At 41.6% G+C, this 114,302-nt stretch overlaps 7 protein-coding genes across 9 annotated transcripts in view; 6 read left to right on the forward strand and 1 right to left on the reverse strand.

The window, feature by feature from the left end:
* gria3b (glutamate receptor, ionotropic, AMPA 3b) overlaps positions 1–4,497 on the forward strand; it is a 107,526-nt gene extending 103,029 nt beyond the window's left edge. For both annotated transcript variants that reach the window (XM_049585667.1, XM_049585668.1), the window contains exon 16: positions 2,485–4,497. The gene's annotated coding sequence lies outside the window, so the exon portion shown is untranslated. The remainder of the gene's footprint in view (positions 1–2,484) is intronic.
* A 51,199-nt stretch (positions 4,498–55,696) lies between these two features.
* Positions 55,697–68,198, forward strand: LOC125894677 (ectodysplasin-A-like). Its single transcript, XM_049586247.1, has 8 exons — positions 55,697–56,833; positions 63,181–63,280; positions 65,170–65,208; positions 65,510–65,680; positions 66,039–66,073; positions 66,215–66,266; positions 66,723–66,853; positions 67,150–68,198. The coding sequence occupies exons 1-8, from the start codon at positions 56,507–56,509 to the stop codon at positions 67,408–67,410; spliced, it is 1,116 nt and encodes a 371-aa protein (XP_049442204.1). The 5' UTR covers positions 55,697–56,506; the 3' UTR covers positions 67,411–68,198.
* Positions 68,199–68,546: 348 nt separating this feature from the next.
* On the forward strand, positions 68,547–72,169 carry LOC125894445 (tumor necrosis factor ligand superfamily member 13B-like). Of its 2 annotated transcripts, XM_049585818.1 has the most exons (6): positions 68,547–68,761; positions 68,887–68,974; positions 69,100–69,156; positions 69,240–69,352; positions 69,443–69,587; positions 71,425–72,169. In XM_049585818.1, the coding sequence occupies exons 1-6, from the start codon at positions 68,576–68,578 to the stop codon at positions 71,538–71,540; spliced, it is 705 nt and encodes a 234-aa protein (XP_049441775.1). In that variant the 5' UTR covers positions 68,547–68,575; the 3' UTR covers positions 71,541–72,169. The 2 variants fall into 2 exon arrangements, with proteins under 2 accessions (XP_049441775.1, XP_049441774.1); XM_049585817.1 differs by having other exon boundaries at positions 69,240–69,587.
* Positions 72,170–72,391: 222 nt separating this feature from the next.
* On the forward strand, positions 72,392–75,120 carry LOC125894238 (transforming growth factor beta activator LRRC32-like). Its single transcript, XM_049585517.1, has 2 exons — positions 72,392–72,522; positions 72,632–75,120. Exons 1-2 carry the CDS (start codon positions 72,433–72,435, stop codon positions 74,507–74,509), a joined length of 1,968 nt encoding a protein of 655 aa, XP_049441474.1. The 5' UTR covers positions 72,392–72,432; the 3' UTR covers positions 74,510–75,120.
* A 1,568-nt stretch (positions 75,121–76,688) lies between these two features.
* On the forward strand, positions 76,689–92,929 carry LOC125895042 (uncharacterized). The gene is made up of 12 exons (XM_049586812.1): positions 76,689–79,324; positions 79,862–79,994; positions 80,264–80,344; positions 82,809–83,114; positions 83,769–83,919; positions 84,126–84,259; positions 84,415–84,578; positions 84,859–85,013; positions 85,301–85,386; positions 85,501–85,576; positions 89,858–89,934; positions 90,230–92,929. The coding sequence occupies exons 1-12, from the start codon at positions 79,172–79,174 to the stop codon at positions 91,069–91,071; spliced, it is 2,358 nt and encodes a 785-aa protein (XP_049442769.1). The 5' UTR covers positions 76,689–79,171; the 3' UTR covers positions 91,072–92,929.
* Positions 92,930–93,428: 499 nt separating this feature from the next.
* LOC125894239 (gap junction alpha-3 protein-like) lies at positions 93,429–97,509 on the forward strand. The gene is made up of 2 exons (XM_049585518.1): positions 93,429–93,744; positions 94,579–97,509. Exon 2 carries the CDS (start codon positions 94,597–94,599, stop codon positions 95,647–95,649), a length of 1,053 nt encoding a protein of 350 aa, XP_049441475.1. The 5' UTR covers positions 93,429–93,744; positions 94,579–94,596; the 3' UTR covers positions 95,650–97,509.
* A 4,341-nt stretch (positions 97,510–101,850) lies between these two features.
* On the reverse strand, positions 101,851–106,160 carry vma21 (vacuolar ATPase assembly factor VMA21). The gene is made up of 3 exons (XM_049585519.1): positions 105,978–106,160; positions 105,557–105,666; positions 101,851–102,893 (listed from the first exon to the last, which is right to left on the reverse strand). Exons 1-3 carry the CDS (start codon positions 106,157–106,159, stop codon positions 102,754–102,756), a joined length of 432 nt encoding a protein of 143 aa, XP_049441476.1. The 5' UTR covers position 106,160; the 3' UTR covers positions 101,851–102,753.
* Positions 106,161–114,302: the final 8,142 nt, after the last annotated feature.

A 114,302-nucleotide genomic window follows, 5' to 3' on the forward strand; every position in this document is an offset into this window, starting at 1 on the left:
AAATGGTAAAGCTGTAAGACAGAAAACCAAAACAATGAGCTAAAAGAGGCTAAAGTGCTCCAGAGTGCAGATGAATTGAAGAGTATGGTGATATTTTTCAGTTAATTTGACACTATGAATGACTCTTGTCACATTACATGCATACTAACCCAGTGTAAATATAAACACATTGATCGGAACAGCTTTAAAATATTTAACAGCAGCATTTCTCTTTAGAAGCAATGTCTTTACTCTATTTAATCCACAAACACTGTGAACAACTTTCATAGGGACTATTTCTTCTTATAAACTTAATAGGCAGTTCCACCAAAAGCTCACTTGTACTTTAATACCAATAGAAGTTAAGTGGTAATTAAATAACTAATCATAAATATCTCTACACAGCAGTTCAACAGTACTGAACTAAACAAAGGGGACCTGAAAAGTATTCTGTTAAATCAGTTCTTAGTTTTGTATTTAACTGCACTGATGGCATGTGTGTTCTGTAGCTTTTCATTAAACACAAAGTGAGACATGTCTCTTTAGAGAAGAGCAGCTGTATGACAGAGCATCATAATTTAAAGGCCCTGAAAACATATTTAGATTATTTACAGAGTTATGTATTTGTTTTGTTTTGTCTGTCTTCTCACTGGTTTCAAGTGGGCAGGGCCTGGGTGGGGAAAAAAGGCCACGTGCGTCAAATAGACAAAATCTGATGACAGCTGGTGGGTTGTTTGCTTATGTTGCCAGCGCTGTCTATCAAATGTGATCAAAACACACACACACACACACACACACACACACACACAGAGTTCTGATAAGGCGGATAAGCTGAGTTTTCAGTGTTAAATTGTTTTATAACACTTAAAGGTGGAGTCATTGATTCTGGAGAAAGATTTTTGATATTCACTGTGGAGTTCAGCGCGCCAACATGTCCCAGATTTATTGTTCCTCTCGCTACCACTGCCTTTATCTTTACACATTCATGGCCTCTCCCCTGTGCTGTGTACCAGCATGAACACCCCCAGCTGCTGATAGACTGGAATACAGTTGTGTGGCTTGGTCTAAGCCATGTTGTTTGTTTCCAATTTCCAGAGCCAGGGCTGTGTATGAACACCAGATTCCAGCGTTGGGTTGGGTACACTGCGGGTGACCCACAAAAAGGGTGATTCATGGGTGGTATCTTGTCTTGATTTTATTTCGAGGTTCAGTTCTGGGTGTAAAAAGAACATGTGGGTCAGATTGTGACGTTAGATGATAAATATATTGAAATAAAATGATAATAATGTAATTTAATGTCTTAACCTTTTAATTCTCTGATTGCTGACTTCTGTGCCACCTGGAATATGTGAGCTTCTTTAGTCAGGTGTTTTACTAACGGGCATGTTAACTGTGGAGATTTGCATCTTCTTTCCTCAATTACCTTTGTTTTAACATATATTATCTTATTTCTACATGTATTAAATGTCCCCAAATAATCACTTTAAATATGCTGCCTTACCAAATTATTTGAACAGTACGTGGTTATCATAGGATTTGTGGTTTCTTGTCGGGTTCAGTCATGGAACTAATTGGTAATTGGGGGATCCATGATACGATATTATCACGATACAATATTATTGCGATTTTAAACATGTTGCGATATGCTGAATCTTGCGGTAGAATATATTGCAGTTTATTACCTTTTTTCAAGTGTAAATTATGTCCCTAAAGGAAAACTATGTCAACATCTGTTTTATCTGTTAGGATAACGTTTTCAGTCGATCTCAGGTCAGCCTTTTTGCAGCAGCAGCAGCAGCAGCAGCAAAATGTATCTAGTGAACTGAAAAAGCAACTTTTTATATTTTTCTAGTAGGCTACCTTAAGTTTAATTTGTATTTGTAATACCAATAGTTTATGTCATAAAAAAAATCGATATTGCCACACAAAAATATCGCGATACTATACTGTATATATTTTCCCCTGCCCCTATTGGTCATATGTCCAGGTGGTGGCCGATATTGTGATATTTTATATTACATGTCACGGTTCTGGTTTGGGGATTGGGTTTTGAAAATCAGACCAGTATAGGGCTCTGGTACAAACACCTGATTTTTTTCAGCAGGCAAACTTTGAGGAAATATTTGTTGGTTGGAATCACTGACTGCACCTTTAATGATGAATTCTGCAAACGTATTCAGTTGATGGTTATTTAGTCATAAATATTTGGTGTTATTGAGAAAAATGTAAGATTTGAAACCAAGTTTTCAGGGGCTTTAAAAAATTCAAGGCACTTTATTAAAAAATAGCCTTGATTCAGTTGGATGATGAGTAGTCCTTCATCTTGAGTTAAAACCTTTAATACTCATTCCTAGTTTTTTTTTTTTTTTTTTTTTTTGCTTGAAGTTGACATTTCATTCACCGTCACATATTTTCACCCGACATGAGCGATATGCAGATTTTTCCTTTCAGTCACACGTCCCTCACCTCCTCACGTGTTTGCTTCTACTCTGTGTGTCGACACAGGTTTAGGAAATATTTCCATTGTCCCTTACAACTGTGACTGAACATCTATGAAAGGACAGGATCACGGGGATTGAGCTCCAAGCCAAATCCTCTCGGGCGGACACGGCACGATAATCTGCAATGACGACACGACTGGACTGGTCACGGGAAGAGCCGATGCGGTTCCCTCCTCTCAGTGCCTTATGGAACTCTGAGTCCAATCAATGCAACTCATTCACAATGATATTGCTTTTTGCTTGAAACTCATACAAAACAGAAGAATGGTGCAGTGATTGAAATATATAGATATATATATATATATATATATAATACATTTGACATGTTACAATGAATGAGAGAACTAAAGCCATCCTTTGCAACCCTAAGCACACTTTGAAGTGCCAGAGAGACGACGAATCTTACGTGACAAGTGTCTAATTGGTTTCTTGTAATCAGTATGATCAGATTACTCTTCATCCTTCTGCTGCCAGATTTTCACTGGTTATATGTGTTGAGATAATTTTATTAGATCTATTCAGTGCACTGTAAGACACTGGTTATTAGACGATAGCTTTTATACTGCTGTAAGTCACTTATAGTGACCTTGTACTTGTTTTAAAAGACAGATTGATCTTATTGGAGCGAAACGCCATTCAGCCCAAAACATTTACGAGTGTGTTGTTTGTACTCTAAACTCTGGTGCTGCTGCCACTGTCTTCTGAACGTTTGATGGGACTCATGAAGATGAGAAGATGATCTGGTTTGGCTTTTACGCACTACAGAACCAGGTCATAATTCGCACTTCCAATACTGCCAAGAGTGTGTTTTGTATGACAAAGGACGTGTGTAAAGCAAAGTATTCATGCTTGAGTAAAAAAAAAAAAAAAGAAAAAGAAAAGAAGAAGAAAAATCTGTTTGTGATCTACAGTTTGTAAAATATCAAAGGAGCTCTGACTCGCTAAGGTTCAACGCTCCACACAGTCTTTCCCTGAAGTCTAGAGTCATTCAAGTCTCCTGTACATGAAAGTAAAACCAAACAAAAAGGGTAATTCAATTGTAGATTAACTGCAATCCAATTAAAAGGATAACAGCAATGGCTTTTAAACTGTAGTATTTTGGATTACCTTACCATTTTCTTTAACAATTGCACATTTTACAATGAGCTGTGGTTTGCTTTTTGGTTTGATTTTCCTTTAATGAGCATTACAGTGTTTGGTGACTTCACTTAGTAAAAATGAAAATGAAAAATATATGAATACAAACGGAAAATAGATTTATACAAGGTTATACCAGGGAGAGCCCTGAAGCTTAGCACATTTCCATATTGCTGTAATAATTTCCTTTCTTTCAAAAAGACTGTGATTCCATAGGATTTAGGAAGATAGCTATCTAATCACCTGAAACTATGGGCGGATAGTTTTATATATTAAAAAAAAAAGAAACTGACAATATGAAGAAAAACAAAGACGAGAAAGATGTGTACATTTAGATAAATGAGAATTATTTATATTACATGATGAAAGATTGGTTTCCCCTTTTTTCTCCTTTTGTTTTTTCTTTTCTAAGAAATTGCATGTGAAATCAGTGATGCTTGACGAGCTCTGCTACTCACAAACTGACCTTAGGTTACCGTTAGAAACCCAGCCCTGGTTATTCTTTTGTAAATCAGTTTCACCTTTATTATTTTCTTTTCTTTTTTGTACGCCTCACCTTCTGCAGAAAAAAAAAAACAGGCATAGTAGTGGGTACAAAAGAGCAAGAGATGCATGCATAATTTGCTGAACCTCATTAGTGAGGCGCTGTACAGAGAATTTTAATACATTTTGTAAATAAAAATGTACAGAAAGGGTCCTGCGTCTGTGTTAATGTTATTTTACAACGCTATCTGAACCTGTCTGCATTGAGTACAAACACTGTGGGTGATTTTGTGGCCTGCGGGATCTCGGCTCAGGTTAAACACGCCGCATACTTGAACTCCATAACGGCAAAGTATCAGAAGCCCCCCTGCAGACATACACACAAAGAGAGGAGGTTTTTTTTGTAATAGGTCCAATATTGAGCCGTTAGTCAGTGGAAGTGTGTGTGCATGTTTTGGATCAATAGTAAGCACCATCTGCTTCACTCTCGCTCCCCTGCCTTGCATCCACTGATTGAGGGCTCCATTGACAGCTTCATCTGGCATGTGATCTTTCTCTCTCTATAAGAAGTGACACAATCAATAATGTATTATTATAACCACCAACTGCTTACAAAACATGCTGCACATGGATGCCGTGTCGCTTGTAATTCCAACTTGTAAGCTTTAGAAACTATATTTCAGGGGAGGACGTTCTCATCAGGATTTACTTTAGTAAATACAGCAGAGAGGACAGTTAATCATTTAAACCCTGCTTATTCCCACGGCGCAAAAAAAATAAAAAATAAATCTCATATATACAGTAAAGCAGCACACATAGATTGCCCAGACAGTCTGTGTCATTTTACTGGTCTCTGGGTCTGCATTGAATTCCTCCTTCCAGAGATCCAGCCTGCCACAGCTCAAATAACAAATCCAACAAACATGGCAAAAGACCAGTGTTTTTCTTTTTTCTTTCATTTTTGGACGCAGACACTATGATTCAGGATTTATTCACTGCACCAGTCCTGTGGAACAGACTCGGGCTGTATGAAATGCTACTGTATGATCCAAACAACCCATTTCTGACAAAGCATGAAAGGATATTGCTTTTTTGTTCTTCCTTTGCTCCGCTGCCTCTCCTTTTGTGTTTTTTTCCCCCTTTGTTATGCCTGGACTGCTTTCAAACAGGAACAAGACAACGTGGGGGAGTGGTGCGCGAGGAGGATGGCACTGCACTGCAGTACGTTGATGCTCGTGAGACTATTCTCTGGAATTAGTTTACTCACCTATAAAGAAAGGCGACACAGTGTTTGTCCTGCAAGGATAGGATAAAAAAACAAGAGGCAACAAGCAATTAGGATGAGGCCTTTCATTCAGAGAGTGACACGAGGAGAGGAACTGTTAATCTAATCACAGAGGACACCTAATCATCCCCTGCTGTGTCGCCGCACACTCCTTGCATGTGTCGGACTGTGCGACTATAGGCTAGCATCTCGTGCTCGCTGCCTCTTCGGGCCTGTCGCTGTGAAAGCTAATCTGATCCAACATGTCACCGAGGAGAAGACGGCTGTATACATGTGTGTGTGCATGAGAGAGGAGGAGAAGGGGTGTGTGTGAGTGAGAGAGAGAGAGAAAGAAAACTCAAGAGGCTGAGGGAGAACATGTCGTGGGGAGGATACTTTGATTACTGCCACGGAGGGAAAAAAGCTTTCTGGTTCACTAGCTCCCTCACTTTGCAGCGTGCTGTAGTCTTTCACCCTATCGCTCCTTCTCCAAGGACACAATGAATAAATCAGATTCCAACTGAGTTGTTCCATTTGCCTCTTTTCTCCACTTAAGCTCTTCAGCTATCTTCGAGTGCACCTGAAGAGAGCCGCACTTGACATTCAAGTTCAGCTGACAGCGATCAGCTTCCCAAGCTGTGTAAAATGATGGTTCAAAAGCATTATCATGAAAAGAGTGTGTTTTGGACTGACTTTTGACGTACGCAGTTTTCACATTTGTAGCTGTTTATTGGCTTTGTTGAGCGTCTTTAAATTATGTTTTGCTCTTCAAAGCACATTTTAATGACTGCAACGACAACAGCGATGTGGAGAGATGGCACAGAGTTCGTATGTGAAGCCTTCAGGGCACGACTGAAACAATGAGATATGAAAAAAAACAAATATTAGCACAGAAGCACCATTAGCATTCTGCACCGCATAACGATACACACGAACAGGGGGCCAACCACTCCTTCTTTCAAAGATGTACATTTGCCATGCTTTGTCTCCCGTTTATGCGAAACCGCACTTCTCCAGATGGCGAGCGGCTAACGCAGGTGTGTCTCAGGAACTGTGCCGATATCAAGAGGGGATCCTGTTACTGTTTGACTAAACCTGAATGGGCAAGACTTGTGCTTCGACTTTGAACACAGCGTGATCTCTGGCGATAGATGTGCCAGCTCCAGCATCTGCGGTGACAGCTGTCCTCGTGGGAGTTTGGTGCGCCGCAGATTCAGGGTCTAGAGTTAATAGAGAGTGAGTGCTGCGATACACAAAACACATACAGTCAAATGCAGTCCTGACACCAAGAAACAAGAGAGGTCAGATGAGAATGGCAAGGGTCGTTCAGGCTGATGGGCAGAACACGTGTTGGAAGTAGCAGCTTGGGGCACCTTGTTCTGCTGTTACATGCTGATAAACCCCCTGTATACCTGAACACTACCTGTGATTTAACACTATTGGTTTGCAGGTGGACGTCTTCATGGCTGTCTTTATTGGACACAGTGTTAGAGCAAGTATTCAGATCCTTTACATGAGTAAAAATTTGAATTCAAGTGAAACTATGTAAATATAAAATGAACTTCAAGTGTTTTAAAGAAGAACTCAATACAGAAAAAAATGTCCCCTGACAATATTATATATCATTCATTATCATTACTCATGCATTAATGTAAAAGCAAGATTTCACTGCTGCAGTTAGCTAAGGTGGTTGCAGCTCATGATTATATCAATTATTGATTAATCTGCTGATTATTCTCTCCTCTGATTGACTGGTTGATTGATTTGTAAAAATTCTCCAATTATCCAGAGTCCAGTCTGACACATTCACTGTGTGTGCTTTGTCTTAACAGTAGTACAAACCTGAAAATTTTAAGAGATAAATTAAAATTAAATTTAAAAAAAAATTAATGTAAACACAAATTAAAATGATTGAAATAATTAATCACAGCAAATCATGACTTTTGAGTCGCTGGAACTATCAAAATAGTTGCCAGTAAATTTTCTGTCCATCAAGTAATTGCTCAATCAACTGATAATTTCTTCTTCTAAATACTGTTTGGTAGTTTAATGAAAAACAAAATATCAGATTTTATAAGTTCCTTGTATGTGCTGTGTGCAAAAAAAGTAAAGAACCTATCCACAAAATGTCAGACAAATATAGAAGAGTAAAAATTACAATATATATTTCTGTAATTATGGTGTCTAAGTAGAAAGAGACAGAAAAAGAAAAGACTCAAGTGCTGGCTACTTAAACATTCCAGCTAGTGGAGTAAATGTACTTTACATTCCACCACTGGTCTGAAGGACACTCAAACCAAGCTAAGGTCACCACAGTCGTGGATTAAAGAAAAAGTCCACTTTCAGAGACTCTGGCTCCATAACATATTTTAAGAGTTGTTTTCACTTCCCCTCCACCTGCCGCAGTCGTACCCCAGGTCATCATTTCCTACATTTCTCTCATTTCCATCCATCCATCCAAAAAAAAAAAGTAAAGTGAAAGCTGTGCTCAGGGAGGTTTTATAGAAGATGCTGAACCTCCTGCTCAAAACACAAAATATCTTGCGGCTGCATTACATTATTGATTGTTGAGGCTCTGTGGAGAAATTGGTATGTCTTCAGTATTAGCACTGCTGCAAAATGCAGAGTGTAGGAAGTCTTTGCTCTTTGATTCTGAAGCACGACCAGTCAAACCTGATGGTTAAACACTGCTGTCTGATGAAAAACCATTGTAGCGGTCATCTACATCTGTCTCTTATCCACCTCAACAAACAAACAAACAAACAAAGTGGTATTTCTAAGCAGTAATTATAGTAGACAAACTACATCACACCATAATGTGGTTCTCAGTAAACTGACGGGAAGCATCTGCCATGTTTTCTTCTGTATTAAAGTGTCAGAAATGTGTGTTTAAAGTCATCTACTCAGAGTTAATCTGGAGCTTTCAGCCACATCTTTGGTTTTTGGATTAAACAAACAAGGAGTAACATGTTAAACTTTGAGCTTGAGAGTTGGTGGTTGGCAGATTTTGCCATTTCCCTGCTTCCAGTGTTTGTGCTAAGCTAACCAGGTGCTGAATGCAACCTTATATTTAAAGGAGCTGAAGGCAACATTCAGAGCATGCCCATAGCCTCTTTTACACTGCTGGTTCAAGGTGGGAATATCGCACTCTTATGCCGCCTCGCCATTCTGTACAATTGCAGAATGGCGGTAATGTAGTTTGTAGCATTTTTAGGAGTACAACCCACCATGGGAGATTTCAATTTTCAGTTCAATTTTATTTATAAAGCCCAATATCACAAATCACAAGCTTCAGAGGGCTTTACAACATATGGCATCCCTCTATTCTTGGACCCTCACTGTGGATAAGGAAAAATCCCCCCAAAAAACCCTTTCACAGGGAAAAACCCCAGAAGAAACCACAGGAAAAACGGGATCCCTCTTCCAGGATGGACATATGTGCAATAGATGTTTTGAGTACAGAACAGATCAACATAGTAAATATACAGTAATCCCTATGGCAAAATGATATATAAAGAGAGGGAGACAGAGAGATACAGGGCATACAGTAATGACAGTAGCTACACAATATTATAATTATAATAACAGTATTTTGTTAGTGTATATGTTATAAATAAATGACAGTATATGTATGTGACAATAATAACCACATGTGTATAGTAATAATGGAAGTATGACAATAATAATTTAAAGGCAATTATTAGCAGTTAGCGGCTAACTCAAACAAGAAGACCAGCGGCCCTAAATGTCCGCAAATTGGAAAAACTAACATATTCGGGACCTGTTAACCCTCCGAGCAGAGGACAGGATTAGCTGCCATTTAACAGGGAAGGTAAATGATTGTTACTGCCACATTATGCCATTGTTATTGTTTTTAAAGCGTTGTTGACGCATATGTTGCATGTCACACTTAAGGCCAATGCTGTTGTGTTACATGTCACACCCATCAGGCCTCTTTTGATCCTGCAAGAGCGGCCTGCAGCTAATGGTGCTAACTCTATAAACGGCTCTTAACAGTGGCAACAGTGCTGACAGAACAAACAATCTTAACCTATGGGGGAATTTAGGGAGTGAGCAGTCCCAATGTCAGTGGTAACATTTGTATGAGCGCAATGCAGAGCGACAGCAATGAGCTAGCCAGTGAGACACATTCTCAGGGTTCACATGCACTAACCAGGCTGTTCACACAGACTGTTCAGATGTTTTCCCACGAAAATTAATGCACATCCCACAAAGTTTGAAAAGCTGCCATAACATGACCAATGCGCTGATGGGAGTAAATGTGGAAGCAGTCCCAAGCAGTCTTGTAAGGAGGCAGGTGGGATGGTGGATGGGTCAAAAAAAAGACAGACTTTGCCCTGGAACCTTCCCCTGAAATCCCATGTTCGGAACCATGTGAATTTTGAGTCATTTTAAGGTACGTCCTCACCATGAATCTTTTCCTAATCCACAGTTCTTTTGCTTGCCCAAACCTAAAGACACCTAACAGTGTTTCTTTTCCTAAACTCACCCACAGTTACTTGACTTGCCTAAACCTAACATCTGTAATTTTACGCTAATTACCTAACTATGCATTAAGGATATAACATAATTCGTGGCTCACTAATTTGTAGGATATCATATGACCCATTCAAGGAGAATACGTTAGCACTAACATGCATCAGCGGCCAGTCTGTCTACCAGAACATCAGACACAGAAGCTTGGATTACAACACACACACACACACAGAGGTAGCGTGACTTCATTCTCTGCTCAGGATGCCATTACTCCACTATATCTCCACTTAGCATAGCTGCTTACTGCTATATGTGGCTCTAAATGTCATATATACGTAGCTCCTTTAATGGACAAATTTGTGAGTGGTGTCAATCTTGTCATCAAACTCTCTGGCAGAAAGAGAATAAAGGTATTTTCCATTCCTTTAAATTATGACACTTGCAGCATTCTTAAGGTGGATTCATCTTTAAATCGACTCCAATGGTTCCCAGATCTTAACCAACTAGAGCACCTTTGCGATGAGATGAAAAATGTTCACAACATGGATGGAAAATTTGCAGGTACTGCATAACAGCCGCAAGTCAGCGTGGACCAACATCCCTGTGGAGCATCTCCAGCATCTTGCTGAATCAATGCTTTGATGATTTCGGCTGCTCTTGAAGCAAGACAAAGTCCTAGATACCAGCAAAGTGTAACTGAGCTATTGGGTGTATTCAGCTGATTTATGGCAGCTTTGATTGTTCATGCATGTAGTTTTGTACTTTCACTCACCATGTGGAGGACAGGGGACGGTGCTGGAGGGATTTGCAGGGTTGGATCAGAAACAAATGAACAAAAAGTAGCGGGGGTTGGAGTCCTGCAGAGCTTCATTAATACGCCCCATTAGAAGTGACAAGTAGCTCAGTGTGACTTCACATCTGGACATTGCACTTCTTCATTATGGCCCAGGGCAGCAGGCTTTTAACCAGTAACAGATTTGGCATACAGCTGACTGCAAAAATATCCCCTTTGAAATAGAATTCATGTTGACCCAAATATATTGCACAGCTCAGTCTACATTTATGAAGTGTAGTGATCATCAGTCATCAGCTGCCACCATGCTGCGAGTTGTTTTATTTCTCACAAAAGGAAATTGCGATGCTAACTGTTTGTTTGGGTTGTGCTTGTCACTGGTCTTCAGCTTTGGCTTTTGCAGTCTAATGTGTAATCCAAACATCATAACAGATTTTCTATGCTGTTATAATTGCTCTCCACAATAACAAAAGGGAATATGAGTCAGCTGTGGTCCATCCCTCTAGAAACCACTGATTGGCTTTTGATGAAAGTTCAATTGTATGTTGTTACTCAACTGCAGCATTTTCTAAATCGCACTGTTTGTCCCGGGGAGGGGGGAGACTACGAAATGGATTTGTACTAAACTGTGGGGTATGATGTGCTCTCACATTCTAAATAAACAAATCAGCCCATAGAAAGGTCACTACATAACTTGTTGACTCATCTGTGAGTTGTATGAAATAATATCTGAGACTGATCTGAGCCATGTTTCCCAAAAGCATCTTAAAGCACAGATGAGCTTAGCCTTGGAGGAACAGATTAACATTTTGGAAAATATGCTTCCTTTTACATGGGGCAAGATTTTAAGGGCGAATAATTCACATTATTTAAAAGCATATTTATTCTCTCCAAGACTGATTTACTCATGTTTTTGCCTTCAGTAAGACAGATTCAGCCAATCGACTGTGGCAACAGCTACTACATGGCAACATAACCTTATTGTTGACATTGGCAGCAGCTTGTGCTAAAACTAAGAGCAGTTTCTTATAAATAGATGCCATAGGCTGTATATCAAGGTTGACAATGCTTCTCCACTTATCCCCACTGTACAGAAGTGAAGCTAAAATATCCCGGATACGGCCACTGCCATGTTGCTCCGGTGACAAAATTCAGAGCCATAGTCTGCGTAGTTGCAATTCCAATGGTATAAAGTTCATAGTGTTTTTTCAAAGTTGTAAAATCCCCGTTTTATAGAATTAAATAACTAATTAAAACCAAACTTATAAGAAAAACAAGCACAGCATACATCAGTGTTATTAAAACGAACTTAACTGACAGAAACCATCTTTGGGAAAAATTTATTTGATGTGTACTACAAGTTTTTAGTTCGGCCCATGTCCCATCCGCTAACAAGAAAGGGGCGGGGTTTCTGACCTTTACTGCAGCCAGCCACCAGGGGGCAATTGCTTTGGCTTCACTTTGAGAAGATGTCACTTCATCCATCTTTATATACAGTCTATGACATATGCTTAAAGGTTCCCAAAGCCTGTAGGAGCCAAAATTATAGTTTGCAAACGCTAGCTGGTTTTCTGAGTTGACCCCATCTTGTGGCTGTGGATGGCTGATGATAAAGCAGAGGGAGGCTGCGTGGAGGGTGTCACCGGAGCAGGAAGAAAGGTCTTTGACCTCACATCCTCAAGACCTGATGCAGAGACTGTCCTTGCTTTAACTTTAATAGAATCCTTAGTTTATCTTTAGAATCATTATTTAGACATACATTTAGACCTTCTATGCTTTGTATATATATATTTTTTGTTTTTAATAAATGCTGATTCTTTTTTTGTCAATTCTGTGGACACTGGATTTTTTGGACGTGTTCAGTCAGACATATTTTTGCTCAGCAACCATAGTGGTCATATAGGACCAATAATAACACCCCATCCTCTTACCTGTAGTGCTATTTATTAATCTAGATTGGTTTAATGTGAGTTGCTGAGTGCTGGAGATATCTGCCATAAAGATGTCTGCCTCCTCTTGACTATGATGGAACTAGATGGCACTCTGGTTGTGGTGCTCAAAGCACCAAAAAAACTACATTTAAAAAACTCAACAGCAATCTCTTTTTTCAGAAATCATAACCTGTTGACTCAAGATAATCCACAGACCTTATTGTGAGCAGTAACTCCACCCAACAACCGCATAACCTTGCAGAAGGAAGCCTGCATCTAGCCTACTGCTCGCTCATCAAGGACCGATAAGCTAATTTTACAGCTCAGCCAAGGAGAACGCCATTAATGTTTACATTTCGTGCTGCAACAAACACAAACACCATATCCATGATGCACATGCCATGATGGTGTAGTTCAGGTGCCATCTAGTTCCATTATATTCAAGAGAAGGCAGACATCTTTACTGCTGATGTGGCACCTCACACCAAAACAATATCGATTGAAATATGATTGGTCACTTTAAGTGAGCATTTCATTAGAAGTAGAGTGCTTTTAATGTGATCATTTGCATTTTGTTTCCATTTATTCATGGCACGCTCTTCATAAAATGACCTTTAAATGAGGAGATTGATACCACTGTAATGCCTGTGAGTTACGTAAGGAGCTGTAGCCAAAAGGGTATTAGCCTAGCTTAGCATAAAGACTGAAACTAGGAGGAAACTTGGCTATCTCAGAATAAATAACAACACTAACAACACCTCTGAGGCTCAATGTTGTATCTCATTTGTTTGGGTATTAAGTATTTTGAACTTTGGGCAGAGCAGACAGCCTTTTCCCCACCTACTAGTCTAAGCAGCTAAGCTAAGCTAGACTCATATTTAGCATACAGAAATTGCTATCACTCTTCTCATCTAAGAGTGTGTCTCAAATCACAAACTTCCATGAGTATACTTCTCTGTAGTTTACTGTGTGCACTATGCATTCATTGGCGTAGTGCGCAAATTTCGACAGGGTAGTGTTGTCTCAAACCAAACACGGCCGTTGTGCACTCACCTGAAATGACGACCGCAAATTAGCTAGTTCACACACTAGCATTAGCATTCATGTATTCGTTCGCGGTACCAAATCATTACAGACTGCTAAATTAACCCAACAAACATACTGCTGGCTTATATCCGACAACAGTTTAGTGGTGCTTAGTGCAAAAAACACGTGAATTTGTACAACGCAGTGACGTTCACAGTCGCACAGTCCTCGGCCGCCATTTCCAGTTTGAAAAGTGGTCCCTCCCCTTCCGTTACATAGCCAAGATGGAGACCATTGAGTGCAAGAAGTGTCCATAGTTCCACACTCAACTTTCTGACCGTTTTGAGTGCACCATCCGGGTACTCATAGTGCACTGCATTTTTCCACACTCCTCAGTGTGAACGCACTTATGCGCTCAAAATAGTAAGTGTAAGTACACGATTTGAGACACAGTGTATGTCTTGGCTATAAAGCACATTTTTACACACACACTTGCACCAGTCCATTAGAGGCTCAGTGTATCAAAAGCAAAAGGTTTTGTCAGTTCCAGACCGTGCATGAAGTCTTATCATTGTTTTATAATACCACGCCTCCACTACAACTTCAGCAACAAAGCCGAAATAGGTGCATGCCCGGGACATTACTTGAATAACAAGGATGAGTGGAGTTGGAGAAGTAATTTCATTCATTCACTGAAGCATCAGAAGAGAGAACCAGAGTGTGCCTGTGTGTCTGCGAGTGAGTGTGAGAGGTAGAGGAAAGGATGTGGTAATACTCTGCTTGTTTGATGTTTCTATTCATAATTGACAGCAGTTACAAGATAATAGCAGTGCTTTTTAAATTTGACAAGCCCTTGAGCAAATAAATACGATGTACTGTCTGAAGGTGAGGATGTAAAAAACAAAACCTGCATGAGGCAAACAGAAAGGATGAGCCCGGCTCATTACTGTCGAGGGGAAAAAAAGACACGTGTGTACAGGAGATGAGCGACAAAGTCCGTGTCTTTGAACAGGAAGTGATGTTCCTGTCACCGCCGCTGCTCTAGAACCTAATTAGAGCTCTAAAGACGGAGTAGCTCTTCCTCGTCGTCCAGGTATATAGTGTGGATGTACCTCAACACACCTTTGAGGAATCATCAGAAGTTCAATCAAAGCCTCAATTTAAATTGCTTCTCTAGGCTCCCTTTTAATGACACACACTAGGTTACAGTGGATGAGATGCAAAGTGCAAATGCCATCTGTGCTTTGTGTTTTGCATACAAAACAGTCTCTAATGAGTCTCACTGCAAGCACACACACACACTCGCAAAAAGGAAGGAATTTCTACATATGTGTGTTTTAAACATCTGTTTAGCTACCATTATACACATATACCGGCATTGCAAAGATGCCATTTGTCTTTTAATGAGATATTTTAGCCTCTGCATGAATGTTGTTTAATGCTAAAAATGCCAAATTCCTTTGGTTTTGAACAGAAAATTAATGAGGTGCTGTTTTATTCTCACATTTTAAGCAAGTGAAAGGTGTTAAGTGGCTCTTAACCCTAAATAGAGGCTTGCAGTTTCATATCCAGAAAGAGCCATAGGGTCAGGGTAACAGTGTTTGCCAGGAAATATGCATGACTTGACTTTCTCTCAGCCTCAGAATTGGTTCAGCCTGTACAGTTCATGTTGCTGACCCAAGAACATTATGTTGCTCTATAAAATGTTCACATCCAGATGTTTGCGTATTCCCATGTTGTGCCAAGGACTGACTGGAAACAAACAAAAAAGGAACATCCAGTCTTGCTGTAGGGTGGTCTTGCATGCTGTGTCCATTGCCCTGGACAATATCATTTCACATCATCTCCATGTTGAAATCCCTGCCAACATCATGGGAAACCCTGTGAAGGAACCCGGGGAAGTGTGTACGTGTGTGTGTGTTGGTTTGTGATAGAAACACCTCCTCGTCTAAATTCAGACGAATTGCTGTTTCAAGTGGAGTCATCAGCATATTTTCAAATTCACTGCCATTTCCTTCATTGACCATAACAGCAAAAACACTTCATCTGCTCCGCCGCTTGACAGGCGCTATTCAACGGCGACCAGCTGAATAGAAGCGCCGAGCCTGCAAGAAGGCTTCATCCAATCACAGGGCGCGGACAGGCGTACCGGCCCGAGAAAAAGAGAGCCGGAGCAGCGGGAGAGATACTGTTGTTCAGAAATTGCATTACAGGAATATGTGATACAACAATGGGAATAGGTCTGGCTGATGTGTTCTCTCTAAATGTCAGAGAGGCATTCTTGGTTACCTCGTGAGTAGTTAAAAAGACTTGGAAGAAATGAGGGTTTGGCTGGTGCACGGGGTAAAATGTCTGCTGCAGCTAGCCTTACATACTGTGGACTGCAATCTTTTTCCCTAACACAAAACATTTTCTGCACTCAGAAGGTAATGAAGAGAGGGAGAGAGGGGGGGAAAAAACTTCAAAGAAAGAATCCTTTAGGAAAAATGTTTCACAGTGCCAAATTTATGGGATTTTTCAATTGTCTGCGCATAACATCCATGTCTTATATGGAAGGCTATATTTGAGCCATCTCCCACAGCAATAGCTCAATTTAATAGAACAGTAACGGGATACTAGCCTAGAACACTGTTCAATTTGATTACGCAGTTCATGGGGACTGCGGACTTTGATAAAGGATTGATTTATTTTGCAGGGAGCTTGAAATAATAATCCTCTGCTAAACCTTCATGGCCTCCAGGCTCAAACTTTTAATAACGTTATGAGAGAGATGAGAATAGTGCATCACTCCGGGCCTGGTGCGGCTCTGCTCAGCCGTCCTGTACAATAGGCTCTTCCCGTTGCTCTTGGTGCCTCTGCATGATGGGTTGTTTGTTTTTGTTTGTTGGTAGGCATCTAAGCCATCCAGGAATTTGCCCTTGGGTTTATCTTAAAAGTCATATGTGCACTTAAATAACCTGCGCCATGAATCATAGAGGTGTAGAGTGTTTACAAAGACAGTGGTTCTTTGTAAAAGCTACAGAATCCCTGTAATAGTTGTGGAGCTTGTTATTAAAAACCAGAAGAGAACATAGAGGTTATAGGATTCAAAGGCTGCAACCAAATGCAAAATTAAGAAAGGCTGTGGTGAGGGCACATAAGGGAGATTGTGATATAAACAGGCTGAAACTGCCTTGAACTGCCACTGGGGGCTCATAAAATCTGAATGGAGACTGTGCTTTGTGTGAATTATTTAAACCTGTAGGGCAAAGACCATACAGATGCTGCATTCTCAATGAGGACGTGTGGACATGAACATCATTGCTGACATGACAAGCAACCCGCAGCTACAGGGATGATCAGTAAAAACCCAGCCAAGATTGTGTGACAAAGAGGTGGAAAGATGTTTCGATATCTCAGTTAAAACTGTTACCACTGTATATTTTATAATATATTATACTACTGATACTAATACTTTGGTACTACAGTTTTAGCAGACTATTAAATGGTATTTAAATGTTTTAGAAAATATTATATTTAAAGACATTGTTAGGACATCCTCAACATGCCGCCATTGAAAGGAATATTTTGACATTCTTTGGACAAGCCCCTCCTTAAGCCCAATTCATACAAATGATTTGGGACAACATGAAACCCTTTTAGAGCGTTGCAGAGAAAAGTTGTGAACTGGCCTGTCTAAGCTCAGTTCAGGCCGGCTGATGGTGTCACCTGCAACTCAGCTGGTCAAATCACTGGCAGCTGGTTGTAGAATATAAAGCACGTCACCTGTTTCAACAACCAGTCAGCTTGTAAGTCTGCTGGTCAAGTCAAAATGATCTGATGTTCGTTTTGGTCATGTTTCTTGCCGTTTCATCACTACAAATGCAGCTGTAACCAGTATCTCTCAATCACTACTCTCATTCATATTTTAAGAAGCTTCAAATTATATTCAGCCACAAAATAAACCTGAAAAGCTGGAAATCAGGACGGAAGTACAGAGAGTTGTTGCATAGAAATGATACACCATCTCATCTAGTTGCATTGGTGTGAACTGGCAGGTTTTTAGAACGTTGCAGAACAGTGCATTGAAAGTACTTGCCTGTTTCAACTCGTCTCATCACAGATCTTTGGTCTGAACTGGGTATTACGCCAGAATTCCACTGGATGTGTGTCCGTTGTGGAATGGCAGCGCTGGTTATCCGCTGCGTGCTCCGCTGTCCGTCAAAACCCACTGGCTGCATTTGCTGTCCAGAGCGACGGGAGTCACGAGGAGCGGGAGTCACGAGGACCCACGAGATCTCGCGAATTCACGCATAATCGCGCGATATAACAAGATGTAGTTTCTATAAACAGAACCACAAAACCAGAGGAGTAGTAGGAAGACATCTCGGTGCACCTCCATGATTAGCATCTCCTCATCCATGGTGTCAGCGGGGTGAAATGACTTCTGAAAACCTCTGACCTGTTGACTTCAGGCCTGCCTCTGCCCATTATGTCGTTTTCAAGGTGTAGTGCAGGGAAATGTGATCTGCTGTGAACACTGTGTATTTTATTTTGAAAATTAACCGGATGTTTTATTTTGTTTCTGTGCACGACTTCCTGCCCCACACGAACTGCTCTGTGCTGAATTGCTGTGTTGTGCTCCGGCGTCCTGCAAAAATAGAAGTCCTGCGTATCTGTTGCGGAGGGCTCTGGAGCGCCGCAGCTGTGACAGAGCTGGAACGAAGCACAGCGAAAGCCGGCGGAAGCACACACATTGACTAGAATTGAAACATATTGGCTCCGCTGCCATTCCGGAGCGCAGACACAACCCACACGCATCTGGTGGAATTTGGGGGTTAGACAAGCAGATTAGTGGCCTACCACTCCCATGTCTGTAGGCTGCTGAGGCTGTTTTCACTTTAAATGAATGGAAAATCTGGATAATTTATCTTTGCTAGCATTGGGCTAAAACCTATCGACTCGTAGCAGTGACATGTTGTCAGGGTAGGTCAGATAGGCAGCGCCTACCCTGTCTCTCTTGTAAATCACATTCTCTAAACCAATGATATTTTATGAAATAATTTTTTTAAATAATACTGTTTATTATTGTGATTTTGATCTTGCATTGTGTATTAATTAAATAGTTAATTAGAGGTTACAATGAGAAATAGCAGGTGTGCATCATCTAGTCAAAAATAATCGAGACAAAGGCAGTGCTTTTAATCCCCATTCACTGTAAATGCCAGCCAAAAAATCAAGTAAGGCATGTGCACTTTGATCCTGTATTCTACAACATTGCTGCCAAAAAGCAGAACTCTTCTGTGCCTTTTTATATAAATATGTGTCCTTGAAAGAAATGCCCTTTATTATGTATGAAACATATTATCCAAATTCCACACTGGAAATACTGGTATGCATGTCACTACGTCAGAACTCATTGTAGCTAACATATGTCAACATCAATGTTACTATGGCAGCGGCTGTGGACATCTCCATCTCCACGATTTTGCAAAATTGGATTTTTAAAGCAAAAAGAACTTCAGCCTTAACAAAGCAACATTAACAAAAGGGACAGAAAAGTGTTTTTAAACGGACTGGTGCAAGAGAAGATTGGCGATACTGAATGTGGCTGTGCTAGCAGTTAGTGATTGTATCACTATCCAGCCTGTATCCGGGACAAGTTTTAAAACACCGTAATTTTTCACCAGGAATGTTTGAGGGCTGGCTGTTAAATAAAATTAGCCTTGATCTACAGATTGGTGAGTTAGTGTAAATTTATGTTTGGCTTGAATTGAGCGGAATTCAACAAAAACATGGTTGGTTGCTGCGGCATAATAAAGGATATGGTTGCATTCTGATACTAAACATAAGCTACTAGTCCTTAGTCGTTACATTTCAGAGGCAGTCATGTTTTATGCCACAGTATGCCATCACTGATGAGAACAGGCTTGATACTGACCAGTGTGTGCCTGCATAAACTGAAAGAAGAAATGCTGTATGAGATTTAATATGGCCTTCATAACAAAATGCCTTCCCTGTTACTGACCTCCCGGCATGGTAATGGCTATTAGATGATAAAAGCTATGTAGTCATAACTAAACATTAGCTTGAAATAAAAAGATTTACTAACTCACACTGCTGTGCAAGAACATTGTTGCTCCAATGTTGATCCTTCATGTGAACTGTCAAGATGTGGAGCGCCTGATGCTTACACTGGGACCTTCTTCATTCACAATATCCTGCCAACAAATTATATTTTGAGTGTGGCTCTCGAATGTATATTGCAGTCCTTCCTGTTGACTTCTCTTTAGTATTTTAGAGCTACTATTCGAGAAATTACTCTCTTCAAAATATATCTCTCACTGGTATTGTTGAAAATGCAAAGTATGAAAGCTTGACAGACTTGACAACAGTAACCAAGGGGGCGGGGGGTGGGGCTTAGCGAAGGGTCAGTTCTCTTTATAAGCGAACCTATTCTCCTCACGCATAGTAATTCGATCCATGAGTGACATAAAATACTGACCACAGTTGCTTTAAGGAAATTAACTCATGTGATTTCAACAAGACAGACTGTCAAATAGAAAATCATAATCACTATCCTCCTACAAAAGGCATCAGTGTGCTAATGTTTCCATAAGATCAGTACTGTATGCCCATACTACCTCCCACACATCATATCATTAGGTCGAGATAAGATAGGTGTCTGGCCTTATACTCACTATCATCAGACCAAGATGTTATTATTTCACCAGCTGGCACCCGTCTCCCACGACCACAAAAGCTCATTACACTTGATAACTGATAGCATCGCTTAATCATGACTGGACAAAGGCCATGGCCATCCAAACAAGTCCCTCGATTGAATTAATGGTATTCATTAAGCCCCATTGAGAGCCTTTACAGATGCCATGACCTTATCCTGCCACTTCATCTTCTTGGGGATTGACTGAGGTAAAATACAAGCTTGGGAGGTCGGAGAAAGAAAGGGAGAAGGAGGGATTGAGATTAGGGGGAGATGAGAGAATGAGCCCCCAGAGAAGGGAAAAAGGGAGGACTGTAAAGTATGAGAGGTGTTCAGTTCACTGCTGCTAGATTGACACATTCCCACTGGGGGAATGGTTCCAGCACACACTGTCCCACAGCAGATTACCATCCGCTTTGCAGTGACTTGAGCATGCCTGGACTAATGGCCCCCCAATGCCACATTTCATCAAAAATCTCCTGAAACATATGTGAACAACATCACAGAGGGGAGGGGCACCTCTTCCTCATTAATAGGACTAACCTGAGGCGTAATGTCTGCTCAGGGATCCCAGACCTTGAGTTAGAGGACATCATTCAGCTGCTGCTTTAAAATCAGCACTAGCACGAGCGTGCCTGCCTGTACAATATGAATCATTTACAGGCGCACACCGACTGCTTGCTAACACGCCGCTGTGCTCTCGGACTCCCCCAAGCAACCCTGAACCAGCAGCTCAGGAATACACAATGATTTTGACCCCCAGAGGTCCATGCAGAGAAACGATGTTATGTAGTTAAGGCAGCATTGCACACTGCTCACCCCACTGGGAGGGCTTGCGGTGTTAGGTTGGGGCTGACTGCACTCTTCTTCCCCTGATGGCACTTCGGACCTGGGTCAGGCTCGGCTGGTTGTGACAGACGCACGGCAAGTTCTGCAGTGGTCTTGTCACCCATATGTTTCATGATCCCAGGAAATTGACCTTTTGAGAGCTCAAGGTGAAAGAAAGACATTTAATACTTTGACAGTCCACACCCAGAAAAGTAAGTTTGTTTTAATATGAAAAATGAGGATCATAATACCACGATAGACAAAATCAACATGTATTTGTGCCTTTAAGTTAAGTTTCCATGTACAGGTTCTGGGAAGTGGGTTGCAATACCATCTATGAGATTACCTTTTGTCCTGATCAGTATCTCTCTTTTTGACTCACCAGCCAAGGGGAGTAGTAGATAAAGAAATCCAATGACCAACCACTGTTTTCCCGGCCAACAGTGATAATAATAAATTGCCTTGTATAACACACATTCGTCTCAGTAGGCTTCATTTCATTAAGAAGACAAGTTATTATGTTGAATACAAACTTAAAGAAGAAGCCAGAGTAAAGTCCTAAGCAAAATTCTTTTAATGTATTGATCAGTGGTTAATTAATTCAAGCCTGAATACAACTCAAGAAGTCTTCAGCTCAGTTCTACAGAAGTATTTGCTATTAATTGTACTTAAGGGTAAAGTAAACGTAAAGGTTTTATGAACCTACTGGATGCTTAAAGATTTTAATCGACTTAAGCCATCTCATCAGACTCCTTAATCTGTACCGCAATCATCCACTTCTTTGCAGTCAAGAAGCAAGTGATACTTCAGCAGATCGGCTGGTATCTTGTACTGCAAACAGTGATGCAGAACTAGAAGTGCTCGAGACAGTTAGTTTCGTGGTAGATGCGCTGTTTAGATGTTTGTGTGTCTGTTTGTGTGTCTATGACAGTGTCTCTGCCCTAAATTTCACCAAAATGCAGGAGACACTCTCAGCATAGCTTTTTTTCTGCTTCACTATTTTGGTACAAACATTTACCTACCAACGTGGCTGATAGCCTTCCGAGATTTACTCGCCAAAAGGAGAATCTACCCACATTTGGCACTTGGCAAGTGTTGACTTCGGACTGTGGTCCAGATGGAGTTGACTGAAGGCTAGGCTCTATCATTGGCCTTTCACAGACATGACATAGGTGACACTGCTGCATCATTTCTTTGTTGAAGTGACGGCTTGTCATTCAGACATAGGTGACATTTACATAACACATCCTTAAGACTTTATTCAGACATGACAGGTGACAGGATTGTTGCGGTAAGACCTGCAATCCTTGTGTGATATATCTGAGGCCTGTGTTTGTTTACTCCAACATGGCAGACACAGCGGGGAGTGCTCTGCAGTTGGGAAGGATTTTCTCTTGATTTGTTGCTATTCAAGACATTTCTAAACTATTCCTAAATGGCTGTAACGGGTTGTATTAGGACATAAAGACAGGAGCAGCTGGCAATGACATTTAATGTCACAACTCAGCAGGTGCAGGGCAGGGCAAGAAAACAGCTCACAACACAGTTCAACACTCCAGCTAAGTCTCTCCAAAAAGTCCTTGGCAGAACAACTGGTTTAATAGGCCAACCCAGGCCGAGAGGCGTGTGAATGAGCGGTGACGTTTGCCCAATAACAAACAGTACCGTGAAGGAGCAAGCACGGGATGTAGTTGTCGAGGCAGAAGATCCGGAACCAGGGAAATTGACAGTCCAAACAGATGAACCATGCAGGGGACATGCAGAAAATAGGTCAAGGCCAAGATGAGGTTCGGGAAGGCAGCAGGTAACCTCTCACAGGACGCATACACAGTGGAGAGTGTGGCGACACAGTGAAAATGTCTGGATCACAGGAAGCTACAGGTAAGCAGACAGGAGTACTCACACTGAAGTGTCGTTGGCAGGTCTCAAACTCGGAGGCAGAAGGCTGATGTGTGAATCAGAGGAAGTGGGCAGGTCAGAGACAGGTAGGGTCGGTAACGGGAAATCAGTGTGGAATAAAGGGCCGGAGAGTCCTGCATGAGAGGCAAAGAGCAATCTGGCAATGAGTGACTGAGAGGCTGGGGTATATATACTAGCTAGTAATGAGGATCAGGTGAACTGAGGTGACTTGATGAGGTGGGTGTGGTGGACAGGCAGGAGCAGGAAAAGTATAGCCAGGTGATTGGCTGGCAGGTAGGAGTGACAGAGAGGCGGGATGAGTGGAAAATGACTAGGGCTAAGTGACTGTGCATTCAGAAAAGAGCAGGTGACCAGGAATGCAGAACTGTGACAAAGACTTGTGCTTTTTTAGTGAGCTGAGAGAAATGGTATAATGCCATGCCAGTGTTGTATGTAGCTAAATGCTACAGTGGCTACTTGCACTGTGCAGCAAAACCCAAAAAGATTGTGATAGCAAGAGAGGCCACATGGCAAAGTATTCTGATTAGTTGTGCCCAACAACTTGGACAACTTCATGGAACTGCTTTTAGCTGCCACTTGTGTCATGTTGCTTACCAGCTCTGATCTCATCATCAACATTTTCCACTAGACTATAATCTGTTTTGCAACTCTATTAAATTACTTTTGTTGGTAGTAAAGCAACCAAATGGTACAAACATCTTTCAGCAGCACAGGAGCATTGATATGCTGTCACTGAGGTGGTATGCTTGTAGTTTAAGTGATCTGGGGAAAGTGATGTCAACATGTTCATATATTTCATAACTTTATTCAAATAATATAAATCATTTTAAACACAGATAAAAACATATGTGTCAGTTTCATGACTGGCACAACACAGATGTACATGCTATATCCCGAGTATGTAGTTAGCATCACACTACATAGGCATCTATAAACTCATGAAGCTTTACATTTATAAATATAATACATTATTTTTTTACATTGATAATCATGCCAGTGTGCTGTGGTTCATATTAAATTGTAAAGCCACTGTTGCTATGGACAACAAATACCCTTTGAGCTTAGGTAGGAAAGGAGAAACACCTGCTTAAGAGGAACAAATTTTAACTTTAGCTATTTACAGATATATATACGTCAAGGTGATGTGGTTCCTCACACTTTCTTAGTGATCTACAGCATCTGGCTCTTATTATCACTTTCCCTGCAATTAATTGAGACTAGTGAAGTGAAGTCTGGCAGATCATCTGCCTCTTATCAACAGGTAAGTGCTGAACTAGAAATTTAGCTTGCATGTTGGCTAGCATAGAACATACCTTGTCCAACTTTGACCTTTTGTTACATCTCCTTGAAATTTGTCAACAAGATGGTGATTTTTGGCAGAGAAAGGACTTGCTAATGGACAATTACTTAACAGAAACAGAAAACTAGCTCAACGACATGGCCAAACACAAGCATGCTGCTGAGTGTGTGGACCTTGACCTAATGAGTAAGGAGAAATCAGAACCCAGTGGCTGGACCAGCTGGGAACCACTGATCTAGAGTAAGCTCTTATCGTCATGCCTTCTTTTGGAGGAAAAAAAAAAAGTCCAGCATTCTGCGTAGACAAAAACAGCATAAACATGTCTCCAAATTTCTACTCTTATCAAACTGGTTTCAATTATCGGTAAAATCCATAGAGTTGCTGCGTAGTTGGTTGCATCAACTATAAATTAAAGAACACTGATCTCCAGTTTGCTCCTCTGCCATGTCCTAAAAAGGGTAGAGGATAGAAGGGCATTGGCTCCAAGCTATAGACCAGACCAACATTGCGTCATCGCCAACTTTTAAGGGAAAACAAAAGCACAGTCCCAAGGACACAAATGGGAAAATGCCAAAAAGCTGTTGTGCCAGTTAACTGAGGCTTTCACACAGATTTTAGGCACTTGAGATAGGTAAATACTCGCTGTCAGTATGGTAAATTGCTAAATGATGCTGGTGATGGTTACTACTGATGGATAGCTAACGTGGCTATTAACAGGTAGGTTATTTACAGAAAACGCTTAGCCTGATACCCAATGATTCAATCAAATATAGATGTCAGGAGAAGCAACGTCCAACCGCTTTGTTAGTCATCCACTTGGACGGGGGAAGGCTGAAGGGACATAACGGCCATCAGCCTTTATTTATTAACATTGTTAACGCTCAAGTTAAGGCAAGGTCACAACACAATTATCAGATATATCTAAAACATGCGTACAGATGTATCAAAATTATAATCCAAATACCTGTCAAATTGCACCGACATTTCAATCTTCATTTTTTTCTTCTCCAAAAGGGGCCTTGAATTCCTGCAAAGTCTGCTGTATTGTTGCAGACTGTTATGTAAAAGTGGTGTGCGGGGGTTTACTTATCACATTTACATAGCGTGGTGCATGTCTGAAAGGGCCGTTAAATAGTGTTTCTAAATTAAACGTAAGTGTACAGACACTTGTTTTCTCCATATGTAAATTTCTGGCCCTCTCAAAAAATGCAATGACCCACTCCCACAAAAACGAAATGATTTAATTTGAGGCAGACATTTATGGAGGTTGTTAACAGAGAAAAGGTTTTGTATCTGACAGGATGAAGAGGATTACATTTAAAACATTGATGGCCCCCTGTAATACAGATAGCAGTAAAACATGAGGCAGCAGGGCGAGTGATGATTTATGCAATCAGCTTCATTAATAGTCCAGTGGCTCTACATGTGGAGATATGGGCCAGGCCCTCCTTAAATTAGCGCAGTGTGTCAGGTGAGCCTGCTACAAAAACACCAGAACAATCTACAAACATCCACACAAACTACTACCATCGCCAGCCACTGCAGAGATTCACATGTGTCTCACAAGCGAGGTTAAATTGAAGACATCTGTACTTGCATTGTTGCACATTACACCCATGCTGTGCCTTTACACTGGATAAACTGGGTTAATCAAATGAGTGTGAAGCACTTTGCACCACACATTTGAGGAGCTCTCGCTGCTGTATGGCGCCCTCTGTTAAAACAGTGTCACCCCCGCTGCTGGCTTTGTTTAAACAGTAATTCTTTGAAGTGAATACATTCCTTTTTTATTATGCACTTGATGTATAGAGCTTCACACATGAGAACAGACAGGGAGCATGTGTGTGACAAACAAGTCTATTGAGTTACAAAGTGCATGTGTGTGTGTATATATACATACAATTTAGGCTGACACTTAAATTCCAGACTTAAGGTTTGGGGACAAATTGCTCAGCTGCTTTACACTGCAGTCATTCATCATTGTCAGCAGTCAAGTCAGTGCACAAATAGCTCTCCCCCCTCATGAACATATTGTTGACTAATGCATGTGTGGTAAACACACCACTTCTTTCATTTAGTCACAGCTCGGTCTGTAATTACACAGAGGGATAGCTATCAGAGTAGCACTCATTGTATAAAGCTTTAGTGGGTCATCTGCAGTGAGACAGAAAGGGAGAGAGGGAGGAACAAAGTCCTGCACAAACCTTTCAGGGTATCAGATTTGCAAGCAGCAGCGGGGAGTAAGCAGGGGAAAATGAAAAAGTGCGTGAGCCTCGTGAAATAGCTGCTAAATGTGTTTGTAATTATCGACTGAGTGCTCAAAATGCCGTCATTAATAAACAAACATACTTTGGGAGAAAACTGCAGTCATCTGCGGGTGAGATTTTGTGGCGTCTTATAGCTTAATCTCTTTTTCATGCACATGAAAGTTAATGAGTGAACCTGCCGTTTCTTAAGAGGCTCTGAAGTTCACGGGTCAAGCTACTTTACTTTTGCCCTCTCTCTTTTTCCCCCCTCTCCTTTTTTCGCCCACCTCCACAGTGACTGGGTAAGACAGCCGCGAATCATCTGTGAGCCTATTAATTAGTCCAATCACTGGCAAACAGGCCCGCGTTATCACTGCAGCACGACAGTCTTTCAGAGCTGAAATTAAACCATGCACACTACTGTTTCAGTGCCAAGGGGAGTAGAGATTTAGCTCCACTGGCACCGCGCATGGATAAATCACCACCACTAAGCAGCCTGTAGCACTGTCATGGCAAAACAAAAAAAAAAGGAGAGGGCAAATAAAATGTGCTGCTGTTTATGACAAAAAGACCGTTATATATGCTGACAAACTAGTGATGAGCACTTTGGTTCAAAGAGAAACCGCTATGCAGCTTCAAAAGGAGGGAATGTCTGTCAGAATAAAAGTGAAAAGACAAAAGACAAAAAAAGACTGAAGAACGTGAGTAACTGAGAAGAAGAGAGATGCCAGAAAGATCTTCGGCAAACCAAGGTCTCCTTTTATTGAAGGAGAAAGATGAATAGCAAAAGATGTCAGAATTAAGTGACAGAGAGAATGAAGGACAAGGAACGGGAAAAGACAGTGATTGGAAGTGTGTGTGTAGTAGGCATGTTAGTGTGTCTACGTGCACAGCTGTGTGCATGCCCAAGTGTTTCTGGCGCAGACTTTGGGTTGTGGGAGTATCATGAAACTGTGTTTCCCAGCTAAGGCCCTGTTTACTCCCCTTAAAATGCAGATGTTGGTAATAAATCCTGCGTTTGCTCATTTATTTGGGGGGACTGCACCTTGCTTTATTAAACCCATCTATCACTCAGGGCTCCTGAATCAATGGGATGCAGAGGAAAGCAGTGTCAGCACAGAGGCACGCAGGGAGAATACCAGCAGCCTGTACAAGTCGGAGGAGAGAGAAGCATTGAAGCAGGAATAGATCAAAGCATCTGTCACACATAGTGAATGCGCGGTGACAGAGGTCACTTTCTTGTGGGCATTACTGAAAAAAACACGACATCCACTTTGGCGCACCGTAGATGAGAAATGTAGTTTAAATACTACAAACTCTGAAAAAGAGTACCAGGTGCGGTATGTAAATAAAGACCTAAATGCAGCCAGGTAATTAATTTCACTCAATCTGCATTTAGTATTCAGATATGCAGCGTTATCCCGTATGGGGCTCATCTAGGGGAACCAGGGGTGAACTGCTTCAAACCGAGCCCATCTGGAGACTCCCTCCCTGGGATTCACTCTCCTGTGGTAGAGAGGGCCACATCAACCTCTTTCCCACAGCTGCCACATCCACCGCCCAGCCTGCCAGGCACTTGTTAAATAAGTCTGTCTCAGCCTGCGGACCTGAGCAAAAGGAATATGGAAGAGATCTGGCTCAGCAGAGGGAGATGAGAGAGTCGGGGAAAGAAGAAAGTTGGAGAGCAAAGTGAGAGTGGGAGGGGAGGAATGGGCGGGAGGGAAAATATGGTTGCAGTCTGCGGTGAGAGAGAGAGAGAGAGAGAGAGAGAGAGAGAGAGAGAGAGAGAGAGCTGCTATGCAAAGGGACATCAAAGGCTCAAGATTGGTTTGTACTTTTTTAGTGTTGCTGCTAATCGGCTAACGGAGCGACACAGCCTCCTCTTGGACTGGAGGGGACGCTACCTGAGAGGCAGAGTTTTCTCAGAGATGTTAGGAGAGCCTCCCTCCATCATTCATCCCGAGCTGGGAGTGAGCTGTCAATCGCTATAGTCAACGGTCAGTAATCTGTCGGTGACTTATGAGTCTGTCCACTTGAGTCTCCTCGTTTATTCCTCCACAGAGTGTGGACAGAAACAAAGAGGTGCACACGTTCACCAGAGAGACGCTCACAAGACTTAAATATACATTAATTAATTTGATTTTTTTGGGCCACTTGGAGGCAGCACAACAAGCTGTAAACACAAAAACTGACATATTATCACCTTCAAAGTTGATATGATGAACGTGTTAGCATCCAGCAGACATGGAGCAACATCAGCATTCATTTGGAGCCCTGTGGCTGGTCAACTGATAAATGTAAGTCTGATATTCACCTTTTTTTATTATCTGTTTTCGGTCTCCACCAACTCCTGAGATAAAAATCTGCATCCTCAGCTGCTAACGGTAAATACTCAGCTATGTTTACCAGCTAGTGGCTAACTTTGTCTGTCTGCTGTTTGGTACTGGGCAGGTAGTGCACAGTTGGTTTATCATTTCTCAAAACAACAAAACCGACTGGACGCCTCACTGCCCAGCTGATATGAGATGTAAGCAAGGTTGATGAGTGATAAGAGTAAACCAGAACAAGAAACACTGAGCGGAACAATACGAAAACCTCTGAGCTGTGGGAAACTGCAAAGTGATAAAGATCTGTTTGTTCATCAAGTGACCCTTTCAGAAAACACACAGTCACGGTCCGTAGTTGATATAAAGATATTAACCAGTATAGCGTCAAAGCTATGGCTGATAGTTTTGTCATATTTGTTAAAAGTGTCCCTTGGCACACTTCACCACGACTGAACAAAGACAACCAATCAACCGAGAAGTCTCTGGGGCAGTTGTAAACTTGCTGCTTGTGGACTCAGGTCAAACTGTCAAATTAGGCAGCGCTGATCACATATGAATCAAGATTCTGTTACTTCATAACCTATTTCTCCCCTCAAATGTTCTCAGAAATATATTTCAGTGTACAGATTAACTGTAAAGTGAGAACGGTTGTGACCTGGCCACCATGTTGGAAACAGTTTCATTCTCAAACCTTCTCATTTTACAGTTAAACAGTACACTAAAATATTTGCTTTTGAGATGAGAAATAGGCAGTGCAGTCACTGAATCTTGATTCATATTTGATCAGCACTGCCTTGTTTAACAATCTGACTGCGGTTCACGAGCAGTGATTGACATGACTGACAGCCTCCTCGGCTCTGATTGCTTGTTTTCCCTCAGCCACGGCAGATTCTAGCAAATGCCATCAGAAGCCCTACGAGGAGGCAGAGGAATATGATTTCACAGATGTTGTCTCTCATGACTATGATATGTGGATCCGATGACAGTTTCAGCAAATATGACTTTATTTTTTTTTAATGAAAGTTAACAACTGTATCTTTAAGTCACAGAGTAACTCCCACTGCTGTGAGACTTTACTCACTACGATATCGACTTGACTTGAGGCAACAAAGACATTCAGACCTGACCTGATATGACTTTATAATAAACCAATAAAATATAAAAGTGAAAAGCAGCCTGTGCATAGCCACATAGGTTACTTATTTAATCATTAGGCCAGTTGCTCTGGAGGGGCTTGGCCTCGGTCATGTCAAAGCACTTTTAAAACAGCCTTGAAAGGACAATGTGTAAATACTGCATCATTTTTATGGTCAGCATTCAGACCCTATGAGCTCACACACACACACACACACACACACACACACACACACACACACACACACACACACAGTGGTTTAAAGTTATTAAGTGCATACACAAAATGAAGAATGTGCTCAGTTTAAATTTATTTTATTTTATTTTATTTTAATTAATTTAATTTAATTTAATTTAATTCAGTTCAATTTAATATAAATTTATTTTATTTTAGATTTCATACAGAAATATTACATTTTTAATCCACTGCATTTCTCTGGCAGGATAAATATGTGCAAAGGAAGGTTTTAGACACAAACCATATATGTACTATTACTTTGAAAATATGCTGCATTCAGATATTAGACCATCTGTGATTACCTGAGTGTGTTGTATTTGAATGAATGTCTATGGCCAGTACAAAGTTATGTATGTTTCCTTTTATTTTATGATGAAGATTTATTATTATTATTATTATTATTATTATAGTTTTAAAAAACTGTATTGTTTAATTGTAAATCTAATTGTAGTTTTACAGTTGTTTGCATTCTATTTTTTTTAAATTTACTTTTTGTTCTGTTTGTATTTTAAACAGTTGGTCATTAAAAAAAATGCTGCATTGTTATAGTTTGTACTGCAAAAATTAATGTAGTAAAAATCTGAAAAATTTAAAAAGTAAAAATACCTTGACCACCTGGAACAAAATTCTGCTTACACATTAATGCATCATTAATAATGATCTGATAATATGATACGACTATGTACTTTTACTTTGATGGTTAAGTAAACTTTGTTGCACTGTGCTTCAAATAGAATTTGAAGGTTGTACTTTTACTCAAACTGAGCATTTTAAATAAAAAATCCGAAGGCTTAATCCAGTGCTGCACACTCCAGGGTCAGGTAGTTGTTGTAAAATGCAGTGACTGTGGAGAAAACTTGGTAGGAGGAGTAAGCAGAGCAGTGTATCATCATCTATCAGCGCAAACAGGAAAACTCTAGGGCACATTGCAACAGCCACACACACTGAGGCTGTCTGGGAGGCCTCGTCTGCGTTTATCGAAGGGTCAACAACCTCATGAGATGAGCTCACTGGAAGGTCAGTGCACACATCACTCCTGCTACTCTCATATAACCATCAATCACCGCCCTAATTCAGGTCTATTGCTGGCAAGTCAGGCAATTATGACAGCCTAATTGCAGGTAATGTCAGCGAAAGCCCAAAGTCAAACAGAGACATACAACAAACTGAATACTGAATGTCGTCTAAAGGCAACATGACAGCTTACAACATGTTTCCTAATGGCTTTGTACAAGCATTTGGTAAATATTCAAACAAACAAGCCACTGTTATCTTATGGTTCCACGTTAAACACTCATTGAGACGCGTTCCGACGCATTCAAGAATGGCCCAGTGAACGATGCAGTCGAGTGCCTAAAACAAACATTGTGAGAACGATCACAAAAACTCTAATTTCGGAATTTCAAGGACTTCTATTGGGCAGGATGGTCTTAAGGTGCCATGACGCTCATGCATAAATCATGCAATCATCATCAATGCATATTCAGGGAGGCTGTATGGCTCTGCATCTCTATGGGAGATTACAGGGAGCCCGGACTGTGACAAAACCCAGCTGATTGTAATGAGCTTTTTTGTAGCTTCCTGCGCTGACAAAACAAGCCTAAATTAATCATGATACCACCCTCCTACTGCGGCAAGGAAGCCTTAAGCTTCCATTGACACTCCCTGTTGTAAATTGGACCCTGAGACAGAAATTTTCTATGATGCAAAGTGAATTAGCTTCCAAACCGCTTTAATTTAAGTCATTCATAGCAAATGGGTGAAAGAATATGTTTTCAATAATTGGCTTGCCTTTATGAAACATGACTCAAACGGTTGCAGTTTGTGTGTTTCACCATCTGCAGTGAAAGGCGTTAGATAAGTGAGAGGGATGAGGGAATAAACAGAAGCAGAAATGCACGCTGAAACCTACAGCTGGCGTCACAGGAAGCAAAATGTGAGTGTGTGTGTGTGTGTGTGTGCATGCACTGAAATGTGCAGGCAGAGATTTGTTATTTTTAGACTTTTTGCACATCTTTATTAGCCTGCATTGACTTTCCATCTCCTTCTGACAACTTAAGCTCCATCCATTACTTCAGCATAAATGTTGGATTTTCAGCTTAATAACTGGAAAATCCACCAAAGTAAATCTCACTTCTCAGGTAGAACTTGTCATTTGTTTGTCACTTTGAATACTTGTTTGGCACACAATGCTTCATGTGTTGAATTAATTCACTGTTGGTTAGCCCTGTCTGACTCAGTTACTGTTGCAACACTTTTCCATTATCACATGACACATATGAAGTTTACAGTGACTAGTCCATACCCATTGGTAGCTTTGTCACCTTCTACCTATGCCAATCCTCAATGCCTATGTGCAGTTTCACATAGATTGACCATGTCAGTGAGTAGAAAAACGTGAACAGACAGAATGACTGACTGACAGAATGACACACTGACAGTTTCTGTGATTATGTACAGCATACCATACCATGACTTAGTCATACCAAAAATTAGGAAAACAAACAAACATTCGGCCACAGGGGGAGCCACAGAGATCAGTCACATTTTGGCCATTTTGAAGCATTTTTGTGTTGTTATAGCGCCACCCAGTTGCCAATTAGAGTTAAATTTCTCCAGTCACCTTGAGGTGTCCTGTTCTACATATCTACCAAGTTTAGTAAAAATCAATATGGCGGTTAGGCCTAGATAAGAAATTAGCTCTCTAGTGCCCCCATTTTGCCAACAGGGAACTTTAGATATTGGTCTCTAGATTATGTTCACCGAGTTTCATGCAGATCGGTCAAACTTCCTAGGAAGAGGTTGATTTGAAGTGTTTTTCAAAAAATTCAAAATGGCGGAAAATCTATATAACCGGATGTTATGGGTTCTTGAGGCAAATCTGTTCCTCATGAGGAGAGGCATCTCTGTGCAAAGTTTCATGTCTCCACGACACACGGGGCATGAGATATGTCCATTCAAAGTTTGCAATTTCAATCGGTTGCTATAGCGCCCCCCTTTGGCCAATTGATGTAATATTTCTTCATTCGTATCCTCCCATGACCCTCTACCACTGTGCCAAATTTCACATGGATTGACCAAGTCAGTGAGGAGAAAAACGTGGAACAGACACACACACAGACAGAGTTTTCGTCATTAAAGGGAAATTTCGGTTTATTTCAACTTGTCTCCTATCGTCCTAAATTTGTTTCAAGTCACTAGTGACATAAAAATAATAGTTAGCATGTTAGCCGTTAGCCTAGATACAGCCGGGGCGCATAGTAGCGTCAGACCTGTTAAAACGTAAGTGAGCAGGCAACCTTCAAGTGCAAAGTTAGTCCACTAAACAAGCTTTTTCTCCACAAAGACCGCCTCATATCGTTAGGATAAATGTCAGAGAACATATAGAAAACGACATGTAAACGTGTTGTCTTACCTTACCAGTGTACTGCCATGTTTGTTTACCATCTAGTTCTGTTTTCCAAAGCCCATGAGTTCCTGCTGGGCTCATAGACTTTAAATTATGATGACCACACAGATTTTTAAATTGCTTTTCTTGGCTCCAGAAAAGTTTAATAAAAAATTCATAATAGATAGATTCATAGCTGACCTTGTTTGCAGCTTGAGGTGTCCTGTAAACAGTTTTACAGACATGTCTGTTACAGCATGGCTTCTTTTTTTTGTGTGTGGCAATACCGCAAGTAGCCACTGGGAAAAATTTACTGTAAGAATGAGCGGCTTTCCTGGGGGCTGGGTGGATCTGACTGAGAACCCAACCGCCATGGAAGTAACTTGTTAGTCGCAAGGTAGCTACGCCTTAAAGCATATTCTGCCGCATCACCTCTTTTACTCTAAATGGGACCGTAATTTCTAGAATGAACATCATGCTCAATTAAGGAAGACTTGAAACAAGCAATCGAGACCATAAACTCATCAGGAAAATGTTTACTGAGGTCATAAATCAAGTGAGGAGTGGGATCATTTTCTAATTGACGTCTGTAAATCGGACTTCTTTTTGATATCAGTGGAGTCGCCCCCTACTGGCCGTTAGAAACAATGCAGGTTTAAGGCACTTTGGCATTGGCTTCACTTTTCAGACACAGAGGCTACACCCACTTCTTCTATACAGTTTATGCATTGTAGCACCTAGGTACAGTTGTTTTGTCAGAGGGAAAAGACTTTGAAACATAATCTGCAACCCCCACAAAAAGAAGTTAGCTACCTTTCCCATGGAAGTAACACTGCAGTAAGCTTGTTTGCCATACATGCTAACATGTACAGCTTTATGTTTGATATGGTAATCTAGTGCTTACACATTTGCTCTTGTGTTTTTGGTTTTGCAAAAGCTAAAAAAAAAGTCCCCCCCCCGGGTTCTTTAGATGCAGAGTATCGCTGTTATTGCAAGTCCCCTGCACACTGCTTTAAGATGTGGAGAGATTCAAAGACTGACAGACCTGCCCTGCCTAAATATATGGTTGCTAGATTATAACTGGACAATCACTGTTACGGGGAGTGGTTTAGTGAATGGTCAATTCACCACCAGTATAATTAGATGCCAGTTTCTCCCAGCTGTACAACAGCAGAATCTCATCCAAAATAAGCACTGACTGCCTTTTAGGCTGCCAATAACAGCGTTCAAATGCAAACACAACTGAAAACCCTTGACAGTATTTTAATTGCACTATTAAATCACTTCCTAATTGTACCGCAGGCACGGAGAACTGATAGTCCAAAATTAAAAAGCCGGCAGCTGTTTTAAATTTGAAAAATGTGTTATTTCTGTGGGAACATCATCAGATAGGTAATGACATTACCTTATCAGCTCATCCACCAGCTGAAGGTGTCCTCCTGGTCAGGGATGATGACAGTGTGGGGGTTATGATTTGACAGGAAGCAGAGGACACGACTCATCAGACTCTTTAGTCACACTGAGAAGAGACGCTCACATCCTCTATGTCTAACTGATACTTGCCTCATGATTCCATTACCTGGAGTGCCAGAGGGCCCGTGGGACAGGAGCCATCCACACAGGAAGCCAAGAAGCAAGTGAAGGCAAGGACGAGATGAAGGCAGGTGCTCAGTGGACGAGTGGAACATGAATATATCAAAAAGACTTGAATGTCTCCTTCCCTGGCAAACAGATTGCCTGGGTTGGGTGGATTTCATTCTAGCCATATGCCTTGAGGATACACTGGGTCTTCTCATTTTAAGGCTCATCTTCCCATTTTTGCATGTTCAACATTTTGTGATAATAGAGAAACTGGGTCAAACTAGCACTCTCACATTCCAGTCACATAATTTCAATGGAGGGAGAACTTTTGAGCATTTGCATTGTACTCGGGGGTGATGGAAAGACGAGAGCAAGTTTTAATTCAGCCAGTGAACTTTGGTGACTGCTGTTTTCCAGCGGGATATGGAGGGAGTTAGTGTTTGACCACTTACACAACCGCGGTATGGGAATAGAAGAAGGGGAAAATAGTTGTAAGGATTACTTCTGCCCCAAGACCCATTGCTTCAAGGACAGGTTATCTAATCCAGAATCTCACATTGCAACAAAACTTTGTGCTGTGCTTGACGTGGAGCAAAAACAAGGGAAATAAATACATCCTGCGGGTTCAATATGAGAACAGGGATGCCCCAAAGTAATTTACCCAGAATGACCTGTAGCGTATGAATAATGCACAAAGGCCATAAAATAGCAAAAAAAAAAAAAAGAACTTTAATGGTTTTACCTTGCCTTATACAAACTATCCCAAGAGATGTCACATTACAAAAAAATCATATGGAAACAGCAGCTAAAAAAGCAATATAAGCCATAATAAACCTGCTGACTGCAGTAAATATGACTCCCATCTCAGCGTACAGTTTAACTGGTGCTGAAAGGCACTGAAGTGTGGACTACACAGGCCGAAGGGACTTTGCCAAGGAACTCGGTAACCATGTTTATCAATGCAGAATCGTCGTTTAAAGAAGGCTTTAACAAAGATTTCTCTGGCGGGGGGAGCAGGCGTAGGGGAGACGAGTGGATGTGTGAAAGAGGGAGAAGGAGTGAGAATGAAAGAGGAGAGGGGGGTTGAAGGAGACGAGGGAGACAGTGAAAACATGCGCGCTAGGACTGAGCCATTCTAACCGAGTGAAGACTATAGGCAGCTATTTGGACGGCATCCAGACACCTGGAGCTGTTATCAGGTTGCGGTGAGTGGGGCTTTCAGAGGGTTGTGAATGGGAAGCCGGAGCTCAGCACTAACAGGCATTTCAAGGCTCTTTTCCTCTGATGATGGTGGCGTTTTAAAGCAGGTCAAGCTGACAGGGCAGCAGCCAGGACCCCTATGCCCTGCTCTGCTTCAAGGAAATCTGACAGAAGGAGGGGACGACTGGACCGTTTTAGCGCCAGGGCAGCTCCTGAAGCCACATTACACACGCCAGGGAACAGAACAGTGTGTTCCAGCCAGTGATACATCTGCAAACATGCGCATAAACTGTACAGAGACACCTACAGTAAATAGCTGTGCAAACAAACATAGACAGTGACTTTCTTTCCGTGGCATGTCCTCTTGGTGCGCAAAGAATGATTTTCATTTCTGTAAGGAAAAAGCACAAAACAGTTGATATGGCAACGTGAAGTAAGTAATGGCATCAAATGAAAACGCTTTCAAACACAAGCCTTTCATGAACAAAGGAAGCCTGTCCTGTTTCATTTTATCATTGGCAGTGGTGGAAAAGGGATTTAGATCTTTTATTTAAGTGAAAGGAGTGATCGTACCACAATGTAAAAACACTCTGTTAGAGCAGAGTATTGTAAGAGCAAGTCAAACACAGTAAAATTACAGCAAAACTGTACTTAAAGCACCGAAAGCAAAAGTAGTCATGAAGCAAAATGACCTATTTTCAGTGTCATAATATTGGATTATTATCACTGATACATCAACATGAAGCATTTTAATGATGTAGCTGGTCAAGGTGGAGCTAATGTAAACAATTAATGATGGTTATTACACGGTTTTGCTCAATATTCAATTGTAAATGGTCAACTGCAGCATTCTACGGCCTGTTATTTCTCAGTGGACCAAATTCCCGTGACGCCACACTAACAACAACAATCACTATACAACTGGCAAATCAATTGCCAGTTGTATAGCTGACAGTGACTGTTGTTTGCAGAGATATGTGAAAGCAGCAAACTTGTTTATTTGTGTTGTCATTTTCCGCTGTAACTGATATGTTTGGAGATATGCAGTTAAACACGGTGGCCGGGCCTATCTGACGTTTCTGTCGTGCTTATCTTATATACTGTGTTGCTTTACCAGTGTCTTTGATAAACCAGATCTACTCTCACGGAAGTTAAGTGATGTAATGCTGTGAATGGCGGCTGCCGCAAAACGTATTTTAGCTATCTAAAAAAATAATATTACAGCATGGTGAGGCAGTGGTTAGCATTGTCGCCACACAGCAAGAGGGTTCCTGGTTCAAACCCACGGTGGGGGAGCCCCTCTGTACGGAGTCTACATGTTCTCCCAGTGTCAGCATGGGTTTCGCCATGTACTCCGGCTTCCTCCCACAGTCCAAAGACATGCAGGTTAATTGGTGACTCTAAATTGTCCGTAGGTGTGAATGTGAGTGTGAATGGTTGTCTGTCTCTATGTGTCAGCCCTGTGATAGTCTGGCAACCTGTCCAGGGTGTACCCTGCCTCTCACCCAATGTCAGCTGGGATACAGAAAATGAATTAATGAATGAATGAATGAATGAATGAATGAATACAAAATATATTGTAAGCTGTATTGGGAATATTTTCTCTGCTTTGTCTTAAACACTAACTGATCAAGGCAGCCATACACCCTCAACTCCAGTGTTCTACGAAGTAATATTTCTGTCTTGGTCAAAGGGTCTTGGTGGCTTTGAGATAAAAGCTTCAGTTCCCTGTCAGAGATGGCTGCCTGATGGCAAGGTGAGGCAGTGAAAATATTTTAAATATAATGTAAAGTTAAACTAATGCAGATTTTTTTGGTGGGACTTTTTTTGGTGGCCCGAAATGAACCAACTGTGGCAGCATTTGCTCAGCACCATTTCATTTTATATTTGTGACACAGGGTATTCTACCCCGTAAACGAACATATCTAGGCCTAACCGCCAACAGTGTATAGAAGACCGCTGCTATGAATAATAGACCACTGCAGTGGACTCAGTTCTGATCATCGATGCTTAGTGGAAGCAATAAAATCATTGTTAAATCAATATTTTGTGACCAATATTGATTTCTTTAATAATAGCCAAGGAATTAGCCCCTCCAGGTTGAGTCAAGACCATCCTGCACATAATGCATCAAAAGGATGACCATATGAGTTGTGTGCAAAATCTTAATCTGCAAAGAAGCTGTAACTATCAGATAAATGTAGTGGTTTAAAAAGCAAAATATTTTCAGCAGAGCAGAACTATAAAGTTACCTCAAATTAAAAAAAAAAATCTTAAGTGAAGTACAAGTATCTTAAATTGTATTTCATGCAGTTTTTGTTTCCATGTTGGTCATGCAAAGGATCACTATGTAAACACAAACTGCTGAAATTGAAACTGTATATATTTTTGGTTTTATAACAACAATAATGGCAGTGAACGCGTGGAAATATGAAGTCTTTGGACCAACAGTGATTCCAGCTAAACAGGACCATACACAATGAAAGCCTGACAGTCATTCATCTTTGGCTGGTGTTCTGGCTGAGCGGAGCTGGAAGGAAAAGCAGACGGAGAAAGAGAAGAGGGAGGAGGGGTTTTTTTCTCTCCCACTGAACATTAGTCCTTGGTTCTGTCAGTCAGTGCTGATCCAGCCTTTTTGTTTCCTAGCTGATTCCTCTACTATTCCCTCTGAAATGCTAATATGGCAACTTAGTGCGCCAGAGTCAGCCTTTCCCAGCCTTCGCCTCACATCTTTATATCTCCTGGATGAGATCACACATTCTCTCGCTTGTACCGTCCCTCCATCTCCTCTTGTGCACAAAAGCAGAGTTTAGTTCTGGCTATTTTAAATATCTATAAACTTAGGAGAAGGTCAGCGCTTAGGTAAATTTATGCCTCCTCTAAGACAAGAAGAAAAAAACAGCCACATACTAATAAACAGTACTCCTCGTCACATTTCGCCAACGCAGTGACCTTTCTTTGTACCGTTTTGAAAAGAACCAATTTCAGGCACCTTTATCCGCTTTGCGTGTGGATGAAAGCTATAATTTCAGCTGTTTCTCAAAACTTCCTTTGACAGTTCTTTCAGCGGTACCTGAATCCCCGGGGTGCTCACTGGAACATGAGAGAGACTTGTGCTTTCAGTGCCGCAACACATGGTCCTGAATTCTTCCCGATGCAAGTGCACACAGTTTTCCACATCCTCCTCTGTCTCACTCATCCAAGGAAAATGATTGCGATGACAATTAAAATTTAAAAAGCCTCTGTGTATCAGTCAAAACCAATATGCATAAGGCGGGGTGTAATCAAAGAATCTGATGGCGCCGCCGCTGTATCTAAACCTCAGATCTGACTTGCCGAAGAACCTCTCAAAATTACACTTCACATTATGATTACAGTGTGCCACGTCTGCACTCTATCGGATCTGCTCTTTGGTTGGCTGAGTCCTTTCCCAGTATCTATTCTAATAAGCGGCAGAGTTAATCGAGAGCATAGACCAACACAGCTTCCCCCCTGGGAGCAGCCAGGCAGTGCTGCTGACTGTGGCGCTGACAGCCAGAGAGCATTAAGCACAGGGGTACTGCCGCCCAGTGCAGGCGCTCAGTGAACCGTGACGGTGTCATTTCTTTTAATAGGGCTTCTTTCTTTCTCTTTCCCTCCTTTTACCACTCTCATAGTCTGTTTCCTCCTCTCTCTTCTTCCTCTGCTATAGTTTCTCTCGCCTCTCTTGTACACTGCTGGCCGTGAAGCCTTCCCAGCCTCCCAAAGACATCCTCATGTCTAGCTCTCACTTCCTTTCTTTCTTTAATCCTGGCCCCTCGTCTGCCTGTTTAGAATGCAAGACGTGGGGATGCAGTTGTTGCCGAGAACCCCAACGGCGTGTGGGGAACTCTAATTGGTTTGCTTAACCTTCAGAGCACAATGAGCAGGCTGTAATGAAGGCTCATGATTCATGGCCAGGTAATAAAGCTGAAGAGAGCCGTTTACCCAACACAACACACACACATACCTTAAGACGCTCTGAGTAACACACAGCTGCATATGGGATTTAACACAACATCGGGAGTGTGTTGTCAGACAGGCGTATGGTCCCTAATAAAGCCCTAAGCTATTCTACTGAGAGACTATTGAAAAGCATTCCTTCTTGGCAAGTGATTTTCATCAAAAACATGCAACCAACATGGCAACCAGGTGCGGGTAATTTGAACACTGGATGCCAGAAGGGAAAATTATCAGGGTACGTGACAGTTGATGACATAATGTAAAAGTTTTCAGGGTCAGCAGCTCGGCTTGTGACAGACCAAAGCTGCACACAGGTTGTTCACAGGTTGAGGAGAGCACACTCTTTCCACATGTACAGTAAATGTCTTGCCTCGCAGGTGAAAGCCGAGCTAAATTTAATGCAGTGTGCTCAGACAAAGGCCTTTCAGAGGGGACAACGTTGAGATCTTGCACCCTGATAAGAGACAATATACGAGGGCTAAAAGAAACTTGTTAGCACCACGGGGCAAAGCTTCCCAGAAAGCTGAATTAGCTCTTGTGTGTGTCAGTGTGTATGCGTGTGTGTCTTTGTGTGTTTGTGTTGTGCATGTTTGATGAGGTTTTTTAATGAACTGGCGGACTCCTGGTGGATATTGCTGTGTCAGGGTATAGTCTGCCTTTTAAGGGCCTCTGAATAAGTTATGATATTTGGAGAGATAATGAGATGGAGGGAAGGAGATAGAGGGCGTGAAAGAGCTGAGATCATCAACAGAAAAGTCTTAACGCAAACTGACAGTTGGAGGTTTGAGGCACTTTTCAAGGTCAAACGGAGAGATCCAGAGCAAAGAACTTGCTAAGATTTAATTTTTATGGTAAATCTCAGTGTCTAACAGGCTTTGAAAGGCACTGGTTGGGAATTCATTGATTTTTTTTCTTATTAACATTTCCTAAACCTTCTCCATCTAATGTGAACATATTGACCTCCTGATATCCGACCTAACTCTTTAAGAATTGGAGCATATAACAAGAAAACAAAAGCCAGTTAGACATAATCTGATCAAATGCAAAGGAGCAGAGAAACTGCATAATGCCATTTTTACCAAAGCTTACTTTTATGGGCTAATAACATTACAACACAGCCTGACTGCTCTGCTTCCACCTGAGCATCCAGGCCACATTTCAAATTTACTTCCCTTTCAGCCCGCGTTGACTCAGACACACTGCAAATCAGAGGAGCCCTGATGCTCTGATGCACAGATGCGCGGTGTCATATAGGTGCTGTGAATTATGGTCATTGTAGTGTAACAGGCTTTCAGGGCTTGGCCGCATTAAATCTTGATAGTTTGAAAACTACATTGAAAACCTCAGGCTTCATGGCACCTGTAATAAATCCGAAACAAAGGTTTACTTATTGGATTGTTAATTTAGCTGGTAATACATCCTGCGATGCCTACAGTCGTCTATAAATAACCACTGCCTTTGCTGGGTCAGATTTAATAGACTACCTGTTTCCACCAGTCGATGCCAGTAAAGAATAATGTAGTCTGTCTTACCTACAGAGTGTGGGGTGGTAGACGATGAAAACCGTGTTGAGTGTAAGTGATAAGACCACAAACAACTGAGGCCCGTGCTTAACGTCCAAAAATCTAATCTAATCTGTCTCAAATACGAAGTACACGTAGTGTAGCTGTGGACTACAAGTCATGGTGGCTCTTATGGCTGCAAAACATGGGGCATAGACATGGCGCAACACGGCTGCAGCAGCATGCCGACAGCAGAGTGTGTCCTCTAAAATCAACTGGACCTGCTACACTGACCACAGAAGAGGTTAGTACACTTGGGCACCATGCGCTCAGGCATCATGCAACTCATGGCAGGTCTTTTTTTTTGTCTACACGCAGCTATGTAGCCCTCCAACAGGTAAAAACTGGCAAAAAAGTTAAATACCACATTGTGGGGTGCCCAGTAGCTCAGTGGGTAGAGCTCCCATGTACAAAGGCAATGTCCTTGCTGCAGCACCACAGGATCAATTTCTTATTGCGGCCCTCTGCTGTAGGTCAGTCCTTCTCGCTTCCCCTTTCATGCTTAATCTGTCCTATCAAATAAAGCCAAAAATAATCTTGAAAAAAAAAAAATCAAATACCTTATTGTGACACAGAAGAGCAACCGTGTGGGTTAAAATAAATCTTAAAATTGATGCATCCTGTACAGTCCAGTTAGTAATTCAGTACCAGTTAATATAGCCTGTATGCTTGCAAACCTTGCATAACCAACTGCATTATCACTTGGTAAAACTCGAGTGTGCGCACAGTGAAGCTGGCATGCAAAGACAGAGTCTATCTAGCAGGTTAAAACCCAGCTCTGTCCTGTCTACTGACACCTTGTGCCCGTGCCCCATGTGTTTCAGCTAGGGTTAGAGGTAGGGGTTAGGGTTAGCTTAATTTTAGCTTAATTTGTGTGGCTTGTCTGCGTTTATTTTAGATTTTATTACTGCCCCCGAAGGCTGATGAGGTGGAAAAACACACAACAAATTAGCACATCCTAGCTTGGTGCACCAGAATGAGGCGAATAAGGTGCTGCACTTGAAAACATACTTAGACAAGCAACGCAAAGGTGAGATTTATGCTCTATCTGACATTTTAAAAACATTTTATTCTTCGGTTTTAAGTGGCTAGTATTTGGTTTTACAAGAGAAGAGTTACTACAAGGTTGCAGAATAACTGGTTTGATTTGGAAAGCGTGTGTGTGTGTGTGTGTGTGGTTTACTTCCCCACCTGCGACAAAGAGCACTGCACAGCCCCTTCCCTAAGCATTTCTATGGGAAACATCTGTGACCTTCTCTCATGCAGTGGATGAGATGGATGAGACAGTCTCAAACAGTGCTAGGCAGCTCTATGCTTACTATTTTGAACTTCAACTACAAATGTGAAAGAAGTTGTAGCAGTGCTTATGTATAGCCTGATTAACATGAGGGCTCAGAGAGGAAGAGGTGTTTGTCGGTCATTCTCTCCTCTCCCTTCACAATGATGAAATGTATTTAATCATTCATCCAATAATACTTAAGTCATAGGGTATTTTAGGAACTTGTTGCATTTTTATGACGACATAAGTCAAGACAGTAGGCTAAATTATATCCAGGCCTTGAACTTGCCTCTGTGTTGGAAACGTTCCTGTCTCAGATGATGTATTTTATTGCTCGGAGTCATTGGGATGACTTCACAATGACTAAAAACCTGTTAATAAAGGTTAATTTCCCATTTCTTGATTACCAACAGCTTTATTTCTTGACCTTTAACCTCATGCTGGCCCACAGTGCCATGTTGTCATACTGATAGCATGCACCTTGTATTCTCACAGGATTTATTACTGACTGTAAGTCATCCATCCACTGGCTGTTTGCTGAACCCCAGACTCCCTTCTTGGACACCACGTTTCTTCCCAGACACAGTAATTATGAGTTTCTAAGCCATGCATACAAACAACACGGGGGGAGTTTGTTCTTCAAGTTCTTGGAACAGGTTGTGAGGCCAGTGGTTTTTAATTGCACCCTGGTGCTTTTGAGGAAACTGAGAATTTTTCCATGGAAAAAATATTCTATTTTTAGCCACGTTAGCGGTTTGGTGTGATCAGTCCACCGCTTTGGTCCGGACCGAAATATTTGGAAATAACTATACATTCACCGTCCCCAGAGGATGAATCCTACTGACTTCGGGAATCCCCTGACTTTTCCTTTTGCACCATCATCAGGTCAAAGTTTTTATATATCCATTGACATACCTCAATGTCTTCTAGCAATAGATTGGCACTAAGGCGTGTATTGTTCCCAGACCAAACCAGCAGGATGACATTTGCGGTTTTGAGTGAAATATCTCAACAACTACTGGATGGATTGCCACAGAATTTGATACACAGTGAGACATTCACATCACCCTCAGGATAAATTTTAATGACTGTGGTGGTCCTCTAACATTTCATCCAGTGGTCAACATTTAAATTTTTCCAGACATCTGCACAACCAAGGACATTCCCATCAGCCTGTAGCTGTAGTTTGTCTTTTGGGCTAATTAGCAAAGTTAGTTGACATGCTATCATGCTAAACTAAGATGAACAAACCTTAGCTGCAAAACATCAGCATATTAGCATTATCATTGTGACAGTGTTAGCATGCTGACATTAGTAGCTGAGGTCCAGCCGCACAGAGCCGCCCGCTAATGTGGCTGTTGAATCTTATGCCTCATTTCCAATGCATGGTTTGGCTCAGCTTCACTCACGTTTGGCACCAGATCCTTTTCATTAGTTTGTTTTCCACTACCAACAGTACCCCCTCAGTGTAGGCAGGATTCTTGATCGCTATCGAGAGGTCAGGCAAAACTGCCGTGGCATCATCTTCAACACAACACTCACTGGATCCTTTCACTGGCAACCAAACAGAAGAACGACTGCACTTTGTCAGTTGTACCGTGTAGTGTGTGTAGTGAACTGTGTAGTTTAGCAGGCTGGCATTTTTAAAAGCAGTCTATTTGGATTGATGGTCACGTGGCTATTTAAAAATAGCAGGTTTATGCTAGTGACAGTCCTTTCTGAACAATCAGTTGTCTGCAGGGTTGTAACTCTGCCTTCTAGTATTGCCTCAGTTCTCTAAGAACCTCGACCAAGTTCGTACCAAAAGAAGTACCAGGTATCCATAACTTTTGTTATCAGAGGTGGAGTCTAGCTGTGCCATGCCATTCAGTGGTGATGCTGCATTAATCTTGTTTTGACCTGTGCTGCTTTCAGATCTGAGGTTGTGGTGTCACCAGTGTAGGTCCTCAATTCATCATGATTGTCTATTATCATCTCTTATGGAGGTGTCTAGCATTCACGAAAATTTCACCTATAAAAGTTAATGGAATTTACCTTTTGCTAAGCCCCACCCCTTTGTGATGGTCTGTTAGCATGGAGTCCACACTGTTACTAACTGCACTCCCTGAAGAAATATCATCATATTTTTGGAAAAAAAGAAATAGTGATTCCAGACAGAGGCAGACGGAGGGGTCTACAGTCTGTGTTTGAAGGATATTTCCAGGACGTCAAACTGACTCAGCAGCAACAACAGGTTAAAAAGACAAAGATAGTTAGAAGCTAAAGCCGAACTATAGGCTACAGATCACAGTGTAAAAGTGAACCACCACATCACTGCTGATCGCCACAGAACACAATGAATATAAAGGGAAACTTTGCTGATAATGAACCAGCTGTGTGGCATCGCAGTGTGTGCAGATGAGCTGTGTTTCCGACACCTGGACCTCTGCAGCTGGACAGGAAGGGATCTTTGGGGGAAGTCAAACAACATTTATCTGTGCACACTGCGATGACACACAGCTGGTTGAATATCAGCAAAGATTCCCTGCTTCCCTTCACTGGTTCCTGTACAGCAGGGTCAGTCTGCTACAGTCATTAAAAAGCAAAAGCAGCATGTGTATACATTCAGTGGGCTATATCTTCAGTAGCTAGCTAGCTAACCCTACACTTTTCAGGGTTTGATTTTGGTTTTGGAACAGGGAAGAAATGTATATCTTTTTCAAACCTCTCCAGGTAACGAGTATCATTAATACATGACGTGCCCCAGGCACAACATTTAGCTCCAAATCCACAAAACCAGCCTGAACATGAAGGAAATCTGAAACGACTGCATTAGAGTCAATGGAGCACAGCTGTGTTGCTGTCGGACCCTGGTCTGAGCCGGCCCGATGCTACGTTATGATTGGCCAGTCTGTGTCATATATAGACATAACGAAGGCTTAATTGTAAAAGTGCATGTGCACAAATGATCCCAGTAGGTCAAATTTAAAGCAGAAAGTAGCTGGTCATGGATGGTTAAATACTACATTTGTTTAAAACACCAATCTGCCACATCCCTTATGTGATTGCCCTTCACACTCAGTTGTAAAGCAATATCTAGCGGAGACATTTCTTCCTCATATTTTTCGATGAAGTAGTTATGATAACTGATAGCAATAACCTTGAAAACTATAAAAAAAAATAAGGCTTATGTAGTAAAAAATGAATGAGAAGCTTATTTTATGTGGATGTGGTTCATAACTGAATATTAACACAGTATGGAAATATGAATAATATAAGCCAGACAGAGGGATTTCTACATAGAAGATAAAATTTTACCACTCACTGTGAACATGTAAATGTAATATATGGGTATAGGCACTCAGGGGATATCTTCCACAGCAAGTAACAAAAAAACTTGGAGGTGAAACACAGGCGCTCTACATGAGCTTCGGCCAGGAAAAGCTGGACTTACCCGTGTTGGATCCTTTTCCCTGCCTTGTCCCTCTTGGTTTAAACCATCACAGGTGAGCCAGGTTTGTAGACCTGAGAGTGCTGTATGTAGTCTAACAGTTGTCTCTTGCAGCTGTTTAAGGTCACTAAGGTGTGAAGGTGCAGCAGCATTAATACGGGTCTTTGTGGTGAGAGCCTTTGTCGTGGAGAGTCAAAATACCAGAGACTACATGCTTTAAAATGAATTAGTTCATTCCAGGTGAATGAACCTGTGTCACTTCTGCCTGGGCAACTTGATATGTTGCTCTCATGGTGCGCTGCAAACAACTTCTTTGTAAGTTGTTTTCTTTCTCTCTGGTGAACACAACAGCAATTACTTTCAGTGGTTGGCCTTTTCACACCTACCATTCACATTTTTTAGCCTGTCCATTCAGCTGTTTGGAGGAAGGAGGGGATCGTATTGTTTAACAGCCATTTCCCAGTGAGAGCGCTCGAGTCATTCATCTTGTAGAGTACAGGTGAACTCACCCCATGAGGAACAAAAATATGAACACTGACCCCAGCAAACGGATATTTTTCTTCCCAGCCATGACTGGGAAGTTGAGAATAAGAGTTAGATTGCGGGAGACAGAAAAAAAAAAAGACGTGTGACGGAGAGCACGGTTGGCAGTATATGAAATGGACTGAGGTCACTGGGTACTCGGTAGGAAATGGAAAACTCTGGCATATGAGAGTGTTAGATTATCATGATGTGATATCGTTGAGTCGAATCAGGGAGGTGACACTGCAAAATATTCTCCCCATTCCAAACCAGGAGAAAATATAAGCAAGTAAAAACATAAGACAGAGAGAAATAAACAAAGAGAGCAGCACAGAGAGAGAGGCTGAAGGGTAGATTACCTCTGAGTTCACCTCAGGTGTGCCTCTTGATCATGCTGTTGGTCTGGCTTAGAGGTTTTGATATGGGTACTGAGTGTTTATTGAGGCTGGCGCAGGTTGTGTTCTCAGAGGTGGTGGCCTCACATGAGCCTTAGAAACAAGCAGTGTGGAAAACATCCAGGGAGGCCGTAAACTATCATCCTGGCACATATAAAGGCTCATATAAACATGCATCTCACTCATATTTCACCCCCTTTATTGGACTCAGCCTCATACCGTAGCACATCCAAGTGTCTGCAAGAAGATAGTCTAAATTATCTCTCTATGGCTGTGCCTGCTCTGGCTTACTGAGCAATTTGATGCCTAAAAACCCAAAATGTAAACATTCCTCCGATGATGGGGCTGGCAGCAAAGCATGAAAAATATGAGTGGGGATAATGGCTCAAAGTACTCCGATTCATATCTTATGAATGCTTTCTGGTGACATACTTTTCACTGTCATTTTCTAAATTTAAACACAATAGAAAAAGTCAGTGAAACTCTCTCTGTGTAAAAACCTGCCTTTTTTAAAACAACCATTCTTTTCTATTTACACTGTTGTTAACCACAACCTAATGTGTGTGTTAGCTATTCAGAATGCTTTAATTCACTTGGCTCATATGCTGATTACCTATTTAAAGCCGCTATAATCAACACTTTTATTTTAACAATGAAAGTGAAAGGGTTGCTTATAATGATGAACCCACAGACAAGTAATTTCCATTCAGCTCTATAAAGTGTTTGAGCCTCATGCCCACAACTTTTATGGTTTTGGTTCACTGTCACGGCCCCTCATAGTGTCGTTTTCGACCAAAGCCAGTGGTGAAAATGCTCTTAAACACACTGTTCACTACCTGCCCAGCACCAAACAGCAGACAGACAAATTTAGCAATTAGCTGGGTGACACAGTGGCAAATATAGCAGCTAAAGAGCCATATATTTGACTCAGGCGTTGGTGGAGACCAAAAACAGAGCAAAAAGAGAGTGAATATTGGTGTTCTAATTACCAGGTGATCAAACTTAATGTTACTGGCTCACCCTTTCTCCCCTTTAAGGGCGGTGGCCTTGTAGGTGTGCTTTGGTGTGTTTAGGAAAGCAGCTCTTTGGGGTGTCATGGTGAAGACGGCAGGCAGCAAAGAGTGATGACAGTCAGCAGAATTAAGTGTCTAGATGAGCCCAGGGCTATTGTTCAACTTCATGAGAAGGCCATGTTAATTGTTTTGTGATGAAGACTGCAATTAAGCCATTGCTGGTGAACGGCACCCAAACGCCTCACCATCCTTCCCTCTGCAGTGTGGTCCGGACTGCTAGAAGCTAGTTACCAGCTAATAACGAGCCAAGCTAAAATGAATGTTAATAACCCAACGTGTTTCCAACCACAGTTCGGAGCTGGTAAGCTGTCACTGAGAGAGGTTGCTCCATATCTGCTGCATGTTTAAATAGGCAACTGTTTGCTAAATACTTTAAAGCAGCTATAATCGATTTTTCTGGCCTAACAAGTTGGAAACACAACATTGCATACATCACTTTATAAAATTGTTGTATGATTCAAACAGTGTTGTTTCTACACATTCATGTAGAATAATTAGCATTCCTTTATGTTTCTGGCCACCAAATGAATGCTAGTCCATACACTTCTGTTGTCATATAAATAACTGTAATTGGGCCCCCTTATAAATATTCACAATATTGTATTACCTATATTACCTGAGTACAAATAATCAATTTTAATAGCTAAAACTAGTACTGTTGATTGTTAACTGCAGAATTTGCTGCAAATTTTCACTATTAACTGCCTTTTCTTCTAAAGACTGAACCTTTAAATGATGGAAATATAAATGTAAAATCACAGAATTAATGTTGAATCAACACAAAGGATATTTAAATTCAGACAGTTATTGTTAAATAGCATCTTTTTAACTTCGAATGCAGATTGTCTCCTGTGAACTAGAGATTTCCAACAAAACCTTCAGGCCACCAAAACTGACTGTCGGCTGGAAAGACATATTTTCTTGTATGCAAAAACAGGAGTCCAATGACTGATGGCTGTATCAGCTCCAATTTGGCCAGCACAAACCTCCGAGCACCGGGTGCTACAGTGGGCTGGTGGCAAGCTGCAGTGCTTGGTCTAACCTGCGTAACAGCAGCAACAGAAAGTTTGCTGATTCAATTGAGAGTAGTGGCAGGACACACACTGAGGGGAAAACACACACTGTGATTCAAGGCTCTTGCTAACATTAGCTACATAAACCTGAACTTGAAGCCACAGCTGTGAGCCTTTAGCTCCAGTTAGCAGAAGACTAAACTATAAGCAACATTTTCTCTCCATCTCTGAAACACTTTGCTGATATTTAATTTCAATTTCAATTTTATTTATAAAGCCCAATATCACAAATCACAATTTGCCTCACAGGGCTTTACAGCATACGACATCCCTCTGTCCTTATGACCCTCACAGCGGATAAGGAAAAACTCCCCAAAAAAACCCTTTAATGGGGAAAAAAAACGGTAGAAACCTCAGGAAGAGCACCTGAGGAGGGATCCCTCTTCCAGGACGGACAGACGTGCAATAGATGTCGTACAGAACAGATCAGCATAATAAATTAACAGTAATCCATATGACACAATGAGACAGAGAGAGAGAGAGAGAGAGACAGAGAGAGAGACAGAGACAGAGAGAGATGCAGGACAGATGGTAATGACAGTAGCTTATAACAACATTAATGAAAGTAATAATATTATCGTTATAGTTCTGGCTACTGTGGTACAATATGTTGAAAGTATGTATCAATATCTGGCAGTATACATGTGTGACAATAGTCATATGTGTATAATAACAGTAGAAGTATGACTAATGACTAATGATGGCAGCAGCAGCAGGAGGCATCTGGCAGGACCACGGCAGCAGCACAACCACACACGTCACGCTGTCCAGGCACAGAAGTGTTTAGAAGTGTTTCAGTCAATCTGGTCTCATTATGAAGTTGTCGAATACCGATGTTTGGGCAGTGACTTCGAGTGTCAGACACCAGTGAAAAGAGCCATCCTTTCACATTGGTATGATATGCAGCTAGTCGCCGTTATTGTATAAAGGCACCAGGGGGAAACACAGACAGACAACAATGTAAGTTTAGGGGGTAAACGTAACCACATGTTTGTTGTTGAAGGAACAAAAAGTCAATGTTGTACCGACATGGTAGGTTTATTGTGAAAGAGACTGTATGCAAACTGTACATGTGATAACAGAAATGTGTTTTGAAAACACACAGTTGATATCATGTTCCAGAACACCAACAACAAATGCACCACAGGTACCTTGCATGTCATATGTCGACGTGGAAAGTCCATGACCAAAAGTCAGAGTGAGAATGTTATGGTTTATTTCATTTAAGATTATCTTAATTTTTGGTTTGCTTTGTGTAGGCAGTTGATACCACTGCTAGAATGTTCACTTTCTAAGCGGGACTCCATTGAATCAGGCATATACCAAAGGGATGTGCATCCGCATCTGCGTTTGTAGAAGAGCCAATAGAAACATCTCTCTGAAATGACCTGTGATTGACTCAAGTGCTCCTTCACAGGATTCTCTACAGCCTGAAAACAGAGCCAAGAGGAGGTATAAAAGTCTAGTTTTCTCCCAGAGCACTTAAATGACAACATGTTCAAAGTTTATTATCTGATTTTGCCCAATAAAGCCAAAACAAATCACCCTACCCCAGCTTTAATGCTCAATCAGCAATGCCTTACTCTGGGTTATCTCGATAACCATTATGTAGTTGATCAATGGCACGATTGTATTCCTCTCTGGTTTCCTCAGCTCTTCGCTCTGTGTCATGTGAGTGTTCTGTATGTCTCTCAGGTCCTCTGCTTTTCATTAATAAATACAATTACAGCGCCGTGTCTCTGCTGATGGGGCTGCAGTGTAACAGACAAGGTTACTCACAGAGGAGTACTGCTGAGCTTGAGGCAAGGCAAAAAAAATTACAGCATGTACAGCAAAACATCACTGTTTAATAAATTGCCTTAAACAGTGAAAAACTTGGCACAGGAAAAAAATGCTTTTAGGGACAGGAACTCTGATGAAAGTGTGCACAAACTTCAAGTACTAAAAGAAAGTTCAAATGTAAAACTTGTGCAATTTCACTCTAAACGCCAGACTATGTAATATAAAAGGAAAACTCTGCAGTTCCCCTCAACCCTACAGAGCAGTTTAACATCTTTCAATCTAAATTACTGCCCAAACAGCTGCCAGATGAAGTAAGTAACTAGTTGGTGAATAAAGAAGAGCATTTAACAGCTGAAGAGACAATTATTTCCCTCAGGAGTTAGTGAGGACAAAAACAGAGCTGAAAGGAAAATAAATACTGGATTTACATTTCTGATGAATGTAAACAATTCATGTGGACAAAATGGGACACCAAATGAATGATAAGTAACTGCAACAGCTTGTCATATCAACCTATAACCTGCTTACAGATCACTCCATCAGAAATAATTATCTATATATTGGCTATATACCATATAATGAGAAGTTAAAGTTAGTAGTAAATGAGTGCCAACAATACTACTGCTTGGAAATGCAAGCAGGCAGGAGGGAGCTGAAAGGTTGTCGGTTTCTAGCAAGCAGCAAACCTCTGGGGCTGAAAAATGAAGCCAACAGGGAAACACTGAAAACTGCAGATCTCAAATGGTCACTTGAGGCTGGCTGGAGAAGCCAGTCAGTCATAGTCACCCATGTTAAGATTTATAGCAGAAATAAACATGTTTACAACCTGGTATAATAAACACTTTATTAAGGCTTAAAGGTATGCATAATTAAGAATGGGCTGCTTTGACTGACAGGCTGTCTGTGGATGGTGTCCTTCAGTCAGATCCACACCTTGCTCCTTCACGGCGCCAGCCTCCTGCCCAAACATAGTCACTTCTGGCTCCAAAAAAAAAAACAAGATGGCTACACCCAGAATGCCAAACTTGAGGCTTCAAAATGGGAGTCGACAAACTAATGGGTGACATCACGGTAGCTACGTCCATTATTTTTACAGTCTTTGGTTTCTATTCTAAAATGCAAAGTATTTTATACACTGCAGTGCTATTACTTTTACTTAATCTATTATCGAATGATTCCATGGTTAAAGGAATACTCCACCCTTCACCTCTCACAAAATAACCCTTTGTATATCAATTACTCACCCAGTGTTGCATTAAATTCTGGAACAAGACTTTGTTTTCCTTGCATGCTTCCATGATGAATGAAGAATCCATACGGGATTGTGTTAAACAACTGCAAAACTAATTAAAAACACCGGTTAACAAACGCTCACACAACTGCAAAACAATCACAGGCATGGACGAATAGCGCACCTGAGACTGTTCATGTCAAAGTGTTTTAAATAGAAATGTTTTTGCAAAAATTCATGTGTTTGGGAAGTCGGGCACACGACTGGATAAATGAGGCTTGGATTGTGCTGCGTGAGTTGTGTAAGAGTTTATAAATGGATGTTTTGATGAGGTTCTGTTATTGTTACGTATGACTTCAGTTCAACAAGAATTTTCTCCGTTTTTGGATTCTTCATTCACCGCTGGCATGCGGCAAAAATGGAGTTTTCTTCTTGAATTCAAGGTAACACAGGCTGAGTAATTGATATACAAATGATCTTTTGTGGGTGAAGTATTCCTTTAGGATGCAAACCATACAACAGCAATTTTCCAAGTTAATTTCTAGCTCAACAGTCTCTGTTGTGTGTCATACTCTTCCCTCTCACCCTGTGTTTCCTCCTTGTATCAACACTGTCCCTATTTAATAAAGGCAAAATGCCCCCAAAATAACAGTAAAACAAAAACAGTTAATGAATAGGTGCAGCCTTAAAATGGTATTGTTTACTGATCCCCCTGAATATGGCTGCCTTGAGAAAACACACAAAACAACCTTTTGCATGCTAAAAAGGCCACTAAACTGCACCAATTCTGTGTGGAATGAGAAAATCAATTAAGTTTATCCAAAGTGTTTCTATACTGAGTTGCACACAACACAAATAGATGGGAAGCAGAGAGAGAGAGTGAGAGAGTGACGTGAGGGCACAAAAACAGCACAGTGCAAAAAGAAAGGCAGGGAGAGCTCTCCCATCTTGATAAGGACTCTTGAGACAGACACCCACAATGAGAGTGAATTAATCATTGTCCAGGGAAATGGGAGACATTGTCCAATTTACAGGAGATTTATAGGTAGGAAATCAAATGCCACAGCATATCAATTAGCCAAGGTTACACCTCCGCGATTCAATGTGCACAGACAATGGCTCCTGAGAAGGTAATGTAAGGGGTGGGGAGGTCTAAAACAATTTACTGTAATGTGTGACTGTATTATTCTATTAGCGATGAATCACTGTGGCTCCTATGTGATTCCCTATGATGGCAGTTGAAAGTCAATTTTGATTTGTGCTCTTTTATCAATGGGTATAGGAGAACGGAGGACTTTACAGACAGCACCTCTTTAGTTGAGACCAAGCAGCCGTCATATTCCAACAGCTTGTTGTTGCCCACCACTCAACTGTGCGTGGTAAAAAAGAAGAGTGCCTATTCCTCCTGCAAAACTCCATCATCTGGCAGGGAAAGCCTCTAAATCTTGTTATAAGCTCAGAGAGGATAGAGTGGCACACCATTTATGAACGCTGCATTGAAGCCCGGGGGATGTTATAAGAATTATTCCTGCTCTTTTCGATGCCAGAAAAACAATCACGACAACAAAACTGCTTTTAATTGTCACAGGGTTTAAAGTTGCGTTGTCTGAAGCGAGGCGGCAGATACGGAGGTGACTCAGACAGTGGCATTGTGTTGAATTTGACCTTTAGCTCAGGGCTGTCTGACATTCTCTTTCCACAGAAATGACATGTTATTTTGAATAAAATATGATAGAGTAAATAGCCGAAAGCTCATGTATATACTGAACTTAAATATTTATTTTTTTAAAAAATGGGTCAAAATCATAGGAAATGCATGTGCCTAACTATTCCAGTCCTGAATTATCTGCTTCTCAAAGTCATTGTGCCTGCTGCTTGGATGAAAAGCGTGGCAAACGTGCTTAGGCTGAGCCCTCAGTCACAGGCCCTATGAGGGTTACTTTGAATGTCTTTCTCTCCACGATTTCACTATCTTATATTCTAACAATGGAGAAATGACTTTCTGGCAGAGAGAGACTGAGGATGCTTAATATGTGATCAGCAGTCCACAAAGAAGATATATAAACATATATATGCGGAATACAAATACAAAAAGTTCTTTAAATTTCATTATGCACCCCAATATGAAGCTGTTTTAACTTCAAGTTCATCAGGACATTGGTATGCAGTGTTATTGATTTATGGCTTGGCAATGCTGCCCTTCAGTGGCAGCTCACGAGAATCACTTTTTTTCTGCGGATGAGTTGGAGGAATGAAACATATTGCACTGAGGAGAAATAGGCTGTGATGCAGTGTGGCAGTAAGAGCAGAGTCAACCCCGAGAAACACAGTAATAGATTCTCACCTTCTTATAGTAATCAAGTTCATGCTGCAAACATTTCACAGTGATGAAATACCCATATTCTGATCTTCAAAAAAGTCATTCTTCTCCATTATTTCCTTCCTCAGTACCAAGTGAAAACCAGCGATTAGTCAGTGTCTGGCAGGGTGAGCGCATATCATGAAAGAGTATACCTCTGTGTAGGTCAAGTGCACTCAAATGTCAGGTTTTGTCCCAACGAAATAAAGACAGATGTTTTGTGGCACTTGCCTGAAAACTAATCTAAGCTGGTGATCCATCAAGAGCCCCAAGTTTCAGCCCAGCTCGGTGCACTGGTTTCATCATCCCGAGGCTCAAGGACGGGCTGATCCACAGGCTACCTCTGGCTCCCTGCTTCAGAGATCAAAGTGTCTACATCTGAAAAGGAACAAAATTAAGGTCGGCTTTGGATGTTGGAAATGTCGAAACCGCAGTGCCACATTCAATCTTCTTAAAGCATTGTCCTCAGCTGGCTTTTTGGTAACACAAATGTCAAAATATTCCCCAAGTCCAGCTGAGTGACACGTGTTTAGAGTATTTGATGGTGTTGTACACAGAGCGGTGCTGACCTCACTGTGACATTGACTCCCTTCCAGGCCCGCTATCGTACTGCTCAGCCTGACAGGGTCCAGATGCAATTAAATATAATTGTATAATATGTAGTCTGTTTAAGAATATAATTTGCAATGCTTTTCCACTCTTTGATGATATGATGAAAACATCAACCGCTTGTTCTTTGTCAGAGCAGTATTTACCAGGGCTCTGAATCAGTTTTTCACACAGGACCACTGCTCCGTGTGCCACCCACACAACAAAAGAAAGTGCTCAACAAAATACACCAATGAAAAATCGCATGTCCAAAGCCTAAAACACATAAAACACATGCATAAACAATATACATTACATCAGTGACCACCAACTCCCATGCATGCTCACATCAACAGTATATTAATCACTGAAGAGGGGCAGGAAATGTGTTTCCCTGCCTCACACAAAATAAATAAAGAGGGGGATATTCTCACACCATCACCTCATTGTCATCTGCCATGCGCTGCAGCTGCTCGCTTTGTCCATTAGGTGTCGCTCAACTACTGCACCTGGTGCATCCAGCCCCCCCCCAATCTCTGGCCCGGATTGTCTGGGTTCGTAATTGTCACGGGCCAATCACAAGCGAGGTGGGCGGGTCTCCATTGTTACTACAGATACTCGAAGAAGTTTGCACCGACCTGCTGCCTGCAGCTGCACCTATGAGTCTCCACGTTAATGAATAGCCGCGGCCCGCGCGAGACACACGAGCCGATTATGCCGAGATAAAGAGCATCTGACTCGCGCTCCGTCCGATAATGGCATGCGATGGTTCATCCGCGGAGGATTTCCCGGACAAAGTGATGCCCAGAGCGGCTCCGTGCACGTGCAACAACAAGAAGTGCAGGAGTCGGAGCAGCAGTGTTGTCTTCCTGGGATTATTCCTGCTGTCGCTGTCTCTACACGCTGTCACCCTCGTCTGCTATTTGGACCTGCGGTCCGAGGTCAAAAGGGAAATTATCCACCAGAAGCGGGACTCAATGTTGACGCTAGCGGGGAGTGACCTGGCTGACCCGGCGGCGGTGCTCTCACCCGGACACCCGCGACTGGACTCCGGGAGCAGCCGCACCACAGAGCCTCATGAGGTAAAAAAAAAAAACAAAACAAAACAAAACAACACATTTAAATAAAAGAAAGTTAATTTAAAAGTAAACGAGGAGCCATTCAAGGCGACATTGTTCTCATTCCTCACACGGAGGCTGTTCGTGTTCATTCACCTCCGCTCAGTCCTCCTGTTCCCGTATCACGGTGTCAGGTTTTGTGTCTGCGCCCTGTCATGGCATGTTTCTGGGCAACTTATTTTACAGTAGCCTTGTCACGAAGTTTTGTCAGCTCAGTTTCCAGACAAATATGTTTTGAATCAGCGCTCCCGTGTGTGCGTGATTCAGCCTCTTGGACAGAGATGCACAAAGGTATAAGCTTCTAAATCTGTCACCTGGCCAAAGTCTCCTGTTCAGGTAAACACATCCAGAGGGAGGCACATCAAGGAAGTCAAGGAGGGTTGGTGCACTTTGTCCACATCTAATAAGACACTGCTTTAGAAATATAAAGCCCACAATGAACTCATTTGCTGCAGATATTGTTTTATTTGTCCTTAATCAAACCACATGTAACCCAATTTGTCTTGTTTCCAGAACTCTCCCTAAACAGACAGAGGTTGATGCTCAAAACTTAGGCATCCTGCCCAGCTGGATTCACAGGGACGGGTCAGTCAATGTGCTGGAGCAGGTGGACGGAAAATTAACTGGATCACCAGCAGGTGCAAAGCCCAAGGGCTGATGTAAATTCATCAGGACTTAGATGGGGCAGTTGGTACTTGGAGCCGAGCCAGCCTCGTCTCACATGTGTTTTCTTTTCTGGCAGCGGTCTGATTGAATGTTCATTGTGTTGTCTGTGGCTTTGGCAACAGCCGACCCACCCCCCCACTTCACTCCATCACCACCACACACTCACTAATTTCATCAGTACAAAGGGACCAGGCATAGGTCTTAGCTTTGCGTTGCTTGCTCAATTAGCTCACATGTCACCGGGTGTGTAACCTTTTTTTGCAGGGGAAAATAATCCGCCGTGTGGGGCACTGGCTGGACTTTTGCATAAACTGTCAACTCGATCCTCACCCAGAGGATGGAGGCAGTCATTTCTCTGCAGGAAAAAAGATCACAGAGATCAATTTGTTGGTATTGGTGTTTGCCCTGTAACATTTTCCTCTCACAAGTGGGAAGCTGAGCCTATTCATTTAGTCATCAGCGTGTCCTCTGCTAAGCTTATTTTAGTTTGGTTTTCCCGGGTAAAGCCCAGTGAGATGGGCCTGGTATTTAACCCAGATGGTGACGCTTCATGAGGTGAAAGACTGTGGCCCAGCTGTAAATATTTAACAGCGCTGTGATGCTGTCCTTGCCAGATGTCTGCATTAAACAACTCTGATTACACATCCCACAGTTTACATAGTTGGAGAAACAGGAGCATGTGGCATTTGGACGCGGCGGCCGCACTTGTTAGCTTTCCAGGCATTTTCCTTTGAAGAATCTCCTCTGAAGAGCTAAAAATTGTTTATTGGATTTTTCACACAAGTCCTCATCAAAGGCACTTCAGCAGCATCAGTGCAATTCGATGTGATGTGCAGGTATACAGACAAGTGTAACAGATTTGGAAAGTCTTCAGAAGACACGAAGCGAAAACAACCAGTTATAGGAACAAACATGCACACCACATATCTGTTGGGGCAGACATTAAGTGCCAGGCTTTGTCATCATCGCATAGTATCAGTGAGTAACCTCAGTTCACATGGACTTAGTCGGCGTTGTAGTTTGAAAAGAAAAAAAGGCAAGTGGCTTGATGTAATAACAGCTTCGCGCACCACATTAAGTGTGTGTGCCGGATAGTTCTCAACTGGGCCGGTCAGTGTCGAACATCAATCATTTGGCGAAATTCTTTTGAGTCAAACAGAATGGAAAGAGACGTTTTTTCTCAGTTGTGATCGTGGCTTTAGGGAGGATTAAATTCTTTTAAGTGGACTAAAATGAAAAATGACACTGACACTGACTTTAAGACGTATATGTCTTCTCAGAGTGCTCGTGGAAAGAAGCAAATGTGAAAAGCAAACGAAAAGAAAAGAAAAGTTTGGTCACATTTGAATGAATTTTCATCATGTTTTTGTCTCCTTCCATAGAGCAACCGCCCGTCACTTGTAGAAAGTGAACTTCTGAAGGCGTTTTGTACAAAAAATTTTAGATCCACAACTGATCTGAAGGAAGTATGTGTGGCTGTAACTCCCAGATAAGAATCTAGGCTACATGAGCCGTAATACTACAAGTGTCTGATCAGAATCTGTCTGTGAGCAGAGGAGGGACTGCACGTAACTCAGGTTGCAGGGTGATGCGGAGCAAAGAAAACCAGGCAGAACACATGCTATCAAACCAGCACAATGTGAGCCTATCTATATCTGCCATGGTGTCTATGGAATTTTATTTGATCAGTTTCCTTAGATGTAGGTACAGAAATGGAAAATACTCACTGTTAAATGTACAGTAATGGCAGGAAATGTAATAATAGAAACATTTTGGTCAGATCTTTGTTGGAGAATTGCTCTCACACACACTCGACAATAACGTACCACTTAACGTCTCACACTTTTTCAGACACAACTTGTTGCTTCTTAATGAGAGCAGATGATGTGGTCATTTATGATCCGGGCCCGGGGAGTGAACAAACAGTCTTCCCCTCAACAGTCCCAGTTGGTATGCCCTTGAGCAAGGCAGTAAATCCCAGCTGTCCAGCAGATCTGCTGCAGTTCCCAACAGTAAAAAGCCCCTCCCAGGTGTGCGCAGCTCTGAGGAGTGTGATGCAGAGCGTTACCGAACGAGAGCAAGTGTCACTCACAGTCGACTCGACCCTCGTTCACCTGACCCCGGTGAGTGACGCGTCGTAAAACTCGACCCATGGAATATTTAATTGTGTCCGCTCAGATAGCGTTTTTATTCTTCAGCCTAACATTTTTCTTATAACCATTATATGAAATAATTTTCTCCTCTGATGTATGCCTTCAAAGTCTCCCAGAGAACAGATGCTGAAACATCTGGAGTCTAGTTAACGGCTATTAAAAAAGTCAGTTTGATGGGACACAAAGTCCTCAGCAGCATACAAGCTCTGGGGCGCCGGGGTGGGCTGTCACCCATATCTACTTTAATTGTGACCAGTGCATGATTAGTTAAAACAGCGGTATCATATGTACACATGGAGCGAGCCTCCATATCAGGAATCAATCAGTATGGACACAAGTGTCATAAAAGCACGAGGCGGAGGAGGTGGAAACATCAGAGATGTGAGGCTGCAAACTTTTCCATATAAGACTGAATTGCCTTGACAGACAGATGGCGCAGACGCCCAGTAAAGATTAAGTCCAGAGTCACAAACATCTACCAAAATAATAAATTCTCAAAGCATTCGCAGCATTCAGCGAGAAGCCGCGTTGCCAGCAGTGTTGCAACAATCTGAGACGTGATTGGCTGCTGACAGGCAACATTTCCCTTAGGTTGAGGTCCACAGCTTTTTAAGATGACAATCTATGGACACTGTTATTAAATTACCCGAGTTGTGCTTTAAAACACATGGCCCTTTCAGAGAGCAGTGTGTGATGCTGGCTGAGGTAAGGACACTTAATTTTGGATATTATTTTAAGAAGAAAACACGCTGTCACAGTCGCAATTATCAGCATGCTATTAAAGTTAGTAATGCCTGTGCAGCAGTGATGATAATAATAGTAATAAAGTGCTTTTATTGTCATGCTTCTCATGATAGGTATGTAAAGAAAAGAACGTGCCTCCAGATATACAACATACATAAGCACCCAGTGTGCATCTGGCGCCCACAGCCACCAGCCCTGAGTTTCACCTCTTCAACTTTCTAACTTCTTATTCTCAACCACAATTCAGTGACTAATTTTCACTGCTGGTTTAAGATTTAGAGGCGTTACTGCAACCACAACGCCTGGAAATCAGTTTTGCGCAGAAAAACACATGAGCTGTTGCGCTTTTATTTTAATAAACCGCTTTAAAAGTTACAAATGTCAGAGAATTTCTGTGGTCTGAGTGCAGAAACAAGATACAAGCTGTTGTAATAGCAAGTGTTAATAGGGCCAAAAGAAGTCTTGTGATCACTAAATTACACATCCCTGGGGTGACTGAATTTTAGTCATATCCTCACGGAGCAACGGGGAATCGCGTCCTCTGCGCGCAACAGCACCCCCCACGCTTTGAAGCTTTGAAAGCCCTCTAATTAATAGCATTTTTTCCCTCGCGCTGAAAAAGAATGGTTTACTCAATAGTTGGCACTTGGCATACATACCAACACGTTGTCATCCTGATTTACTGTAACTCTGCGTGCCTTTGAAGGGTATGAAGGCTGTAAATGTTGTAATGAAGTGAAATGAAGCAAACAACGGCGCAAAACCATTTCTCACAGTTCTGTAAAGGATTGGCTTTTTTTAGTTTCAATTTTAAAATCACTTTGTTGCCTTCATCTGCAGCACCAGACGCACCGGTTTTGGTAGTAGCCTAGCAGATTGCTTGTTTGTTTTTTGTCGTTCTGCTGGGGCTTAATCTCGGGCCAGGAATTGGCTGTTGAATCATGTTTGGCTGTCAGAACAGACGAAAGTGTAACGCCATATGCCTGAACATACACCCAGAATCCTTTGAGAGGTAAAAGCCCCCTATATGCCAACAGCTGGAGAGGAGATGTGGAGACACCTGCGCGCCAAATGAACAGCAAACGTCGCTGCTCGCGGGAACATCTGGAGCTCTGTGTGTCGACGAACCATTCCAACACATACTCCTCCATCAGGCTGGAATTCCCGTGCTTATAAGGTCAGACATGGCTGGCAGCTGGTCAGGGATGTAGACTTTAACTGCTCTGAGCTTGCCCAACACAGCCAGCGGGGGGTGTTTGACATGATACAGCTCATCCCTCACCACAGGAGGGGGGGGTTCCCACATCTGAGACGAGGTATAGAAGAAACTCAAAACATAACTTTTCTTGTCTGTCTTCTTATGGTCTTTCAGTGGCTCTGCTCGAAAACCACACAAAGAGGCACTGGGAGTTCACGCTGCTTTCCAGAGAAGGAGATTTCTTGCCGTCGGGCTTTAACAACTATGTTTACTTGAGCATCACAGCTGGAAACATGGAGTATGTCATCTTGTACCCAACTGGGTTCGGCCCACGTGGAAAAAAAAAGGGAGAGAGGTCAAAGTGTCTGTCAGTAAGCTTGTCTGCTTCATTCCCAGCAGTGAGAATAAATGATACATCATTATTTATTATCTTTTGATCCATGCTAAGGGGCTGCACGTGTCACCGCGTCAGAGATGTCAGTTATCCAAACTCCAAGCAGATGTCCGGCACAAATATAAGTTGTCTGGTTGCCTGTCCTCAGCCATCCAGCGCCTTCATGCCTCTCACTCTTTCCATTATTTATGCTGACACTCCAAAGTGTGACCGAAAGCGATCTCGTATATATTGCTCTGCTCGACGAAAAGGAGGCTTTGGGTGGTCTTGTTGTGCTCCTAGTGCCGAGTTTCTTTGTCTATGCGATTCTGGGAACCCTCCAAAGATGTGATCACAAACTGGCTGTTCTAACAGAAAGCGACTTTGAAACGATCTGAAACTCTTGAATCCTCAGCACGGAACATTTTTTGTTGTCAGAGCCGGTCACGTCTCGAGCGTGCCACAGTCAGGTCAGCACGTCCTACAGAGTTCATGTGAATGTAGGTCGACCAGAACCAGTCACATAAGAACACAGGCATGCGGTTTGCCCCGCCACTCACTCGCCCATGGGAACACCCCACCACTGTAGCATAGCTTTTCCTGTTTTTTGGGGATGAGCTCAGACCAGCTACATCAGATCCTTTTCTTTGATTTTTTTTTTTTTTTTTTTAGCTTATTCATGCTACCTCTGAATAGGGCTGAGACCAGGTGCCATATGAATGGGTATTGCTCTCAGATTAACTGCAATTCATGTCCTCCTTTTGTATAAAAAGGTGAATTTTAGAGCAGTCGTGTCCAGGTGACTGTCTCAAACGGCAGAAACACAGACAAAAGTGACTTGGGTTACAGGATGGTTTACAGCCCCAGTGGGACAGACAATGACTTGGCCACAAATGAATGCGCTGGCTGACAGTGTCTCACATCTTTTCAAATGCCCCAAGTTGTCTCTGTGCAAACATTATACCCCAAGAATAGAAAAGGCCACTTGTAACATGGGTTTCGCTCTCAAAAAACTTGTATCACTCATGCCTTTTGTTCGCTTCACGGAATTAATACGAGGTGGTCTTGGCTGGTGTTCATATTCCGAGGAGTCTAAAGCAAGTGGCCCTCTTGAATTGTTCTGCCATGTGAATTTTCCATACTCATTAATATTTTCTTTTTTGTTTTTTTTCACCAGGAGAAGTTACTGCACAGAAATAGCGAATTCCACGCCACAGAGGATAACAGGGGCATAACTCAGCGAGCGAAAAGAAGTCCCGGCAAGCAGCCAGAAACAGGTACGTTTGAATTTATCATATACCAAAGCTTGTCCTTACACCTCTATTCAGAAGTTATACTTAAGTTTTAGTGTCCCCCACTTAGCCCTTTTGTATGAGTCAGGCTCAAACTCCAGATTCAGTACCCTTATTGACAAAAAACAAGCACGAACCATTGCTCTCTGGTGCACCTGCGTCACTCTACTTTCTGGATATGCACTTGGCAAAGGCCTTGTCTTCTGTTGAGCAACGGTTTCTCTAGCTCTTGTTTGTTTGGAGGGGATTCAGTACAGTGTAAATAACAGGCTTTTGGTGGGTTTAAAGCTCTTAAATTTTCAAAACCGTTTGTTAATGGTTTGTCACTTTTTGTGGAATTGATTTTTTACTGCTTTGTGCTTACTTAACAAAGCAGCTCCACCGCATAATGTTGCCGAGTTTATAGAGCACAAGATTAAATGGAATGGGATTGATTATTACTTGGATTGCAAACAAGGACAACAAGGAGTTTGGGAGGGTTTCACCAATTTGAAACAGACAGGCGAAGCCCGCGTTGATTTCCCCCGTCTCAAAATAATATCAAGTCCCTGAAATATCTTTTTATCTGTCAAACAAGCACATTGTTGGAATCCAACTGTGTTATCGGTCAGGTCTGAGCCGTCGGAGAACAAGACGAAAAAAATTTTACTTTGTAGTACATGCAGTCGTTTTTAAGAAGCCAGGTGGCCATTTTCTGAAAGAGGGTATCATCTGAGGCTGTGATGGCTTTCATTAATTACTCCAAATTGATTTATCGTAATCAATAGCTCCGCAGAAAACCACATGGCCAATATGTCTGAATTAGCTTTTGTAGTTTTTGTTTAGAATGCCAGCTATGCAAATAAAAAAAGCCGAGCCTTTGAAGTTCCATGTCTGAGTGCAACAAGTGCAGCATGATCACAAGGCATTCCAATGTCTGTGGCGTGACACTGAATACTTGGGGGGAAGTTTAGTGATTGTGTTTAAATTAGAAGAAAAAACTCACCTTTGAGACTTTCTACATAAATCAGTAAAGTCCCGAGCCTCTAAACACTAATCATTCCCAGGTCTCTCCTCTGCTCTCAGCGCACAGACAAAGGCTTTTGTAATCTCAGCCTTAGATGTGTGTTTCTGTGTGTGCCTGCGTGTGTGTGTCCTGTGTTTGCACGTGTGTGCGTATGTGTGCGTTCTGGGCACTCCTAACGGGCACCAGATCCCAGATAGGGCTGCTCGTTAAGAGAAATCTATGCGGATGCATCCAGTCATTTAGCCAGAGGAGAAACACTGGCCATATGTTTGAGGGGGACTCAAACTGTGAGGTTTTAAGGTTAAATGGCCTTTGTAGTTGTAATGACATGGTAAACACAAGAGCAGCGAGACGGCTTTTTGAAAAGGATTCTTCAGCTGCACTCTCTCACACACACACACACACACACACACACACTAAGTGCATTTTGTCTTTCAAGCGCTGACATAGATGCCCCACCAACATCCGTGCACGCACACACATACACATGGCTGTAAAGCGAAGACGCGCGCACACACATGTACACACACTTTCATCTGCATTCTCCATCTGGGCTTAATTCAAAGAAAAGGATTTTGGCAGGATAAAGTATCTCTCTAATGATCTTCTCCAGTTCCACTGCCTGTGAATGCTTAAGGCACTTGTTCATACAGAGGAGGTGAAACCACACTTACAAATTACTACACTAGAAGATACCACAGACTGACATACCTCCACTCCAGTGTTCAGTGCTGAACATCTGAATCTGTTATTTTAGCCCATTTAGGATACCTACACGGAATGAGCGGGATACTCGAGATGTTATCCGAGATGATAATTGTTCGGGAGACCATTTCAAGCTTAATCACGCTGTTTTTGTTTCTTACAGAACCGACTGGGAGAGAAAGAAGGAAAGAGAAGAAAAAAGGTAATACATAATTTAGCCTAAATTCCGGTTATCTCGGTCATTGATTAGACTGCTACCTGCTGCCTACTTTCTGGAAGTATGTGTGAGACGTCATCCAAAATCCAGTAACTATGTTGGCTTTCAGTGTTTAATTCTGTCCGTCAGGCACATTAATCCTGCCTCGTCTTTTTTTTAAATATCAGACTTTACAGCGTGTAAAGATGCTGCACAGGCTGTACACTGGAGGCAAATTTGTGATTACAGGATATATTAAAAAACAAAGATTAACCTTTGCGAACCATTCTGGTTTCTCTCTTCACAGGGAAAAAAAGGTCTGTGCCGGGCCCCCCTGGTCCCCCTGGTCCCCCGGGCCCACAGGGGCCACCGGGCATCCCTGGAATCCCCGGTATTCCAGGAAGCAACGCTGTAGGGCCCGCAGGACCCCCTGGACCCCCCGGGCCGCAGGGACCTCCGGGCACTCAAGGTCCAGCAGGTATTAATACCTAAAATAGAAATGACACGATAACACGCTGAGATAGCCAAGGACTCGAGCCAGAGGAGTGGAAAACACCCACAAGTTTCGAGATTCGTTCTAAGATTACAGTATTTTGCCGCATGCGGACCCGTTCCCACACTAGAAGGGGGCTCAAGTTGTCAAAATCGATGAACTCATTGCCTTCACAGTGAGAGTTTCTGATGCAGGATGTCAAACATAGTGTGGGAGAGCGGTGATCATTCTTTAAACTATTTCACTGTTTGTTTTCTTTTAATCATCATCTCTCCTTTGTTCCCCAGCCGTGTTGAAGGCCAGAAATTTATCATCTCTCTCTCCCGCTCTCTTATTGTTTCAGGGGTTCCCGACAAGACGAAAACAAAAGAATTCCAGGTAGACTATGTCAGCTATTGAAAATTAAATTTCACCCCACACACACACACACACACACACACAGAATCCCAGATGAAGCAGCTGCTCTCTTGTTTTATTGTGTATTCAGATTAGTCACCAGAGATCTTTGTTCCTTTTCAGCCTGCAGTGGTTCACTTGCAAGGACAGGAGACAACCATCCAAGTGAGAGAAGGTGAGTCTTCTGTCTCTTCTCTGCTGGAGCTGCACCCCTGTCTTTGACACACATCAATAAACATGTCAGAGACCTGGGTCTGCAACTGTTCTGCAGACTTACACCAGAATAAATGTAAGAGTTTACGGTTTAGGGGACTAAATGTTGCCACCAATGTTTACTTTAAGATTAGGTAAGATTATAGTAACCCTAAAGTAATCCTATAGCTATTACAGGATTAGTATTCAGTTATAGGCTTATGTTATAAGTCAGACTTGTGTTGACTCCGGAGCGGAGGCCTCGCATGCTAGCAGATTTAGGTTTCCCTGCATAACCTTGTCAGCCTGAGAGGAGTGTAAGCATCATTAGCAGGTTTATATTTTCTGCCAGCGCCAAGCTCTGGTTGAGGTTAAACACTGCTGAAAGCTGTTTATGTTGACTGTTTGCCTCTTTGTTTGTTTGTTGTGACATGTTTAGATCTGTCTGAAGGCATCCTTAGGAACTGGAAGATGGTATCCATCCATCACCGCGTGTTTAAAATGCACTCTCGCTCTGGAGAGCTGGAGGTGCTGCTGGACGGTGTCTACTTCATATATAGTCAGGTAGAAGTGAGTACGGTCCTTGACGTAACTCTTATAATTTACAGTTCAGAGTCAAAAGAACTGGCAGTTCCTCTGTAGCTAAGCTTAAAAACCTGCTTGCTTTGCTGATCCGTAAATGTTTGAGTGATATTATTATGAGACATATTCCCCCCCCCCCCCCCCGTGGCTTAGCGTCTATAACTCAAACCCTTGTTTGCTACTCTGATATTCCAGCTGTTCCAGCTTTAAATAAGCTCTTTAATATCATGTGGACTTGTTTTGACTACCCTCTCAGTCTCGTGTGCATTTTATGTCTCCACCAGGTGTACTACCTCAACTTCACCGACATTGCCAGCTATGAGGTGATGGTGGACTCCAACCCGTTCCTCCGCTGCACCTGCAGCATCGAGACGGGCCAGCGCAAGTTCAACACCTGCTACACGGCTGGAGTGAGCCTGCTCCGCGCCGGCCAGAGGATCTCCATACGCATAGTGTATGAGGACACACTCATCAGCATGACCAATCACACCACCTTCCTGGGAAGTGTCAGACTTGGAGAGGCTCCATCTGCTGGACAGAACTGATAACTGCACAGCCACCAGCACTCTACATGAAATGCCCCCGTCTTGCCCCCGCCGTTCAGGGGCAACTCAAATCCCTCGGGTTATTAAAGGTCGAGGGAGCCCCCAGGTGACTTGTGTTCACTCTCACAGCTCTGTATTAAAAAGGGAACAACATAGACTGTCACACTTCCCCCTCACGTTGATTCTGTGCAAAGAGATGAGCCTCGATGAGCCTCGTCAAACAAAAGGTCCTATTTATAGCCCCCATTTTGTGTCAACACGGACGGCATCTCTCTTTATAACAAGGAAGGACACTGCGCTGACATGTACTTAATACTTACTATTTTTAAGTGCTGTTGAATGATAATCTTGTATCTCCAAAAACACCAGCTACTCAAAATGTTTTATTCGCAGTTTGTATACAGGGCCATTTTAATTAATTTAATTATATAAACAATTATAAGTGGTTAAAGCTCCATATGCCCCAGGGTTATAAGAATGATTAAAGATCATATACATGTTCAAAGCACTTATAAAGGTATCTATGCAAAGCTGAGACACATCCATAAAAACTGGAGTTATAAGGTATTCACGGAGCAACAGCACTATATATTTTGCACACATTTGCACTACAGCATCCCTGCAGAATATCAGTGATATGTTTTGTTACAGTGCTATTGTTTTAGTTACCGTATGAATGAATCCATGTGGAAAAATGATAGTTGTTTATACGTCTCTGTACATATTGTATATAAAAAGGGATATACTTTTGTAAATGGAGTTGATTGATGGATTAAAATGTTTCATTTTCTGTCTAAATGCATTCGTCTGTCTTTTGTGTGTGTGCGGCGGGTGGTATTGATTTAAAAGGTTAAAACTTCTCTTTCATATTGAACTCCGCTGGCACAAGTATTGACAAGAACAAATGATGTTCTCGGAGTGAGGCCTTTGGCTTTATTAAAATGTGGCTTTTTACTTTGACTGCGAGTTTCACAATGCGCTGCAAATTTGGCTGTAATCTTCATACAATCTAAATGAGTTCCATCTTGAGAGGCAGAGAGGAGATAGTTCCTCATTTAGGACCTAATTTTAAGAACTGAACATTTAGGTTTCCGGGGTTAACTGATGTGTGACCTCACCCATTTGAGTAACTTGAGGACATGCAGTCTGTCTCGCTGGTCTCACAATGCTTTACAATGCTTTATTATCACTCACAGCATTTATGTTTTGTCTTAGTCTTTTCCTGGTGCACAAAGCCAGTGTTTTAGAAAATGATTTTCGCAAACTCCAAGGGGACATAATTCTACAATTAAATCAGCCACGTTCTGAGGGAGTCAATGGGAAAACAGCCAAGATGTCTAAAACAAGGGAGGTATGTCACTGATTATGCAGGATGGAGTCATCTTGGACATTGTACTACTGAGATTTATGCCATTAGTGAGTGTTCAGATAGCGCTGCAATAATAAATTTTCTCCTAATGCTTTGTTTTCTCATAGGACATAAAGCCAAGTACTTTGCAGAAAGCTCAGAGTTCTCTGAAGATATCTTCTAGCAGAGTAAAACGGGAACAGGGCAGCCACAGAGGTGGGTTGGAGCTGAGAACTGAAAATGTGTCCATTAGTCACAGTATAATCTGGTAGTGAGAGCATAAACAGTATATGCTAAGTTAATAAAATTAAAGTATTATGTTTATTCCTTCCTCTTGCCAGCTCCAACATCATTCCTGCAGTTAACAGCTAACACCAACAAACAGCCAGACATAAGAGGTAAAACTAAATTCAAGTCTTTGGCTTTAGCATCGTGCCGTATGCCATTATTTTGAGTAAGTGTATCTTGCCATCTCCCGCAGGAAATATAACAGTGATCCCTTGGACTGTTTCTGCGCAGCAAGGAAATACAATTTCACAAAAGGAAAACAGAATTGTTGTCCAAGAGGATGGATATTACTTGGTGTTTGGACAAGTATTGTGTCACTGTAACTCAAGCATAACTAAATTGATATTACATCTGATTTGTTCCAACTGTTCCGCTAATGTTCTGCTTTATTCACAGGTTTTGTTCAATAGCCCGAGTCGAGCTATGGGTCATGTCATTCGAAGTTGGTGTTCCACTACAACGGGGACAACATCAACAGAGCTCTTGCGTTGCCTGCAGGAGATGCCCGATGAAACTCCTGCCAATACGTGCTACACCGCAGGTCAGTGAGCTGGTGCTGTGAGCCTGCATTGTGGCCGCTACAGGAAATAGTTCAACATTTTGAAAATTATGTTTATGCACTTTCTTGCTTAGAGTTACATGAGAAGCTATCACTCTCATGTCCTTTTGGGAAATACAAGGCAGACAGTTAGCTTAGTTTAGATTAGCACACAGACTAGCTAGTCTGGCTCTGTCCAAACCATAAATAAAATTTGCCTCCTCGCTCTTATGTACCTTGAGTTATTATTTTTCTTTTTTATTTGTGCACGTGTAAATGCGACACATGGTGGTACATACATGCATGTTTGACAGCTAGCGCTGCCTGCCCCACAAAGCTTCTCTTGTATGCATTACCTAACATCATGTATAAGTTTACATGATAGATTTATAATAATACCTAGTCGCCAAGATGGCACCTATTCATTCCAATGGAGTTGCTCATCTGGTGCATACTGTATGGAAAAAAAATCATATTAGCAAGAGAGCAGGCGTGAACCGCAGAGGATTTTTTTGCTGCAATACCGCGAGCGGCCACTGGGAAAACTGGCTGCAAGGCAGAGCAGCATTCCTGTGGGTGTGGTTTACATTGATAAAGATAAAATATTCAGTTTTAATGCATTGATTTGGCATCCCACTAGTTTGTAGATAGGCTATTTGAGCTCAATATGATGCTACAGAAATGCCACTAACTAACGATCTGTCATTCTTTAAGGGGTAAATAGCAGACATCTCAGTTAGCTCTCTTTGTTATCAACGTATTAATTATATTATATCAAATGTTCTGAGTGGCAAAATACATCACATCTTTTTAGCATTCGTGTTGTTTCCATGTTACAACTCGAAGCTCATGAACACACCGAAGTTGAAAGAACGACATGAGTGCACCACTGGCGTTGGCTAGTGAAGGTCTTGACTCCAGTCCAATTTAATCTGCCCTCACTTGTTCATGCTGTTGCTGCACAATAGAATGACACATTAGGGAATCATAAGCACTCAGATGTTTCAGACGCCCATCATGGGTTTCATCATCACCCTGAGGTTTCCACACTGCTTCTGGCCAATTACACTTCCGTCTTTGTACAGACTAAATGAATGAGATATTCTGTGTTAATTTTGTGAGCTTTACTTGGTGGTAGAGGGATCTTGCTACATCAGGACAGAGCCAGGCTAGCTGTTTCCCTGTGTTTCCACTCTTTGTACTAAGCTAAGCTAACCGGCTGCTAGTTTTAGCTTCATTTTAAGCATACAGGCATGAGAGTGGCATTGATCTTCTCATCGAACGCTGAGCAAAAATTGGTTAGTGTTCATTTCCCAAAATGCTGCACTATTCCTTTAACTTAAGCAGCCTCCCCACCATGCTCTGTAAACACCAGGGGTCTCATTTCTAAACACTGCGTGCGAATGAAATGAGGCCTAAAAGAGGCGTACGCCACTTCCCACGTTAAAACTGTGATCTATAAAAACAGACTTGATGGGAGAAACTCTGATCCATGCTTACAAACATTTTGTAGACAGGAAATTGGCAACACAGATGGTGGGGTGAAAGCCTGATTGTAGAAACTGTCGCATATTTTTGAGTGCATGCCATTTTTGGCTTTTTTCCATATGTACATTTTTAGCATGGATTCTATGCACTGTTTCTTAAATGGCACCCCAAATGAGGGAATATCTTTTGAGACTGGCATCCATCCCTCCAGTACAGCTCTAGAGATTTGTAAAGTCCATGCCAAGCAGCATTGAAGCTGGCCTCACTCGGAGACATATGTCAGTTTTTCTTTTAATTTCTCACCCATCTTGTATCTCCTCTGATGCCCTCTTTTATGTATCCTCTGTTACAGGTGTGGTGCAGCTGCGTCGGGACGACGAGCTAGAATTGGTGATACCATGCAGGCCCCAAGCCCTCATCTCTATGGATGCAGAATGGACCTTTTTTGGTGTCATACAGCTGAACTGAAACAAGACAGTATGACAATGATAACTGTGCAGCTCGTTGCTGCAGGATGTAGGAAACTGACACTGAGCCGTGTGAGGGGATGCTGATAAAGGGCAAAGTGACAGCAGCAGGAAAACTGTCGGGACCTGTCATTAATCTCTGGGACATACATAATGAACTTTTAAATTAACTGCCCATCTCATGTGTCTGTTTTCTTTTTTGGAAGACTTTTAAAATCCTCTGTCTTTAAACCGATATCTTTCAGGTAGTCCACCTGGGCCTGTCCCCCAGCATTGTTTACGTGAGCTACCACCTCCTTTCATCGGTCTATTTTCGCATGTCTCTTTATACCTTGCTGGGGGCCTCCCTCCAGCTCCACCTCCGCGCCGTCTGTTTATTTGTTCCTCTCATCTATTTTAGAATGGTTTCCGTTTTCCTCAGACTTTGACAGGAACAAACAAAGGTATAAATTTATATCGCTCGGGAGGTGTTTTTCTGGTTGACACAAAGTCAGCGCTGTAAATACTTTAATATATTGTAACGAAATTTAAGCTGTAGTTGGAATTATAGGCCTTAGTGGAGATAAATTCTCATAAGAAGTTTGTTTGAATGTATACATTTGTTTAATTTGTTACATTAAACACAAAAATACAACCATCTTTGTCTAAAAGCCTGTTTTATCCAAATGAAAAAGTTCTGGGATGTTTTCTTAATAGAAAGTGATGTATCTGTGGTCAAGCCTTTAATGTCTAAACATAGTATCTGCAGTGCCTATCTGGTGTCCACAGCTGTTTTCTCTCTCCCTTTTTTTTAATGAAGCATGCCTATAAGAGGGGGTGTGTGTGTGTATATATGAGCTCTGACAGCAGTCGTGCTACAGTTTAACAGCAGCAGAAGCAGCTGCAGAGGGAGGATGGTCAGACACATGTTCTCTAATCTCCTACTACTCTGGTCACTCAGCCATGACCTTTACATAACTGGACTGCCACATCATGAGCCACAGGTAGGCCCTGAGATTTATAATTCTAATTTTGTTCTAATCTGCAAACATCTTTTAGTTTCCTCTCTGTGGTTCAGTCTTTGATTATGATTAATGTTTCTATCATTTCAAGGAGCAGTCCTGGAACAACCAGAGTCTTGATTCTGTCCCTCTGGATTTGGATGTAAGGCTTAGAAGACTAGACCTGTCCAATAACTTCATCAGACAGTTGCACACACTTGCTTTGCCATACTTGGAACAGCTGGACCTGAGCTCCAACCAGCTGGATCTCATCTCCGAAGGGGCTTTTGAAAACCTGGCTCGACTTGAGAAGTTGAATTTGTCCAGAAATGCACTGAACAACAACTTTGGCAGGAACGGCAAGGCCCTCCAAACCATCAGTAGACTGAAGAGTTTGGACATATCAATGAACGGCTTGAGAGATGATGCAATGGAAGTGTACCTCCGAAACAAATCTTCTCTTGATCAGCTTAAGATGACTGGTAATGCTTTAACGAGACTTTCACACAGCTTGTTCAAAGAGAGTACAGGTTTGAGGGCCATTACTATTGATGACAACCAGATATCGGTGATAGAGCAGGGAACGTTTGAACCATTGGTTCATTTAGAGATGCTCGACTTGGCCAGAAATAACCTCGCATATATCTGTGATTTCAAATTGCCTCAAGTTAAATATCTAAACCTCAGTCAAAATTCAGTGGAGTTCTTTGTCACGCATGAGAATGACCAGATGTACAGGCTTGAAATCCTCGACCTGAGTCACAACAAACTCATTTATTTCCCAATTGTTCCAAAAATGAATCGTTTAAAGTATCTTTATCTACAGAATAATATGGTTGGTGCCTTACAGTCAGAGGCTACAATGGTATCACAGGCCAACGCTCTTTACAGGGAGATTATGGGTGAAAAAACACCTAGAAAAAATAACCTGCACTCAAACTGGAGGCTGATGCCACTGACTTATATTGACTTGAGCTATAACCACTTCACATCTTTCCCACTGGAGACTTTGAGCCGTCTCTTAAAGTTAGAAACTCTAAATTTCAGTGATAACTGTTTGCAAAACATCACCTGGAATATACGAAATGATCAATCAGGGCACCGTCGGCAGCTTTTCTTCCCCTCCTTAAAGTACCTCGACCTGCAAAGTAACGGACTTGCATCCATTTCCCCACTATTTCTTAATGCGCTCACGCAAATAGAAACATTAAATCTCCAAGACAATTCAGTGCAACCATGTGCCCCGATGGAGCATTTTCCGAGCTCTCAGCCACCGCACCACATGAATCTCAACGCATCCTGTGTTGTCTTTGGGCAGTTAAGGACTCTTAAACACCTCAACCTTAAAGACAACAACATCGAAATGCTTCACCCAAACACATTTCAGAAAACCTCTTTGGTTTCTCTAAACCTCGCAAGCAATGCACATATGGGAATGCAAGAAGGCTCATTGGAAGGTGTGCAAGAGACTCTTCAGTCCTTGATCATCAGTGAAATAAACATGACCACCTCTGAGCTGTCTTTACCCTGCATGCCAGTGTTAACGGAGCTGAACGTATCTAACAACCATCTAGATGGGATACCCAGCAGCTTGAGCTGCTCTCCTCTGAGAAGAATTGACATAAGGAATAATCGTTTCGCCACTTTAAACCAGTCTTTGATTCTTGCTTTATCTGTAAGCCTCAATGTTATGTATATTAGTGGAAATTATTTTAACTGTTGTGACAGTAAATGGCTGAAAATACTTCACGAGCTTAAGATAAAACTGCCTGATGTGAGCGATGCTGTGTGCTTTACAAGTGATGGAAACATTGTAATGACAGAGTATCTGAGAAATCCTTCAGTGAATTGTTTGTTTCACACAAAAGCACAGGAAGTCCACTTTGGAACAATGATCATCATTGTTTTATTTGTAATTGTTATTTTAACAGTGTTCATCATAATCACCAGGAAGGCGTGTTTCACACAGACATCATTTAGTGTGACGTGATTGTTCTGTAAACGCACATGGCTTACATAAAGTAAGCAAACCAAACCCAGCTCAGAAACTGGATAGCAAACTGTAACCAAAGCATACTTCCTGTGTCTTTCATTGTGCATGATCCTTTTTACGATGAACAGAAGTGGGGTTTAATGGCTGCTTGGACTATAAAAACTAGATTTTCAGATAATAAAATGCAGTCAAACCTTCATCATCTGTCATGATTTATCCTCATCTCCATTCAAGCCTTTCTTGTATGACTAACCCTGCAACATTTTTAGCTTAGTAGAACACGCATCCTGCTGTGTGACCTTTGCAGCCAAAGTGTTGTGATTGAAATTGGCTTTATTGACTCCCAAGCTGTTTGGTTACATTGCGTGCCAAATCACTAATCAGGCGAGAATTCTTGCCCATCCTTCATTGTGAAATATTTGTTTGCAACTGAAAATTAAACTTGGCTCAAATTTTTCTGACGTCTGCGAGGCCTTGCACAACGTTCCCAGAATCTGGACTCCTGAACAATCCAATAAAAACGCCAATAGGAGACCTACGAGTTTTTGAATTACCATAAAATATATATATATATATATATATTTTATATATATTTATTTGACAGTGTGTGCAAGATTCATTTGAATACATATAACTTTCTGCATCTGTTTGTGTTTTGTTGTGTAGAATTTATGTGGCTCTCACACTGGTTATCAAATACATTGGTGAATATGGCACCAGTTATGCTGTACATAATAAACATGCTGTGTCTAATAGCCAGAATATGTTGGCAGTCTTCATTCTGGAATATGAATCCTCTATTTCTATACCTGCAAAAATAAATCACTGAGGTTTGGAGAGGAAAAGTATCTGTTTCTGTGAATTTATGTTTTTAGTTGAGCAACTTCAATTCCACCAAGTCATAAAACATTGACTAGCAGGGCTGCTATCATTCACTGTGAGATGTCTTTGGTTAAACTAACAACACATGAATAAACTTCTTATAAAATTTTATCCCACACTGCTGATCCACAGTGAGTTGAGCTGATTGTCTGGGGGAAAATGTGCAAAAGCCTCATCACATGTTGCAGTTTAAAATGAATAAAAAGGAATCTAAAGATCTGACTACAAACTGAGCGAGTAGTCAAGGGTTTACTGGGGAGAAACTGCCGTTGCAGGAGGATATCCTGTTAAGCAACCCTCTTATTGTCTCCTTATTGACATATCCTTCTCCTTTAAACTGGTGCAAAGTGCCATTTAGCAGTTCTCATGCCCATTACCACTTTGTCCAGTGGGTAGAGCCAGGCCTGCAATGCCAGAATTTAGAGCCAGGATGCCTATCAATCTGGCTCTTGAGCAATATAACTGTAGGAAATGTCTTTGTTGCCCCACCCACAAGATTTAGGTTCTAGATCAAGTAGCAGCTTGACAAGTTCAAGCAAAGAGCACTGGAAGAAAAGAACACTGTGTGGATAGTATTAGGTGTAAAACCATAGGAATGCAAGTAGCAAATTGCATTCATTCTTCTAGTTGGTGGGTAATAGTAGCTGGCATTTAGACATTAGCACCAGCTTGTTTGTTAGCACATTAGAGCAAGAATTGAAATCTTGTATCACTGGCAGTCTCTACCTTTAGGCTAACTGTATTTTCAATGAACCCTTGCAAATGAGAGCACTGCTTGCCCAGGTAAACCTAACAATGAGGAACTATCTCTTTGTAAAGATAATTTTATCTTGCATCAAATGTAGCACAAGTCCATGGCATTAATGTTGTGCATATCTTATTTAAATGGCAGTTAAATCTGTTCTATCAGATCTTGACACATTTTCTGTCTCAGCATCTAGCTGTTTGTTGTGCTCTCATTTTTTTGTGTATTTAGAAATTCGTTGACCTGAAATCAGAATATTCTACAAATGCATTGTGCTCCCTTTTCCAACACACTCTTACTATAAATAGCACTTCCCCTCATTTTATGTACATGGTCCATAATACAGAAATCCTCATAACAATGTTATTTACAGTACTTTGATGATACATATCTTCGTCTGATTTTTCTCTTTCTCCTCAACGGAAACGGGAGATTTAGCAGACATGCAACTTCTATGAATTATTAGTACACACTTAAAGTTTCAAGCTACTTATAATCAAATACACAACTATTACAGTAGCAAAAAAAGAGGTCCTCCATGGATGGCAGCTCTGCACTGGTGATGTGATGAACCGTTTTCACCACCCTCTGTTATGCTGTACAGTTGGGGGCAGTGCAATAAGCAGAGATGCAAACGGTCAGGGTACTTTTAACGGTGCACCTGTAGAAGCTGCAGAGTATCTTGGACTGGAGTCCATGTTGAACCTCCTCAGTACAGGAATAAGCCTTTGTCTTTGTCATGGCATCTGTGTGGCAATATCCTCACTTCCTCTCTGCTGTGGACACAGAGGAACCTAAAGCTGGTTACGTGTCCACCCCAGTCCCCTTGATGGTGATCCGGGTGTGCCGTTCTCCCTGCCTCCACTTGTAGTCACATAGGGTCTGGCTCAGCAATAGCTGTATTATTTAGGAAAAATATATTCATATAGAATAAATATCTCAGCTCAAGCATGTGGAGGGAGCTCGGAGTAGAGCTGCTGCTCCTTTGTGTCTAAAAGGGGCAGTTGAGGTGATTCAGGAATCTGATAAGGATGCCTCCTGGTCGCTAGAGGTGTTCAGGGCATGTCCAACTGGTAGGAGGCCCCAGAAAACATTGGAGGGATCATATATCTCATCTGGCCTGGGACCGCCATCCCCCAGGGGGAGCTGGAGAGTGTTGCTGGGGCGAGGGACGTCTGGAGTACTGTGCTCAGCCTGCTGCCTCCGTGTCCCAGGTCCGGATAAGTGGATGAAAATGAATAGATGGATGAATATCTTTTTTTTTTAGATTATTTTTGGGTTTTTTAACCCAAAAATCCTATCCAAATTTATTGGATAGACAGCAATGACAGCACGGGGCTGCAGGCTGGGATAGAGTCCCGGCCGCTGTGCAAGGACCTTGCCATTGTACATGGGATGCCTGTTTTATCCATTAACCCGATGTGCCGATGGATAGATAAATATCTCATTATACTTTGTAGAGGCAGATTAGGGCTAAGAAACAAAGAGTGCAAAGTGTAATGGGGACATCTCTATTTCAAAACAAGAAATGTTCATGCACAGTCCTCAGGTTTAACGGCCCCTCATTCCTATGGGTCCCTGTGCCTGTACCTGGTAGGCCGGTACAGTAATCCATCATTGACCACAGAGGTCCCTGATGAAGATACACCCAAGAATCTATCATTGTAGTAAGCAGTTGTAATTGCAACCTCAAGACATAATATTACATTTTATGTAGGTGAAGCCTTTCTCCAAAACTTGCAAAAGGTGCACTGAACCAAGCATGTACTGCCCCAAAAATACCTACAAAAAATGTCATCATGTAAGTACATCATCTTCATCAAATATGTTGATCTAATTTAAGTGCTACACTTTAATTTTTTACATGGTCAGACTGAACAATCTGGAGGATTTGATTTGTGAACTCACATATAAATAGATATCCTCCTGAGACATTTTGGGTTTACTGGACCTTATACATAATTCTGCTTAACTCAGACCTCCAGTCCTCATTTGTGGACACTTTTTTGTGCCATGTAGTAGTAGTAAGACCACAATACACTAATCCATGTAAAAACAAGATGGCAGCCATCTCTGCCAAATCAGTCTGCAGCCAATCCCGACACAAAAGTGGAGAAGGCCCAAAACCTGATCAAATTTAATGGCTGAAACTTGTTTATTTATGATTCATAACATTTCTAGTTTGATTTACCACACTAAATTCACCAATTTTAGCAACAGTAACAAACTAAGACACTATTAAGAAAGTACTTGTTTGTAGACATTGGGATTTTTTCCCCTCATCTCCTTTGAGGATAGTGGGACTTTATTTATTTATTTATTTATTTGTTGATGATGTTTAGTTTTTTTATACTTATCAGGTCCTGCTAATCTCAAATAGCTAGGAAATTTTGGAAATGCATACCAAACAAAAGTCAGGGTCTCAGGAGGATATGATAGTCTGCATTACATTGTATTTTTACTGATTGTTGGCACAGATCTGGCAGCCCACTGCACCTGGAAGAGGCCACTGCCCAGTTATCTATTTTTGTCCTTGTAGCTTTTGTGGCGGCAACACACCTTAAGTTGTTTGCTAACCGTCATTATACAAGAAGAAACTTCCTTAATAACCACATAAAAGGTTGGCTCCGGTGACATGTAAGCTGAAGAAAGAGCAGGACACCCACTAGCTTAAATGCTACCACACCTTCAAATGTGCTAACTGCCTTAGCTTCAGTCACTTAACGGGCGTTTTCAACATGGCGGGCGGAGCTTCTGGCTCTTCATTGCCTCCCATCTGTCGGTAGCTGAAGAAAGAGCAGGATACATTTCACCGACTGCAGGGTGGAGGAAGACATCATTAAAGAGGACAAGCAGAAAAGACACATCCGGAACCAGAAACCTGACGATGTGACCAAAGAGCGTCGTCTAAACGGGTAATACAGAGCAGCTGTATTGACGCTTTTAACCTACACACCTGCTAGTTAGCTTACATTAGCTATCAGACGTGCCGTGTGAGCCCGGCTGCGGACTTCGGTTCGTCCCAAGCGACCATGACTCCTCCTCAGCAGCAGCTGCAGCAGGTCACCCACCTTCAGCAACATCCCTCCATCATCACCCAGAGAGTGCAGCTAACTTTAAAACTATTTCTGCTGGAAAATGCCCGGAATACACTTGAACAAGAACTTCACAACCTCACCAAGAAGGTAACGTAACGTTAATGTTAGCGCCACTTTCGCATCGTCACATGTCATGGTGAAATTAGCTGTAAATGGGTTTAGCAAGCTAGCTAACAGGCTACATGCTAACATTACTGTTACTCCACACAGATAAATTATTAAATTATTATTAAGTTGTGTAATGTTAGCTATGCTAACTTAGTTGGCTGGGATTGCTAAGTTTTAATTAAGAAAAAAATGTCAAAAATTGCATGTAATTGTTGCCAGAGCTGCAAATAATGAATATTTTCCAATGTTAATTAACATTTTTTTTTAGCTAATTAACTAAACATGCTGTTCGTAAGTTGCTCATAAACTGTATATTGTTATGAAGAAATGATAAAAAATTGCAGTAGAAGTGCATAAGTATACAAGATCAAATGTGTATTGTGCTAACGTTTCAATATAGGCAATAACACAATACATAAGAATATATAAATAATAATATTTTATTTATATTTTTGAATAAACAAACAACTTTTCTTGCTGTCAACATGACGTCAGCTTGCCTCCCTTTTCCCTCAGGCCTATGAAGAGGTTCAAGGTTTCTTGAATTCATCTTTCCCCACGAGTGTTTTCAGTGATCTCACAAAGGCTTTGGATACAAAATGTCAAGCCATGGACAAGCTCTCAGCTTTACTGAAAGACATCACAGTTGGTAAGTCAAGAATTAATCATGCAATTTTAGCTGCTGATGTGACATTGCAGATATTCATGTGTGAGACAAACGTACCACATTTCTTGATATAATATAAATGATTTGTGGGAAGTAACTTGTTACATGTAACAGCATTACGGCATTAAATTACAGAATAAATTTAATTATAATCAATCAAAATGTTGGTGATCAGTATAGTGTTTTATGTTAAAAGCTTATATATAGGAAATGACATGAATTGCATTGTTTTGCATCTCTTTATCATGCAGGAATGCCCTCTTTTGGCATGTATCTGGACAACGCAGGTCAGCAAAGCCATTGGGACAAATTTGAGTGTAACACCATCAAGGGTAAGATGGCTTACAAGGCATTATCTGTACATCCAGACAGTCTTTATTCATACTGCAGTGTGCGCTCAAATTTTGAGTGTTGTTTCTGACTGGTTCTCTCGACTGAAATTGCACTGCCTCTCGTCTGTCAATCAAATCAATGCACATTGCTCCAAGCAACCTTATTGTGCCATGCAGTGCTGTGACCAGCCTACCACCCCAAGGCCATGTTGCAAGACAATGACGCCCTTCTTTCAGGGTCCAAAATTAACACCCAGCACTTGCAAAATGTAAATAAAAATTTACATTGGCCAATAAAATAATTTAGGTCAGCTGCCATTTGTGGGTTGCTGAAAAAAGCCTACTTCAATACAAACTCAAAAATGCATTTTGCAGAGTTAAAGGTATGACTGTCATTAATTGTATTGAAGTTCTTTAATTGACCCTCGCTGTCCACCATTGCCAAGCTTATGCTTGCTTTATCTAACTCAATACTCGGCTCGATTACCAGTGGTACTGGTCGGGTTTCACACAGGAGAATTTCGCACTAACTGCAAAGAGAGTCTTGAAGTATGCGGTGGCATATTGCTGGGGTAGATCAACATGGTAGACGCACAGTTAAAAGTAAATTTACCGAGAAGTGGTGCCTCACAGAAAAGGTCGTGAGAAGAGATCGTCTTTGTTATTATGTTAACAACATCAAAGCAATGGGCTGCAGCGTTTGCCACACTTACTCCACAAATTGGCAGTGGTGGAAGAAGTATTCAGGTACTTTAAAAGTACTAATACCACACTGTGAAAACACTTCACTGCAGGTAGAAGTCCTGCATTGAAAACCTTACTTAAGTAAAAGTATGGAAGTAGTTTTATAAGCAAAATAAAAGTCAAAGCTCCTGAAGTAGAAGTATTCATTGTGCAGTGAAATGTTCCCTGTCCGTGTTTTACTGTTATATATGATGTTTCTGGAATAGTATTACTGCTGCATTAATGTGTGTGTTGCATTTTGCTGCTGTAGATGTTAAAGGTTATAGTATGTTTTTTTAACACCTTTATATACAGCTGGACAGCTTAATCTAGGGCGCTGCAACATAGGTCATCATATGTTTGTAGAGTCGCTGTCCTGTGAGAACCACGATCTCTAATAAGATCTCAACTTTTCACGTGCTCATAAAAACAGCCCTGTTTTTGGCTTGGTCATGATGCCTTTTTCAGCCGATTCAAGTGGTTTTTAAAGAGTTTATTAAGCTTAAGACATAGGAAAATTTTCTCAGCACAAAGCAACATTTCATCCCTTAGTTTACCAAAACATTAAAAATTGGCACACATATGGGGCTGTGTTCACAAAGCTTCCTATGAAGAGTTGCTCCTTGTGACAAAATTCTAATGAAATTTTTAGATTTACGATGTTTTCTTAGAATTTGCCCTCACAGTTCAGACCAGATCCTCGTAAAGATCAAAGTTATTCACACAACATCTCCAGCTCCAGAGGTGAAAAACTGTTAGCAGTTTAAATGAGGACTTAAGAGTTTCTTAAGCAAAGGAAGAAATGTTCTCCAAACGCAGAATGACAGGGAGTTAATGTAACGCTACACATTAGATCATGCAGAGATAAGGTTTGTGGTTGATCTCATTCAATCTCCTACCCAACACAGTAACATTGTAACATCAGAAATAAGTCATCACAACACGAAGATATTCAGCAACTTGTAAAACGTAACAGTGCTGCTGTGATGACTTCAGTCTGTCTCAACCTTCCACCAGCAGAATGATCACACAAACAATGACAGCGCGTCCACAGTCTCATTGTGATGCAGTTAATTTAATTTCCACTGGATGTCCACACCTTGCAGGCTCACAAATGGGCAAACAATCTCACCTTTCAAAAGAATGCATCATACCTAGTAATAGGGTCAACAACACCTCCTCACTAAGGTAGAAGTTTCTGTGCCTTCTTTGTTCAGATTTGCTCTGAGAATTTTCCCAAATCCATCTGAGGCTAGGACTCCTTGCTCGTAATATTTGGGCTAAGTTAAGAGCTCTTGCAGAGTGTTCTCAGAAAGTTTGTGAATACAGCCCCTGGAGGTTTTTGGTTTTCACTGCATGGGAAGGAAATGAAAAGCTGTCAGACAAATGCAGTGGAATAAAGATGTACAGTATTTACCTCTGAGATGTAGTGGAGTAGAAGTATTTAGTAGCATAACTAATAATAAGCAAATTTGCACCTAAGTACAGCACTTGAGCAAATGTACTCAGTTGCATTCCACCACTGCAAACAGGACCTGCTTCTTTTGTGTTTGTTTAATGCCTGGTAATTTTATATTTTTAAGTATTGATCTGTTTGGATTACATTTCAAAAGTAACTTCTCAGAACTACTTATCCATCACCATCATTAATCAAGTATTCAGTCTGTGATTTTGGAAAAGATTTCTAGTGCTCCTTCATTTTACCAAACACACTCTCTTCCTGCTTTTCTAATCTTTACAGAGCAACAACTCTGTGTCGAGCCCTCTGTCAAAAACGGATTGAGAACAAATCTGCTTCAGCCACTCAGAGACAAAGGAATCCTAATAACACACGTTGTCAAGTTTGGGCCCATGTTGCAGAACTCACTCATGGCAAGCTCCATAGCCAAAGCAGTCCAGGTGCTTGGAGCCACACTGTCCCTCCAGCAATTGAAACATTTCCTCATCTCCCAGCCTGCAGCAGTCCAGCAGGATGACATGATATGCAGCATCTCATCCAGCTACAACAGCGCTGTTGTGACCACAAGCTCATCCTCTCACTTAGCGGCTAAAGAAGAGGAACGCCCATCAGATGCTGTGATTTTTCCACCTGCGATCACTGAGGGACCCGGGATTAACCCAGAGAGACCACCACCAGTACTGCTACCTCCCATACAAGCTGTACTCCCAGAGAACAGTAACCCTAAACCAATGAAAGTAACACCGCTAATTAGATGGGGATGTGAGGATGATGTCCAGGTGCAACACCAAAAACAAACATCCTCTCAGCTGCTCCACTTCCTCAGGGCAAAAGCTAAGAACATGGGTGCACTGGAGGTCATGGAGTGGAGTAAAAGTTTGCTGCAGAGTCCTACCATCAAAACACAAAGCTACCAATTTAGACATGATGAGACAGATGATCTGATCGATGCACTTGCACCGAAAACATTATGTGCAGACATAGAAAACCAAGCCCCAATCTTCAGAGTAAAAAGAGTTGAATCAAGTGGCTCTCTGACCTATACTTGTGTGATTGCAACAAAGACTGAATTGTGGGATATTGGAGACATCTTCGCAGTGATGGGACAGGGAGACCTTGACGCTAGCCGCTTGGAAGATAAAGACTGTCAGAGTATATCATCTCAAGTGGAGCACTCCTGTCTAAACGTCCAGTGGGAAACCCCAACAGATCCGAAGCATGAGAGCATTTCTGCTGATGCAAAAACCCCAGTAACCAATGGTATTACCATCCCTGAGTTCCATATTCGGAGGTTTGAAGAGACTGAGGTTGTGGTGTCTCATATTGTCAGCCCAGGCAACTTCTACGTCCAGCAGGCAGACTCCACCACGAGGCTGCAGGCCCTTGTCACAGAGTAAGTCGTTCAGCATGGATTCTAATCGCTTGTCTGCTTTTTCTCAGCTTTTCTCAGCCCTCACTGATTCTCTGATCACATTTACAGAACTTAAAGAGCCACTTATCCCTTTTTTTTGTTCATTACTGCTTTCTTTGTAGATTTTTTTTCTGCTTTTTTTAATAATCCACGTTTCTGGTTGTCATTATTTTTTTCCTCATTTGCAGCAGCTGGAAAGCCAGTAGTTCATATGCGGAGCAGAACTGCATTCCAGACATTGGAACCCAAGTAATGGGTTGGTTCCCGAAGCAAGAACAATGGTGCAGGGCTCAGGTGACGAAGATATGTGGAGTGAGCAGAGGTGGGTTCAGTGTTATGTATTGGAATGGTTTTGCAAATGCATACCTCTAGATGGTAGCAGTGTCACTTTGCTTGGCAGTAGCCACTTGGGAGTTCCTTTCTGGATTTTTTTTTTTTTTCTTCAGTGTAACCTCACCTCTATCTTTTGGATGCCAGATAAAAATGTCACTGATGGTACTGGGGGTGAGACATCCATCAAAGTGGAGGTGAAGAGGCTGGACTACGGTGACACCACCTGCCTGTCGCTGTCGAACATCAAGGAGCTGACCCCAGAAATGACCGTCCTTCCTCTTCAGGCTGTACAGGTCTCACTGGCAAATGTGAGTGGCTCCCTACAGATACCATCATTCACATGTATCTAGAGTACCACATGAAGCACTGATGAACACGTTAAGATTCCCAGCGACAGGCGTGCAGATTATCCCTCTCAGGATTTGCATACATGGAAATGGTTAACATGCTTTGCTTTGCTGCGAGAGTGTAGACTCAAGACAGTTGGCGCTTATCCACATGATTAGTCACAGCCTTATCTATTACAGTGATAAAGGAAATGAATTATCTCAGTTCATGGTTATTTTTTGTTTGTTTCCTCCCCCTTAGGTGACGCCCGTGAATGGGAGTGATTGGTCCGAGGAGGCAGTGGGCTGGTTCAGAGCAATGGTGCACAACAGAACGCTGTATGCCAGACTTTACCCACAGGGGCCCAAAGTTACAGTTGAGCTGTACTTGGAAAAGGGAAAGCTCGGAGCTATGAGGTACTTAAGGATGAAACACTCAGTTTATTGTAAATTGTAAATTTAGAATTGTTAAAGGCGAAAAAGCTGTTACTAAAATTAATTGATGTATCTAATGTCCCTGCCAACAAGTATGCCCTTTGGTTTTATTTCACCAGCCATAACTGCACAAGTTGTGTATTTTTCCGAATTCAAATTGGACAGTGACTTAATATATGCATAAGTTGACCTTATTATGTGTGTATACTGCAAGGTTTCAAAGCCAATAGCTGCACAATAACTGCACAATGGTGTTATCTTCATCTCAGGAGGGGTGCATCACTGTCTTTGAGGCTGGCCCAGAACGGACATGCGAAACATAACAAACTGAAGAATGTCGGCCTCATGAAAAACAGTAAGAGTCACAGTTTGTTTGCCCCTGGTTGTGTATCTACAGTAGGTGGCAGTATAGTCTGTGTGTGACCAGAGCAGCAGTCATTCTCACTCTGCCTTGTGTTCTGCTTTTTAGGCACTGTTCAACTGAAGATGAGACAGGACTCAGAGTGGGAGAAGTACCTCATCTCGTGCTATACTCAGAATAGGAAGTAACTCAGACAGCAGGGAATGTGTGTAGTTTTGCTGGTGTCCGGCTTGTCCGACAGCAAACCGGTGTGAAATGTAAAAAACAAATGGCAGCCCTGCCATTGTGCACGCAAATCTAAACACTGAAATATTCAGTGATTCTTAAATGAGACATAAATCATCCAGTTTCAGTCAACCATCTGTACATGCAGTGGACTTTCAGGTTACATATCGACAAGCTGCTGCAACTGGCACTTTGCAGTACGTGGACAAATCAAGGATATTTAAATAAACAATAAAATGAATATTAATAAAATAAAATGAAAGGCATTGACTGGATTAGTACACAATAAGGAGCATGTATCAGCTTCCTTGTATATTTTTAGGTCTTAACATTGTGTTCTCTGTCACATCACTGGAACTCAAGATTTTCTTTTTTTTTTCTTTACTCAGATTCTATTTTTTTAGAGTCAAACAAGTTGTGACTATTGTCTTTAAAGCATTGATAGAAAAGTGTGAAAGATTTTTTTTAAGTATGTATAATGTATGGGGACATAAATACCTAATTGTGGTGCATTGTGTTTTATTTAGAACATTTTCCCTTTTTATTTCATACTTTTCCTTTAACCATGACGAGGTTATTCCAGCCACTAGACGGTGCCAGTTCAATCAGATAACCCGCCATCTATTAAGTGATGCTTGATTTGTCTGTGTGCCACATGCAGTAGATCTAACGTTATTTAATTGTTTATGTATCGCTTTCATTTCATATTCACTATCAGAGCCATGTTGCCTTCGTTGATGTTGAGTTCTTATACAATGGCAGATCTATTATTTTGAATGTACACTGTATATATCGCTGCTCTCATAATAAACCCGTTACCTACAACTGTACGTTCTCTGTCTCTGTATTGTGGAGTACTGTATCATCTATAGAGGGAATGTAAATGAGGTCGAGTTCATTCAAAGAATTACCAGGCCTCCCAAACCCACCCACTACGTTTGTCATACGTGACGCAGAAACGCTCATGGCACAGTGAACTGCTGTAGGTCATCTGATAGTACATGACAAATGGCCGCATTGTGTTTTCAGTTGCATTCAGTTTGTTGCTACTGTAAATTATTGTTTCACTGTTGTAGGGAGGAATTTGACGAGAACAAAGTGAGCAATCTTACTTGATACTGGTAAAAGGAATTATAATTTATTCATGTATCAGTGGTTCCCAACCGTTTTTCTTAAGGGACCCCTTAAGGATTATTATTGACTTAACTGATGACCTCTGACCAAGTGACATTTTATGGATATTTCATGTGGCATTCAATGCATAACAATAACAGTACAGAACAATGGATAAGCTGTACAATACGCAAACCCGAATAGGGAACGCAGTAATTGCACAAAATTAATTATTATTTTTAACACTGGCATTTGCTTGGTCATTTCTCTGTTAGTCCTTTGGTTGTTTTAACAGTGTACTTTTCTAAAGCAGGATGAGGCTGTTTAGCAGAAGGTGAAGGCAATGAGAATATAGCTTGTGTTCAGATCTTCATCATGCCCCGTGAGATTTTTTTAAAACTATATCTTGAATCATCTGAACTTTAAAAGTAACAATTTGATTTAGTTTTCTTCACAGAAATGATTAAAATGCTGAAATGTAAGTCAACTGTATATATATTTTTAATTTTCTTACAGTGCTTTCACACCTGACCTGTTTGGTTTGGTTCAATTGTACTCAAGTTCATTTGCCCCCCTAAGTGAGGTTTGCTTGGGCAGGTGCGAACACAGCAATCGCACTCGGGTGCGCACCAAAACAACCGGACTGAGACCTTCTTGAAGGGGTGGTCTCGGTCCGGTTACAAATGAACTCTGGTGCGGTTCGTTTGTGGTGAGAATGTGTCCCGACCTCGATCCGAGCCAACTGCAGTCACATGACACATTGTTTGGGTTAAACATGAGCATGTTACAGTCCTGGAGGATTATTAATGTGCACCTCCTCCTGTACTGCCTTAATATGCACATTCAGCACATCCAATGCATCAAAACATTGTTTTCTAGTTGGAGCCGCGCCTCGTTTTCAAACTGTATGGTTTGACTAAAATGAACAATGACAGCAATATAGTCCACGATGACCAGCGCTGAAATCAACCTGCGTAGTTGTCCCTCCATTGTGACATAGAAAGTGTCACATTTATCTTGAAAGTGTACTCCTCTCAACGTTTTGTTTACTTCCTGGATTTTTCCGACATGGAAATTCTGACCAATTAACAGCAGCTTTCTCACGCAAGGCATTTGATCTGGTCCGCTTGTAAATGCTGCCGTGAGAACACAAACCAACTCTAGGCAATTATGCAACTTTGTGACAAAATAAGTCACATTCAGACTCAGACCAAAGCAAGACAACTCTAGATCTGAAAGCACCCCTTAAAATCAAGAAGGCTTCGTGACCCTCCCGTGAAGTTTTAATGACCCCCAGGTTGGGAACCAATGCCTCAGCTAACTTGTGTTTTCTAGACATTACTGCAAAGCAACCCTTAACCCAAATGACTGGATATTTATCTCAATTTGTGTACAATTTGTGTGATTAAATATGTCATATTCTCCCAGAAGGCTAATATCAAAACAGTGGAATAAAACTTTATACCAGGAATCCTCAATGTTTTTCAGGCCAAAGACCCCTTTGCTTGAAGAGAGATGGAGCAAGGAACCCCCACTATGTGTATATTGTAAGTTGCATATTAAACATGTAGGGCGGCCTCAAATGCCATGTATAAACATACAATACTAAACTATTAATATAACAATTGTTGATAGATTCTTATGGATTCATCTGACAAGGATTCATAGTCATCAGTGTTGTGTACTGTAAACTAGATAGGTTGGGATTTATCTTTGCTAATAATATTTTGGATTAATATTAATGTCTATATTCAGACATATTTTAATAATTAAAAAAAACAATTAGAAACAATAATTTGGCAGCCCCCTGCAGTATCTCTGAGGACCCCCCAAGGGGTCGCGAGCCCCCTGTTGATGACCCATGCTGTATACAAAAGTAATTATTGATCATAAGAAGTTGAGGCAAAGATAATGAGTCACCCTGTTAAAAACATCAGTAAGAACAGTACCTGGCACTAAACAAAGTTAATTTAATTTTCATAATTAGAATTTATTTGCTTAATTTGCAGTACTGCAGCATTTACATTTGTGACATGGTTACGTTGCAAAAATCACTTTGAACAAGTGAGACGAATGGTTTTAATTAGATCTTGTATATAAATGATCTTTTCCTTAAGACTGGCTTTCATTTTCTGCCACATTAGTGTTTTGCATTATTTAAACAGCTCATGTATTTTCCGGATGAATCCGCAGACCTGTTAGTGACTGTGTGCTCTCGATGACAGTGCCTCAGGTCAAAAGCTTCCTTCACTTCCCTGCCCTGCCAAGCACAATAAATAATGTGGCAGGCTGAGGCCCTTTGTGTCCACACAGATTCCTTCTTTTGCCCGGGGTAGGCGGAAATCGAGGCGTTTGATCTGAATTCTAAAGAGTCTTGTTGCAGCCCAATAAAGGCCGCCATTGTATGTAAATAGTTTATATAAGAGCATATGACTGCTACGGTGCAGGGCACTGGCTAGTGGCGGAGGAATGATTAGCATTTTCCAAACGCATGGTGTTCTCAATCCAGCCTTCTGGCTCGCTAAAAAAACACAATATTTTAATTCATTTCTTCTTTGTACACATTTTTGTGTACCACCACAGCTGAAGGTAAAATGCTCCATCATTTCATTCTGTTTTCTACTAACAGTGTGCAGTGAGGTCAGATTTTATGTGAGGGGTGGCTGACATGCTCCATTGCTTCGACTCGACAAACACTTGCCATGTTGTTTAAATTATCATAACCTTTTATAGTAACATTGTTTGAATGAATCAGCTGTGTCAGTGTGATCATTTTAAGTTTATTTTTTGGTAAATCTCATGAAGTCTGTAGCCGTTCTCACAAACAACAGAGGTCTCTCAGTTGTCTTAAAAAAAAAACTCTCATAATGAGATGGATGTCTTGCTGGTTCCTTGGAGAAATTTGCTGGCAGTCTGTCAGTCTGTCTGCAACTGGGCTGTAGGTCAGTTTGGGAGTACAGTATTAATACGGGGTGAGCACATCACGTGGCTCTGCGAATGTTTCGCAATTGGCCTCGTCCTGTTGCGTCTTGTGACGGCGCACGGCGGGAGGCCATCACCCCTGCTTTTATACGGCCAACTTGCTACTTGGCAATTCTTTTCTGTTGTTCCTCACTCTGCCAGCTTGATGCTCAGACCACACCTCAAGATGGTCATCTTTGGACCCGGCGCTGCTTACGCCGCTTGCACCGCTGGCTGAGCCTGGTAAACCTCTAAAAACTTCTGTTACAGTCAGAGTTACAGTTAGACTTTTACTAAATTTGCTGTGGACGACAACAATAATTTTGAGTTATTTAAACTGATAACTCATTGCTACAAATGTGAGTTTTATTCAATACGAAGGGCTAAATGGTGTTTTTAAGAAATTCGAGAGACATTTTGATAAAATTCCTTTACTTTATATTATTTCACATTAATAACATGGTAATAAAAGTTAACCTCAAGCCTTGGCTCACATCAGTGTAACCTTGACTGAAAATATAACCTTTATTTTTTGCAGTCCTGGAGTCGAAAATGAACTGGGGGACCTTTTATGCCGTGATCAGCGGCGTAAACAGGCACTCTACCGGCATCGGGCGAGTTTGGCTCTCCGTCATCTTCATCTTCCGCATCCTGGTCCTGGTGGTCGCCGCTGAGAGCGTTTGGGGAGATGAGAAGTCCGGCTTCACCTGCAACACCCAGCAGCCCGGCTGCAACAGCGTCTGCTACGACCAGTTCTTCCCCATCTCGCACATCCGCCTGTGGGCGCTCCAGCTCATTCTGGTCTCCACCCCCGCCCTGCTGGTGGCCATGCATGTGGCCCACCGACGCCACATTGACAAGAAGATTCTGAAGAGGTCGGGCCGCGGCAGCCCCAAGGAGCTGGAACACATCAAGAACCAGAAGTTTCAGATCACCGGAGCTCTGTGGTGGACTTACATGATCAGTATCATCTTCAGAATCATCTTTGAGGTGGCTTTTCTCTACATCTTCTACTTGATCTATCCTGACTTTAAGATGGTGCGTTTGGTGAAGTGTGACTCATACCCATGCCCCAACACAGTGGACTGTTTCGTCTCCAGACCGACAGAAAAGACCATATTCACTGTGTTCATGCTGGCAGTGTCTGGGGTGTGTGTGCTGCTTAACCTGGCCGAGGTGGTATACCTCATAGGCAGGGCCTGCAAACGGAGTTTTCAAGGCCCTGAGGACGAGTCCAAAGTAGCTTGGATAAGTCAAAGATTGTCTTCTTATAAGCAAAATGAAATCAATCAGCTGATAGCAGATCATTCTCTCAAGTCTAAGTTCGCTGTGACCAAAAAGAGCCCGACCGAGAAGGGTGAAAGGTGTTCTGCTTTCTGAGACTCTTCCTCTCCTGCTCCCTTTGAACTAATCAACAGTAATCACACGTCCATGGAGCATGTTGCTCAATGTTGTTACATATTTTGTATATAGGCCATTTATTTATGTGTCATTCAGTCAATCGCTTTTTTAAGTCATCTGTTTTTCTTTGCTCAGTTTTACTGACACAAATGTTAGTTGCTGTTGAAGCTCTTCTTAACTACCTGGAGCCAGAAGTGAAGGTTAAAGGACCGTACCAGTGTTATTACAAATCATGCATAGCTGAAGTTGGTGTCAAAAATTTGCCAAAAACTCAAATGTTTTTGTCAGATTTTGGTGGTTTTGTCCAAAAACAATATGTGAAGCAACTTGCCAAGGTGTAAAGTTCTTGAGTTGAAGAAACCATGCTTGTCATTGTCGCTGTTAACACATGTTAAATTATGGATTTGTTTGAAAATCCTGCAGGGTGGTTGGTGCATAGGTTAGAAACCACCAGTCGTATTTACAAGCTATGATTCATGAAAATTAAGCTAATCAAGCAAACATTGTTCTGAAAAAGATAACATGAGTATTTGGGATGTCACATCATTAAAGTTTCTCAAAACTCAGTTGGATGTCAGTTTATCACTCGCGAATGAATGTACCAACCAGTAGATTTTTGATATTTCATTCAGCCACATCTCAGAGGCTTTCTCGTGCAACGATAATGTAGCTTCGGCACAAAAAATAGATGGTTCCTAAGACATACATGAAATAAAATTAGCTAAGTAGTAATATAGGACAATTGTTAAATCAGCCAAGATTTGCAAAATCACTGGCATGGTCCTTTAAAGATGCAGAAATTACAGTAGAATTTAAATGCTGGATAGAAAGTGAACTTTTTATTTACATCAGAATTGTTGTTTATAGGTACCACATTTATTTCCAGTCCGAGTCAAAGCTAGATTATGATGGTTTAGGGAAGTGGTTCCCAACTGGTTCAGCCACAGGGTCCAGATTTCTCCTTTGACCTTAGGTCAGGTTAGGAGTTTAATATATTCAGTGTCCTACTTGCGTTTGGCCATGTCTCAAGCTAGTTTGCTGTGTCTGTTAAATAGCTGTTCGTTATTCTATCACTCTACAGCAGGAAGCAGCACTTCAAAATAAAACCTTTGCGCTGAAAATTCAGTGTACAGTGTACTTTTTTCATGCGGTCCATTAAGAATGGACCCGCGACCCACTTTTGGACCGCGACCCACCAGTTGGGAACCACTGCTTTAGGGCAGTTATGTGAGTAAATGCCATTAAATGTCAGTAACAGCCCACTCAGCCAACAGTGGTAGATTTTATAAGACATTTTAAGTTATTTGACTTTAATAAACTGCACACAGCTGTAACTACTGTGTAACCAAGCATACTGATATGGAAACATTATAACTATTGGTGCTAGAGAACCAAAGAAAGTTTCAAAATACTGTCCAGATATGGACGACTGTCTCTAGATAACATCGTTAAGCAAGTGATTAAAAACTATTTTCCACAAACATATCTTAAGTACTGACCTATTAGTAATATGTGTTGTCTCATCAGAGTAGTCAGAACAGTGCACAGAGCAAAAGTGTATGTCAATAAACATTGTAATATCCCAGTACTGTACATATATCTTTGTATATCTTTGTATTTAATTGTAAATACTGCCTACTTAATTCATTGTAGCTTCTTTTTTTTCTTGGTTTCTGAAAAATGTTTATGGTTGTCCTACTTTATAACAGACAGTTGCTCTTGCTTTATTTAATATGACCCTGTATAATATTATTTAGCATCTCTCTGGTCCTGAAAATGTCATGTCCCATAAGCTGGTATCTGTTTATAAAGTTATACAAATTGTAGTTCATACACAAACCCTGATGTTGACATTTATACCTGCATAAATGACTTTACACCCAGGTAAACAATCCGGTTAATAGATAATATGGGTTGAAACTATTTGTGTACATTATGTAATATAAAGAAATAAACTGCCTGAATATTTGATGGTATTTGAAGTTATTTAGCAAACACGCAACATTTGAGTTTGTTTCAAAAAGTTTTACTGGATGGGTAAAAATACTGACACCTGACTATGTCAAAACTGAACTTTTCTCCCTCCTCTCACTGTGATTTGTAACTTGAGGATGCAAATGGCTACTCATCTCCAAACCGTGCCCCCCATGATAGGAGAGACCCTCGTGCTAAATTTAGAGCACTTGTGGCCAGACAGACTTAGCGGACATCCTCATTGGCCAGCTGCCCCGTCACTCACTGTTACAGGCGAGTAGAGGGGCTTTAATAGTTTACATTAGAGAGTGAACCCTGTGCCAAATTTAACCACAGAGGGGAGGGGAGGGGGGCTCTGTTGAGGGAGGGCAGGCCGGACATGGTTGAGAGTGTGTCCAGCAGGTTATGTGTGTGTGTGTTGTGGTCAGTGAAAGACCCCGAGGCCTGGATCCTGATTCCTGCCTGAGCTGTGTTTGAAAACAGAAGACTTGAGTCGGTGGGTTTGTCGGTGTGGAACGGAGGTGGTGGCCAGCGGGAGCCCACTTTTCCTGTCCATTCAAGGGCATTGCCGGGGCCCGAAGATCAGCTCTGCACTGAGGCCTGTCAGCCAAGCAGGCAGCCTCATGGACCTTTGAAGACGTGCAGGGCTTCACCGCAGGAGATGCATGAGCTGACAAGGTGGGTTTATGGAGTAATTGTGGATTTTCTGTGATTATTTGTGGAGTTAAACCTGTGTGGATTGACGTACTTTTGGGAGATAAGACAATTTAAATGTTGAACTCAATGTTAGAAGCTGTCCACACGTCTGCAATTTTTTTGACAATGTTGATCATATTATGTATTATCCTTTATCGTGGAGGATTGCATAGTCTGTGGGGTGAATTTGTTTAAAGTTGCTAAAACATTAGCTAGGTTTATTTATGGTGGCTGCCAAACATCACCTGCCACAGTTTAGCAGTTATCAAAATGAGTTCTGTCTCGCAGTAGCGGACCCTGAATGTGCTGTCCCGCTACTGTACAGTACGTTTATCAGAAGTGGAATATATTTATAACATAATGGGTTACGGGAGCTGACAGTAGCGACGTTACTCAACTGTTTCTCACTTCCACCACATCTGCCTGGTGTTTGATTACACCGCGTCTGTGGATCAGGTTCCCGTTGCTCGGACCATGAAGGCCGGGAGCCGCAGAGTCATGACTGGAACCTGTCTGCCCCCCTGTCCGCACTTGCCAAATATATACCCTCCTAAAGTAAATATAAACCTGTCTGCGTCCACGTGGAAAAGGCCACTACCTGCTCAGGAGCAGAGTCTCTCAGTTGAACACTCAGTTAGCAGCTTGGCTCCCCTGGAGACTTATTTAGACTGAGCTCTGCTTGAAGACATTCAGGAGACGTTGTAGTCATCAGGAACACTGACGCTTACTTTGCCCACTGGATTAGAATTATTGTATGTCTCACAAATCAAACTGAGCAAACTATTTTTGACTGTTTTTTTGTACCTCCACTCCCAGATCTGAGCTCACGCAGCCATGGGGGACTGGAACCTGCTGGGAAAGCTTTTAGAAAAAGCGCAGGAGCACTCCACTGTGGTGGGGAAGGTGTGGCTCACCGTCCTGTTCATCTTCCGCATCCTGATCCTGAGCGCCGCAACAGAGAAGGTGTGGGGCGACGAGCAGTCGGGCTTCACCTGCGACACCAAGCAGCCCGGTTGTGAGAACGTGTGCTATGACATCACTTTCCCCATCTCCCACGTTCGTTTTTGGGTACTGCAGATCATCTTTGTGTCCACGCCTACGCTGATCTACCTGGGACACATCCTCCACCTGGTGCGGATGGAGGAAAAGCAGAAGGACAAGCACAATGCACATCATTTAGAAAAGCACGACCAAATAAAGGCTCTGGTGAGGGACAACAAGGGACGTGTGCGCCTGCAGGGGGAGCTCTTGCGCACATATGTCTTTAACGTGGTTTTTAAAACTCTGTTTGAGGTCGGCTTCATTGTGGCTCAGTATCTCTTGTATGGCTTCGAGCTGAGGCCCATGTACACATGTGACAGACCGCCCTGCCCCAACATGGTGAACTGCTACATATCCCGTCCCACAGAGAAAACCATCTTCATCATCTTCATGCTGGGAGTGGCCAGCGTCTCTCTGTTCCTCAACCTCATAGAGATCTACCACCTGGGCTTCACCAAGTGTCGCCAGGGCATCACCTTCAGGAGAGGTGATGAGTCCCCTGTGAGTCTCCCCAAGGAGCCCAGTGAGGCCGCGGTGCCGTACGCGCCGAGCTTCGACGACTACTTCCACCAAGTCCAGCCAGCCTACCCGCCCGTCCCCGGCTACAACCTCTCCCCTCTCTCCGAGGGCACGGACTCGTCCTTCCACCCCTACCACAGCAAGGCGGCCTACAAGCAGAACAAGGACAACTTGGCAGTAGAAAGGAGCAGCAGCAAGCCAGAGGAATGTGACCTGAAAGGAAAGAAGGGAGCAGGATCAGCCCCTGGGTCACCTACGCAGGCCAGGCCCGGCCGCAGTGCCAAACACAGCAACAACAAGACTAGAATAGACGATCTGCAGATATGAGGAGGTTTATGTTTCTCTGAGGGTGTCTTAAATTGCTGCGAGGGGGATCATATGTTGTTTGGAAGCATTCATACATGCTGTACTGACTCCCCCTTCTTTAAGAGGGCACAGGTTTGACTCATTCCAGCTTAGATGGGAGTGACATTTACAGGGCACACGGAGAAGCTGCAGGTGTACAGGTATGTGTGAAGACTGATGTGGGTCAATAATCACATTTCAAGGAAGTTGTGCTCCACTGAGAAGTGTCCCAGCCCTTTTTTCTTTCAAAAAACGTAATTGGATAAAACATTAGAGTTTTTTTTATTGATTTGTGTAGGGTATGAATTTCTCCACTATTCACTGTTACTGAGAACCTAACAAAATCAACAAAAAAAAGACGCAGTCTGCTCAGGTTTTACATGAATGTAAATGAGCCCAAAAAATGCACCTCCGTGTATAAAATTGCTCAAACTTTGGGAACAGAATCCAGGGCAGAAACTTGTTCAGCACTGGCCTGACCTCATTTGAGGAAATCAGATAGGGCGAATAGTTAAATTTAACTTCCTTTAACCGTTTTGAGGTCACCATTTAGCATAGTTCACTTGCTTAGACTTGAAGTGAGAAGTTGTGCAATATCTGACAACACATTGGACACTGGAAATACTGTACCTAATTCCAGGACGCGCCTCAAAAATAAATAAATTGCACTGGTCTCAGGAGTTCCCACATTTGTGCTGCCTCATTTTTTTTTCTTTTTTTTGCGACAGCCAGCAAGTACATAATTATAAGCACATTGTTTTGTTTATCCTTGTTTATATCTGTGTTTGTGCCGTTTGTTTTCTGTAAAGCACTTGGTGACAACCATATTTGTAAAACTGCTCGAAATAAATCTGTCTTAAATTTGCAAAGCTAGCAGTGCATTTATAATCTCAAGTCTTGAGCAGGGAAAAAGGGGGGAGTCATTTCACTGGGACACGTGTTGCAACTGTTGTTTTATATCCCTGAAACACATAAATCAACTCAGGAGGAGACACTATAATATTGGTAATCAGTTTCTAAATACTGTAGCTCCGACATTTAGTACATAAAAGCTCTGCAGACACACAGAGCCTTTGTTTTTTGATTTTGGACACAATGAATCTGTGAAGTGAGGATCCACCAGGTGTACTTTGAGTCATCAGCATGCACCCACAAACATTTCAACCTGTCCAAAACTGACGTGCTGGAGCGGGAATAAACATGTCATGTGTAAAGTCTTTGCTGTCTGCGTATCCAACACATGCACATCTTGCACTCATGTCTGCCAGGAAAGCGCACCACGCAGGCACCCCTGGTATGGAAACCTTGAAATTAACGACATAGCATGTTCATGACGAGGATGTTGCCTCATAGCTTTGGACTTGTACATTCATCATTTTCTGTCAGTGCTTTATGTGTCAAGGGAGGAAGGTTTTTTAACTTAAATATGTTAAAACAAAAGAGTACAATTTCTAAAAAAAGAATTCTTGACGTGTTGACATATGATGGAGTGTAGTCTGGGCATACCCTTCTTTACTTTAGTGTGTTGTGTTGCCAGAAACAATGTGTTTCAGACCTTCCAGACAAAACAGTCAGGAGAATTATTTATACGTATGACACCATAAATCAGTGAGTAAACTAGAATAGTGTTTGATTCTGAAACATGTCACATCTACTTTTACAAATGAGAATAAAACACGAAGGTTAGTCGCAGTTGTTTTAAGACATACATCATCTTCAGATGTAATAAAGTGATCATCTCGGAGAAAAAGGCTTGTGTGTTTCTGAAACGCTGACAGATGAATAGAGGAGTTTATGAATATAGATGGATATCCAGCACTTTGAAATGAAATCCTTTTAGTGTAAGGCCAACATTTGAAATTGTAGTTGCATCAGAGCATTGTAATCTAAAGGTTTCGAGTTTGACTGAATCACGTAATAAAAGTCTGTGATTTGTTAACACTGGATGACACGGAATTGGGGTTTTTTTGTACATAACTGCCATGACTTTGATCAATGGTGGCTTTTGTATTTTGTAGCTCCGCAAGTGGAATTAATAGCAGCATGATCACCTCTGACACTCATGACTACACGAGAATGGTGATTTCAATGCAGTTCATCCGAGGGAATGTACAAAAATTACTTGGGTGGGGAGTCGGGCTGAACATTGTGTTTTCAAAAAGCGAGGACCTCGCCAATGTTATCAATATTTTCTTTGGAGTCCGTCCTCCCCTTGACTAACAGAACAATTGCAACACTCTCCTCACATTTTGCAGTTAAGTAATATAACACTGTTGGACTGATTCAATTCATCTTATCATTAATAAAATAATTTAAGGTGTGTACCTTAATTTTAAACTTTAATATCTTAGGGTGGGCGGCACGGTGGTGTGGTGGTTAGCACTGTCGCCTCACAGCAAGAGGGTTGCTGGTTCGATCCCGGGTGTGGGAATAATAGTTTAATAGTAGAGTTTTAATAATAATAATAATAGTAGAGTTTGCATGTTCTCCGCGTGTCAGCGTGGGTTCTCTCCGGGCACTCCGGCTTCCTCCCACAGTCCAAAAACATGCAGATTGGGGACTAGGTTAATTGATAACTCTAAATTGTCCGTAGGTGTGAATGTGAGCGTGAATGGTTGTTTGTCTCTATGTGTCAGCCCTGCGATAGTCTGGCGACCTGTCCAGGGTGTACCCTGCCTCTCACCCAATGTAGCTGGGATAGGCTCCAGCCCCCCCGCGACCCTCAAGAGGATGAAGCGGTTAGAAGATGAATATCTTAGGGCTGGGACTCATGCTGCGCCTTTTCCCACCTGGAGAATGTGAGGTCAGGCGCTGGGTGCTACACTTGTACCTACTTCCAGCTTTAGAGGTGTGCGCCTGACATTGCTGAGCGACCGTAACCAGCACCATATCATAGCCTGCTTATCAGAAACTCAAGATCAGAGCTGATCTTCATTGTTTTCAAGTGTGTAGGCTATTAAAGTATGTGAGGTCCTCCAGCTCTGGGTAGCCATACACTAAAATGATGAGCTTCTTCTCCAGTTAACATAGACTGATATTTCCGGAGGAACAGAGATGTCTGCTGTCTGTTGTTTTTTAAATTTAACCTTTAGTTATGGGGGTGACCTAGTAAATGAGTAGTCAAACTCTTTTTATTTTATTTTTGCAGATTGTTGAGGTGAATTGTGGTCAGTGATTTGTTGAAAATGGAGATATTGGAGTGATCAGATATCTTCATCTCAAAAGATGTCACCATCTGAAATCCACTAAGATAAGCTCAATACCTTACATGACAATGCCCATCCATATACCACAGTCAAATGATAGGTACAGGAATTTAAGCGTGGCGGGGAGAGTGTATAGGGCCCCAACCTCAAGAGTTCTTTTCCACCGGGATAAAAGCGCTTCAGCAGCACCACTGGAGCAAGTGTGTCGCCCTTGACAGGGATTATGTTGAAAAATAAAAGCACTGGAAAATCTGTATCTGGTTTTGTTTCCTTGAGGCTCAAATTTTTTTCAGTCACCTCTCGTAACTAGAAAAACCTCTTGAGATTAAAAAGTTCTTTTTCAAGAGGGTCCTGACCAAGACAGGCAGCAACAGAAAGTTTCAGACACATCATAGAGCGAAAATACAAAATTAAAAATATGCAACTCCAAAACAAGCTTGCTGTGATTGGTTGTTCTTCGTCACATGATATGGGCCGTGTTTTGTTGCACTCCAAAAGTCGTACTTTGGTTATCTCAGTGCACAGCCGTCACGCCTTGGAAAATACCTTCTACACGTCTAAATTGACAACAATGGATCTAAGTGCGCAAAAAACGTGGCATGTGTATGGACCCTTAATGAAATAATAATTTTCATATGGCCTTCAAATGGCACAATAAAGATGGAATTAGCATCTGCCAAGATTATAGGGGAAAATAACAAGGCAATGCCTCCTTTTACTGAATATTCCAGATAGATAGTATTTAGATAGATATTTAAAAATACCACACACACACACACACACACACACACACACACACACACACACACACACACAACACAGTATAAAGTTGAATTCAGCAAAAACCTACAAAAAAAATTCAATTTCAGCAAATTTATAAAATCTGTGGGGCTCGACTGAGGATATTTTAGTGTAGTATTTTTAATTGTAGCCCAATCAGGAGTGTCAAGACTGGGGACACTTTAAATTTCTGCAGATCTTTATAAACAGCTGCACAATAATTACATACATTATGCATTTTTATAAACCTTCATATACTGTCATTTTTTTCACATGTTTGGGATAAATAAGTCACACTGTTGTTTCCTCTGTGCTGAAGCTTGTAACTTTCTCTCAAAAGCACCTGAGCAGAGTTTCATGGGAAATAACAGCACAGGCTCACACCGTAAAAGCACCGCCCTGGTTATGTGTAATGGTGGATATAATTTTATGTGTCCAGATGAGTTATTCTATCACTTTATTCTGTTTTGCTCCCTGGGGTGCGATGCTTCATATTATTTTCCACCTACTTTATCACAGTACTCTGCTGCCCTCTCCCTTTGCTTTCACTAAAACACTGACATGCTGTTCATGTGAGGGCTGTGTCTGCTAAGCACGCCATCTGCTGGGCAAAGGAAAAACAGAGACACCTATATTGTAATGGTCCTGGTAAATTACTGAATGCATTAAATAGCGAGCATTAATTATGATGTGTTTCTATATAATCTGTTTAATCTCTTCAATGAGGATGTATACAAAGAGACAGTACAGTTACATTGTAGGAGAAGTAGGAGGCACAGAATATAATCATCAAAATGTTGCAGTGTTTATGTCATCTCTGACTCAAATAAGTGTTTCACGCTCTCTGGCCTGTTTTCCATCACACTCACACTACACACCAAACCTGCTAATGTGTGATAAATGACAAAGAGCCAGCAGCAAAGCCTGCCCTTGCACCAACTTTGCGTCGCTGCAAGGATAAGCTTATGAAATATCAGCCAAAAGGAAAACGAGGCTTCTGATGTTTGCTGACTGAATCAGTCTGATTGCTTGCAGGCCTGTCACCTCATCACCAACACCAGCCTTGTTAAACTAAACGCAGACCGCACAGCTCCAACAATACCAAACTCTGCAGAATACAGTGTAGGAGCTCTACTAAATGCTCTGTTAGGAGAAGAGACTCACACAGCGCGGACAAATAATCAACAGAAATCAGCTGCTGACATGGTTTCTGAGGCAGAAAACGTCATTATGGCTCAGTGTCTGTCACTTCTTGTCTTGGCCTTCATATTGTGGTGTCTGTGGGGACAGGCTAACTGTTTGCTGCCACCATGTGACAGCTGAGACTCTCTGCAGAAGTCAGTAAGGTAGCTCATGAGCTAGTGTCTCAGCAGACTTCAGAGAAAGCTTGAGATTTTATGGCGACTTGATTCTATAATCCTGGAAAGAAAAAATCAGGGTAACCAATTTAGAAAGTGGAATATTTTCATGTCTGTGCACGCAATGTAAAATATTTATCACAATAAAAGGCCTTTATGTGCATTCTGCTTTGAAAGAGGATGAATTAGGCAATCAATTTTAATAGGTTTCACTGCAGCGTTTTGTTTTACCATGTCAGGCTTGTTGCTTGTGACAGTTAAATTTGCTTCTGGGATAAACACTATAACAAACCTATCTATCTGTGACAAAGACAGCCACACAAAGACTGTTTATTTGCATACAAATGCTGTTTGTTTTCAATGGAAGCGCTGATTTTGACTTTGCATAAATAAAACTAAGCTGACATTCCTCAGAAAATAAAAATTCTCTAAGTAAATAAAGTACACACACACGCATGCCTCTGTGCACACACTTTGGTTCGGTGTGGCTTACACAACAGATGGTAGGGGAAGTCATGGCCTCTTGTGTGACACAGCTTGTTTATCACGCGCACAGACCTCATTTATAAAAAATGAATATCCTAGATTCCATCACTGCATCTTCTCAAAGATAAGACCGATTTTATGAGACCACAGATATATTTCATACATGACAGGCTTAAGCCCCAGTTTCACTATAAACCTATAAAAACCCTGAGAACCATCACGTCTACATGAAAACAGACTTTTAACATCTCATTTTGTATCACTGGCATACAGTATTCTTTGAAGGGAACATCAATAGTACCAAACGAAGAAGTGTTATGCTCAATTTGACACATACAAATATGTGAAGCAACTAAAAAGATACAATCTTTCCAGTTTATTTGAACAGGTCAAGCTTCTCATCTGCATCACAACCTCACTGACATCCTCAAATCATCAAACATCTTCAATACAAAACTTTTTTTTTTTTAAATACAACTTGATCTTGCAATAATTTCCTAATTCAAAGTTCCAAAATATCACTGAGCTACAGTACACACACTTAAAAACAGAAAGAAAAAACACTTGTTTACGAGGACAAACAGATAAGTCTGATAATTTCGAAGGACAAGACATCAAGAAGATTTTGATCCAAAATACAGCATGAGTGTTAAGCACATTATGGGTTACAGAAGAGTCATCTTTAGATGTATCCAGATAAGAACTGAAATTTGAGGACAGGATGGTTAATTCAGTAGCACAAATATTCACAGAATGGATGTCGAGCATTCTGGAAATCAAATCCCTCATACATACACGTTACAAGCACATACAGAGCGTGCACACGCATCCTCCAAAACCCAAGATGTTTTCTCACACGAAAAACTCTCTGACTGTGAAGGGACTTAGAGCACTTAACCAAATGGCAGCTTATAACAAAGCCTCTTAAAAATAGGGGCGGCCCTCTGTTGACAAAAGTAACATTTTCAGACAACAAAAAGTCAAAAAGCGGACCTGCTGAGACTGGTGAAAATAAACACACCCAACAGCCTCCACTCCCCCCATGCCAGGGAATTATACGGAAGTTTCATGCTTTAACCTTGCGTTAAAGCCTAAGCGCAAACCAGATCCTCTAACTGTCTGGTTGGTAGATGGTGCCGTGTTTAGTGCTGGAGCCCATGGTGGAGGGGTGGGGTGGGGCGGTGGTGGGGGGCGCTGCGGATCCATGCCCGTCTCTGTCCGTCTCCTCCGGTCTTATGAGCTGATAAGGACATGCCTTAATCGTGTTTGCCCTTCCCTTTAGGCGTGCCTTCGTTCCAGGCCACATAAACAAACAAGGCCAAAACCACATGCACGGCGAGCACTGCTACAATGGCTGCATAGAAGTAGCTGTCAGAGCTTGACATTTTCATGGAACCTGGGAAATGAGATGGAGAACAGTTAACAGTGACGACGACCAGCAGCTGCATTACAGTGCCTGTTCTTTAAATCGTATTTCATGTAAAACGTAACCAGGATGCACACAACGTTCATAAGCTTAGATTTAAAGGGACAGTTCACCCAAAAGTACATGTTTTATCTCTAACCCACAGTGCTATTTATCAGCCTAGATAGTTTTGGTGTGAGTTGCCGAGCATTGAAGATATCACCATAGAGATGTCTGCCTTCTCTTGGATGTAATGCTCGACAGCACTTGGCTTAAAATACATTTGAAAACTCAACAGCAATGTCTCTTTCCAAAAATCATGACCTGGTAATAATCCACGGACCTTGTTGTGAGCAGTTTCATGTCGGAACTATTTTCTTTCTTTCACTGGCCAACTGTATCACAGCACAGAAGGAAGCATGCATCTACTCATGGATGAGTGGCTCATGCTCGTGACAGCGCATGATGTAAACATTATTAGCGTCCTCCTCAACTGAGCTGTAACATTAGCAATTTTGCACGCACCCTTCCTTCTATGTGATGATATGGTTGGCAAGTAAAATATCTGTTAAAGTATTTCTAGGGCATGTGTTGCCTTTATTAGAGTAAGCAAAGGAGATGTGAATGGAAAAGAAGGGAGAGAGATATGGGAAATTGTTTGTGATTGTTTACAGACAGTGATGCCGTTATAATGGGCATTACCAAATGGTGGATAGCAGTCCAGACCTGGACTGGGTGACAGTTCTACTGGACCCATGACCAGTGTCTGACAGATTAATAAGCATGAAATGTAATCTTAATGGAGCGTTTTATTTTTGGTTGTGGTTTGAGGCTGTGGGTGCATTTCATTCAGTTAACAGGGCAATAGCTCAATTAAGCTTATCAAATCATTGACATGAGAGAGATGACAATGTAGGAGTATGAAGCAACTGACTCCACCAGATTCTGGCTACTGACTGTGTCTAAGACTCTTTTCTCTGGTCTAACCAAAGTAGCCCTACACACCACGGCCATATTTGGGTCGACTTACAGCTGTGAGTCAGCTTTCTCAGCAATGGACATTACTAAAACCAAGTGCTGTTCCAGGCTCATCACTGAACACCTACACATGTGCATGGGAATGGCGCTGAATCCACACCAAGATTCAGACTACCAGCAGGGCAGTCACAGGCTTTTACTTGAAATGTAGGCTTTGAGTTTATTGCGCTCGGACTAATTTTATTCATGGTAAAGGTACTGTAGAGTAAATATGTCTGTATGTGCGAAAAGTATCCTACTTTGAAAGTTAACAGTATTGTTTAAGTGATACAGAAATGCACGTGGTTGATTTTATTTGATAGATGTAGGGTACAGGACATAATATAGACCAGGGGTGTCAAACTCATTTTACAGCCCTATTTGATCTCAGATGGGCCGGACCAATAAAACCATTGCACAATAACCTATATGTTGCATTAGCTCCAGTGTTTTCACTTATCTGTGTAAAGAATTACATTGAGTACACATTCTTCCACATTGAGTTAGTCTACTTCTCACTGTCATTACATGTGCACTTATGCACTTATTTCCTGATTCAGGAGTGATACAGTCTGATTTGAACTGAAGCTTCTGATTGACAATATTTTACACAATGTTTAATATATTTTAGTCTGAGTGGGCGGAAGTTCGCTGCATAGATCAGCCTCTCATTGGGTGGAACGAGCCACCCGCTGAAGTCCTGCCCTACCACCTCCAGTTGTGCAGCAGTTTTCAACCGTTTTCAACACGTCCTTTACTAACTTTTGCGGTGTTTGATCTTGCGGGGATGTAGCCATTTTTCTGCCATGGTTCGCGTCCTGTAGGTAATATTTTTGTGGGCGTGTTACACCAAAACCTGTTTCCCCCCCGGCAGTATTTTTGCAAGCGCATTGTTGCTGTGGCACCGCCCAGACCGATTGTGACTGGTTGAAAGAAATACAAGCAGCCGGGGTGTTTTTTCTTCTCCAATCTTAAAGTGAGAGTCGGCCCAGTCAGACCTTTCTTTTCTTGAGAAAAGTCTGGTGATTGAGACTAAATCTATTTAAACACTATCACAGTAAGAATTCATTGATATATCACAGAGCTGTAGTCTGGTCAGGGTGGGAGAGCCTCTGAGGCTTAATTTTAGATGGAGTAGGCAATGCATTGTTTAATTTGCTCCTGAAACTTGGCACCTCTATGTCTAGTCATCTAGTGGGCCGGATTGGACCCTTTGGCGGGTTGCTTCTGGCCCACGGGCTGTATGTTTGGCACCCATGATTTAGTTAGTAGAAAAATTCAGACCTTTGCTAGAAGGAAATTTTAGTAACTGGAACTCTTTGCATTTGAATTAAATACTCCTGCACTACACCACAAAACACTTCTGTATTATTTTTCATGTGATTATATAAAAAAAATACCAGCTGAAATACAATAATTGGATTTTTAAACTCTCTCTGTATTGGCTCAAAGACTCCAGTATCAGTCAGACTGTGGTTACTATGCAAAGCTTTCATGTGGTGCAATGAAAAGACACGGAACAAGGTGAAGAGGACATCTGTGGTAGTGACTTCCTTTCATCTAAGTTAACTTTGAAACCAGACCAACGTTTAAAGACTGACATGCAAACACAAACAAAGTAGTGTTGAAAAGCTCACCCTCAAAGATATACGCCTTTGTTGCGAAGTAAAGCCCAATGGGCAGCGTGACCATCAGGATAGTGAAGAACAGCAGTGTCTTGAGGGCTGAAACCAGGGAGCTTTCATTTCTGCAGAGGAGCACAAGTTCAACAGTCAGCAGAGGTATAACAAGACAACGACCTTACTGTTGAGGAGCACTGGGACGCCAGCATGCTAACGACTGATGTGGGAGTGTCCCTTGGCGATAATTTATTATCCGTTCAACGGTAATGCCACATCAAATACAAGTCTTTTGTAAACTTTGGCGCATATTTAACCTCAAGCAGCAAAGAGGGGGGCGGGCGTCACTCTACAGACAGCGAGGCTAACTGTTAGCTTAGCTAACAGGCTAGCTAGCTAAGGTTAGCCGTTCATTTAAAGCAACTGATTAATTTCTCACCCTCTGTAATAAGGCTGCGGTCCGGCTGCGGGGTCTGACGTTGCTCTTACAGATCCGTCCATTGCTGGGCTGACAGGAGACGAGGTAAAGATTAAAAACGGGAAATAAACTCTGTAAAATGTTAGCGTTATCCCCCTGACTGTGTTGTGTTGTTTGAGATCCTTTCTTCCGCATATGATCATGGGGCCGTCACATGACACAGAAGTCTCGCGAGACTAGAGTTCATGTCCAAGCTGGTTCATGTCCTTAAGAGTATTCTGGCTAATATATGAGTTTATTTACTCGAAATATGGCTCTAATTAACAACATTCAAGAACATTAAACATTCAAGAAGAAGAACTTTATAAATTACTCACAGGGGAAATGATTTTTAAGTAAAATGTGCTAAATCTTTGCAGTCAAAAAGTCCACACATAACTATTATGCATCAGAATTGTCCAATACAGAGATATATTGTTGTTGTAGCCCTATAATGAATTATTAGCATATCAGTGATACACAAATGAGTAGGAAATTAGGCTATTCTAATGTACTCTAGGTCAATGGTTCCCAACTGGTGGGTCCTGGTCCAAAAGTGGGTTGTGGGTCCATTCTGAATGGATCGCAAGTGACTCATGAATGTGTCAAATGTCTGTGAATTTCTGGCACAGAGCTTATATTTTGAAGTGCTGTTTTTTGCTGTAGTGTGTGAATAACGGACAGCTAATTGACAGAGACAGCAAACTAGCTCAATGGCATGGCCAAACGCAAGTATGATGCTGATGTACTAACTGTGTGGACCTTGAACTAATGACTTAAGAGAAATCTGGACCCAGTGGCTGCACCGTTGGGAACCACTGCTCTTGGTCATTAAAATGGGGTCATTTGTTTTATATTCTGTCAAATATTTTTATTTGTAATAATCCATCTCATTACCAGACCACTGTTGCAATGGTTGGTACGGTCATAGCAATGTCGTCCTGGTGACACCTATTGTTGTGGGAACTACCACAGACGCTGTTTTGAGTCTAGCTATCTGTCTTTGGACAGATTTTGTCAACAAAATAGGGGAGCAACCATACAAGATAGAGTCAGAAACTTTACAGGTGTGTAGTTAAGATCAAAATGAAGGCCACGGTCAAAGTGGTCCAAGCAAGGGGGCCAGAAGTAGGGGGATAGGATGTAGGGAAAGGGCCATTGCCCCTCTATTTCACACCCCTGGCCCACATTTGTCTTACATCGTGGGCTGCTGTTTTGTAGCTGTGATCCCATTATGAAATGGTCTCTAGTTTTTTAAAATAATCATATGTTTTGTATGTAAACCGTAATGTGCAAAGTAACTAAACCTTAACTAAAGCTAAAAAATTTTTACGGTCTGCAAATCATGTTTATGTTTTGAATTTGTGTTTTGGCCTGTTGCGCCACCCATTGCCATCTACCAGTCACGCAGTCAGTAGAGTCTCAGCATCAGTTACAGTTACAATGGCTGACGAGGGTCTATATAGGAGATGCTTTTGAATGGTGGAGATGGTTGAAAGCGGAGAAGAATTTGAAATCGGATGTCGAAGTGGCTACTCTTGTCCTCAACAGGTAAGCTTTAGCCAAAGTTGGCTAACTAGCATCATAGCTAGACGGGGAAGGACATTTTGAATACTTTCAACTGTTATTCATTTTCGATCATACATTGTAGCCCATGTGCAGGTGGGTCATCGACCCGACTGATTTTTTTGAGAAACAAATGTTAGCAGCACGGCAAGCAGCATTAGCAGTGTCCCGGTACATAGCATTAGCAACCGGCTCCTCCTCCACTGTATCCCAGAAGCAGCAGAGAAGCTGGACTTGCTTGAATGGTCCGCTGGAAAACCGAAGATCAAGGACGTGGCGACGCGGTCCTGCCACGGCAGCCGCCAGTGGGCAAACAAATCACCCCCAATTTCCACCTGTGCTGCATTCCGGCTCCGTCTCAGCTGCGGCACTCCGGAGCCGTCCGCAACAGATATGTAACTACAGCGCCTTTAAGGTTCTTTCAAATTTTATTTCTTTAGTTTCTCACTCCAATTGAACATACACAAAGCAACACTTGACTTTCTTTTTATTCGGGTGTCACTGATTTATTTTACTTTGTCATGTTGTTCTGCAATCATTTTAAAAATATATAGAATATTTTGATGTGTGAAGGTTCAAGCAAAACAAACTCTGGCTTTAATTAAGGGTTTTAAATTCAATATAACTTATACAGAATACAGAAAGGACATTCTTGTCATCTGTAATGAATTCAAATGTCACCTTTTTTTAATAAATACATGCTAATTAGGGGATATCAGTTGAGCACAGTCTTTTCACGTTCACACAGTCCTGAGAAGAGATCTTATTTGTGCGGGTAAATCAAGGTTGTGTACTGCTTTTAGATAACTTGTTTTCCTGTTGCCCTGCGTATTTAAAATGGATTAAAGTAGACTGCAATTCAGTGTAACTTGAAGCCTTTTTATAACCTATTTGTTTTACGCTACATTAGGCTTATATTCATTTCGCAGACTCTTTTGTCCAAACTGACCTGTGGTATAATTGGAGTGTCTCGCTCATAGTCATAAAGTGTCGTCTCTGGCCTTGGGGGAAAGGAGAAATGCAATTTGAATCATCTTGTCTGGTCTATTTATTCAGAATATCTGTGTACAGGAAAGCTTTAGGGCAGAGTTCTTTGGACTCTTAGAATTGATCACGGCACTCTTTTTAAAATAGATGATCTATTGCGAGGGGTGAAAACAGCCACAGACACAAGCCTGCCCTGTTGAGGAATTTTAATCAACCTGGATTCAAGGTAGGTGGTGTACTTTTTCCAAATGCAGCAGAATCCTTCTCATTTACCAGCAATGGTCAAATCAACATAATAACTGATACATTTATTTTCAGAAAGACATATATAGTTTTTAGAAATCAGTTTCTAAATCAGATATTTATCACATTTTCCCTTGAAATGAAACACATCATAAAACACTTTTCAATAATTAAAACATGTTTCCTTCCATATTAATGTTTCACAGCTGTCCATTCACATCCTGACATCACTGTTATTTTTTTTCCATTCCCATCACCAGGCTCTAAAAATAGAGGCAAAGGAATGATGGATGTAAACTTGTAGGTTCATCACTCAAAGATCATTTATGGCAGCCCTGTGTCATGTCATGTGCTTGTTCAGCCTGTGTTCCTGAATAATTCAACACCGTAAAACACGACCTGTTTAATTGCAGATGTGACAGAGAGCCATTTAGTCCATTTCGTGCCAACAGTATACATTCAGTGTCGTGTGCTGGCTGTGCTTCTAGTTTGAGTCTCGCTGCGTCAAGGAGTGCAGTTTCTGCTCCAGTTGGCTTTGCTCTCACCGGTGCCACGCTCAGCAGGTTCCCCCAAAACACGTTTCATTTGACTCACAAAAGGGACCAGCCGAAACCACTAAGAACAATCCAGTGATGTGTGTTCATGATAATCAGTATGCTGTCTGTGGTAATTTCACTCACAGCAAAAAACAACAAGACGGCACTGGCTCTGGAGGCTCAGAGGATTGTCACAGTGAATCATGTTATTCTCAGATATGTTGCTGGATGAACCACCATGTGCAATTTTAAATAATTATCTACTGATTTTTTAGATGTTGCACTTTGGAGCGACACAGGAAGCACAGAGGAGAGAGGTTCAACAGAGTCCCTCAAACCTTCCCTCATTTATACAGCGACCCACAGATTGTGTGGAAAGGCCTGTGTGTAAAACCAAACACATATCTTCATATTGATCAGCAACATGTGCAGACATCATGAGTACATATGTTACGTGTCCCTTTATCTTGTAACTTGTCACTTTGTCTGTATAATTGCTGCTGTGTAGTTCTTGTACTTATTTATCTGTACTTATTTCTGTCTTTGTGCCGCTGCAACACCCAAATTTCCCCTCTGGTGTTCAATAAAGGCTTAAGAGTATTAGGCCCATTGATATTATTCTTAATAGGCTTTGCTGCTAAAACCTTAAACTTAAACATACTTGCATCTAAAAAGATGATACAATCAGATTAGAAATGGACTTTTTTGTTGTTGTTTTTATGAATGCATGCAATAATTCATCCCGTCTTTCTTAAAAGCCCCTGCTAAAGACAGTGGTCAAAACATTTTGGCTTTTTTAAAGGGAAATTTCGGTTTATTTCAACCTGTCTCCTATCGTCTTAAATTTGTTTCAAGTCACTAGTGACATAGAAATAATAGTTAGCATGTTAGCCGTTAGCCTAGATACAGCTGTAGCGTCAGACCTGTTAAAACGTAATTGAACGGGCATCCTTTCGAGTGCAAAGTTAGTCCACTAAACAAGCTTTTTCTCCACAAAGACCGCCTCATATCGTTAGGATAAATGTCAGAGAACATATAGAAAATGACATGTAAATGTGTTGTCTTACCTTACCGGTGTGGTGCCATGTTTGTTGTTTACCATTTAGCTAAGGCTGCAATCGGTCCCATTCCTAGCAACAGAGGCATTCCTCTTCTGTGGGCACTGGGGTACAGCATTCAAAGGTAACGTTACACCACCAATCTCCACAGCTAAAGCCTTCCAGCAGCCATTCCTCCTCTCTCGTCCTCTACCTGTTGTGCCTCTCTCTCTCTCCTCCTCTGTTCTTCAATTTCTCGAAGCTCTTAGTCAGTGTATTCTGGCTCAAATAAATAAGGGCGGCCATCGACTCTTGATGTGGAAAGCCTATATACTAACATTCCACATTTAGGTGGTCTTCAGAGTTGTTGTCTTACCTTACGGTGTGTTTACCATTTACCTCTGCTTCCCAAAGCGCGGCCGAAATATCGCAAGAACAAGCAGTGATCTCATACCGTGCCTGAAATCTCGCGAGAACAAGCAGCAGCAGCTGCAAGGCAGAACCGGACGGTCGCCTGAAAAGTTCATTCATTTATTTTATGAAAGATTTATAGAATAATGGCTGACTTTTTGCCAGACTTCGACTTTGTGGAGGAGGAATTTGATTTTGCAGAGTTTTATGGCCGCCCTTATTTATTTGACAACAAGTAGAGGACGACAGAGGAGTAATGGCTGCTGGAAGGCTTTAGCTCTGGAGATTGGTGGTGTAACGTTACCTTTGAATGCTGTACCCCAATGCCCACAGAAGAGGAATGCCTCTGTTGCTAGGAGTGGGACCGGTTGCAGCCTTAGCTAAATGGTAGACAACAAACATGGCACCACACCGGTAAGGTAAGACAACACATTTACATGTCATTTTCTATATGTTCTCTGACATTTATCCTAACGATATGAGGCGGTCTTTGTGGAGAAAAAGCTTGTTTAGTGGACTAACTTTGCACTCGAAAGGATGCCCGTTCAATTACGTTTTAACAGGTCTGACGCTACGGCTGTATCTAGGCTAACGGCTAACATGCTAACTATTATTTCTATGTCACTAGTGACTCGAAACAAATTTAGGACGATAGGAGACAGGTTGAAATAAACCGAAATTTCCCCTTAATGATTTAGCCACTATAGTAAAGGCTTTTAAATAACCTTTCCCTTAGCCGTTCCCTATTGATTTTATTTTATTGTATTTTTTTGGTGCCTGGATTATCTTCCTATTTAGCATGCAATTAAAAATGTATGTATTATGAATCATCAATATTTTATAAATGTCATCAGTGGTGAAAGACGTACTCAGATCTTTTACTGAAGTAACAGTAGTAATACCACACCGCACTGTTGAAAGACTTTGTTATAAGAGTATTGGTACATTGAAAATGTTACTGAAGTAAAAGTACAAAAGTGCTAGCATCAAGATATATTTAAGTGCCAAAAATAAAGGTACTCATTAAGCAGAATGGCCCATATCAGAATAATATATATTATATATAAGTAGATTGCAATTACCGATAAATGTGGCACCATTTTTACTTTATTATTTTATTTAAATAAGGTATATTTTCTAAGTCTAGTTGATGAAATAATATCATAACAGATATAGGCTACTTAATTACTTTCCATCACCGAGAGTGACAATATTTATTAAAAGATCACATCACCCACACGCAAATGCACCTCACTTAACTGTTTTCAAAACAAGATATTGATTCAGAACAAACACCTGTTTGTACAGATGCTAAGGCACATTTCCCAGTATGTTTTCTACTTGTAGAAAAAACTATCTTCATAATATCTCAATCAGCATCAGAGCTGGCAATGATTCTAAAATAAACAGTGACCTCTTTTCATAAACAGGTCATCAAAAATTATTCCAGATCAAAATTACATCCTCCCAATACACCAGGCTTTTATTTTCTCTGGAAACGGACACAAAACTAAAAATTAATTAGACGGTTTATTGCAGCGAGCTTTGGGAATAGATCACAAACCACAGAAGGCATGTTCACCCCGTTACGGTGGGATTAGGAACTTTAATAAAACAACCGCATCTAAAATTGAAGCTCGACAGAAGTTGGATTCTCAGTGGAATAACAGTGTGAAGCTCTGGTCAGCGGGTCATCTGTTTCAAGTTCAATATGGAATTGTCCTTCCTAATAGAGTTTGACGTCTGACCTTTCTTGAAGTATTTCCCATGGCTCTCTCTATCTGCACTCCACTAGCTAGGCTTTTCCATGTGTCACCAGTCCTCTATGTCAAACATGAAGTAGTCCACACTCCACACCTGTTGTTTTGACCAAACGAGACAGTGTCAAAGCTTTGTAACTATCACTGGTGTTGAAGTTTCCATTTGAAATTAGGGTAAGAATAAAAAAAGCACTTTAAAAATAGTTACATGCTATTCATAGCTTTGTCATTTGCTGCATTTACAGCAGTTGCTAATGATGAGATGATTGGTATTCACATGTGTTTTATGTGCTCGTAGTTCCCTCTTGGACCATACAGTGCTGGCAGGCAACATTTATTCAAGTACTGGGCTTATGTTACCTTTTAGGGCCACTGCCTTTATTTAACAACTAAAGTTACTACGTGCCTTTCAGATTAAGATGTTAAGTTCAGAAAATACAATGCACCATGAAAGAAAGAGTTCAGCATAATAAGAAATACTCTTAGTCGCTTTCTTACTAAGAATTAGATGAGAAGATTGATACTGCTCTTATGTTTATATGCGTAGACTAACTTAGCTTAGCACCATGACCAGATACAGCTAGTCTGGCTCTCTGCAAACATAACAGAATCTGCCGGCCAATACCTCTTAAACTTACTAATTCTAACAATGAATCTTGTTTCTTTAATCTGCTTTATTGATGGGTGTGTGTCAGACTATTTCTTGGTCATGACCAGTTGCCTGGCAGCCAGCAGAGACTCCGGGAAGTTACTGGTCACAAAGACGGACGACGTGTCTTCACTACCTCACTCAGTACAAAAAATGAAGACAAAATATCCTGGACAATTTGGTGATGTCTGCACAGTCAACCTGGTCTCACTCCAAAGTTGTTGAAATCTGGTGCTTGGGCAGTGACTTGCGATGTCAGACACTGACGAAAAAAGCCGTCCCAGTGTTAGTTGTTAGAGGAAAACAAACGTCAAGTCACATTGTTGTACTGATGTAGTGCGTTTATTTTGAAAGAGACTCTATGTAAACTGTAATTTCCTGTGAATACGAAAATGTATTTTGAAAGAAAGCAATGCATGTAACAGGCAGAACTTGACATGGCATCCTAGAACATCAACAACCAATGCACCTAGGGGACCTTTCACGTCGTATGAGGACGTGGAAGGTCCATGACCAAACATCGATATGTAACAAAGTCGGACAGAGAATGTGTTGCCACAGTGACGATCTCTGTGGTATTGAGTTCCCGCCCTTACATCTACCTGACCCAATCATGAACTGCGCCATTGATCCTGAGCACACTGATCAAAACACACAGCTGTCAATCACGACGTGACCCCCCTTTTTTCTCCATCAGATTACTATGATGAAAACCAAACACACACTTGACACTCACCAGTGTGATAACAACTGCCTGAAATATCAGAAACCATCTGTGGGAACATTTTTTAGTTTGGCCTACCATCCTAACACGGACAGGGGCGGAATTTATGACCTACACTGCAGCCAGTCATCAGGTGGAGTTTTGAGATGTTTGGGGGTTTTTTTGTCATGATGTTCATCTTTATATACAGTCACTGGTCACAATTGAGAAATAGTCCAACCTGACTCATCACTCAAAATCATTTTAAGACTTCGTTTTCTCATGTATCTCTGGCCAAGAACACAAATAAGCTTATTTTTCCAGCATGTTCCACCAAAAAGAGATTCTTAACTTCTAAAATGAAATGAAAAAGTATTGTACATGGCACAAAGAGTTAAAATGATCCAATATTTCC

This window comes from Epinephelus fuscoguttatus, linkage group LG9 (assembly GCF_011397635.1).
Source record: "Epinephelus fuscoguttatus linkage group LG9, E.fuscoguttatus.final_Chr_v1".
Classification (NCBI taxonomy): Eukaryota; Metazoa; Chordata; class Actinopteri; order Perciformes; family Serranidae; genus Epinephelus; species Epinephelus fuscoguttatus.

Coding starts and splice junctions, on each gene's coding strand:
- vma21 (XM_049585519.1), bottom strand. CDS start 106,159: ATGATCATATGCGGAAGAAAGGATCTCAAACAACACAACACAGTCAGG. Junction 105,667..105,977: donor CCGCAGCCTTATTACAGAGG/GTGAGAAATTAA, acceptor GCTCCTCTGCAG/AAATGAAAGCTCCCTGGTTT. Junction 102,894..105,556: donor AAAGGCGTATATCTTTGAGG/GTGAGCTTTTCA, acceptor CTCATTTCCCAG/GTTCCATGAAAATGTCAAGC.
- LOC125894677 (XM_049586247.1), top strand. CDS start 56,507: ATGGCATGCGATGGTTCATCCGCGGAGGATTTCCCGGACAAAGTGATG. Junction 63,281..65,169: donor CGGCAAGCAGCCAGAAACAG/GTACGTTTGAAT, acceptor TGTTTCTTACAG/AACCGACTGGGAGAGAAAGA. Junction 65,681..66,038: donor GGGCACTCAAGGTCCAGCAG/GTATTAATACCT, acceptor TTATTGTTTCAG/GGGTTCCCGACAAGACGAAA.
- LOC125895042 (XM_049586812.1), top strand. CDS start 79,172: ATGACTCCTCCTCAGCAGCAGCTGCAGCAGGTCACCCACCTTCAGCAA. Junction 80,345..82,808: donor TGAGTGTAACACCATCAAGG/GTAAGATGGCTT, acceptor TAATCTTTACAG/AGCAACAACTCTGTGTCGAG. Junction 85,387..85,500: donor TGTCGGCCTCATGAAAAACA/GTAAGAGTCACA, acceptor TCTGCTTTTTAG/GCACTGTTCAACTGAAGATG.
- LOC125894239 (XM_049585518.1), top strand. CDS start 94,597: ATGGGGGACTGGAACCTGCTGGGAAAGCTTTTAGAAAAAGCGCAGGAG.
- LOC125894238 (XM_049585517.1), top strand. CDS start 72,433: ATGGTCAGACACATGTTCTCTAATCTCCTACTACTCTGGTCACTCAGC. Junction 72,523..72,631: donor TGCCACATCATGAGCCACAG/GTAGGCCCTGAG, acceptor TATCATTTCAAG/GAGCAGTCCTGGAACAACCA.
- LOC125894445 (XM_049585817.1), top strand. CDS start 68,576: ATGCTTTACAATGCTTTATTATCACTCACAGCATTTATGTTTTGTCTT. Junction 68,762..68,886: donor AGATGTCTAAAACAAGGGAG/GTATGTCACTGA, acceptor GTTTTCTCATAG/GACATAAAGCCAAGTACTTT. Junction 69,588..71,424: donor CAATACGTGCTACACCGCAG/GTCAGTGAGCTG, acceptor CCTCTGTTACAG/GTGTGGTGCAGCTGCGTCGG.